Source organism: Netta rufina (genome assembly GCF_964035555.1).
Source record: "Netta rufina genome assembly, chromosome: 3".
In the NCBI taxonomy this organism is placed as follows: domain Eukaryota; kingdom Metazoa; phylum Chordata; class Aves; order Anseriformes; family Anatidae; genus Netta; species Netta rufina.
In genome coordinates, this window is record NC_140125.1 from 78,999,524 (window position 1) to 79,121,419 (window position 121,896).

A 121,896-nucleotide genomic window follows, 5' to 3' on the forward strand; every position below is an offset into this window, starting at 1 on the left:
ACGCTGAGCATAACCCTATAAACTAGTGGGAATCAAAGGTACTCAGTACCTGAGCAAACAAAGAGAAACTGCTCAGTGTTTTGAAGATTATCATCTTCTAAATAAGTTATTTCTCTTTCCAGTTCAGTCTTGGCCTGTTGACATAAAAGGCAATGTTTTCACTGATGTCAGCAACATAGGAACAGGACAAGTTTTTAGAAGAACTATGTACCTAATGAATCAAGAGGTTTGTTCCTATCATTCATTATGATTTTAAGCCACATGCAATGTTTCTTTAAAAAAAAAATTCTTCTGTGATAAATGTCTACTTTTAAACACTGAAATTTCATGAAAAGCTTTGGAGTTTTGTTTTTAATCTTCTTTGATCTTATTTCTTTAATCTTTCACTGAGAACAAAAGATCTGAATTCTTGTTTTGACTTTTTTTGTCACTGAACATACTCAGATTAATAATCTTCAGGAACATTCCACACTATAATAAAATGTGTCCCGTGTGTCCTACTCCCCCCTTGCTTTTCCACCTTTACAAGGGGAAAAAACATATTTTATTATGTTATTTTTTGTAAATTGAGTGCTTTTCATAGAAAGGCAATTTTATTGCCATTCAGTCTGGATTACAGACAAACCTTGAGCATGTGCGTAGTTGCTCCAGGCTGCACAAATACCTGTTTTTCCTCAGAAGACCCCAGCGTATCTAGAAAGTCCTACTGCAAATAACATTTTTTGAGATTTAAGACCTCAGAAAATATTTTGGTTGTGCTAGACACACCTATACACATAATTTCCTTCTCTTCCATTTGGACATGCTCAGTATGAATGGTGAAATGATGAAGGGCAGCCTCTCACGTTCTCAATCACTTAAATATTCATCACCCCAAGGAAAAGCCTACCAATTATTAATGAATTGGAAAGACAGACAATCATTAAGGTAGCCATACAAACATTTAGTTATTTGCTAAATTACTCTTAATTAATTCAGTTACTCCTACCTTGAGTATTGCATGCTGCTAATAAAGAAATGTAACCAGTATCCAAAGGCCTGAACTTCAAGAGCCTGGTACAGTAAAGCATCCTTAAAATTGAGATCCTTTGTGTTGAGAATTTTGGTTCAAGTTCCTCTCTGCTCGTCAGGCTCATTACTGTAATCAGAATGAAGGCTCCTGAGGACTGAAATCAGGCAAGAATAGGCTTAGCGGAAACAGGAGAAGTGCTGCACTGGTATCAGTCTGAAATGGATTTCCTTTTCATCCCAAGAGGAAAAAAAAATACCAAAATAGTGCAGGCTGGGGGTATTGGAAGTTACTAAGAATTACAGAGAATATTTCTGGCTTGCTTGCCTCAAGCTAGTTAGATATTCTAATAGGAGCTTATGCTGTTTCAAGCAACACCAATATTTTAATAAGACCTTTTACACATTTAATGATTAATAAGGTTATATTAAACACCCTGGAGGCAGAGTTTTCTTTTTGAAAAATGATAAACCATTTCGCGAACAATATCTGTAAAATACTAAAGACTGTGAGTAGAACAAAGTTCTATACATTCATTCAAAGGAATAAAGATTGTGTTCATACGACAATGGTAATTTATAACATGGGCCAAAGGGGAAGGAATATCTGAAAGCCATAGGAAATTTATTTTTAAAACCTATTAATCATTTTAATTGTTTCTAAATGTTTTAAAAGGAAAACAATGTTTTCCAAACTGATGTTTTCAGCAGTTTCTGCTCATTCTGGAATGATCTGTATTTTATCCTTGGAAATTCCACAAGACTCAAGTATTTTCTATATGAACGGATAGAAGGACAGAAAACTCTTTTTGTGATAATAAAGGTAAATACACAAGTTTGTCTCACCTGAGAGTCTTATTGATTTAATTCTCAAAAATACAATCTTAGAATATTGAACCTACATGTCACAGAAACTATGATATTTTATAAGGCAATATGTTCCTGGCACAGTCTGATTAAGACACACAGAATGTATGAGACTCTGCACTTGAGACATCAAGATTTGTTCCAGTGTGTTGCTTTGGCATCTTTAACCTTCTTCCTTCCTGCAGCAGGAAGGCTCTCTTCTCCTCCCCTCTCCTCTCCTGGGTTGGTGTACTTTAAGAAGTATCCTAGTCCTCCTCCTCTTGCAGAATGAGACCTCCTTTAAAAGTAGTTAGATAGTCAAACACATTCTCCCATATCTGTCTTACCTCTGAAATATGTTGCAGCCTAAACAGCATCATACATCCCCATCTTTCCTAGGGTTTCCTCAACCTTCTTGTAATACCCCTCAACACCTCTATCTTCATATTTCCAGCTGTCCAGGTTTTAACATCTCTCCCAAGATGTTAACACATTTGTAGTCTCTTTCCTCTAGTCTCTTTATAGCTGCACCTACTTTAAAAACTTACAGCATTTCTCAGTCATGTGCTCTATTTGGATATTACAACACCCATAGAAAATTAGCTTCAGTTATAACCTCCATAAAAAGCAAAAGAACAGAAAGAAATATGGGTTACAAGCCCAGAAGTCATCATTATATCACCTGCATAACCCACACCTTACCAGCCTCACTCAGTAACTCATGAAATTACCTACTAATTACTAGTTTAGCAAGAGTGCAACTTCTAGAAGGCTTGGGGCTGCCTTTCAGAACTGCAGTTTCCCTCTCCCACAGAGTCTTTCCTTATAATCAGTATAGAGTCATGAATAAAATTGGTTCATTTCAAATATATATAGACACATTGGTCCCATAAAGGATAGCACATCAAAATGTTTTTTAACAAATATAATAGCACAATTGCATTTCTAAGAGGAAAAAAAAAAAAAAAAAAAAAAAAGGAAAGAAAGAAAAGCCACATTCTTTTCTTGTCTATAATAATTCTGAACTTTGACTTCTGTTAGACTTACCTCCTGATTTATTGGGAAAAGAATTCATTCCAGTAATGAATTGAAGTATTCATAAGTGCACTGGGATCCTTCAGGCTGAAAGACATTTCCATAAATATAATACATACGATCCTAACAAGACAAGCTTCTTGGATATATCCAACTATGAGCAGATAGATTTAGATGCAAAACAAAATCTATTATATAAACTATTTAGTAAGCTCCTGTAAGTTAAAAAACAGTCCTTGTCTTCTAAACAGAGTTTATATTGGCATTTTTTCAGTAAAAGGAAAATTACCTTCTGAATTTGTCAAGAACAAGAACAGCATTTTTCCAAGGAAGTGGTCATCCTGACTGACTCATTCATCTGAGTAAACTGCTCTGTTCTAAATATTCTTTTTTCTCCTTTTCCAGCAAGGCTAGGAATCAGCTTTAGGTTGATAGGCTCTTAAGCTATTGACAGTACATACGTAAGCAATTTGACTATGCTAAGGGTTACCCAGCTCAATAGACACGAGCACAATGTTGGAGACAGCACTGGAAAAGTCACTGAGTGTAAGTAGCCTCTAGAAAGTAGTTTACAAATCATAGAATGGCTTGGTTTGGAAAGGACCTTAAAGATCATCTAACTCCAACCCATGCCATAGGCAGGGATGCCACCCACTAGATCATGTTGGCCAAGACCCCATCCAGCCTGGCCTTGAACACCTCCATGAATGGGGCATCCAAAATTTCTCTTGACAACCTGTTCCAGTGCCTCACTACCCTTACAGTGAAGAATTTCCTTTTAATGTCTCATCTAAATCTATCCTTTTTTTTTTAGTTTAAAACCATTCCCCCTTGCCCTATCATTACTTACCTGAGTAAAGAGTCCTCTTCCATCCTTTTTATAAGAACCCTATAGGTATTGAAATTATCCTTTCTAATAGCATAGCAGTTTATAACATTGAGTATTGGGGTACTAATTGTGTTCCTGTTAAAAAATAAAAATAAAAAAATAGCATGAATGAAAATCACATTATGGGAAAACTAGAAAATCATATTATCATTAATTTTAACAAAAAAAAAAAAAAAAAAAAAAAAAAAACTTTTGTGGCTGCCACAACCTGTGACTGCATTAGACAAAATCTTGTCCCTCCATGAAGTTGTTTGTTGAATCACAGCTTAATAGCCGCACAATAAAGACTAAAATTAAGATTTAACTTATAAAGTAAACTATTTATAAAGTATGTGTCTACAAAGAATAGTTCAGAAACTGAATAAGCAATCAGAAACATAAAGCTCATGTAAGACCCATAAGAAATACTCCCCCACTTTAAGGAACACAACTTGATGAGGTACAGAACTGTTTTCCACTGCATAAATAAAATAATGCAATTAGAGTTAAAGATGTGAACTGATTGTGAGTAATAGCTTTACTACAAGTCCAAGTATAAGCAAGGCAAAGAAGTGGTAGCATTGGAAAGAAAAAAAAAAAAAAAAAAGAAAGAAAGAAAAAAAAAAAAGAAACCCCTCTTAAAATGCTATTAAGAAGAGATAAGGAGAAAACTTTAAACTAGTACCTCTCTGTATTTTTCCCATTCATCATATGGGCCAGGCAGGAAAACTCCACTGACAACATTATCCAGAACCGTCACAATGTTTGCAAAGACAAGTTACATACAGGAAAACATGCTTACGTTAATGTGTTTTAACAAAGCATTGGAATTATAAATTAGTTCCTTGAAGTAGTCTATTTATTCCTATTCCTGTGTTCTCTACAGTAGCTGGTCAAATAAGGTTCTTCTCCTGATTAAGCTTGTGTGATATATACCTATTTACTAAATATACCTATTTGCAAGGTGTTTATTTGTTTGTTTTTTGTTGTGTTTTTTTTTGTTTGTTTGTTTGTTTTTAAAAGATACTAATGATGAAAACTAGAGTAGAGAATGAATTTTGCTATTTCAGGCTCAGCTCAGCCCCCAAAAACTCACCACAGGAACTTTGCTTTTCTGTTTCTTACAAGCCTTGCATGGGACCAATTAGCTTAAAGCACGTTACCCTGCACAACACAATTCAAATAGTACAAAATATTGAAGCTGAAAGTTAACTTGCCTTTCAAAAGACATATGCCAAAACCTCATGGTTAAATTCCCATCATTTTTTTCCCTGTGTGAGAAGGTGTGCTGCATGAAGTTGTGTTCAGAAAGAGCATTTTTAATAAAGTTTATAGAACCATACAGAATAGAAGTAGCAAAGAATACACTTTCAGTAATAAACCAGACACGTTCAGGGCACACAGTTAATATAAGAGACAAAATATAAATGAAATTGTATTCACATAATTCAGACAGAGATAATACAGGACTGTGCTCTTCCAAAGGAAAAAATTAGAAATCTCACGTAGAGAAATATTCTTCAAATTCTACATTGTACATTGTTAGGACATCTGGAGATTCTTTGTTCTTTGCAATTCCCACTTCTCCTAAACATCATTATTAAAGTGTCTAATAAAAACTGCTGGCAAGCCCTAAGTATTTCATAACAGATTTGGCTATCTTATAAGATAATAACTTGTTAGGGTGTGAGGCAACAAGAAAACAATACGTGAAAAAACTTTCAAGTCAGAGGAGTCAATACAAAGCAGAATAATAATAGGAAAGTACTCTCTTTACTCAGTTGTAGCATCTAGACAAGTTCACATCACCCAAAGGAAATGGCAGGAGCCTCCTTGTGCTAAACAAAGCAGCAAAGAATACACTGAGAAAAGAACAATCATGAACTGAAGGCAAGATAAACAGACACTAAAGGAAAGGGAAAAAAAAAAAAAAAAAAAAGTCCAGACCTTAGTTTCTGTCTCTTAGGCCAACTCCTGAAATATGAGCACCCATGCCTTGAGGAAGGGACGGATAAAGGGGAGGCTGCCAATCAATTTTCCAGATTTGTTAATTTTTTTTAAATGGTCTATGGATTTCAGCTGCTATATCTCATTTGCTGGGCCTTTAAATCATTTTGACACCAGCATGACTCTGTTAAAACCAACAGGGTTACGTCATAACAGAGTGGAGAGTTAGGCCCGCTAGTGTGATCGTTGGTTGCTAGACTGAAGGAAAAAAAAAAAAAAAAGAAAAAAAAAAACTTTGTTTGCACTTCACATAAGATCTTTTAACCACTACATGGGCTAAACTAATCCAAGAGACATCAGGCAATTCCTGTGTTTGGAGGACATCAAGGAAGCTCCATTTCTGGTTTCCTAATCTGGGACATTACTGAACAAATAGTCTGGACATCATAGCTCTCAGAAGACACTTCTAATCCCACAGATGTGATCAGCAAACTAATAGAATGTGAAGCCAGAAAGAGCCATCAGGTCATCTAGTCTGCCCTTTCATCCTGGGCCAAAAAATTTCATCCATGTCATCCCAGAATTAAGTAGTTTGCTACAGCTGCCGGCAATCATTTGCAGGAACAGCCAGGCCTGAGAGATAATTAAGTCTGCAGAAATACCAGTCTAGGACCCTTCTTCAACATTAAAATCCGGTGTAGAGGTCACATCATTACATTGTTTGAGTCAACTGCTTTTTTAAAATTAGCATTTACTGTGCTGTTAAACCTATTATTTCTCCCTATGTATCTAAAGACAGTAGGTTGTTCCCATTTACACAGTGACAACGGATTTTTGTACTTCTTGCTTTTTCCAGGCACTCTGACTTGAGATGGCGGAAAGTGCAGCTAAAGACAGTAAGATTATTTAATTGCTGATATACTTCCAATGCCCTGCAGGTTATGTGAAGGATTTTTGTTTCAATTTTTTTATCTTTTTTTTTTTTCCTTTAGGCTAGAAACTGAAAAAAGCGTTTATCTGCTTGACAGAACCGTTTTCATTTCATAAACTCAGATATAGAGAAACTGTATTGCTAACAAGGAATATATGATAGAACAACAGGAAATCATCACCCTTTCCACTTGATCTGAACACTATTACTGAATACAGGCAGACCTCTCTTCTTTAGCTTCCTTTTAGTTATTGTGTAAAATATCGTGGGAATGGTGACAAGTGGCTTAATGGGACTCATATCATTCAACTGCTTTAGCAAATCCCACTTCTCAAATCTATACAAAAGTCAGGTTAAGGTTTTGCCAGGCTTAAAGAAAAAAAAAATAAATTCGACAAAGACCTAAGTAACCAACGTGTACAGCACTTTGTAGGGACTGTGCAACACATTAACTTAAAATGCCTTTTTTAAAAAAAAAAAACTTTAAATTTGCCACATTTACCTTCTATAAATAGAGTGGGTTTAGGAAGGTCCTGAGAAAAAAGGCCACAAAAAAAAAGCAGCTCAGATTATATTTGTATTTCACAAACCATTTTAGTGGTGGTGTGTGTACTTAGTTTTGATGCCTCCAGTGGGGTGATGGGAGCAGACACAGATCTCCTACAACATCAGGCTTAAAAGATGAGCCCTAGCTTGTTAACACTGGAGACAAATCTGACCTGTATGGCCACTGTCAGGTTTTCCCATAAGACAAGGAAGGAGTCAGAAGTGGCTGCCACTATAGGGTCCAGACCTTTATATTTAGCAGATCTGGGAATGGAGAAGGCCTTCATGATCTTTTCCTGCTCTCCCCTGGTGGCTCAGATGTGGAAACAGCTATAGCTGAAAAAGTAAGGCTATAACCCTGGGAGATGGTTAATCTCAGTGTCTTTTGGAAACCAATTATGAAGGAATTGATGACATTTTTAAACACCTCCCATATTACAATTTGTGTCCATTCCCCCTTGTCCTGACATTGGGCACCTCTGAAAAGAGCCTGGCTCTGTCCTCTTTGCACCCTCCCTTCAGATATTTATACACAATGATGAGCCTACACATTGATTAGATCCCCCCTCAGCCTTCTTTTCTCCAGTCTGAACAGTCCCAGCTCTCAGAGCCTCTCCTCCTCACAGAGGAGAGGTGCTCCACTCCCTTCATCATCTTGGTGTCCCGTCTTTGGATTCATTCACCAGTATGCCCATGTCTCTCTTTCACCGGGGAACCCAGAACTGGACACAGCACTTCAGTTGTGGTGTCACCAACACTGAGTAGAGGGGAAGGATTCCTTGACCTGTTGGCAACTCTCTTTCTAATGCAGGATGAGGAAGGAAATGCCAAGGGGCCTTATCTTCACATGCACAGAAACACATATGGATGAGCACAATGTTGTTCAACAATCTTCTAGATTCTTCCTGTGCATTTCAGCACCTATTTTGGCAAAATATCTTGCAAAAGACCATAGTCAAGGGCCTAAACTTCACAAAGCCAAGGCACCTTTTATGTTCAAAAGACAACTCACTCCTCAATATTAGCAACATGAGTTTACTTTACTGATAGTTTACTGGCTCACATGGCTGATAGTATCATCTTTCCCTGGTTATGCCACCGTACAATACAGTTGGATTTTTTAATTATTATTATTTTTAACAACTATGAAAAAAGTCCTCCTCCCATAAGTCTTGGAGAACCTCTGTTCTGTTTTTGGACAGTGAGCCAGTTTATAATTTTGAAATATAACACAATTTTTCTGTTTATCAAGACTTCTAGAGAAGAAGTGACATTTAAGCACCTTTCTAAAACTATATAGCTATATAACAAAATTTTAGCTGTTGATATCATTATACTGTCACCTGATGATAACCAGACATATTTTACTAAAGTTTCTTGATAAAATCATCATCATAATAATTGTAATCCACGTTATTCTCTAAAGGATGTTTTTATCTTTGCCCACTGATTAACAGTAGGAGATTAGTGACTAATCATATTCAAAATGAAATCAATATTCCTCAGTTTACAAAACAGACTCTGAAAGTTTTGTGGGGTTTCAATTAATAAATGTTTTGTAAAGGAAAAGTAAGACCATCTGATAAAGAGAGGGACCTGAGGCCCTTCTCACTGGCATGATAACTTAAAAAAAAGTATCATTATCAGATCAGATTTCTTGAGATCATCCCAGTATACTGATTTTCTAAGTTAAAATAAGCTCAGATTGGAATCTCAAAAATAAACAAATTTGTAGAAGGCTAGGTGAATATGTTTGCACTGTTTCCTGTAATATATGTTACATTTTATACCAAAGATTAGAAAGAAACCACAGACAGCTCTTCAGATCGTGTCATGTGTAGTATCAGTTCACAGCAGGAACTTAAGATGAAAATCTCTAGAGTCAAAGTTCATAAGGAGCTCTAAGAACCCTTCCAGGTGTTTTCAAGGAAATTGATGCAATAGAGCATAGAGATGAAAGAGCAAATATATATTATTTTAAATCATAGCTTCAGGGTTTAAAGCTAAGCTCAGCAGGTACTAGGAGACCCAGCATGGATTTCAAAGCAAATGTACATCTAAAGAAAGCAATTTTTCATTACAGTCATATTTGACATTGTATTAACTTTTTTCTTTTCTTTTTTTTTTTTTTTTTTCTCACAGTTTTCTCTTCCTACACTATCACAATCTTTTGTTCCAATACTTCATTAAAAAAAAAAAAAAAAAAAAAAAAACTCAGAAAATCATTTCTGTTTGTCTTTGTGAACTCTTCATTAATTGTTTCCTGACCATGTGCAGAGTTCAGATATAATTAAGTTTAGAACTGGGTATGCCAACAGGTCATGCTCTCCATTTAAAAAATAATAATAATAATAGTGCTATAACAATAACAACTAATGTAAAATTTCCTATGTCAGATGTGTGTTTTGAAAAAGAAAATGAAGAGACAAGTACCATTTATACTTCAGACCTGCCATGACATTCTAGAGCAAATAGGATTCTGAAAGCACCAGTTCTATGGTGATATGAATGCAAGACTGTCATGATATTCTGATAGGCACATATGCAAAACTAATACATTCATCTGGATTTTTGAAAGGAAAACATTTCATCTTTTATACACAGTCTTGCTCCTTACTGTCTACAAAAAAAAAGGCAGCAGAATATGAGAGCTGCTTGCACCATTTCTCATACCTCTAGACAGACGAACAAATTTATTATACATGCAAAACTCTTCAAATGCACAATATGCACTTTACATGGCTAGAGAGATAACTCTCACATTTGGGTTGGTAAACTCTTGTTTGTGTGTGCAGATGAGGATTTTATAGACAAATATCTGGAAAAATGGTGGTAATTACGGTTCAATTTGATTTCAGAGAGCACTTTATTGATACTTTTGGATAACCCACTGATATCTTAGATCATTATGAAGACTTCCAAGATGCTTGATGGTTTTCATATGGATGGATAGTATGTGTATATAGTTATGGACCTTTGTATTACATAGAAGAGACATACAGCCTCTAATATCATTTACAAATAAAAAATAAGTGTGTAAAGTGGGTTGTTTGTTTTTTTGTTGTTGCTTTTCCCCTAATATTAGCTCTTTCTTTTTCTGTTATCAAAAATGAAACAAATAACAGTCATTTCACATGAATAGCTTAACACAATCCAGTCCTTTGTTCAGTTACCAGCAAAACCACTTTACAACAGCTCCTTGGAATTTATAGATTTTTCCATTCGCAAATAAACTTTTTAAAAGTTGTAAAAAAAAAAAAAAAAAAAACCTTTGAATAATTAGGAATTGAATGCCTAAGAGAAAAAGTTCTTTGAAAACACACTGAAGACAGAAACTATGATTTTATCACACTTTCCCCTGGGTTTCTGCTACCCTGGATGCCAGAACTACAGCCACAGAAACACTAATATCAGGAAACATCAACTTTGCAACAGGGAACATAGAGCAGTTCTTTTGAATTCCTCTTTTATATGAGTTGAGCACCAATATGGGGAATTCACCCATAGGACACAACACAGAAATAACTTTTTGTGCTCTAGTTGAATGCCAAGTGTACTTCCACTACCATATTCTGCTTCAAATAATTGCAAAGCCATGATGTACATAAAAGATTATTTGGACATAAGCAAAGAAGTATACAGAAACACATTGATTGCTCCCAGATGGATGCATACTGTGTTGTGGCAGACCATAATACTGCAGAGTGTTTAGCAAATGTATCTATCTGCCCAGTAAATTCCATACAGGACTATATGAGATATTGTAGATTAAAAGTAGAATGCATTCTTTACTTCTAAGAGCAATAGAGCTAGTGACATTTTGGATGATGGGGAGCTAAACAGATATTGAGAAGAAGGGAAATTGGAAGAGAGGAAAATATGAAAATGATTTTGTTTAGGCTGAGAAAGCAAGAAATCAGAAACATATACAAGCATGAACTAGATATTTATCATCATTATTACTGCACAGTATAATGCTTCAAATTTCTTAAAACCTTTCAACCAAAGACTCTGAAGCATTAGCAGCCTTTTAGGAATTAATGAAGGTGAAAGACAAGGCCACTGGAAGGAAAATTGAGTTGTACAACAGCTATGGGATTTATCAAAGGTCAGACATTGAATTGGTGACATGAGGAAATAAAAGCATGAAATTTCCATTCCAGCACCCTCATCTCACAGCTATACTTCATATAAAAGTTTTGCTACTTCTCACGGACATTCTGGCAGAAGCTGAAGGACTTAATAGCCAAAGCAGTACAACTTTCTAGGTTTTCTGAAAACTTATTTGCCTGCCTCAACATGTCCATTTTTTTAGGAAACAAGATTGAGTAAAACTCCCTGTAAAGATCTTCTTGCTTCAGTGCCAGCTGGACAACTATTTACTGTGGATTCTTTAGCCATGCTATCAGTATGACCAAGTAAAATAGAATCTACCCAAAATAAGAGGTATACAAAACCACCTTTTTTTTTTCCTCCATGAAATTAACTTCACAATACGTATCTGTAAACTTAGGAACAGATGCACGTAGACATAGATGTGTTTTTAATTTCAATATTAGTTAAATTATCTTCTGTCTCCCTCTCACTATGTCTCACTCTCCCATTAATGATCCTCTTTATTGTTCTGATGTGAATTTAAAAGAGGAACAAGTCTAAGTCACACAAACTGAGGCTACTAGTGATGCCAAGTAACATGAGCACTGTTGCAGCCACGTTTAACACAACAAATAAGGTTTGTTCAGATGTAGTGCTGAGCAATCCAACCACATTAGCCATTTCTGCTGACTGCTGCTGACAGGGAGCATTGGACCACAGAGTTACCCCATGAATCTCTCTATGAGCAAGAGAAGTTGCATTCAGAATAGTGAATTGCTGCAGCTGACAGGACAAGGATCAGTGTCAAGGGTTGGGAATAGGAACCTCAAAATGCACCACATATCTTGAAGGTTTACAGAATCATCATAACTTTTTCATGATTAAGTGAGCCAGATCAATTCCTTAACTGTCTGTGGTTTGTCTGTCATCATTTTCACATGTGCCATGATTACTCTGTAAAAAGCTACTCATTTGAAAAGCTAACCCCTCTATTAGGGGGCAAGCCTGCACCACATATTATAAAAGCACATGGAACAAACAGAATCAATTTTCAGCTTTTAAATGAAGTCTAAATGGCCTTCCCCTTTCAAACTGTTCATGTTAAACAACAAGCACAAGGGACTGATATTTTCTCTTTGTATGCTGCCAGGGCAATCTCCAGAAATTTTCTGCAGTATATCAAAGACCTATGTTGCATGTACTAAAGTGTATCTGTTCAAAAAAGGAAGGAAGGAAGGAAGGAAGGAAGGAAGGAAGGAAGGAAGGAAGGAAGGAAGGAAGGAAGGAAGGAAGGAAGGAAGGAAGGAAGGAAGGAAGGAAGGAAGGAAGGAAGGAAGGAAGGAAGGAAGGAAGGAAGGAAGGAAGGAAGGAAGGAAGGAGGGAAGGAAGGAAGGAAGGAAGGTTGGTTTGTTGGTTAACTATCTTCAAGACTAATGTATGGTGGGTCTCCATCACAAGGTATCCCACAAGCATGAAAGATAATATTGATTGCATTTGCCACACCTAGGACTCTGGATGAATCTAATTTGTTGTGTTCTCCTAAAACATTAAACTGCCAAACTATTGTGAGAGACTAACTGGCATACGTATTAGGTGTATCATGAGCAGTCTTGCTTTCAGCCACTGGTAATGTGCATCAGCAGACTACATATACTCAGCCTAGTGTGGCTTATTGCTATTTAAATTGGTCTCATATGTGTAGTTATAATGCTTAACTGCCTTCATAAAGTGTTTGGAGATCTACAGGAGGAAAGGCCGTGCAACTTCAGGACTGCTTTCCACAAACAAAAGACCCATTTCATGGCCACCCATGACTGCAGGGTCTGGGTTCTGTGACCCAAAGGATTGCTGGGACTTCTACAAACTTCTGATAAAACATAATCTCTGCTCAGCTTCTCCAGGGAATCTGGGGATCCTGTTACTAAAAGGTAATGTAAAGCAGTGGTGGGTGGTTTAGACACAGTCCTAGATTTTTAGAATATGTAGTTAATGCTTTAAAATTATGTTTCAGAAATCAACAATGATTAGGCAGCCAAACTCTGATCTCACTGATAATCCAAGTAACTTCAGTGAAGTAATGAATTTACACTTGTCCCAGCAAATGAGATCAGCGTTGGCCCATTTAACAGAGCAGAACCCCACCCAGTGTTATTGTCTTAGCTCTGTAATTATCATCATTGGTTGCTGTTCTGACTGCCTGTAGCTTTAGTCATAAGTCTAAGGTGTTGACAACTCTTTACTGTCCAAATAATTTAGCTGATCAAGACAAACTATCAATCCACTCGTACTCTTCTTTACTACTTCTTAGGAAGCTGTGTTTATTTAGACTGGTGAGTGTAAATCAGTGACATATCCCTATCTGTGACATCACTGCTGATGTCACTATTTACACCAGCGAGGGATGTGTGTGGTGTGCACACAGCAGCAAAAACCAGCTTCTTACAAAAGCACATCTTTACCTCATCCCTTTTCTCACTAGGATTTTCAAGTCAAAATGATAGAACTTCACACAATTGGGAATATTTACTGTGGTTTGTCATCCCTGCAAGCTTACAGACAAGGTGTTCTGCTTCAAAAAAATATTTATTTTGGTTACTTGGATTACTGCCTGGACAGGAAACAATGAAACAGATGTCAGGGAGCTGGATGAGTAATAGAATAATTTTGAAGAGTGATTTGAGCTGCTAAGAAGATGACACTTAAGAGGTCAGAAGCACAAAACATTTTCCACTTTCTTTCCTTCTGAACTCAAAGCTTGAAGGATAGGCTGTGTGTAATTCAGCCTTGTCAAGCTGGTGTGGTCCATGCAGCTATTGTTTAGATCTGTTTAGCCATTGTGAAGGTCTTCAACAGTGCCATTTCAGAAAATAAAATTTAAGGAAAAAAAAAGAAAAAAAAAAGCAGAGAGATGTGTTACAGATAACACAACAGTGCATGGAATATTTTCTCTATTACAGACAAATTTACCAGAGAGGCTGGAAAACTCTCGGCTACCCAGCGTGTCCCCAGCAGCACAGCTTTCACTAGCACAGCTGTGCAAGCTCTCCCCTCCCTCCCATTTGGAGAGAAGCCGCAGTTGGGGCTGTCCTAGTGCTAAGTGGATGATGAATCATTATTTATTTTACAGTGATAATGATAAGCTTTCTCTGTCTGGATGAGGAACTTTCCCTCTTGGTGCTATTACCTGGCCCAATGACAGAGACTTACTTCCTGGCCTCAGTCTACAGCCTAGACTGGCAGGACAGAAGAAAGGTGTGTGGCAGACAGTGCTGTTCTCTCTCCTCCTGAACTGGGGAAGTGGGACACCCAGAGGTGAAGGAAGTGGCCTGAATAACCAAGGGAAGGTCATGACAGGATGGGGAGCCACTGAAGTCCCAATCCTCAGGCACTTTGATCACAGAACCATCTTGGAGCAGAAGTTTGTGAAACTGACAGCTCTTTACCCTTGTGTAATAGGTCTAGGTAATAACTCTACCCAGGTTAAACTTGCTTTTCTGATGTTCACACATCATGCATGATGACTCTGCAGGAACAGCTACATGTGCCTCTATTTCAGAGTGTTGGGGCCCCATCCAGATCTTTCCACTTCCAACATGCTGAGCAGCCAAAACTCAAGGGGCACTGAAGGGGACAGCACAGCAAGAAGAGCACCTCAAATTTTTGTAGGGCCATCGCAGCAGGCATCTTATAACAGAGTACCAGGGAAACTGGTAGCTGCAGTCAAGGGACTTCTGTGACAGTATTACCATGCAAAATGTAAATAGCATATTAGTGTCTCTACTTTTATCACTGTACGTTGCAAGTTATCTTCAGACAACTATTAACAAACTTTTAGGGATGTTGTATCTCACAGTGAAACCTCGTTGCTCCAGAAAGTAAACACAGAAGTACATCTCTTTGCGTAGCTAAAAGTTTCTAATGTAGAGAACCTAGAAAATATAGTGATCAGTCTACAACATAACCGAAGACTGAAACTTTCTATTGAAGAAAGTTGCTGCCACCTTCAGACGAAACTGAGGATTAGCAGAACACCCATGGAGTTAAAATACATGTATATTCTGAAAAACTGGAAGTCCAGGGAAAAGACAAGTAGCAATAAATCTCTCAATGCTGTGTCATTAATAGTTACAGGTTTCTATGATAAAACATTTATCCTTGTACTGTAAGAGGTCGGAATAAGTGATGACCATGCCTCCTTTAGCTCTTAACACCTATTAGGTTTGGGTGTTTTTTTCTGTTCTGTACAATGCTTTTTTATTTTAATTTTTTTTCCTTATAAATAAAGGGTTATAAGATGCTTTAAGATACATACATGTAGTTTCTGTGTATTGCTGCTCACCATTGAGAAGAAAGACACTTGTAATGAGATAAGGAATTGTAGATAACTATTTGTTCAGATCAGATTTGGGCTAAAACATGGAGCTCAGAATGTTTTCTTGACCATTACAAAGACAGGATGGATTTCTTAATAGCTATAACTTGAATGAGCAAGATCAAGGAGGAGAAAAACATATTTTTTTCCAAACGATGGGACATTCAGAATAAATGAAGGGAAAAAAGGCAGCCTGATGATTTTTTTCTTTTCATCCTTACTTCAGAGAAACTCCAAGGATTCCTCTAGTATTTGTAGACATTTTAGAGATCTGGTGGACACTCAAAACTATCAAAGTTCAAAAAGGAAAATGCTGGGTGCTGCTCAGCTTTGAGGCTACAGTGTCCCTTAATGACAGCTTCTTGACAGTGTGACTCCACTGGAGTCAGAATCTCAGCATCTCACTAGCCAAAATCTTACAGAGCCATCTGTAAGATGAGCTTCTAAAAAGTGGAGAAGGCAAGCAGCAAACTTAATGAAGTCTCAGGCTATATTTACTTTGTCAAGTATTTGTGCAGAGCTGTATCTATACACTCTTTAAAGGATAGCCCAGAGAATTTTGACTTTCTGTCCGGGACAACAGGAGACTGGTCATATCATAGCTAAGGCTGTCACCCAGTGAAAATCACTCAAAAAAAAAAAAAAAGGGGGGGCAATAAAAATTGTTTTGGTGGTGTAGATCAACAGAACCCAGCTGAAAGCCACAGGTGATCAGCACCTCAGAGTCCACAAGATGGTACTCACAGCACTGTCCAGAAAGGACCTGCCGCAAAAATCCCAAACACTGCTCTCAACAAACTTCAGGTATTTACTTAGTTTTAAGATCAAAGCAGACAGTTCTGTGGCAACAGTGCAGGGAGCAATCTTCCCAAGAAATATAGCCAAGCACCAATACTGGATTTGTTTCTGAAAATCAGAAATATATCTGCAGCCTCACATGCAAGGCTTTGCAAAAATACTTTTTATGCAGACATAAATACTTTTAAGAAATAGAAAAAAATCTTGTTATCAGGATTTTTAATGATGATTTTAACTTGTTCTCTGACTTCAGTTATGCTGAAAAAAAAGTTAACATAGCAAAGATCAGGCTGCATGAAAAGTCTCCGCCAGTCTTTTTATGTACAGGAATACATCAAAGGGCTTCAAGGGGTTTAGTAATGGAACTATGACAGCCCAAAGAATAAACAGAATTTGAGTGGACAGTTGCACAGGACTTAGAGCTTAATCTAGGGAGTCTGCAACTTGCTGAAAGGAGCCAATATTAAAGTAATTATGCATTTAAAACAATTACTATTTATTCTTCAAAAAGTCATACTCAAAAGAAGTAACCCATTTTAAATTATTTCTGGTAATTGCATTGCATCCCCAGATTATATGTCTACATTCTCTTTGAACTAGACTTAAAAAAAAAAAAAAAAAAAAAAAAGTATTTTTGTTTAAAAACTACCCCCCTCTTGAATACTTCTGCTCTAACTTATCATTTCCTACGACTGTAATACAGGGTGTTAAGCCTGAGTAAATACCACTAATTTTAGTTTCTATAACTAGAACAGAAACCAGTTTAATAACGAACAACTGCAAATACCCTGATTGCTCACTTACCATTGACTTTTGATAACCTGGGAGATTCTATAAATGTGTCAGCACATTACTATTAAAATTGTGGTAGTTCACCAGCACTTAGTAAAACGACTGAACACAAACTTAGGAGGAAACATTGTTTTGCTTCAGATAGCATAAAATAGCTTTCCATTTACAAAATTTTCTACATACAAAATCTGATTTAAAGTAATTTCCAATGTCTGCCAGCTCTCCTGAGACATGATCACGTTATGCTTGTGTAGAAGAACCCAAAGAGCATACTCTGTATCTTCTTACTAGCTAGGATGGTAGGGTAATTTTTACTTCAAAGTCTATTTAACAAAGTTAATGATCAGTTTGTGGGGAGATTTCCAGGGCTACATTTAAGAATATATCTTGCTCAGATACACATGCAGAGGTTAATTTTAAACTAGCTGGCTGTTATGTTGCTGGGAGCATAGCAGCCGCAGAACAGGCTCTGTACAGACTCCCCTCCATGGAACTGGGTCATTTGAGGCAGTTGATCTATGCCCACATCCAGCTCACAGCTACCTGCAGTGTGAGCAGTACCCACCCATAGCCAGTTTACAGTTGGTTTATGAGAGTCTAACTGAGCTGCAGTCCCACTCAGAGTTTCATATTTGCAGTGAATGCAGAGCTGATTCAAAATGAAATGATTTGGCTTTCTCTAGATATGACACTCTTTCCAGTCTGCCTTGAGTCCACCAGCTCTTCTCATTCTATACGAAGAATAATTCCTCTCCATCTTCATGCCTTGTTAAACTTTCCATCCTCTTTTGTTCCATTGTACTAAGGCTAGGTTTATCTCACACAGCTATATGCAAGCTAAGCTAGTTGTCTGTTCTAGCTCTATCTTCTACCATATCAAAAAAGAAAGACCAGCATCTTTCTGAAGGGAGTGTTACCTCTACCTCAGACCCTGTCTAAGGGGAAGGAGCATTGAAGAGTAGCTTCCACAACACAGAAAGTCTTTGAAGCAAGATTAAAGAGACTTGTTTTTGTATCATTTTCATTATTGTTTTCTAAAGCAGAGACAGAATTCCCCTGCCTATAGACAAGCCACAGATGAGCTGCTTAGACTAGTTCTCTGAAGCTGAATTCAGTTGCCTAAACATTGGCATCTAGTGAGATATGAGTTGCCGCAAGGTGTTTAGTGTATGCTATGGCTTTGGCAGATATGATAGAGGATGTATAAGAAGCCCACTCCTTTCTAGTGTGGCAGCCAGCAGCCACAGTGGATACCCTATAGCATGTAAACCAGACAGATGCTTGCATTTAAGCAACTGAATTGAATCCCTGATGCTTAAGCGTTTAGAGTTCTTTATGACTATTCCTATGCTTATTTTCTAAGAGCAGATATTCACTATTGGAAGAGTGTGCGATTTCCATTTTCAGGGTAAGTAAAACCTGTGAACTATCCTACACAGTAAAAGCACAGTGAGAAGTGAGCACTTCCATTTTACTATGGGTAAGCCTCCTGATGACAGTTGGAGGACCTAAGGATAACACTAGAGTTACTGGCTCTTGCTCGTTGTAATCTATTGTTGGGTAACACATTGTATTTACACTAGGTAAAATCCTGGAAGTGAGATAAGGCTATCTATTGGACAACTTACAAGATTTTTATATGTTAGTTCTTGATCTATTACAGAATCTCACTGACATGGGCATAAAATATAAATATCTGAAGCCCTGATAAAATGTAGACTTCTTTGGGAGCTATCATGCTCTCATTTGAATTCATTTCTGTAAGTAATTTCCTATTTTAAAATACTTCTAGATCACCCCAGTTCCTTAAAATTTCCTTCAAAAATGTTCTGGGTGCTGTCTCAATTTATCTATTTATTTATTTATTTTTAAGTAAAGCAGGTTTAAGCAATCTGTTACTGCATTCCATAGTACTTTTAGCAATGTGATATCTAGAAGTCTTTTCTACAAATAAGGAAATAAGATATTTCTACATTTCTCAACAGTCTCCTACTCTGGTTCACTCTTCCTCTTGAAAGTATTTGGTGTCACCACTGCCTTTATCCTGAGGTAAAAATATTTGATTCATGCTGCCTGAGGAGTTATGCATGGGGCAGATGGCTCTGTAAAGCAGGCTCCTTCTCTTGGTCACCAGGTTTTCTCTCCAGAAGCAGTCTCCCACCTTCCACATCTTTTCTGGGTCAAAAAGCTTGACCTGTCCAATTGCTGGCTGCTCCTGCAGGCACTCCAAGGGTGGGTGGTCACCAGCACCCCCTCCAGGACCCAGGGAACTCCTGAGCATCCTGGTGGCCTCTTCCAGCTCCAGGCATCCAGGGAGATCAGTGGATCGTGCTGGCAGACATGTCTTCCTGCCTGAGGTCACCGCTGATCCTAGAACATCTCTACTCTTCCAGCACTTCAGGCTAGCTGGCTGTGTCTCTGCAGTTCTTTATAATACAAATTCCTCTCTCTCAACAACTCCTTGAGCTGATCTTTCCTGTGCTGTTTATAATTCTTTTTTTTTTTTTTCCACTCTGCCTTCTGGAAGAAGACGCAAGAAAACAAACATTTCTCACTTGTTTTTTCTTTCAACAATACTGTTTTTTATTAGCAACATTTTTTTTTCCATTAGTCAGACAGTACCCGTTAAAAAAAACAACTCTACTTTCATTTCACAGTGAGAAGAGTTTCATGTGGAGTTCAGAGCTAACCTCCCCTGTGAAAAAGGTGTGAAGCATTTTTTGGGGCCCTGAAAGCACCTAGGTCTTCCCCAGGAGCCCATTTCAGCACAAAGCAGTGCTGATCTCCAGCCATGTGCCCACCAGCAGGCCAGGCCACACCACCCTTCTTTTGGGGGATGAAGGTGAGATGTGAGTGTCTTGGAGGAGTGGGTGGGCACAGGTGAGGGCATCAGTAAATGACTTCCAGACAAGCAGTGTAAGCAAGTCTGCTGCTTCTCCCTTCATACCATGTTGCTTTGCATTTTGTCCATACTTTCCAGCTTTTGGCTGACTGAATAAGAAATAAGACAACTTTCCCTTACTTAACTTCTATCATTAACATGCTCTGGGCAATCAGAGCCCATCACATAGGCTGTTATTTAAGGAGACATTTGAGATGTGCACAGTCAGCTGTATCTCAAACAAACGTGACACTATTGGTCTACCTAGACAAAGGCCAATGTAGTTCAGTGTCCCACCTCTAACTGATCAGTGATGATATCTAGGAAAACAGTACAAGGACGAAGGTAAGTATACAGAGGTAATTAAACTTTCAGCTTGCAGAAACATGTATTTTAAGACATCATAAGCCAGATATCATAAGCCAGATGAGTATCTTCATCTTTGTATTTATTAGATCTAGGTGAATTTTCCTTCATGAATTGATACAGCGGTTTTCTGAACCCATTTCCGAACCATTCTGCTGCATTCCCAGATAAAGCTGTATGTTGCAAGTATTGTCTTCTGCTTTTAAACTTCTGTCTAGTGGTTCTCTGTAGTCCTCAGAATTCACAGAAAGGTAGTAGTTATTTAACAGTACAGGTGGGAAGTCATAGCTGGATGCAAACTGCCTCTGGCTTGGTCTACATCAAGGAGAGAGGCCATTTCTGCTGTGTTTGTGAGACTCAGCAGCTAACACAACACATTTCAGAGGAACTCTTTTCTTTCTAAAGCAAGAAATACTGAATTTCTTTTGATTAAGCACTCTTTGGGTTCATTTACATAATTGTCTAACAAGACCTCTGTGTGGGTATCAATACCACATCAAGTAAAAAGACTAAAAGTCACAGAATCACAGATTTGTCTAGGTTGAAAGAGACCTCAAGATCATCGAGTCCAACCTCTGACCTAACACTAACCAGTCCTCCACTAAACCATAGCATTAAGTTCAACATCTAAACATCTTTTAAATATCTCCAGGGATGGTGACTCCACCACTACCCTGGGCAGCCCATTCCAATGCCTAACAACCCTCTCAGTAAAGAATTTCTTCCTAATATCCAACCTAAAACACCCCTGGTGCAACTTTAGCCCGTTCCCCCTCGTCCTGTCACCAGGCACGTGGGAGAATAGTCCAACCCCCACCTCACTACAGCCTCCTTTAATGTACTTATGAAGAGCGATAAGGTGGCCCCTGAGCCTCCTTTTCTCCAGGCTGAACAAACCCAGCTCCCTCAGCCTCTCCTCGTAGGACTTGTTCTCCAGACCCCTCACCAGCTTCGTCGCCCTTCTCTGGACTCTTTCGAGCACCTCGATGTCCTTCTTGTAGTGAGGGGCCCAAAACTGAACACAGTACTCGAGGTGCAGCCTCACCAGAGCCGAGTACAGGGGGACAATCATTTCCCTAGCCCTGCTGGCCACACTGTTTCTTATGCAAGCCAGGATGCCGTTGGCCTTCTTGGCCACCTGAGCACACTGCTGGCTCATATTCAGCTGACTATCCACCAATACTCCCAGGTCCTTCTCTGCCTGGCAGCTTTCCAACCACTCATCTCCCAGGCCGTAGCTCTGCTTGGGGTTGTTGCGCCCCAGGTGCAGGACCTGGCACTTGGCCTTGTTGAACTTCATACAGTTGACCTCAGCCCATCGGTCCAGCCTATGCAGATCCTCCTGCAGAGCCTTCCTACCCTCAAGCAGATCGACACACGCACCTAACTTGGTGTCATCTGCGAACTTACTGAGGCTGCACTCAGTCATTGCAGAACATATCAACACTTTACAGACAACCAGGAAACCTATATCGTACTGTCAGCTGAACTGAATAACATGTTTTTTGCAGACTTCTCTCCCTGCCCACAGAAAAACAAAGTCAAAACTGAATTTATGAGTGCTGAGTTGCACAGTTCAGCATTTCTGCTAATATCGAGCTGTCTCAACAAGAAGTTTGCAAAAGGGTTCAGCCAAGCTTATTTCCTATGTAAAGTGAGGTTCAGAACAATCCATGGCCAAAAAGCTTTGCTCTAAGGTCAGTAAGCAATGTAGTTCACTTGCCATCAGTGGATCAAAAGCCTTTTAAATAAAGCCGAGTAATATTCCTACTCTGTGAATCTCGTAACAAAATCTTCATTTGTCTGAGAGCCACAAGACATATACCACATCTTTTGAAGTGGTGAGAAGGGCGGGGGGGGGAACTCTCAGAATAGCTTGTAATTGGGACAGAGTAATAGTTCTTCTTGGTACCTCCTTCCCTACTAAGATTAGGTTGGGAGGCTGGAAGTGCCCACATAATGTTTGTTGAATAGCATTTGATGACTCATTTCCTCCTTCAGTAAAAACAGAGATGCCCTGGAGAAGCACCTGAAGTATGTGTGAAACGTGCTTGTGCTCAAAAAAATGCAAAGTGAAAACTCCTATTTTAAAGTAAGGGAAAGATTGGATTTTCAAGTCAGCTTTTTCAATGCTTAGGAAATTCTTTTAAAAGTTTAGCTATAAGCAACTTGGAACACAGAGATTCCTCCTTCAAATAATTTTTAAAATCTTAACAGTCTCAATTTGCATTTAATAAGGTTATTTTTTCTGAAAAGTTCTTCTTAAAACCATATTTTAATGGATATATATTTAAGGGACAAAAAATGCGCATTCTAGTCAATTTATAGTCAGCTTTCAGAAAAGGTAATTTTCATGTCTTTATAAGCACAGACTTTTTGAAACTAATAAGGTATGATGAGATTATGAGTGAAATATGGTTATATCAGTTGCACAAAGTGTCTTTTGAAAGGTGCTTTCACCAGAAGGCTCCTGTTCACCACAGTGAGTGATCTTCCTTTGCCTGAATTTATAAGGCAGATGAATGAGAACAATCTATGAAGTTTGCCTAGCCTTGCCTTGCCTTGCCTTGCCTTGCCTTGCCTTGCCTTGCCTTGCCTTCCCTTCCCTTCCCTTCCCTTCCCTTCCCTTCCCTTCCCCTCTGTGTTGGGTCTGTCTGATCAACAAAATAACAGTTATGTCTCCACAAACCATCAAAAAAGAAACACAAGCTTTCCTAGGCCTTGTGGGATTTTGGAGAATGCACGTGCCAGGCTATAGTCAGTTTGTGAGTCCTCTATATCACGTGACTTGAAAGAGGAACTCTTTTGAGTGGGGCCCCAAGCAACAACAGGCCTTTGAAAAACTCAAACAAGAAATAGCTCATGCAGTAGTCCTTGGGCCTGTCCGTACCGGACCAGCTGTGCAAAACATACTTTATACTGCAGCTGGGGAGCATGGGCTCACGTGGAGCCTCTGGCAGAAGACCCCAGGAGAAACTCAAGGCTGACCTCTGGGGTTCTGGAGCCAGGGCTATTGAAGATCAGAAGCCAATTACACCCCAACTGAAAAGGGGATATGAGAGGATTTGAGCCACTTCAGAAGTTGTTGGTACAGAGGCACAACTCCTCTTGGCCCCACGGCTACCTGTGTTACATTGGATGTTCAAAGGGAAAATCCCCACTACACACCATGCAACCAATGCTACGTGGAGTAAGTGGGTAGCGTTAATTACACAGCGGGCTCGAATGGGGAAACCCAACCGCCCGGGAATCCTGGAAGAGATTAAGGACTGGCCGGAGCGCAGGGATTTCGGAGTGCTGACAGAAGATGTAACCCGTGCTGAAGAGGCACCACCATACAATGAGTTGCCGGAAGACAGAAAGCAGTATGTGTTTTTCACTGACGGATCCTGCCGTGCGGTAGGGAGCCATCGGAAGTGGAAAGCTGCTGTGTGGAGTCCCACACGACAAGTTGTAGAGGCCATGTAAGGGAAAGTTGAGTCGAGTCAGTATGCAGAAGTGAAAGCTATACAACTGGCCCTAGAAATGGCTGAAAGAGAAAAATGGCCAGTACTCTATCTCTACACTGACTCATGGATGGTGGCAAATGCTCTGTGGGGGTGGCTGCGACAATGGAAACAGAACAACTGGCAGCACAGAGGTAAACCTATCTGGGCTGCTACCCTGTGGTGAGATATTACTGCACGGGTAGAAGACCTGGCTGTAAAGGTACGTCATGTAGATGCCCACATGCCTAAGAATCGTGCCACTGAAGAACATCAGAACAACAAAGAAGAAGATTGAGCTTCGAAAATTGAAGTAGTTCAGGTGGACCTGGACTGGGGACGCAAGGGTGAGCTGTTTGTAGCTCGATGGGCCCATGAAACATCAGGACATCTAGGGAGGGATGCCACATACAGATGGGCTCGTGATTGAGGGGTGGACCTGACCATTGAGGCCATCACACAGGTTACCCACCAGTGTGAGACCTGTGCTGCAATCAAACGAGCCATGAGGGTAAAGTCTCCCTGGAATAGGGGGAGATGGCTTGGATTTCGATATGGTGAGGCCTGGCAGATTGACTACATTGGACCACTCCCACAAACCCACCAAGGTAAATGTTACATACGTACCATGGTAGAAGCAACTACTGGGTGGCTGGAAACATATCCAGTAAACCAGAGGCCACTTGGAAGTTAACAGGGGGTCTGACAGCCGTCCTGGTCCTGCTGAAACAAAACCCCTACACACTGTGGGAGAAGCTAAAGTCCCTGTAGTGCATGTGGGAAAGTGGATGGGGAGGGCAGTGTGGGTTGCCCCTGCCATGAGAAAAGGCAAACCCACTCATGGGATTGTCTTCACCCAAGGACCAGGGTATACCTGGTGGGTAATGCAGAAAGGTTGGGATATCAAGTGTGTGCCTCAAGGAGATTTAACACTGGGAGAAAATTAATCTGTAATCCAAGTTATGTGTTGTAGGAGGACACTGCGGAACCAATGACAGGTCAATTTTGCAAGGAACCGGGCAAGTGCAACAGTGATGTGAGCTAAGCTGATACTGGTGTCAAGAAAACCAACTTTGCCTGCCCTGAGTGACCACTTTGACATATGAAGCTGAAACCATCAACAGTTTTTATGAACATTTTGGGAAAAGACCTATGGAATGAAAGACTTACACAATACTTCAGACATATAAATACAGACATATAAATACTTCAATAGAAAGAGAACAATGGTGATGAGAGCATCTATATACTAAACTGTGTGGTACGTGATTGTGACATAAGTGTTATGGAATAAGGGGTGCAGGTTGTGTTGGGTCTGTCTAGGAGAGAGTCACCTTTTCCCTGCAGCAGCCCACACAGTGCTGTGCTCTGCACTCGTAGCTGGAACAGCAGTGATATCACTCAAGTGTTCTGTCTATTGCTGCATAGTGCTGGCCCAGCATCAGGACTCCTTCCAAGGCCCCAAGAGCCAGCAGGCTAGGGGTGGGCAAGTGATGTGGAGGGGACATTGCCAGGGCAGCTGACCTAAACCAACCAAAGGGATATTCCATAACACCTGATGTCACACTCAGCAATAAAAAGGAGGGCTCTCGTGGGGGAGGGGGATGTTCCTCCTGAACAACCACTACACGTTTTGAGGCCCTGCTTCCCAGGACGTGGCCGAACATCAATCGTTGATGGGAAGTAGAGAATATTTTTTTCCCTTCTCTCTGTGCTTCCACGCGGACTTACTGTTTCTGTGGTTTCTTTTTCTCTCCATTCCCTTTCCCTTTAATTAAACCTTTCTCATCTCAAACCTCGAGTTCTCTGTGTTGTATTTTCTCACCCTTCCTCTTTGAGGAGAGGGGGAGTGAGAGAGTGTTTGTGGTGGAGCTCAGCTGCCCACCTAAGTAAAACCACCACACCCTTCCTTCCCTTTCCCTTTCCCTTCCCCTTCCCCTTCCCCTTTCTCTTTCCCTTTCCCTTTCCCTTCCCCTTCCCCTTTCCCTTCCCCTTTCCCTTCCCCTTACCCTTACTCTTCCCCTTCCCCTTCCCCTTCCCCTTCCCCTTCCCCTTCCCCTTCCCCTTCCCCTTCCCCTTCCCCTTCCCCTTCCCCTTCCCCTTCCCCTTCCCCTTCCCCTTCCCCTTCCCCTTCCCCTTCCCCTTCCCCTTCCCCTTCCCCTTCCCCTTCCCCTTTCCTCTTTCCTTTGTGTCACATCCAGCTTGACAAACAAAATATCATCTAGGGCCAGAGTTAGCTTCTCCACGTTTCTTAGCAAAAATTGAATCCCATCATCTAAAACTGATTTTCTTGCAACAGTATCTCCTGCTTTGGGAGGTAAAAAGTGAGACAAGTTTATCAGGCAACTCTAGGAATCTGGACTTGTGATTCTGCTCTTCCTGGCTGGGGAATACCATATGTTTCCCCAAGCAACTGCCTTCTCACACATTCTGATGCCACTGTTTGCAGCTGTTGCACAACTGAATTAGATTTTCCCAGACAGAGACAAGCTAATTTATGTATCCAGGTCTTTGTTGCAGAGTCTGCTATCATAGGTGACTGGATATGTCCTCGCTTCTTGTTCACACATAAGGTAACCAAAGAGCTACCACTCACTGAATATTAAGCTGTGTTTTCTGTCCCGTACCCATCTTTTCCTTGGAGGGATAGAAGAAGAAGAATCCATCCACCTGTGCTACTTAGGATTCCTTGTACTTTTATTTTTTAAGAAGCACAGTCAAATAGTATTAGTGGAGTTCTGAATAGAGTAACTATATTGCCTTCTAGAATTCAATTAGTAGCAACTCAGGTGCTTTGGATATAGACAAAATAGTATGAAAAGTAAATATACCTACATGCAAGCTTCCAACCAGGACATACACTTACTAGCACATATAAGGCAGCAGAAAGAATGAATGAGAATATAAAATATTGCTTTTCCTGTTCACTGAGTAATCAAAAAGAGTAAACAAAGAGAAAATGAAACATTTCCTCTTTCCCATAAAACTATAGAGGAAAGGAGCAGAAAGGGAAATATTTATCTGTCAAAAAACAGGGAGTGGAGGAGGAACCCAGGAAGAGCTATAGATGTCATATCATAATGTCTACATGCAAGATGTTAGAGAGTTCATGAAAGAATATGTCAACATTAATTATCCTCTCTGAAGCAGAACTGTATTTTGGGGAATAGGTCCAACTGCACAATGTGTCAACTTAAAGAAATCCATTCTTTTAATCACAAATGTAATTGAAAAATGGGGGCTTAGGGTTTCCCAGGTACTGTAAAGTAGACTGCAAACATAAGACAATGCTATTAATTTCATACCTTCTTTTACAAAAGATAAGTAATTTTGCAATTCTTATAGTAAAAGCAAAATTAAATACAAACATTTCCTGTTTCTTTACAAGAAGTTTTCTGGTAGAAAATAATAATTTAAATAAAATAATATTTAAAAAAAATCAGTTTGTAGATACTATGTTGGCATATCCTGTGCCGTACTTTAATGCCATATTATACTCTGGAGCTATAAAACAAACTTATTTACTGGCTGCTCTGTTTCTTGGGATATAAGCAGCTTCAGAGAAAGAAAAAAGCTCCAGACCATTAATTTGAACATGTGAACACTTATTTATTCTTAAACATGTTTCCAAACCACTCAGTCCAAGCTGACTGTTCTGTCACAACACAGATATTAGAAATAGCGTATATATATCAGATATGGCAGAATTATCTGTACACAATTTATGGGAGAGAGGGAAATCAACAGCCCTGATGGTTTAAATCCCAGCAGAAGGAAGATATACACCTTAGAGATTTGGAAAGAGGTGACTCTCACTGTGATTTCAGTTTGAGTAAGTTGGGACAAAGTGCATCGGATCTGCCTGGGTGCCCTTGAATGAAATATTTGGATAAACTGCTAAAACCTTGGAGGCACCATTTAGTACTTTGCCTGTAAAAACACTCCACATGCTGAAGGAGAAGTAGTCAGTGATGCCACATTTCTCTGGGCCTCTGCTTAAGAAGTTCTTTTCAGTGAAAAACACAAGGTTGTTTTTATGCACAGTAGCTACACTGCAAGCATGTTCCAATCTCCTGTCAGTGACACTGCCTTCACAGCCGCTATGAACAGCAGTAATGTTGAGAATTTGAGTTGGTTATGGTTGTGAAATTAAACTAAATATGAATAAAACAGTCCTTCAGCCATGTGGCCAGTTGTTACACATATGTAACAACTTACACATATGTAAGAATACTGAAATCACAACTACTAGGAGTTTGGCAAAATCCCCCCCCCCAAAAAAAAAAAAAAAAAAAAAAAAAAAAAAAAGACAAGTAAAAAATCAACTAGTTAAAGGTCTTCTAAACTATCCAATCATTCCATAAAACTTTTTAATTGTATTTTGAACTATAGAACAAAATTTAGGAAACATCTTAATTTTTTCCTTGCAGTTTGCTTTCTGAGAACATATTGTAGCACATACGCTTTACAAAATTACTCAAGCAATTTCAGAATAAGAATGAATATTAACACTGCCAGGACCAGTATTTATTTTTTGTCTGTAGTCACATAGTGAGCATATTAATTATAGGCTGTTATTATGTTCTTATCTCAGCTGAACAGATCGGAGTTCAGCCCATGAGTATATATCTACTACCCAGATAGATAAACAGAGCTACTGAAAGCACATTCTATATCAATGACTTTGATCAATGATCCAAAAACTGAGTAATTAAATCATTTAACTACCTGAAGCTGCAGTCATACAGCAGTCTGAGAGAGCAATCTCATCACTGTAAGAGTCATCAGCAAGGAAACAGCTACAGATGGTAACTCTGGATCCCTTTCAACACCTGGATCAAAACATTCCACTCAGAGGCACTGGTTTCACTTAAATTTATCTCACACACTCAGAATTTAAGTAATACACACAGCAATTAGAATTAGAGTCCTTGCAAGTTATATGCGTTTCATGATTGCTCTAACAGTTATTCCTTTTTTTTCTGACAAACAACTGACTTTCCAAGTGGATTCTCAGTTTTTCCTCCATTTCTTAAAACAAATTAATAAAATCACTTACAAGTTAACATATATCCATATTGTCCTTTGTTTAACTTGCTGTATTTTAATTGCTCCAAGCAAAAGGATATTTTGATTTTTTTTCAACCCAACCCAGCAAAATTCAATATTAACCTCCACTGGTTTCTTTTGCTTTCACCAACTTTAACCCTGTAGACAATACGTACTTTAAAAAGTTAAATAGGTGGGACAGATGCCTTCTTCCAAACACTTTTTAAGAGCTCTACACACTAAAGTTATAGGACTTCAGACGAATGTTCTTTTAAAGCTTTTGTTCTGAATCTGTAACACTGCACAGCAATGGCTCATTTCCAGCAACTATCATATTCCATTCTGACAGTCATTTTCCAGCTATATCTACAGCTAGGATCTATGACTTGAACAAGAGGGAAGGAAAAAAAAGATGCTAGAAGATTAATGATCTTTGGAACTATATCACCACAATCCCAGCTTCAGTCACCATAAACAGAAACACATGAACAAAATCAATATATCATGTTGTCCCAGTCACTGAATATGCTTCCTATAAACTTCAGAAGAATAGCATTAGGCTAACATGGGCCTCTAAGCACTACCCTGAAAATCAAGTACAGAATACCCAAGAATCTTCTCAGAAATGCCCCCTTATGATGCAGAACTTCCTCTCCAGATATTTTTTCCCACAAAGAGTAAATGTTCTTCACTTGAACAAAGAATCATTGCAAACTTGGTTTTACTAGTGTGACATCAAAAGATGCACATTTGCCCCATTTTCCATACATCCTGGCCTCACAGAGAAGCTGTAGGTGTGCAGTATCTGATAATACTGGATATCTGGACCACCTCTAATAAGTCCAAGAACTATCCAGATCTCTACATTGACCTCAACCCCTGTGCTTTAAGATGTCTAATAAGTACTCAAGTTACAGCACAATGTGGACCAATAAATACATGAACCAAAGCTTCTCTTTATTGTAAAGTGAGATTTTAATCTGCTGCATTCTTGGCAGTTCATGCTGTAGGTGAAAATTTTGTCCCACCTGGTGCTTCATCTGTTCCCTCTTCTTGAAACAGGGAGCCCAGCATGAAGGATTCAGTGAGTGGTGCCAAAATTTTTGCTCTGTCCAGACCCAAGTATGTGAGGAGCATGTATCAGCCTGGGCTTGAGGATTTGAGAAGGACCTCAACTTTCATCCAGAGTAGTCTGAAGAGAACATGGTCCTTACATACGACAGCTTCGTAGGTAGCAATGCACCCATCTAAGGAGTCTGAAGCCTTTTTCCTTTTCTGATCTGTTTTCCTCTTCCCTTCCTCTGCTCCTAGTCATAAAGACCCAGTGTCTCCTACCCACACTGTGGCATCCACTGGACCGCTTCCATGATTTGATTTAAATCATTAAGACAGATGGACATTTTTATCTGCCACGTTAATGAGGTAAGCTGTCTCATATAGAGCTACATATGTCTCATATAGAGCTACAGGCTGGGAGATGAGTGGTTTGAGAGCTGCCAGGCAGAGAAGGACCTGGGAGTGATGGTGGATAGTCGGCTGAATATGAGCCAGCAGTGTGCTCAGGTGGCCAAGAAGGCCAACGGCATCCTGGCTTGTATCAGAAACAGTGTGACCAGCAGGGCTAGGGAGGTGATCGTCCCCCTGTACGCAGCTCTGGTGAGGCCGCACCTCGAGTACTGTGTTCAGTTTCGGGCCCCTCGCTACAAGAAGGACATCGAGGTGCTCGAAAGAGTCCAGAGAAGGGCGACGAAGCTGGTGAGGGGTCTGGAGAACAAGTCCTACAAGGAGCGGCTGAGGGAGCTGGGCTTGTTCAGGCTGGAGAAGAGGAGGCTCAGGGGCGACCTTATTGATCTTTACAGATACCTTAAAGGAGGCTGTAGTGAGGTGGGGGTTGGCTTGTTCTCCCACTTGCCTGGTGACAGGACAAGGGGGAATGGGCTAAAGTTGCGCCAGGGGAGTTTTAGGTTAGATGTTAGGAAGAACTTCTTCACTGAAAGGGTTGTGAGGCACTGGAACAGGCTGCCCAGGGAAGTGGTGGAGTCACCATCCCTGGAAGTCTTTAAAAGATGTTTAGATGTAGAGCTTAGGGATATGGTTTAGTGGGGACTGTTAGTGTTAGGTCAGAGGTTGGACTCAATGATCTTGAGGTCTCTTCCAACCTAGAAATTCTGTGATTCTGTGATATGAGTCCCAGAGCTGGAACAAAATAAGCAATCAGAGCCTAAAACAGAAAGCTAAAAAGAAGTGCATTAGGAGGAGAAGCAGAGCTTTCCTATTTCAGTGGCACTGAGCTGGCAAATGGGTATACCCCATAGAGATGTAGCCACTAAGTCCAAGACTGGGGGCACAAAGGGTGAGTCCGAACTTGCAGCTAAAATACAATTTTTTCTCCAAATTTCTGGTCTCTTGGGCTAAGAGGTATGAATAGTAATGGAAACCCATTTATTAACATCTAACACTAAAAGACTACCCTGGTAAGCCATTTCTGTGCTTGATAACTAGCCATGTGAGTACACCAGGAATAAAGCAGGTCTCATCCTGTAACTCCAGGAAACAAGCCAGTGGGGATTATAGCATTTCTATTTCTGAGGCAGTTTAAATACAAAACCATACATATTATGAAATACCCAAACTTCACCCTCATCTTGGGGAAAAAAACGTGAGAAATTAAGACTTAGTAAGCGTGTTCAACAACCTAAATCAGTCAAACCTGCACCACAAATTCATAGGCATCAGAGCTCATATTTAAAATTCGAACTATACAAGTTGAAAGGAAGCTTTATGCTCCTCACTGGTATGTAATACCTTTGAAAATAGTAATGTTACATGGTAAATACTGTGCCGTGTAGCTGCTCAAATCCAAGCTAAAGACTGTTTCTTAGTAAAAGTGATAAAATTGCATTGCTGGCATGAGCATAATACAAAATCCTGAAGTATGTTTTAACAATCAGAGTTCTTTTTGGTTTTGGTTTTGTTTTTTTTCATATCAAAAATCTCAGACCATAAAAGTATTTTGACATACAAGAGAAATAAATAAATAAATAAATAAATAAATAAATTCTATGGGAAATCAGAATGATAGGTTACCTAATTATTCCCAATTAACTCCTTCCCAGGAACTCACACAAAAAGATGAACATATGTACACAAACTTGTTTTGTGGATAACTTCTTCTGCTCAAGACGGGGCAAATAACACAAAAGAAGCAGGTGGCATTCTCATTTTGCTATGAACAAAAAATACATATGCTGGATATCCTCCAAACTCCCTCCTTCCTGTGATCCACACTTAACGTTAACTTAAATACTGAAAGCTAAACTTTCTCCCAAAGCTTGGTGGTCCTTATAACTGTCCCATTAACACTTTCTCCAGCACTGTGCTATGTCCTCTTTGCCCTTCCACCCCTTTTAGCTCTAAACTGGAGTTACACAAACACAGCAGTCAGTCTGACTTGATTTAGACAAGCACAATTATGGGGCTTTTATGTCAGCACATTCTGGGCAGCTGTAACCTTATCAGATGTTAAGTTGGCATTGTTCAAGATGAAACAAATTGCAAAGTCTTTTTAAATAAAGTTCCTAAGGAGATATTTCAGTCAAGATAAGAAAAATCAATAAGGCCTCACATTTAGCCTTGTAACAGGTCAACTTCTGACCTACCTCCTCCATTTCCACATCTCACTGAAAATGGACTAGTATACAGCAGGGACTGGAAGCTGTATTAGCTGGTGTTCTTCACTGCTTAGTCAGAAGGTCCTTATCTTCCAATCCTGGGAATCAGGCATTACTACCAAGTAAAGATCAGGATAACAGAGAATAAAATCCTCCTAAATGTATATTGATATCGTACTTTATACTTCTCCCCCAAATTTTGTAAGTTCTACTTGTTACGCCACCTGAATATTCAACAAGACTTAACAACCTAAAAGACTTAACAACCTAAAACCAAGACTTAACAACCTAAATGGGTGTTTTCTCATGATGCAGGAAAGCTTACCTCATTTCTGCCTGCTACTGCTATTAGTGCAGAAAGAACAAAAGTGGTTTGTGCACACAGTTAACTTATTTTAGTTTCACATGGGGAAGACTAAACAAAATGGAATTAAACTAGAGGAAATTTCCATAGGCAAGTCTCTATCCTTGCAAGTGCTATCACTGAGAATACCTGACTGGTATTCAGCTAGACACTGCAGCTAAAATTAGAGTCACGGAGTCATTTCTCAAAATAAATAAATGAATAAATAAATAAATAAATCTAATTACCAAGAACTATAAAAATATTCCTAGAGTTGCTATTAGTCATGTTGCATTTACTTCCAATAACATCCAATGGCTCACAATACCAATATAGTAGGCAGACCACATAAAAGAAACAGTATTCAATTTTCTTTGTAGTTGGATTTAATGCTAAAATATTTTAGTAGTCACTGTGGTTGATCTGAAGTTTAAATATTCTCAGCAATGATAACTTTTATTGTATTCAATTTAGAGGCATATGCAGGTTTTATTGACTGCCCTGCTTCAGGAACGATAGGAGAGATTCATATACTGTTTTTTGGCTTAGTTGCCTGATATGTTGCGTATGTTCTTCTTACCCCAGTGCATCCTGAATCATTGCCTGCTGAGGACATTGTCTGAATCATGCTGTGGGAGACATCACTGGAGAGGATCTGCTGCAAGGAAGTTTTTCACTCTTGTTTATTGACTGGAAAATGAAGAGGGAGACCAGCGATCTAACATCTTCAAGAGACCACTTGCCTTCATTCTACTTTAAAAGAAAATTAGTGTAGTCTGTAATTGACACATACACACAAAACCACAACAGTTTACAATAGAGTTACTGCAGTGATTTTTTACCATTACTGTTAGTTTTCAATATCACTGTAGTGATTTTTAATAAAAGCAAGATCCTTGGGTAAGACTCAAATTACCTCAAATTACATGCAATGGCTTTGGCTTGCCCTTCTCTAGAGACTAGTGAATTTCCTCAAAGCAAAGGAAGGGAAATATTTGGGCAATATGGTAAAAAAAAAAAAAAAAAAAAAAAAAAAAAAAGTTAGTGAACGAACTTTAAAAATAAATAATCCTGGCAGCATTACCTGTGTTAAGACTTAAGGAAAAACCACTAATACATACTGTTTGTAGGAACTGTATAGTGCTGTTTTCCTGGGATATAATTATTGTAGGTTTTGTCACTGTTATTGTTTTAAATGATGAAGTATGATGACTATATTTTTTCTGTATATGAAAGGGTCATGGCTTAAAATCTATTAGCTTTTTCCTTTGTAGGCATAGCTTACCCCACTTGTAAAGAAACATTCCTGGATTTCTTGCATGTGGACCAAGAAGTTTTCTTATATCATATTTCAAAGCTGCCACATTTCCAGATATTAATGAATTATTCTGAGTTATATAAAAGGAAGGAGAAGGAGGGTATATTTTTCCCTTCAAACTTTTATATTTCGAGTCACACTAACAAAGACTTTGGTGAAATAAACTGAAACAGCATCTTACAAAAAGTTTACAAACCATTTCAAACATCCCAGCAATTGTGTTCTGGTATCTGTGTGGCATATACAGAGAAAAGGATTTGGGGCAGAATTTATAGGGATTTTTTTAGGCTACCTGCTCTAACTCAAATATACATTATTTATTTCTGAGTAAGATTATACTACATCACAGTGACTAGTACAATCAAAGGTGTACTAAACAGGTACATTGGCTTGGGCTTTTCAGCCTGAAAAAGAGGTGAGAGCGACACAGATATGATAAACATCTGAATTGTCCTGAAGCATGGCAAGAATATAGTGAACATAGAACAATTTTTCAGTATGACTAATATGAGAAGTACTAGTGAACATCAAGCAGCAGGTACAAACAAGTAAAGGAAGATCCTTTCTCTGACAATATATAAAACTGTGAACTTCATTGTCGCAAGATATGGTGGTTGGGAAGAAAATCCATCAAGGCCTATTAAACACTAAACCAGAAATCTCCAAGCCAGAGATCAGTAGAACCTGAAAACTGGAAAGGAGGGAGCCTGCATGATATGACTGTGTACTTCGTTATTCTTCCATAGGTGTCTGCTACAGCCATTGTCAAAGGGTAGATGCTGTTTGTCAGGATAGACCAGCCCTCAATCTAAACAAATGCAAACTCCATTATATCATATATGATGTAGGTGAAAAAAAATTATATATCCTGTATCATGATATACTTCTCCTTTCTGTACATATATATATGTGCGTGTGTATATGTATGAATATATGTATACACATTTATGCAAAAGTGATAACCAAGATTTTATTTGGTTCCAGGTACCCTTTTGAAGCAAGTGATAATAGAAATTGCTGTCCTGGGAAAGCTTTACCAACTTACTTGTATGAGGACACTGTAATTTCATATGTATGGTGCCATTGAGCCTCATGTTACAGAGATTCATGTTACACAGACTCCTGAGCTAGTGGAAACTGCAACTTTAATAATGTTTTTTGACAGTTTATTTTTGTGTAATGCCCTAGATTAAAAGAAAAGAAAAACAACACACCACAAACAAAAGCCGAAAAGAAACCAGCCAGAATTCCAGCATGCAGCTCCATAATCAGAGCCACATGTGCGTCCTGAAGGACTGGAACCTTTCTCTTTTCCCCACAGACATCCACCACTAACCAGCTCTTTGAGGCACAATCTGAAGCATCTGTGAAGTTTCTGCTTCAGCTTCCTCAGGTTTCCCAGTTCCTGTCACTTTGCCTTGCTAGTCACAGCCTCTCTGGCTCTAAGACTTGCTTGGTCACCTTGTTCCAAAAAATTTGCCTTCTGGCCTGAAGGTCATCTTTCAGATTTCAGGCTTCCATTTACAGACACCTCTCCCCAGACTCTCAAATCCAGCATCTTCACAAAAATATGCCTCATCTGCTATCTTACTTGCCCTTTTTTCTCTGGCTCCCAGCCAGTCTGAGGCAGTTTTGTTCCTCTCTTCTCGTTAATCAGGCTTTTGTCTAGTTCAATCAGTTTTATCTCTTCTCTCTCTCTCCCCTACATAACATTTTTTCCCCTTTTGCATTTAAATCAGGTAATGTCCTTCTGCAGATTTCCCAAGTGTGTCTGCACAGCCACAGTTTCCATCTCCTTGATGTATGAACCAGCTGGGGGAATCCTTTTCTGTCCCAAAGCAAACTTTCGTTTAATGAAGAAATATTTATACAATATAATTAAGAACATTAGTACATAGTGTTTTTATGCCCTAACAGTGAACCTCTTGGTAGGGTATAGGTTTTTGTTCCTTTTCTCTCTGTTTTTTTGTCTCAGACTGTTTTTGTGCTTGTTTTGTTTGTGTCACCAAACATGTGTCTTCTTGGGACACTACTCAAGAGACTTGAGCTTTCTGCCTTGTAAAATTTCGTGCTGTTGCAGGAGGAGATAACAGCCAAGGCTACAGCAATGGATTTGGAGACTACATGTACCTTGGAAAGTTTGAAATTATTTCTCCCAAGACCTTCACCATGTGAAGTTGAACCTATTCCAGCCTCTGCTCATCCAGACACATCAACAACTCCTATTCATCCTTCCTGTGCAGACAACAGGCCTTGATCTTTGCCATAGTGGTAGAAGGAGCAAGGCTCCAAGCATAAGAGCAGAAACCATGTGAGAGCAGGATCCCTTGTAAGGCTGGGTTCACTTTCTCAAGCCCAGGCTGTCAGACTTTGAGACATACTCAAAGCACCATACTCTTTGCCCCAACAAGCAAAGAGATGCAGTCAGTGACTACATAAACTTAGAGATTTTGGAGTGCTGCATATCTGAACAGAGGGTAAGCAGAGACTTTTTTCACTTCATTAAATGTCTTTTCCCCAACCATATTCTCAATAGTAGTAAAATATTTTGATGGCATTTTCTACACATGCATACACATCTTCAGACTGACATGTAGTCTAAGAAAATTTTCCAAGTGCCAGAGTCTTATCTGATGGGCAGTTGATGACTTTAGCAGTTGCATCTGTAGCAAAAATTATCTGCCAAATATTTTTTTCCTTTTTTTTTTTTTTTTCAGAAGGTGTGCAATCTGTCATCTATCAGTCCTGCACATCTAATTAGCCATTGAGAAATCATCACCTTAGACAAAAGCAAAGTGGACCTTCATAAGATAGCAAAGGTGAAGGCTTCCTGCATTGTCCTGCAGGTCATACATGCATTAAACCTTCCTATCATGAGATATTTAGGGTTAATATCTATACTTTCTCTGCCAGCTGCACACCTAAAAGAGGCCATGCTTCCATACTTTATCTGCAGGTCTTCCCCATATAGGGAAAGGACGGGAGAGGCCAAGAGGAGGAGGTAGTGATATACAAGTAGGTCTAGGAATACAGCTGGGACTGGGAGAATGCACGTTATTCCTTTTCCTGTTCTGGGAGCTTCCCAGAATAGAAAGATGCTCTATGACTCCAGAACGGACTTTTCAGCTAAATGAGCATCTAAAGTTGGCTCGGCTGAGAGGACTGACACATACCACAGGCTGCCAAAACTCCCACAGAGGACTCTCCACTGTAGGGACAGCAATTCACTATCCAAATATATTTCAGAAAAAAAAAAAAAAAAGAAAAAAAAAAAGATATATTTTTTTTGGGGGGGGTGGGAGTGGGGAAGGAGAAGGTTGTTATGAATACTGAATGAATATTCTTAGTGACCAAATTTCACCACTGGTCTCCATCACCGTGGTTTTAATCTAATGAAAAGTAAATCAAGGGTTAATCTTCACATTACTTTATAGTTCAGATTTGCTAAAGGTCATGAACTATGCACAGCTAAAACACTTCACTGCAACAGAAAACATCATCACAGATATTTCACAATAAATTGGTGGATTTTTCTTGTTCTTTAACTTATTTTTTTTCCTGTTACTCCAGGTATTAGAAAATAGGAAGCTGTTAAGAGGAATGTAGTAACAGCAGCCATGACATTCTGTTCACTCAGTCTTTGATCTTTCTCCTGTAATGCGACTGTGATAACTGATATCAACTATTTTCAAAATTCTGCTTGCAATTCTGTATGTATTGATCAGATAGATCTAGTCTGCAGGAATATCAAATAACACTGTCTTTGATAAACTCCAAGGTAGAAATTCTTCTTTATCATCTTCTTAAGCATTTATGTTCTTGGGTAATAGGCAATTTAAAAGCACAGTGAAAAAAAGTAAAGTCCAATCCAGAGAACCAGAATGACACATAATAAAATGAACAAGTAAAATGTATTAATTGAAACAATCAGAGAAACATTGAATTATCACTTCCAGAATGGAATTATGGAGTTCCTGAGTGGCTTGCAGGTATATAATTGCAACACCTGCAAAAATGTTCTCAGATTGTGTCCCATATCACTGCTGCTAAGCTTTTACTTACATAGAAGACCAGTAAAAATTGTTTCCATAATTTTCTATAAGATTAACAACTTGCCTAAGTGAATTGTCTTTGAAATATTTAACAGACTCCAACAATTAGAAAACATTAAGAGGACACAACAAAGAACACAAAAGATGTAAAATCAAAGTTAATGTTGAACATGTCCTTAATCATGTTACTTATGCATTGTGTTCATATTTTTAATTACAAGAGCACACAGTGATATATATGTGTCGCACTCTCTTGCAATTAGCCACACATGGATAATCTATTTCAGTATGCATATTGCTTTGTATATGCCATGCTAGACCACAAAAGCTATTTATATGAAATATAAGTATAAATTGAATTTACACAATATGCAACAAATTACGGATAACAATAAGAAAAAGTAGTAAATATCTGCTAGCATATTTGGCCAACAGAATAGTCAGCCAAGAGTTGTCTACATGGAAAGTTTTATGCTTTTATTTAAGTTTTGCATTTAATTTAGTTAAACTGATACAAAAGGCAATGCAAACACTCATTTCAGTTTACATAAGGCTTGCCTCTTTTTGACTTCTATCATTTAGGAATGAGCTTAAGCCTAAAGAATTTGAGCTTAAGTGAGAGTTTAGCCCTTACCTTGTTCACTCCCTTATTTCAGAAAGTAAGCTCTGTGTAATGAGCTTTATAGCCAACCTCCTCATTCTACAAATAACATTGAAAAGCTTTTGCTACACAGTGTGTTATATACTTGAAAGAAGACCAGAAAAAAAAAAAAAAAAAAAAGCACGTTATAATTACTGTCCAGTTAATACAGAGTGAGGAATGCAAAAAAAAAAAAGAGACACAAGAGGCACAGATCCTAAAGAATTCATCAGATTTTAAAACTGCAGCAAAGTTCACAATCCAAATTATTCTTTGTAACGTGGGTACAAGTTAAAAAAAAATTCTTCATTTTTTTTCTTCTAAAAAATGTAGATCACCAGATGACTGCAAAGTACTCTCTGTAATTCACTGTCATTTTCAACTACCTCAGATTTTAAAGTGGTGTATTGAAACAATACATTTTAAAATATAATATTTTGAAATATACTAAACTACTGAGAAAATAAGTGAAAGAGCTTAAACTTGTCTAAAATATGAACAGATCATGACAGATTCTTACATTCATAGCTATTTACATTTCAAAATGGTTATCGTTATTAATATAGATAAATATACACTATACACACATATAGCATGACAGAAGAATTCAAAAGGATGCTGTACAAATTTCCATCTACATACAAAAAGGGGGAGAATTGTGCAAAGTTAAAACCTCCTTAAGTAGCTAGCATATTTTAAATGAAGGGTTAAGCACAGTTAATCCTTATCCATAAAATTTCTTTTGCCTGTTAAACAAATTACTGACATCATATAATTTTATTTGCTATCCTTTTGAAAACCCCAGCTTCCAGTTGAGATTTCCAGAGAGAAAGTAGAAAGGGTATAATAGAATGGGGCTGATTTAGAAACTCTTGCAAATATTCTGATTTATTGCTCTGTTAAGCATGCAAATACACTGCCTAAAGCCTTCCCCTTCCAGTCCTGGCCCTCCTAGGAAAACATGTAGAGTCAAATATGTGCAGGCTAGCACAATCTGAAGATATATTTCCTAAGGGCCTTTCCCACCTGCCAAGTACTGCATAGCATTTTCTTAGGAAGAAACTTGTCGCCTTGTCTGGAGAAAATTAAAAAAAAAAAATGGGGGGGAGGGAAATGACACTATATATTTCCAAAGCAAATATATTTGCCTCTTATGAACGCAAGATATTCCTTCACATACTTGCACACCAAGCCTACCCAGTCAGAGAGCTTTACAACCCTTGCTTTGTGGCATTCTTGGTAAGATTCAAAGCAAATCTTATGTCACACAGCTGAAAATCAAAACTTTACTCAAGATCTACCATAAAAAGTCCACTGCTGGAGAGCCTTCAGTCTCATCTCATTCAGTGCACCCTCAGAGGGTGCACTGCTATGATAATGATGGGAATGGTTTGATATTTAACAGGTCTTTCCAGCCTCACAGCTATGCTATAAGACTTGGCCTCCGTCACTGAGCTCTCATTCAGATTCAGGTCTGAATCCAGAAAACCCACAGGTTCAGCATTAATAGTACTGAATGCTCAAGTTTTCCCACTGCTTAGTTCTGAGATACAAAGTGGATATCTAAATAAGGATCTCGGCAGAAATCTCAGTCTGTAGCTACAAAACAGTCGAATAAAGGTGTAATTGCAACGCAGGTGCAATGAGCTCACCTTTTAAACATGAGAAAATTAAATGGGAAAAAAAAAAAAAGTAGTTATAAAAAACAGTGGCCATATTAGCTCGGATATTTTTCTTATCAGATCTCAGAACTGAAATGGGACAGTCAAAGGAAACATTGGTGAAATCATTGCATTCTTTTCTTACATTCTAGAGAAACTAAGAATGTGCTTTTCAAGCAAAGGGCTGCCTAGAGGATGAGGCACAGAACTGAAACGATTTTTGATAGTGCCCTTAAAAATGTCTCACTACATAGACATCAAACCTAGTACCCTGGCAAAATTCAAATTTGGATGACTGATATTATGTATTCCTAAATTTTGTTTCCTTCACAATAGTATTGTGGAATAGCTATCCTAAAATGCTGCACAGTGTTGTTCTAGGTCCTTAAACATTTCTTTGGTAGTACCTTCACTTTAATGATGTATAGACTACACCCAAAAATGTTAATACTTCTGTTAATATTATGCAAGCATTTTCTTATAAACTGCATCATTCAGTCACCTCCCCACAACACCAAAATGATAAAAATTCCTTCAAGCCCTGGGAAATCTGTTCATGAAAATACAACACAAGGTTGGCACTGGAATTCTCCAAGTATCTTGTGATATCATATAATCCTCCTAGATGATAGGCACTATATACAGCATAATTTGCTCTGTGGGACTTGGATTTCATTATATGCCACAAACTATAGGCTCCATTTCCTTTATTTTTACCTTTGATAGTAGTGGCAGGAGTGCAGACGTTTTCTGTCGCAGAAAGAATAAACTTTTACTGATGCTGTTTTAGAGGAGAGGGTCTTAAAAATATCCATGGCATGGGCAGTCAGCCTGTGCTGCTGATTTCATTCTCACTGCCACCCACAGAGCTGCTCAGGCTGTTGCATTACTAGGAGAGCAGGAATAACTGAGAAGGTTGCACAGGCAAACGTCTGCCAGATCCAAAACCAACCACAAACTGTGATAAGCATTCAGTCAGGATTTTAGTGTTTGCATTGTATTTTCCTTCTACTACACTGTTGAGGGATAATTGTGTTTGTATTTGTCCTAATTATGTGATTATGGGTTGCATGTGCCCTTTTCATGCGATATGGAAGGAGCTAATGGCATCCCCTTAGGATTAAACAAAACAGTGAGCAAATCTCAAACCAACGTGGCTACTTCTCTGGGAATAAATGTATCCAAAAGAGATGGGTAAATGCAAAAAGCCAGGCTTCCTATTACCACTATAAGAAATAGCTGGATTTTACGCATGTAAGGTGGACTTTTGACACTGGAGATGTTAAAATTTTATCTACATATTAAAAAAAAAAAAACTATTTTATATATTTATTTGGATAAATTAGATAAATTAATAAATAAAAAAATAATAATAAAATAGTAATGTTTTGAAAAATCGTCAATTTTTAATTTCAATAACTGTAATGGCAAATCCTTAAAAGTTTATTATGTATTTTCATTGGAGAAAGCACTATATAAAAAACAAAAATCTTCCTTAGCTTGGGAGTCTTAAAATCAAATCAAACTCTGCACAGAGCTAATAAAATTGACTTGATTCTCTAATTTCTTTCCCAGATCAAGTGAATTGGACTCTATATTTTTATAATAAAGGATAATAGGAGAGCCAATTAAGAGGATTTTCATTGGCTTGCCTTCACATCAAGGAAATACTGCATAACTGAAAGGATTCACGATTGAAGGTTCGGGGTTTTTTTTAATTAATGGCTATTCTTTTTTTTTTATTATTTTTTCAAGTGAACGGAAATTGACCTTCATTGTCTCTTTAGTCAATCCAGCTCAAAATCAAAGAGCAAGTTAATTATAACCATTTAAAACTTAACAGTTGAAGCCTTTTGATGTAATATCACATTCATTTCTAATTAACTGTACATATGTCTTGCTGATTTATCCAATAACTCTTGAGATCTGTCAGCATAAAACTTTAATAAAAGCACGAACACTTCAGGATGAAGATTAGACAATCCTTATATAAGAAGGAACAGAAGGTGACAGGGAACAAGACTGAGTATAGGAAGAAATCCCTGTCTAACTGCTTTCCCTAATGTTCTTTAATACACAGCTGCTGCTGTTGCTGCTGCATAGTTGTTCAGTGTCCTGAGAGTCTGGACTGGCATTTTTAGTTTTATGAGTAAGAACAGAATACAAGTAGCTTTATATTTCAGCCTTTTCAATGACCCATTGTGTAAAGTTTTAATTCGGTCAAGCATAAACATTTTCTTTCTGTGGCTATTTACATCTCCTGACATAGAACCTGGTCACAGAAATCAGTGAAAGTTTCCCCAGTAGCCTAATAGAATAAGCTGAATAAACTAGAAAAAGTCAAGTACACCCTGACACCACACACAGTGATTGCATGGACAACCCTCTCCCCATGAAACTGTTCTCTCCAGTGACCAGATTGACCAGGTGTAGAGTTTGAGTTGTGTTGTGGGGTTTGCAATAAAGGACCCAGCAATGCACTAGGAGGGTATAGGATCTTATTTTTATTTCTCTAATAATGACGCTTCACTGTTTCTTAGTTCACCACATTTATCATCATCACCATTGTTCTTACTTAACACCCTTACTCCTGAAAGTAATGCATCTTGCAAAAAGACTTCAGAAAAATGGTCCTAAATGTGATTTTCATCCCACATAGCTCTTAAAATGGCAGTGATCTAAATAGCAGAGCTCAGAAAAAGAATACAAGTCACAGTGTGCCTGCTTTTTCAGAGCTGCTTCTATAACCCAGGTGATAGACTTGTTGGTTTGTTGGTGGTTGTTTTTGTTGTTGGTAGGTTTTGTTGTTGTTGTTACTGCTTCTTCAGTTTTGAACCTTGTACTGGATCAGGTGAGCCAGAATGAAACCAAACCGAGCACTGTCCTCAGAGCTCTGTTAACCCCACCATGCACAACTGTCCATGGCTGAGAAATATCAGACAAAGTGCAATTTCTCTGTTCACAGTAGGGACAATCCACAAATAAAGGTCATCTTTGCCAACAGTGGCAACCATGAATCAGGTTAAGAGTGATCTTCATGTGGGGGAGTATAGAAACCAGAACCAAATGGCTGGAAACCCTTTTAGAAGGATGCTTGAAAGACCAAACTATGGAGATCCAGGGGCAAAGAAACTGTGGATTTTTGTTGTTGTTAATTACAATTTAAATGCTGTTTGGAGATTACTGTGAGAGAAAAGTTTACTACAAATAGCCCTGACAAAGGTCCAGAAAAACTGAAAGAAGCTGTCAATCTTATTTTGAGGGATATAATTTATTATGGGTTATTGTTACCTTGGGAAGGAGGAAAATGAGTTACTTACTGGATAATTAGTGGAGTCAGGAAAAGAAGCAAGACTGGGAAGACAGTAGGTACTGTTGGAAGAAATCTGTATATTACAACTTTTTCTTGTACGAAAGTGTGACACACCATGAGTCACACTATTGCACACTGATCTGCTAAACTCAATTGAAGTCAGTGAAGAGACAGGAGCAAAGAAATATGAATCACACACAAAGCATGCTTTTCCATATTTTGCCCCAAGAAGGAGGGTTTCTTTATTTTATTTATTGATAATCCACTGTACTCAGTATATAAGTACAGCATTTTGTTTTCACTTCACTAGATTTTTTTGCCCCTCTGAAAATTTGTAACCAGTAAGCTTGTTCTTGCCAAGGTCTGGGAAGAATCAGACAGAATGACTTCTGTATCCAGTTAGACTTAAAATAAAAGCATATAATTGACCGCAAAAATTAGTTTTGTCCTCATAAAATCTTTCCAAAAAATACTGAAAGGAAATTATGTCACTGAGAGTACTTTGTATTCAAATGTTTTTGTTTAGCTTCTCATCACAGCCAACTAGCTGTCATGAAAGTACTTTTATATTTACAATGTTCCTCAGCGTGAATGATCCCTTTTTTTTATTATTTTTTTTTCAAATGGGAAAATATTCAGCAATGAAATGCAGCCCTTTTGGCTTGGAAGGAGGCAGACAGCTAAACAAATGGGATTTGAAAAGGCCATGTACCTCTAAAATGAAGTAAATTATGGCCAGTGCTTACAAAGTAAAGCTATGCACCATAAAAGAGTGACCAGAACGATTTTAACATCAATACACTGTTTCTATGTTGAGGGTTTCCTTTGAGTGAGGTCTGCACTCCGAAACAAAACTCAGTAGGTATTCACCTGAGAAATTATAATTTGTTGGTCTAGGGTTCTGGGATATATGAAACCTAATTTATCAACCATTAAGTTCTTCCTGTTATTGACCTAAACAAATGCAAGTCAAACTTGGGATAAATTGAAATATAATTCTGCATCTTCTACTACTCATAGTGCAAGAAATTAGTATAATTTAGCAGAATATTGGCCATTTCCTCTGTGTAGCTATACTAAGGATCTGGCAAATGGATGAAATAATTTAGCTTTCCTGGATCTAAGTGAGTATACTAATGCCTCAGTCTTCAGGACTTTTAGGTTGTTTCCACTCTTTCAGCTCTGACAACAGCAGCCAAAATACTAACTCTTCACATATGACTTTCAAAGACATAACTAGGTTTACTTTGTTCTTGCTTTTGACACATTTAAGTTGCCACTGGAAGCAGTCTTCTCAATATGAGTAGGAAAGCAGTTTCTATGGTTTATAACAGCCAGGTTTAGCCCAGTCTACCTCAGAGGATTGGCTAGAGGCACACCAATATGCAGTGAAATGTGATGGTCAGTTTACTGAGCAACCAAAAGCTGCATCTTGTAAACACTACATGAAATCCCATTCAGGGCTTCACAGCCCAAACCAAGCAAAGGTCATCAGCTTGCATGATCAGGAACTTTCTGCACAAAAACAAGTTCTACACAGAAATTCCACAACTACTCATTAAGAAAACCTAAAAGAGCATGATGACAGAACTGAAAATTCAAAACAAAATAAACTTGTATTGGAAAGGAGTTATCCAGACAGTCTTTATATTAATTGAATGTGAAAACTTCAGTTTATGCAAAAAGAGATTTGGGATGCTCTTTTAACTCCTAGTCTTTTTAAGACAGTAAAAGACAAAGCTGGGAAAGGAACCCCTAGGGTCCAAACATCTGCTATTGCACTCTGCGATATTTTTCTTTTCAGAAATGCAATCTGAAGCAGTGTGGCTTTTTGTCTGCATTACTTGTACTACCAGGTTATTGCAGAGCATCAGGCTCTGACGGTTGAAGGCCTCCTTCTCAATTCCTCACTGAGTGTATTTGTGGCTGATTAACACTTACATGCTTCACCACAAACTTTAACACTTATCTTACACATTTCTTCCCCCCTTCTTAATATTTACTGCCCTGGTGCCTTTACGGCCAACACAAGCATCCTCTCTCACCCTTTCTCCTCCTGAGCAAAGTGATCCTAACTTATTGCATATGGACAGAGCTAAACCAATGAAGGTCACAATGCCCTCCATGAAGACAACAAAACCACAATACTTCAAAACTGAGTGGAAAACCAAGTCTCTCTAAAAACTCTGTGTAGTAGGATTTTTCAGAACAATGCAGTGAACTCAACCCAAAGAGGTACAATTGCCTGAAATGGGTGTTGCTGAAAGCAGAAAAGAGCTTCTGTGAAAAGACACTTCACTATGTGGGACAGTGTTGAACTCACTGAGCTGTATACAGTTGCATTGTCAGATGGGTTCATCAGGGTATAATTTACCATATTGGGTGTAGGTGTTAAGGTTCAGATAGTGGGGTGGCCACAGCACTAGTCTCTGTGAGAAAAGTCCAGAGGCTGCCTGTGCTGGACTCAGCCAGTTTCAGGTGGTTCCAATGGATCTACCACAGGACACAGCTGAACCCATCAGCCAAGCTGGTGGCACCTCTAGGAAAACAGTATTTTGAAAAGAGCAGAAAATACTGGAGAAGAATGAGGGAACACAGTGAGAATGGGGGAACCAAAAGATGTGGAAGGGAGTGGGGGAACCAGCACATGGAGCAGGTCAGGAGGGGAGAAGGAAAAAGACAAGGTGCTCCATGGCAGAGCAGATACTACTGAAGCAACTGCAGCCCATAGGAGACCCATGTCTGAGTGTAGGAAAAGTATAAGAAGGAAGGAGCAGAAGAGAGAAACCACTATGTCCTGACATCAGATGCCTCCTGCACTTCCTATTGCCTCACTGAAGCAGTAACAGAGGGGAGGAGAGCAGTGACTGAAGGAGAAACTGAGAATGGGGCAGGATGGGTATTTTAAGTGTCTTTCTTTTCTGTGTGTGTTTCTCAATACCCAAATAAATACTCAAAATATATATTTTAACTGGTAAATGATTTTCCTGCCTTTATATCTCATTCTCTCATTATTGCTATTTGCTCCCTGCTGTCCTGCTGCCAGCACAGTGAATGACTAAAGCCACCATATATAATCAAGATGCTCTCATGAAGTAAAATAAATTTCTCCAATCCTCTCTCAGAAGACAGCTGAAAATCTAAACATTTCTTCTTCAGATTCTCATTTGCATGTGCATGTAAACAGCCTGGAAGAGATGAGTTTCTGCTTTCTACAAAAGTAAATGTGGAGGACCCCCAGCAACAAGGACTCATTAAAGTCTCTGTTATGGGCACTGAACAGTAAACCTCTAGCAAGACAGACTCTTAACTCAGAAGCTTATAAATAGGCAGTAGAAACAAAGGAAATGTCAGAAAACTGAAGAATGTAAAGGTAATATTTCTCATTTGAAATTGTAAGCAGAAAATGTCAAGGTTAGCAATACCGCTTGAGAATGCCTCCTGATGAAGTCTGTATCAGATCAAAGACATCACAGATCAAAAAGATCTGATAGATAAGGCAAGAAAAGGCAAAGCTTACAATCCCCAGAATAAGAAATAGGAAGAAAAAAAAAAAAAAAAAAAAGGAGGGAGGGGAAGGGGTGGAGGATAGCTTCAAAATAATGTTAATGTAAGTTAGATGTTTTCAGATCTGCTTGGCCTTAACAGAGTTTATTCTAAAATGCCAGCAGAGGAGACTGTTGCAGTATGATATTAGATATGCCCAAGAACTTCTGGAGGCATGGGGAGGCATCAGAAGCTTAGAAAATAAAAAATAGTGCCTAAAGTGTGAAGCTAACTTAACTTCAGTTCTGTTTCATGAACAAAAAATATTATTAATAATAATATAAAAATAAATAAATAAAAGATCATTTATAATTCAAAACCTAGAAAAAAAGGAGAGCAGGAGTTTGTTAAGAACATGTTGTTTCAACCCATTCTAATTTCCTTTTAGGGTGTTGTGGTTTAACCCAGCAGGCAGACAAAACCAGGACACAGGGAAATGTAATAACTGACTTCAGCAAAGGCTCTGTTTCATACTTGTTCTTACCAAACATAATCTAGATGAAATGTCTATAGAATGGAAAAGCATCAGCAGATAACCATTCATATATATTTTCTAGTGGGACACTATGAAACTAGAAAGATGTAATGGCTGAAGTTCTACAAGGGTCTTCCAGGGATGCAGTAGGTCCAGCTTTTAAATTAACCATCTGAATGACGGAATATATAGTATAGCTACTGCAAATACCAACAACACAAAGCTGGAAGGGATTGCAGTCATATTAGATGACAAAAAGCAATTAAAATGATCAAACAGCAAAAATAATATTTTTGTGAAAAAGAAAATAGTAGGTCAGTGGCTAAGTAGAAGTCCTGCTGAAACTGGCTATAAGGTTTTAAAGAATTGCAAGCTAAACACGAATTAACAACATCGTGCTTTTGCAGAAAGAAAGAAAGAAAGAAAGAAAGAAAGAAAGAAAGAAAGAAAGAAAGAAAGAAAGAAAGAAAGAAAGAAAGAAAGAAAGAAAGAAAGAAAGAAAGAAAGAAAGAAAGGAAGGAAGGAAGGAAGGAAGGAAGGAAGGAAGGAAGGAAGGAAGGAAGGAAGGAAGGAAGGAAGGAAGGAAGGAAGGAAGGAAGGAAGGAAGGAAGGAAGGAAGGAAGGAAAGGAGGGAGGGAGAAAGAGAAAGAAAGAGGAAAACAGCACACTAGACTTCTAAGGTGGATTTCAGATTGTAAAATTTATAAAGGCATCCTTCTGTTCTGTCCAACATCAGTAAGAGCTCTGGTATAAAGTATATCTCTCAGCCATAATTCAGGGAAGATGCAGAACCAGGCAAGTGTAAAGCAGAACAAAAACAATGAGAGGAAGAGAAAACACCCTTGGCTAGGGAAGATGAACAAAATTAGAAGAGAAACTGATGGTAGACATATTAAATCTTTCAAAAGCAGAATAAACTGAAATAAAAAGGAAAGGATTATTTTATTTTCTAGAGTCATTTTAGATGCCTTAATGGATCCCACTTGGCCTCAGCTGTCTTTCCAGAATAGCATCCTGTAGGACTCGATCCATACCTGCCATGCCTCCAGAGATGGCATAGGGCATCTAAAATGTTACTAGGCACCTTTGACAACAATCTCTCCTATGTGAGAGAAGATGGCAGGCATATTAGATTATGCCATGGGCAGTAGACCTCAAGGCTAAGTTAGTACTGGGCAGTGTGCTAACTCCACTCACTTTTCAGAATGACTCCTTTCATCCAGAAGTCTTATGCCTGAAATAAATTAGATGACTTGAACTTTAGAAGTGTTTATTTCCTTCCATTTTCCACAAGGGGAGAGTGACTAAGGCAGGTGTAGCTGTGTGTATTGTATATATATAAAATTATATGCAATGAATTTCACCCCATTGTACAAATATTAACTCCCAGGTCATCCAATAGTTTCACTCCATCACAAATAATGGTGTTGATGTAGGAAATACAGATTGAAGTTCTATGACCTATGCTAAAAAGAAGGTCAGACCATAAATCCCATTTATTCTTATAGCCTACTCTGTATGAGCAACCCCTATCCCCCTGTACAGTGTTCCACAAAACTTCCTGAACCCTGCTAAGAATCACCATTACACACTACATAGGTCATAAATCATGAAAATAGCATGCCTGCTGTGAAAGTAATATAATTTCTCAAAAACAAAGAAAGGGAAATTTTAGCTGGTTATTCATTCAACACAGAAGTCAACAACTGCACTGTAATATGGTTATGCTTGGTATTTTATCTCTATATTGTGTTTTAAGGCTCATTGTGAAAAGCATTCAAGAAGGTCAAATGAAGACCATATTTCAGTAAAAGGCAAAAATGTTTTCCATTTCTGAAAATGGACAAATTCATCCACAGTAATTGGCCATCCACCTAGCAAGAAACAATCCAAACTATTCCCAATTGGTAACTTTCACCTTTGTCTTTGATTTGATGGAGGGAGGAGAATATAGAAAAGAAAGCAAACCATTGTTTCTCTGCAGAAATTTGTTTTCAGCTTTCCCATCTCTCCTGTTTGCTTTGTGTTTGCTTTGTGTCAGACAGTGTGCAAAGGAAAGAATGGTGAGACCCTTGCTCTGACTTTTTTATCATTTTCTGGTAATTCAAGAAAATAACTAGTTTACCCTGTGAATGCAAGCTGCTACAAGCAACAACTTCTTCAAAGTTCTCAAAGTAGTCTATATAAAAATCTAATAATCTGTAACCCTGACTTGTGTAAGCAGGTCTCTGGTGGTAAAATAATCACCTTTATTTTCAGGAAGCTTTTACTGTCATTTAGCAGCACAATGCAAAGCATCTCTAGAACTGCCTGCACTACAGACTTGCCCTAGGTGAAGAAGCTGTATACATCTGGAAACTATCAAATGGCTTCATTCCCTACCCTTTGATTCCTTGAGTCTTCAGTAGGCTTACTTACGAAAGAAATAAATTGCTGCTTAAGTTTCTGCTGCTTCCATTTCTGACATGTTAAATGGTGAAGTTTACAATATTTTTGGACAATCCTTGCAGCATAAATAGGATAAAAAGGATACAAGCAAAGAAGTTCAGTGAAACTGAAAGGATTATGCGTGCAATCCCCTACCAAGTGTGTAGTAAAAAGATTTAGGATTCTCTAGGTCTTCAGAACGTAACTTGTATTTTGTACTTCTACTCTCTACCTGAGCTGCTTCAGCACCATCCTTTATGCAATGTGGGATTCAAAGATAACTGTGTCTAAACCAGAGAATAGCTGAAATATTCACACTATTGTTTACAAAACTTGTGTCATATGATGGAAAAATTCACACACGAATAACTGTGCATACTAGTTTCTGCCCTTTATTTATATCTCTTGGCTACCTATGGATCTGAGCACAGCTTTGAACTAGGTACTTTTTGCGATATTCAGGCTGCACATAACTCAGTGTGAAACTACAATACAAAATGGTGATTTAAACTGAGCTGATTTCACTCACATGGATTCTTACACTCACACGTTCATGTCTCCAAGTAGTCTGGCCTAGGTCACTTCAGTGGCAAGGAGGACAAGGGGCACTGCCTACTGAGTATTCGTCACATCACTTTTCTTAGATTGCCAACCATGTGCTGTTTTTTTGCTGTGTCTTTTGTACCTTTTAGGACTTGACAAGAATGGTGGTACTTTGTTTTTCCCACCCTTAACACCTCTGTAAGTTGTCAGGTAACACAGCTGATTTCCTCACTGTTCTCTTGACTCCCTTTCTGCATGTAGGCTGTCCTTTATTTTAGTTTGTTCTTAGCCTGTCTTACAACTGGCGAAGTGGATTATATGAATTTCCCTACTCCTACACATCAGATCAATAGCCATTTTCAAAGACAGCAAACCAACAATGAACAAATGGTCTACTATAAACTAATAAATCTTATGAGGCTTTGAGGCTTTGCCCTTTAGTCCATTTACCCTTTCTGAAATGAGCATTTGTGTTATTAGTTATTAGTTACAGTACATGTATCATTCCAGAGTCTAAAAATCTTTACAGTCTGTGATTTAAGGGAAATAATGTTTGATGGTTTGTTTTTGTTTTTGTTTTTTGTTGTTGTTTTTTTTTTTTTCAAAAAACAACTATTTTTCAAGCAGTGACATGTCTGAGATAATTATGCCACCTATTTCATAAGCCCGAAAGTGGAGGGTTCAAACCAACTCTTACTGAATTTCAGTGGGCTGAAATGAAGAGAGGAGAGGAGAGGAGAGGAGAGGAGAGGAGAGGAGAGGAGAGGAGAGGAGAGGAGAGGAGAGGAGAGGAGAGGAGAGGAGAGGAGAGGAGAGGAGAGGAGAGGAGAGGAGAGGAGAGGAGAGGAGAGGAGAGGAGAGGAGAGGAGAGGAGAGGAGAGGAGAGGAGAGGAGAGGAGAGGAGAGGAGAGGAGAGGAGAGGAGAGGAGAGACCATACTCAACTGTAGCAGTCAACTACAGAAAATGAGTTTATGAACAGGCTTATAGACATAAGCTTATGGATGTTCTCAGTGTTTATAGCAAGTAGGAAAGTGTTTACATAACATAGAAGATTCATGTTAGACATTAAGGAGAAATAAAAAAGTCACAACACAGTGAAACACTGAAATATTTTGCCAGGGGAGCCAATACATTTCCATCATTCAAAGCCCATCAGGTATGACACAGATGTATGACACACATCTTGAGGAAGAATGGTCTTGATGATTGGAGGTGGTCTGAATCCCCTCATGCCTTTTGCTGGCTCCTCCTTCTTTCTATTAAAATGCTAGAAAACTGGACTAGAGAGTGTTTTGTATAGGATCAGTCAAGGAGAAAAGGTGGCAATTCTCAGAAAGTAAGGGAAAAGGTCTGCTGAGTTATGGCATCCTTCATCATAAAAATCTATCGGGAGGCTCGTTGCAGCTGTGTATATCCCAGCAGAAACAAGAAAGATTGTTACAATGCAGAGAAACCTACCTTCACTCAGGGTAAGGGAGAAAAAGTCCAAGAAAGCCCAGAACCACTGTAAGCTGCTGTCTCCACTGTAATGTGAAGTCCTAAGAAAACAGGACCCAACTGCCCAAACAGCCTCCAGGATACTAGCACCCAGGGACATGGTGTAGCTCTTGGTATAGCTATACAGCTTTCTTGATCATTCAGAAGATTAAAATCATAGTGGCCATTGTTTGGTTTTTTTGCTTCCATTATGTACCAAGAGCATGCCAACACATTCCCATGTGGGAGGTTACCCTTTGTAGAATACTAAGACCAAAATAGGGAATCTAAAACTTGAATCAGGAACAGGTACCAGACACAATCTCTTTGCAGTCTTTATTCCTTGTATAGGTGGGTATCTCTGGTTACGTGAAATGACAGCTGGCATTCATGTGGAAGGAAGGAGTTTCATTTTTCACTATTACCTCATGGTACACACAAAAACGTTGTTCTGGGATATGATGTGACTTGACATAAAGTGAGGCAACAGTAAAAAGAATTTTTAAAGGTTTCTTTCAGCTTGGGTGATTCTTGTCAATTTATGAAACCACCACAGAGCAAAATGTTTTATGAATAATTAGCAGGTTAATTACCCATAAGCAGTAAGTAATTTGTATTACCTATGTGGTTAGTTTGCCACATTGAAACCCATGCTGATTGCACGTCTGTGTTGCCTTACAAATTAAACAATTGGCTCTGCAAGGCACTGTCTGTTCTCAAATCCTACTGTTGCTCCAACAGTGCACAACATCTAATCCAAAAGATATTTCTAAGGGATGACAAATGTTTGATGGATAAATTAGGACAATGTACTTTAGAAAATAATTAAAAAAAAAAAAAAAAAAAAAAAGCAAAGAAAGAGAAAAACAAACAAACAAACAAACAAAAAGCAATTGAGCCCCACCAGAGCAAAATTAATATCTGTTGTTATGCATGCCTGGAAGGGAATGGGTGCTCAGCCTTGTCCCTGCTGCCCTTGACCAGGCAGAGTACAGAGGACAAAGTGCCTCCTGGGATGCTAGATGTGGTAAGCTCAAGGCCCATTCTTATCATTCAGCTGCCTCCTATCTCAGCAGGCTATGCAGCCCACTCATGCCATACATGAGCCACTGCTATGTATATATTTCCTTCTAATTTAATAAAGCACTGAGGTGAGCTACAGGACAACCTATCTCTGGGCTTTGTCTCAACTGGAAATTAAAATGTGAAAAAGAAAGGCACTAACAATGACTCAGAAGTGTTTTCCATTTTTTATATCCAAAACCTATTAGTGAGTATCAGAATGCTGAGCAACCTAGGCTGCCAAGTCAGTCTGTACAAATGAGGCAGGAGGAAGGAAAAGTATCTTGAACTACAGTTCAAAGGAAAAATGGCTGGATGAACCTTTTATTATGAAGGAATGTATATTGTTTTAAAATAAGCATCAAATAATGTCAGTTCCTAATCTCTGCAAACTGTGCACACATCTCTATTAGTAGAAAGCTTTGGTTGGTTTTCTTTCTCATATTTATATATATCAGTTAAAGGCTCGAAAGTGCTTGCTTTCACAAAGGCCCAGAGAACTGTTGGCAGGCAGAGCTATGACTCCAGTGCTATGGAGCCTACATGAAAATTACTATATGCTAGACACATGTAAAATAAAACTTGCAAGCCATAGTATCTTTTGAAAATAAACTCAGTCATTAGATTAGTGGTTGTGTAAGACAGTTCTCCAAACAGTGAGCAAACTAATATCCAACATGCCACAATTCTTTGATTCAGCATTTACTTAAAGATGTTTTGTCAAGCCCATTTCTGAAATGATTAGCTTCTGCAGGTGCAAACAAGACCTTTAAATGTTATTTGAACATAGATTTATGGGTGATTCATTTACCAGAAATTGTGTGATTTTTTTCTAAGTTGCAAATTATCAATATGTTGAATAAATATGACTCCCTCTACTTAAAAGCTGTGCACAAAATGTTTTCGCTGCTATCTGAAGCGTTTCTAAAAACTGCGATTTCGAACACCGGAATAACATTAGCACCACCTAGAGGCATACATTAAAACGACGCTTATCCAGAATGAAATTGAAAATGCCTGGTTTATACCTCTTTAGTTTCAGAAAGTTCCCTTTAGCCTATGGTTTTGAGGTTTATTTCGAATAGAAAGTTGCACTCCAATGTCTTCATTCAACATGAGATTTTTAATGCAAAATAAAAATGTTGTATTTGCTTATAAGCAGCCTCAAACAAAACCTAAGAAGAAAAAAACAGTGATGGGGGGGGGGGGGGGGGGGGGGGGGCAGTGTCGAAAAAAAATTGTCCAAATTTTTGTTCAATTAAAATGGACAAAATTTCCTCTTCAGTGAAACAACAGACCAACAGCACCATTTGCTGCTGCTTTACTATTTAAAAAGAATTAATGAATTCCTATTAAAACTGTTATCTTAGTATTCCTCAGTTGGAACACAGATAAGCAGATCTCTCCGTGAAGTGAACTCTTTCTCTTGAGGACATTCCCACAAATAACCAGTATCAGGATCTCTTTGAGGCTTAGAAATACTTAGCCTGATTGTCTCTGCCTTTTTTTTGCCCTAAATCATGCCAGTGACTCCCAGTCATCCTGTGTTTGTCTAGTATATTTAGGTCCTTTATTTCCTACAAATGACTTTCAATTTTTCAAAAATGTTTTGCAGTTGATGCGCAATACATAACCTTCTGTTTCATGCTATTGTATTTTTCCTCATTTCTTTTCTCCATTGTCAAGCCTATCTAATCTTTCTAGCACAGTACTTCAACTCTTCACCCTCTTTAAAAAGTTTTGAAACTTATTTTGTCAAAAATGTCACTAACAGATGACTAACAGGTTTACATTTTCCTCTCCAAACAGTTTGCTACCTTTCTCAAAATGTACCCATTTGAAGATAAGACCTTAAATACTTGGCAGTTTCTAATTATACTTTATGCTAGCCAACTAAATTCTTAGTTACTATACATGTATTCGGCTTTTCTATAGTGTTGTAACTGTTTATTAAAAACTTTTTCACAAAATATATTATTCTTCTCAGCTCAGAGACTATTTCATGAAAAAAAAAAATGTTAAATTTCATACTTCAGCTTTCACTAGGAACACTGTCTCACCACTACCAGTATAATTTGCTCTTCAGCCCATACTGGGAAATTAAATCCAGTCATCATGACAAACCACTTCACAGAATTTATCTTTCTAATATTAGGTAGTCAGATCACCCCTAACCAAACAAAATGAGACTCAAAGCCTTCCATAGGTACCTACCATGATATAATAAACCTTTGAGATTTTTCTACAAAGACAAATCGAACCTACTCAGTTCTTTTAAGGTTTGTATCTTACTGCAATTATTTCTAGTCACAGAATCACAGAATATCCCAAGTTGTAAGGGATCCACAAGGATCATCGAGTCCAACCGCTGGCTCCATGCAGGTCTACCCAAAACTTCATACCATAGGACTAAGAGCACAATCCAAACACTTCTTAAACTCTGACAGGTTTGGTGCCATGACTACTGGTGCCATGACTGGAGAGCCTGTTCCAGTGCACAACCAACCTCTTGGTAAAGAACCTCTTCCTGATATCCAGCCTGAACCTCCCCTGTCGCAGCTTGACACCATTCCCTTGGGTCCTATCACTGATCACTAAAGAGAATAGGTCAGTGCCTGCCCCTCCACTCCACCTCGTGAGGAACATGAAGACCGCAATGACTGTGATTCAGCCTCCTCTTCTCCAGGCTGCACAGATCAAGTGACCTCAGCTACTCTTCATACATCTTCCCCTCTAGGCTCTTCACCATCTTCGTCGCCCCACTCTCGACACTCTCCAACAGTTTCACGTCCTTTTTGTACTGTGGTGCCCAGAACTGCACACAGTACTTGAGGTGAGGCTGCACCAGTGGAGCGGGACAATCGCTTCCCTTGACTGACTAGCAATGCCATCCTTTGCATTAGGATCAAAACCCTTTTGGTATTTTTTTCTAATCTCATCCAACATCCTCATATTAGATTAGGTATAAATTCCTTTTCTACACATACTCCAACAGCTATCAGTGTTGTTTTCTTTTTCCATGTTACCTTGCTCTTTCTAATAGATACTTACAAGCATATAGATAACTAGTGATAGGACTAGAGGGAATGGACTCAAGTTGTGCCAGGGGAGGTTTAGGTTAGAAATTAGGAGACATTTCTTCTCAGAAATAGTAGTCAGGCAATGGAACGGATTGCCCAGGGAAGTGGTGGCATCACTGTCCCTGGGGTTGTTCAAGGAAAGGTTGGACTTGATGCTTAGGGACATGGTCTAGTGGATGATAGTAGTAGTAGGGTGATAGCTGAACCAGATGATCTTAAGGGCTCTTCCATCCTTAATGATTCTATGATTCTATGTAGCTTAAGTCTACCATGTATCTTTTTTGACACATGAATGCCTCACATAGTCACATAAGACAGGTATTACTCAAACCCCTCTGTTTCTGCCTACATGCATTAGTGTTTTTCTGAACTGGCTGAGGCAGGTAAACACACATTTGATAGCTAAGTATTTGTTGCAGGATCCTGGAAATACATATATATATATTACTTAAATAAATATGGGAATGTGATAGCTGAGTTCCTGATCCTGAGAAAACTAATTCATAGCAGAATGGAGGTCATCCAGTCGCACCTCTAACCTCTCCTTCACCATCACCATCATCACCACCACATCTGCTGGCTCAGCTCTGTATAAAGACAACGGGGTGCATCCCTATTTCTAGATAAAGCTTAAGGATTTTAAGTCCTGATTGCTACATGCAGGTGACTTATTCTGCAATCTAGAAATGTTTAAATTTATGAAAATGGTGTCATTCAGGATATACAGTTTTCTCACTGGCTCGATTGGGTAGTCCTTTTCTTAGCACAGAAGTTATGACACCATCACTCACCACGTTTAATTCTAAACACAGCCTCAACAGGTGACTATTAGTGTCACCACATGGCAGGCTGCGGAAAGGTGACAGCACCAAGACCATTTGTCCACTGCTGGGCGCAGCACAAGATGAAGAAAAGTCAATGCACCTCCCCACACCTCTCCTAGCATACACAGTGTCCTGAGCACTGGAGGCTGAGGCTCATCAGAAGCCTCACTGGCCCCATCAGCAATGTGTGTCCCGGTGGGTGAGCAGTGGAGACCTTCTCCCAGTGTGCCCGGCTGGCTGAGGACTCCCTCAACATGTTCACATGCCTCAGGTCACCCCATGTTCATGTGTCCCTTCATCAGTCAAGGCTGGGGCGCAGCCTCCAGCTGAAAATGCATGGGGAAGCACTGTCTATGTCCTGCAGTGGGTTTCCCTGTGTTAGTCAGAAAGTGACCAGTGATAGGACCCACAGGAATGGTGTCAAGCTGCGGCAGGAGGGGTTCAGGCTAGACATCAGGAAGAGGTTCTTCACTGAGAGGGATGTTGCACACTGGAACAATCTCCCCAGGGAAGTAGTCACTACACCAAGCCTGTTAGAGTTTAAGAAGCATCTGGACTGTGCACTTAGTCACATGGTCTGAATTTTTCGGTTGACCTGTGTGGTGCCAGGAGTTGGACTCGATGAACCCTGTGGGTCCCTCCCAGCTTGGGATATTCTATGATTCTATGATTTGCCAGAGCAAATGCAGGGATGTTTATACTCTCTGAGATGCTGGGGTGGCATGAGCCACGCAGGTTGTGTGTACAGACAGGCAGAAAGCAGAGCATATGCTAAGAGGATAGTAAGGTGGTGAGGCCATGATCACAAGAGACACATAGGAAGAGCACGGTATCAATTTAAAATAAAGGAGCAAAACACTAAGGACTTCTTTAAAGAAATGGGATGCTGAGGATATTTGAGCAATTGCACTCAGCTGGGGGCACGCAGCGAAAGCCTAATAACCACCCATGGACGCTACAGCATTCCCCCTCTTCCCCCTCCCCCCGCCCCGCCATCTTGGTTAAGGGCAAAACCTTCGCTCGAGCATGCGGGAGGAGGCCGGTGACGGGCATTTCCGCCCCAGCCCAAGATGTCTGCCACGCCCCCCCCATTCCACCTCCCTCCACGAGTGCGGGGCGGGGATGGCGGCGCCCTGCCCTTGGTGGGTCCCCGGTGAGGGTCGTGCAGGCGGCCGGGCTTCGGGGACGGGTGCGTGTGCCCCCGAGGGGCCGGAGCCGGAGCGTGTGTTTCCAAGCCAAGGAGGAGTCGGTTTGGGAGAAGGCTGCGCGAGGGTACCGCGGTGCGGTGCGGGTAACGGCTGCCTTCAGGTAACGGCGCACCCGCTGGGGCCCCGTGTGCCTGGCACAGCCTCACAGAACCCCCCTGAGGCAGGGCGTGTGCTGCCAGCTCTCCGTGAGCTTACTCTGCTCTTAAAACAGTATTAAAGGAAAGAAATGACTACTGTTCTTCTGTATATCGCTGTATAAATCTGATACAGAAACAAGTCTTCTGTCAGCCTCTGTAGAGAGGTGGAGCAGCTGCTCAGCTTTGGGTGAGATGCCAGTTTAGCTACGAATGCCCCGTTTGACCAGCAATATGGACAGCTGTTATGGCTTGTCAGTTTTGCTGGTATTCATGGATCACAGCTGATGTGTAATGGTCCTCTGCCTTCATGAAGTCTTCTTAACGCATGTTTTCACTCCAAGGTCACCTGGAAAGGGATGAGATCCTTCAAATCTTATAAAACAGGGGGTCCTGGTGGAGGAGAGTGGCACAGATTACTTGTAGCACCCCAGGAAAGAATTCAGCTTCTTAGGCATTGCTGCAGGCAGTACTCAGTTGGGTGGTCATGGCAAGCCCCCTGGCCGGGTCTCCAGCATCAGAGCACCTTTGAGTCAGGAGCAACACACCTTGACTGTAGCCCAGGTGAGTAGGTAAGAGGAACAGGAGATTGGGGGAGGAATTTTGGCAAAGGAAAGGGGATGGAGGAAGAGTAGAAACTGGCAGAGAAGTTCCTTGTAAGAATCCTTGCCAAGAAAAATGGGTTCTGTTCGATCCGTTAAGCGTGTGGTTTAGGTCACTTGAGAGACAAAGTGGCGTTGTATGCTTGTCAGGCACAGTTCTTGCAGCTCATGGGACTTGAGCAGAGTGATAGAATAGGGAGCCTTGGCCAAGGGTCCATTTGGGAATGCAGGACTCATGCAGGAGTCTTATTTACTTGAAGCCTGTGACTTACAGCCTTATGGTCAGGCTGTTAAGTGATCAGCTGACAGCTGTGGCCGAGAGCAGTTTATTAATCCATGCATGGTGGGATTGTGACAAATATATCAATAAATAGATATCATGGTGATTTATCATTTTTTTGTTAATGCATTACATTGGGTGTATGCATTATTATTTCAGGATAATGTTGAATTTAGGACTTACTGAGCAAGACTTCACACAGAGGACTCGCTTGTACTCTAAGGAGCTTGCTGGCTGCTCATGAGGCTTTTTTTTCATGTTTTAGACATTGTGGTTTGAGACTTTTTTCTTCTACTTAGGGAAAAAAAGAATCATACTGACAGGTGTTATTTGGATGTCTCAGAGACAGAGTGAGGAGAGGATCTTGATTTATACAGTTTGACTGTGTGGCTTTTATTTTATTTGGTAATTTTCAGGATTTCCAATGAACTAGCAAGTCAGGCTGGCTAACTTTAGCCCTTGTTCTTTAATTATTGACTTCCTTTCTTATTTTTGTTTATAGGATTATGTATGCTAGTTGGGGGAAAGGAGTTAAATCCTTCCCTGTTTCTTCTTTTCCCGTGATGGAGTCTTTTCTGACCAAAGAACACTTCACTGAATGCTTCTGTAGAGTTAGTCAGATTCCAGAAACCACAGCACTGATGGCAAAAATATTGTGTAGGTTTGAATAATATCAAATGTTCAATTAAATCAAGTGAAACCAGACATTTCAATTCCAAAAAAGTTGTGAAAAACAATTTGTCATTCATTACTAAAATGCTAGGGTTGTGAAATCCTGAAAGTCATTAAAAGATTTTAAGCTTCTAAAATGTTATTTTTGTGGCTTATTCTATAACTGAAATGTATTTGTGTTCCTCAATGTGTCTTTTAAATAAGATGTCTGTTACGAATTAGTGGTGTTTACAGGGTCTTGTCTGATGTGGTGGTGTGGTAGTCTCAGTGCAACATGTAAATATGCAGCTAATATGACAAGTATTGAACATTATGATCCATAACAGATACACTGGATAAATGTGAATCTTCTCTTTAAAGAGAACATGGTGAACTTGCCTACAATGTCCTTGTTGTATTGACATCTATCGGAATCTTTTTTTCCTTCGCTCCCTCTTTCTCTTTCGTGTGTGAATTGTTTTGTTTTTTGTTTTTTGTTTTTTTTTTTTTTGTTATGGTTTTCCTTTATTTATTTTTCTTTTTTTGAATAACAGTGTCTCCCCTAAATTACCATCAGGGACCAGAGTTAACTTTCCTCTTACGTTTGTGATGAAGATCAGTTTAAGCTTTGTCTCTTAACCTGCTGCTAAAGCCTTGTCTCCTAACCTAACCTGCTTGGCTCCTCCTAGTGGCGGTACGAGTGCCTGAGAGCACACTGACCTGCAGCAGTTGCTGTTAATGAGAAGCAGGCAGGTGAGCTGAATTGATGTCTATTTTCCTGCCCCTGCACTGCCTCCCAGGGTGTCCCAGCTGTGCAGGGAAGAGATCTGGGTTGACACTCACTCTTTGGTTGAGTTATCTTTCTTGAAATAATTATTCTGCTGTAAGAATGCACTTAAACGCATAACGTTTGTTTGTTTGTTTGTTTTTTAATACCCATTGCAGTAAATGTATCTGTGAAGGTTTGTAACTGAATTAAAGTCAAGATTTTTTGTACTGAAGTTCATACAGAAGCCTTGACTGGTAGGTTTTACTGACATGATTTGCTCTTAAAGTACATTCATCATGACTCCTGGTTTCATTAGTGATTAAGTTTAAAAGATAAATCTTCCATTTCTTAAGCTGCCTACACTCTTTGTATAAGTTCATAGAACAGACTAAGACTGACAGCATCTATTAGTATTTATTGATTGAGAGCACCATTTAGTACTGTTACTGTTAAGTTATTCTGGTTGCAAACATTGTCTCGCGGCTTTTGTGTTCCTAAGTATTTGCAATGTAGTACAAGAACAGCTTAATACACTATCATAAGTCTTTTGACATTTTTAACTAAAAAAGCACACGTTGTACTGCCTCAAAAGACACAGTTGCACGTGATCCTGAAATACTGACAATTCTTGCAAATATAGCATCTGTGTCTAAAGCGTTGTATAAACAACATTCTCATTTTGGAATTTAGGACGTGTCCCTATTAATGTTTTAGAAGTGTGTGGGATTGTTCTGGTTGTTCAACCTCATTTTCTTTTTCCTACATATGCTTCCCTCCTTTTCATGAACCTTTTGAGAATGTGAGGAGGATGCTAAGTGAAAGGACTTAAGCAGACGTTTTTTCTTTCTAATTCTCACTACTTTTATTCAGTATTCTGTTTTGTTTGTTTTAGGTGCCTTTACCTTGTATAGGAAATGTAACCTTGATCCATAGAAGATTGACAAGGTGTTAGCAGTTCTTCATCCAGTGCAAGGAAGATGGGATGTAATGGGCTCTGCACTTGAATCGTTAAATAGGTGTGCTGAATCCTTCTAAAGCTGGTATTTATCAAGACACTGTCTTTTTTTCCTCTCAGTTTGTGGTAGGAGGTTTCTTGTTTTGTTTCCTGTACCACCGTCTCTAGCAGTCAATATCTTTGCTTGTTTAGGTACAGTTGGTAAATTCCAGTTTTTCTTTTGATTATGAAAAATTGTTCTGTAATTAAACCTTACATCTGTCCATTGCTTCAGGGTCCTGTTCCAAGGGGTTGGATTTATCTGATAATAAAATGTGGTAGGAACTGCCTACATATTGCATCTCCTATGTTGTTCCACTGCATCCATGTTACATAAAGCATTGTCACTTTTTAAAGTGTTGAACTTTAAAGTGTTGACATTCCCAAACGATGTCTTTGGGATCCCAGTACTCACTGAATTAGTAATAATTGCCTCTGTGTTCACAGAATCACAAATTGGGTTGGAAGGGACCTCTGAAGATCATGTAATCCACACCCCCATACTGAGCAGGGTCACCTAAAGCACATTGCACAGGATGGCATCCAGGTGGGTTTTGAATATCTCCAGAGAAGGAGACTCCACAGCCTCTCTGGGCAACCTGTGCCAGTCTCTCTCATGGTAAAGTGTTCTTTGTATATTACTTATGGTCATGTATCTGCTATACTAGTGTCCAGCTGGGAGAGTTTTGTAGTTTGCCATGCTCTTCTATTTCCTGGAAACATTGCTCTGGCAGGGTAGACAATTGAAGAAATAATCTATCTGCTAAGCTGAGGAATGCTACTCTGAAAGTTGGATTTATTAAATCTAGTCACTTTTTTCTAGGACAGGATAAATTTCCCGTTTAGATATGCTTTGCATTCCGAATCTGGAGCAAGTATCTTAGACTTTGTGTTTTTAGATGGCTGCAATGTAGCATGCCCGGAGTGTCTAATGCTTGTTGGAAAACTGTCTGATGTGCACTTGTATTATAAGAATGTGACCTAAGCAGAGGTTTAAACCCTTTAATGTAAAAGAAATCTGGGAAACTTAAAATGCCTAACATGTTCTAGTATGACTTGAGGCTTTTCTGAGAGAGGTCTTGGTAGTGACAGCCAAGGAAACAATGTTTTGGGTTGTTTTTTTTTTTTGGTTTTTTTTTTTGTTTGTTTTTTGGTTTTTTTTGGTACCTCACAGATGTTCAGGGCATTTGAGTAATTCCTCAAAGAGATGACCTTTAAAGCTAAGTTAACTCAGGGTGCTGACAAGATGACTACCCTGAACTTGTGTAATCTGTTTCTCCAAGTGAAGTATCATCTCTTTCCATCTTCTCAGAATGGACTGCTAATTCATTTACGTTGGCTCTTTGTCTCTAAGCAAAACACAGCTCTTGTAATACAGGAACCTCTTTTGATGAATACTACTGTGATAATTTTAGTTTGTTTTGTTTTCCCTGTTCTCATGGATTGAATTTCTTCCTGCCACCCTTTTCCTTAGCATTGCATTGCAGACTTTAAACAAGCAGGTAGTATGCTGTTTCTTAGATCTAGGTAACTCCCTGAAAGTATTCTTGCACTATATGAGAGGACTTCTTGTTTGTTTGGCATGGCTTTGCTGCTGCTTGTAATATTTTGAGGGAGCACTGCAACTGTTTTGAGAGATTGGATATTATGATGAAAAGTGTTCACTGTACGTGATTTACTAAACCAGCACCCTGATCTTCACTATCATCTCTTTCCAGAGACTGCACGTGGTATAATATGTATTAGACAAGGTCTGTGAAGGGAGGTAATCTTCTTTTATTAGACTATCTTATAATGGGATAAGGTGCCAGGCAAGCTATAGGTCACACAGTGACCTCAAGAGCTTATGTGCCTAGATGCACATCATGTCTTTTTTCCAGCTCTATCAGTTAGTCTAATAAAAGGTATTACATCTCTATAGGAACACTGCCAGACTCGCAGTCATTGTGGTATAAGGCTGCAACAACGTGGCAACTGTCATCAAAGCTGACCAACGTGTTATTCTGTGTACTGTTTGCAGTTCCTTTCCTCTTGCTTGTCATTTGCACTTTTTTCAGTTCTAGGGTTTTTTTATATTCAAGATGTGATGAAGTCTGCTTTAATCAATGTGATCTTTTCATTAAGTAAATTTGGAAACCAAATTTAATTTGACTGCATTGAAATGGGGACTCTCACTTTGGAATACCTCTGCTATGTTTCATCATCGCTTTGGTGGATGTTTTAATAAATGAGACCCAGATTAATAACTCCGGGAGCCTAAAGGTCACTCATGCTTTATGTATAAGCATGTATAATTTATCAGTATACTTGTCACACTTGTTTTGCTTTGCTTTAACTTACTGGTGTTCACAAGCAGCAGAATGCTTCATGGGATCACCTTTATTGTTGCCCTTCATTTACTAAGTGAGGGATACTAGAAACTTGTTCATGATGGCTATTTTATGCAGGATGTATTTCCTGCTTGAGATGTGTAACTAAGAGCAGCTTAACTGGTACAGTGTTAGGATGTGTCAAAATAATTATCCCTTAGCTTTCAGTGTTCTCTCTAGATCTTTTCTGTTTTGAGGAAAATATATTTTTCTTCATGGAAGTGAAGTTTTAAATTATTTTGAGGACCTCGGTATTTACAAAACACTTTCTTTTTCTGTCAATGTTAGGCTGTTGTAAGAGCTACTGAAATATTTCCTTTAAGCTGTCAGGGGAAAAAAAAAAGCTTTGGAAGGAAGTTCTTGATACTGAACAGAAACAAATGAGGCATGGCATCAACAGGTCTGAGGCAGTGACTAGCTGGAGCTGCTGAGCAATGCTAAAGGAAAACTAATTTAAAATGGGTGTGATTATGTCCAACTTCTTTGACGTTGAAGACGTGTGATTATGTCCAGCTTCTTTGACATTGGTATCAGCTTGCAGTTGCGTACTGTATGTTTTTATAAGAAATATTCTGTTTTAAATGAATAAGAACATCAATTCTTATATGTATTCCTTGCTTATACCCTTAATGTCCTTCCTCTTCTCATAAATGAGTGTGTGCATCTTGTATCAGTATGACATCTGTCTAGGCAGCTAAAATGATCAAGTTGAAGCCAGCAGGACTTGTTTGCCATGATGGTTTTTATACTGCTATTCCCTACAGTACATCTGTTCCATTAGCAATAGAAAGTTTTGTGCTGGCAATGTAATGGCTAATGGCTTTCTAGTACATAACTTGATTTTTATATTGACTGTGATCTAATTAGTGAGAAATGACTGAGAAAAATGCTGTTTATTTTAAGAACGGAAAATATAGCCATAGTGTCCCAAAATGTTTAAATTCTCCCAAGCTTTGTGTTCTTACTGTTTTCTAATAAAAGACACGAGCATTACCTAAGTCTTCTAATGATTTGTCTGAAGAAATAGTCAAATTTTTGTATGCTTTCAACATTACTGAAGTTACTAATGTGACTAATAGAAGATTGGGGAAAGTATTTCAAATTCCTTTAGCTGTGGCCTTCAAATTGTTTTTCTGTATTACTTATGTATCACTTCTTATGGCACATCAAAAATAGATTTTGGTCAGACTTGGTAGATTATTCTTACCTTCACTGGACATCAGTACTAATACTCTTCTTCTTCATAACATTTTCAAGTTAATTTTTGTTTTTGAAAGCTAGAACATCTTTAATCTTATGAAAGAAGAATTTAACACAGTTGGTGCCACATCATGGTTCTGAGATTTTGTTCTATAATTTGTGAGATTTTTGTTCTATAATTACTGACAATAACTCTAGCATGTTACTGGTCTTGATTGTGAAAGGAGATGTAGGAAGGATCATAGAATCACAGAATGGTTTGGGTTGGAAGGGACCTTAAAGACCATCCAGTTCCAGACCCCCTGCCACCAGACCAGGTTACCCAAAGCCCTATCCAGCCTGGGCTTGAATGCTTCCAGGGATGGGGCATCCACAGTTTCTCTGGGAAACCTGTGCCCGTGCCTCACTATTTCTTCCTAATATCTAATCTAATCTCCCCTCTTTTAGTTTAAAGCCATTCCCCCTTGTCCTATCACTACACCCCACTGACAGAGTCCCTCCCCTGCTTTCCTGTAGGCCTCCTTTAGGCACTGAAAGGCTGCTATAAGGTCTCTGTGGGAGCGAAAAACTATTGCTACTCCTGTTTTCACTTCTAATAAAGAGGATGTTGTTCACCAGTACCGGAATATGCTTTTTTTTTAAAAAAAAAAAAAATCTTTAAACATCTGATGTTTTATTTTTAGTTTGGACCTGAACTAACTGTTTGGGTTTGGGCAAAATGGGTATCAAAGAGGAAAAATAAAGAAAATGAAATGGGTATGATAGCTATAAACTTTAAATTATACCAGTGCAAGCAAATAACATATCCTCTCTAATGAAGTCTAGGTATGTGTACCAAGAAAGGGAAGAAGATAACAAAATTAGGAGTTCTGCTGTGAAAATCCTTGCACTCAAAGGAAAGGGAGGTTGCTATTATTCTTTGTTATAATACATAGCTTTGGGTAGGTGCTGATCTCTTCTTGTGTGCATGGGCTGTAGTTCAATGGTGTTGTGTTTTTTTTACCATCAGAAAGTAAAGGCAGATCTTGGTAAGCTAAAATACCAATTTTAGTAGAAAATTGATCAGTAGAAAAATAAAGCTGCTACAAGTAGCTGTGGTTCTTCTAAACCTGACATTTATTGCGTTTTTGAATATTAATATTTATGTCACTCCTTGTAATGCTTTGTTGCCTGACTTGTGAGAAAAGCTGGCATTGTAGATGCTTTCAGTGATCTATTCTGGCTTCCAGATAGCCTAGGAGAGGTTGCAGTCAGCAGTATGCTCAAGAGCTACTTGCAGTGAGCCAGGGTAAACCATTAACTTTTACTCATAGTTCTTCTCTAGAGCAACTGGTATAGTTCAGCGCATACTGTTTTGGCTGGAGCTGCAATCAGTGTACACTTGAAATCATAGCTTAGGTAAGATGTTATGTAGCATGATAATGAGCACAGTAGTTAATTAGTCAGTACTGCTCAGCACTTCCCAAGGGAACTCTCTCGATGCGCTTAGACTTTTCATTTTCCCTTGAGCTCTCATTCTCACTAGTTTTTACCTTGGTAATCATCACCACTTGTCATAGTCTTAAAACAATACTGCTGTAGATAATGAAACTCCTAGTGTGTTTGTTTTTCGTATTACCAATGTGAGATATCAATCTTACATGCAAACAGCAAGGAATGTATGCAGCTGACAAGTCTGTAATAACTTCTGGGACTTCACCGTAAGAGTGCTCTTGTCCTGTTGTGCATAGTACGGCGTTGCAGTTTTGAGGTATTCTTAACATTTAAAAATAATAATAATAATTGATTACATGGATTGTATTTGTCATGTTCTGTTGTATTTTTTTGGATCAAATAAACTGAAAAAAATGTTTTTCATGGCATTCTCAAATTGTCTTGTTTGACAGTAACTGTTACTACCTACATAGTCACTTTAAATTGATGGTCCTAAGAAGTCTGTTTATTTTTAAGCATTCAAGTTAATATCTCAAGAAACAATTTTTATTTCTATTTTTTACAGTGAGAGCAATTAATCAGAGGAGTGACTTCCCCAGGGATGTGATAGGATCCCTATCACCAGAGGCTTTCAAGACAGGACTGGACAGGGTTCTGGATAATACCATCTAAGTTCCTGTTTAGCCTGAAAAGTTGGTCTAAATGATTATTCAAGGTCCATTCTGACCTGGGCTATTTTATGACTCATTTAGCATTTAGCATTGAAATGGCATTTCTCAAGACAAAACTTCTAAGTATTAGAAAAATAGTAGTCACACTACACTATTAGCACAGTAATGTTAACACGCAGAGATGGTGCAGTTGGTTTTTTTTTTTTTTTTAGAGTTCTTTGGAGAATATTCACTTCCTGAAATACGGAGTTACATTAAGTATTTAATGCTACTATTTAATGCTTTACCTGACATGCTGAGGAAGAATGCTGCATAAATTGGGTTTAATCTTTTATGTAATAGGTGCATGGGGCAATAATTTAGCAATCAAGGATAGAATGTACTTAAAAGGTAACTTGATTTTGATATTCTTGGGATTTCTACCTGGAATCATTCTGTTGTTTACTGAATTTTAAAGTGTTAGATCTGTTTTCTGGATTAATTTGTATAGTTTTACTTATTGAAAACTCATAGCACAATTAAAATGTATTGATGAAAATGAGGTTTGGAGCTTTCAGTGAAAGGCTGATGAAAGGAGTTTCTGAGGGGCTGTAGGAAAATAGTGTCTTGATATAAGAGTAGAAAAATACCTTGGTGGCCTCGTAGCTCTAGTCATCAGAGGACCACATTCTTTTCAGTGACAGAATTTAAGCTATTGTCTTGTGCTCAAGCTATTGATAGTTCGCATGCAAATATTCCCAAACAATTGCTAAACAGCTCAGGACAAAAATTGATTTAATTGTAGGGATTATGATCAAAAGTCAAAAAAAAATATTTTCTTTTGAATTGGAATTCTCATAAATCACATGTATTGAATTTCTGAATCTGAAAATACAGTATTTGAAGGCCTATTCTTAGTCCTTATTAATGCTAATCATTTTTGATGTTGACCAACAAGTTTTTATCAATGACTGAAGTACAAAATCCTCATGTACTGTGTAATATTTACAATGAGAGCAAGCAAACTACAGATCCATCCATTATGCTGTCATGTTAGCAATATAGAGGCAAGGGCATGTTAGAGCTTATTATTTATTGCCATTACGTATCCTCATTTCCCTGATTGTGCCTGTAGCAGTCTCTTCCTCACATTATTTGAATAACCGAAAATAACTTGGATATTTCTTGTGTAATAAATCAAATAATGTTGAACAAGTTGCGGAGTTGCTTCATGTTATGTTTTTTTTCCAGGCTTTGGAATAATCACTGTGATGGGACAGGAAGCAGAAACAAACGTGAAGCTGGAGGCAGGGACCTTGAAGGAGATCATTGAAGACTTTGAGCAGACACGTTTCAGACATGGGAGAGGATGGCTGAAGAGTAAGAACAGTGGGCCCAACTTTATGGGGAGAACAGTACCAAAACTCTTAGACCTGTCTTAAGCAAGGAAAACTTATCTGTGGGAGTTGAGTATTGTTGGTGTCTGTCACAAGACACCTTTGAGGCAAGCAAATCAAACTAATATCCTTCACTTTTACCTGTTTGCTTTTTCTTGTGACTGAAGTTGTTCTGGTTCATGGCAGTTGGCTCAGCATGTTCTATCTCATGGTCATAACTAGTTTGCAGTAGCTGTTTTTGAACTAAAAAACGTGGGTAGGAGTATGTGTTGGGAAGGGTTAGCATGTTTGAATGTGGTAAAACAGGGATATGAAGTCTTGAAAAAGCATACATGCCCTTCCTTGTGTGGCCTACTCTGCTCTTGAAATAAGATAAGTAGAGCTTCTAGGAAAAAGGGATACATGAGAGGGCTGGGAAACAGTGCCCCTTTTTGAGGGGAATAAAGATGAGAAAAGGAATCCCTTTTCTTTCTATGGAGACTTCTTCCTTATGGACCTGATGCTTCTCAGGGTGTTCTTTTCGCTTGGCAAGTTAGGAGTTGAGAAGTGAGGTGGTAGGTGGCTCAGCACCATTAGTGACTGTAACTTCCCTCCTCAGAAAGAAGGGGTAAGAAATTTTTTTTTTGGGGGAGGAGAAGAAAGCTCAAAGGTTGAGATAAGGACAGGGAGGTCACTCACCAATTACTGTAATAGGCTAAACAAAACCAATGTAAGGGAGATGAATATAATTTATTGTCTATCGCTAGCAGACTAGAGCACTGATATTTAAAGCTAACTAAAAATGCATTTGCCCTACCATCCACCCTGAAGCTGGCTCTGATCATCAGGTGGAGCTGGCTCTGATCTGACATAGGGCAGCTGTTGGGTTCTGCTCACAGAGGCCACCCCTGCAGCCTCCACCCTGCTACCAAAACATTGCAACATAAACCCAGTACAAACACAGAGACACACATTCAACTGTTTGCTGTTGAATGTAAGTGGAGTTCTGCCATGTGTAAAAGGAGTAATAGCTTGGGTTCAGTGTTGGTCTGAGGTGGAAATGTTCTTTCTATTTCAGCACCTTTTCTGGCTAGAGGGAAAATGCTTATTCTTAGTGCAGCTCCTCTGTTGCGTTAGGAACAAGTGTTTCATGGCTAGTTATGCTTTTAAAATGGAATTTAAATAGTACATAGCACATGGGTGTACCAGAATGAACATACTCTGTGGACTCTGAAACTTCCATTTGAGATGCTCATGGAATTTATCTTCTGGAACAAAGGCAGACACTCAGTCGTCATTTGCTGCTTTGAATCAATGTCCAAATAGTCCATTAGAATTTGAGACCTGTCAGGTAAAATTTAAGCAACCTAAACCACAGGCCTTTCTGTTTTAAGCTTACCTTTCCATAATATAAGTCACAAATGAAGACACTCTTAAGAATGTTTTTGCTGATGTCAGGTCACCTCACAGGCTAAGCTGCAGAATGGTGATTTACTGAAGCTTTTTAATATGGGTTAAATCCATTGCATTGCCTTCACTGTTTTCTGTTGGGCTAGAGGGAGAGCTGTTGAGCAAATGTGTCCTGTTTTTATTCCGTGCTTCAGCTACTTTGCTACAAAGGAGAAGTCTAAACTCTTTGTTTTGACACCAAGAAAACAGAAGGAAAAGCTTTGGAAAACATAGTTCTTACCTTCACGTATGTACTTCTGTAATTGGAGTTGGTTACCCTAATAATATGAGTGAGCACTTCAGCAAGGCTGAGACTGAGAAGTCTGCTGTTAGTCCTGAAAATTTCAGACTGTGAGCAATTACATGATTTTACATCTCTGCTGCAGGTATGAGAAGCTACAACCATTTTGTAAACTGGAAGTGAAAATTAGAACAGGTTAAGATTTGCCCAAGGGTGTGGTGTCATTAGATGATGAGTCCTTCACCCAGTGCTATGTTACTGTCCATTCTGTGGCAGTTCGAAGTGTTTTCTTTTGCCAGAAAGATTTACTTCCTCTAAGTCACTTTAGCCTTCTTGCTGGTCAAATTATTAACTGACACATTCTAAGAAATAATCCCGTTGTGATTGCTATCTTCAGTTTGAAAGCATGAAAAAAAGATTTTGTTGAATATTTACTGTGTGCACACTATTCTCTTACACGAGTGGCATTTGTAGTTTCCAAAATGTCAAAGTTACTTGAGCATTTCCTGAGTTGAAATTACTTTTTGTGATAGGATTTCACTTATAAGAAGATACTTCATGGAAGAGCTCCCTTTTGTTTGCTGCTTTTCTCACACCACTTGAAAGAGAACATATTAACACTACTATGCAGATGCACAGAGGCTAAAACAGAACTCACTGCATAGGAAGATACTAAGATTGTGGTGCAAGACAAGTCAGTCTTTTAAGTCATGGTCTGTGTACAAGCCAAAGTTTGTTTTACCAGTGGTATTACAACTGTTTTCTGGCATGGCTAGTAACTTTGGTCACAAGGAAAACTCGTTAGCTAGATATGTTATCCTAAGGTTTGTGTAAAATGAAAACTAAAAGTCCCCTTTTTTTAGTAGATCTGAACTTTTGCCATCTTTAGCTTTGTTTTATTGGAACATTTCTAAATAATACCATTAGCTGTTGTACAGTATATGGTGTGTTAATGCTTTCTTTTTATTTTTAGTTTGCCAGAACTACACGTTCCTCCTTACAACATCAGCTGGCTTTCCTTGTTCACATTCCTTGCAGTCCATCTGCCTATAAATGTTTTCAGGAGTACGTAGAATGATGATGTTATGATACTGATGTGTTAAGTCATTAACAATAAAAAACAAACATTTTGTGATGTTTTTAGCCCAAGTGCATTCCACCACTGTGTCCAAAATAAGTAACTTTCAATTTTTAGCTAAAATCTTAATGGAAGCTTTTAATGTAAAGTGAGCATTTGTCGTATACATTGAAAGCATTTCTAAGAGCAAATCTGAAATTTTCTCCTGTGGAATGCCTACTGTTTTGTGGAGAGAAAATACCAAAAGATTTTTTGAGATTAGGGCAGGAAGTGCAGAAGTCCTCTCCAATTTAGGGAGAATCTGAGTTTGTGTTCTGTTTTGTTTTTACAAGTCACCGTGAAATGACAGAGCCTAGAAAATGATGTATGCCTGTTTTAACTTATTAGCTGAATTATGTCTATATTTTGAGAGGTCGGTGGCTTTGTGTATAATCCTGGACCAAAATGAAGCTATTATTGTGGGAGGTCGTGGAATAAAGCAGTTCATGTTCAGGAAGCAGCGGAGGCTTTTCTTGCTTTACCTCGGTGGTTACTGATCTAAAAATATTAACAAATGTAGAGGTATCTGTAGTTCTGTCTATATCCATCATTGGTGAGGCCACACCTGGAAGACTCTGTCCAGATCTGGGCCCCCCAGTCCTTGAGAGATGTGGACATACTGGAGAGAGTCTAGTGTAGGGCCACCAAGATAATGAAGGGCCTGGAGCACCTCTCCTGTGAGAAGAGGCTGTGAAAGCTGGGACTGTTCAGCCTGGACAAGGCTGATACTAATGTCTATAAATACCTCAAGGGAGGGTGCAAAGAGGACAGAGCCATGCTATTTTCAGCGGTGCCCAGTGCCAGGACAAGAAGCAACAGGCACAAACTGGAACACACGAGGTTCCAGCTGAACATCAGGAAGCACTTCTTTGCTGTGCAAGTGACACAGCACTGGCACAGGCTGTCCAGAGAGGTTGTGGAGCCTCCATCCTTTGGAGGTCTTCAGAAGTTGGCAGGACATGATCCTGGGCAACCTGCTCAACCTTGCTTGAGGAAAGCTGGGGAGGGGGTGCAGAACAGATGACCTCTGGAGCTTGTAGTGTAGATCCTTGTGCCTAACTGATCCTTCATTCATGTATGCAGCAACAATTTATTTCTTAAAAAAAGAGCTTTTCTGTTGTCAGTATGTAGCATGCTTCGTTTAATAATACTGTTGTTAACTTGGCAGACAACACTTACTTATACATATAATTTAAAAAAAAAAAAAATCTTGTGTAAACAATTGACTCATAGTGATATCTCTGTAGTCTTTACCAGTTCCAGATTACTATCTAAATAGTAGACCAGCATACACCCATAATCTTCTATGTGGCAATACTTCTGCAGTTAATCTGTGTTTTCTAAGTCAGTATTCTTCTCAGGGTAGAAAAGTTTTTGAGGTTAGAATTCTGTGCTGCATTTGTCAGTATTGACAGCATTAAACTTGTAAATGGGTATTTTGTTCTCATCAACACCTGCTGAAGGATGAGCAGAAACTACCTTATCACTAGCACAAACTTAGATGCCATCAAGAAAGAAGAAATAGGCAGTACCAACGCTGCTTCTAAATGGATCTGGATCACCACAGTAGGCGTTAGTCAGAACCCTTCCATGCTCAAATGAGTACTGTATATGGGTTTAGATCTTCTTTGGTAGAATGCTCAGGAAAGTAAGTCTTAAATATCTGTGAATAACATGTCATTCTGGCATATCCATATTGAAGATTGGTTAATCCACTAATTTTTTTTTTTTTTTGTAAAAGCATGTGTGTCTTACTCCCTTTTATACACCTTTCCTCTGTAATGCAGCCTCTTCTTCAAACCTTCATGGTAGTCAATAAACACAGCACTGCCAAGCTTATGTGAGTTATCTCAAATAGCCATTTAAAAGATTAGGGTCTAATTAAAATCCCACCAGTTCTATGCTATAGGGAGCAGGGTGACTCAAAATGCCTGTGTCATATGTCTTTAACCTCTCCAGCTGTCCTGTTAGTGACCATGAGTCACAAGCTGGAGTTCTACCACTATCAGTCACTAAATCTGGAAGGTTAAACTGGTAGGGTAACTGATTTAGCAACTTAGGGGTAGGATGTGGACTAGTGCATTACTGAGGTGACAGCAGCCTTTCTGCAATACTGCCTCATTTCTCAGAGAAGGGGGAGTCTCGTTGTCCTTTGTTTTTTCTCTACACAGACTGTGAAAGCAATATTTTCTCGGAGAACTGAGCTGACTGTTGGCTGATAGCATTTTAAAAAAAGTTCATGGGAATTTCTCAGGCTGGTTCTTTGTGTGAGCATTTTGTACGCTTCCTATGCAAAAACAATAAATGAGCACCTTCCCCTAAATGCCAGAGCTTATAGCACCTGACACAGGAGGAGGGTAATTAGTCTACAGTCCCCCTGAGTCTGGAAGAAGGTTGGTGGCTGATCCAGTCAGGAAGGTCAGATGTATAATAAGTGAAATTGTTCCACTTCTGTGAAGGGGTAGTGTTTATTTGGTAGATGATCGTGGTGCCCACCTACAGAACATTTTAGCAGACTGTGCCAAATCTGCTGTAAAAGCTCTTGAGAACTCTTGCCTTGAAGGAGCTGATGGGACAGGCCCCCTTTCTGCCAGCTTCGCTTCCAAAACCAAACTACTATGGGATTGCAGCCATTTGACCAGCTCTCTCTCTGGTTCAGGGCTGTTCTGTAGTGTTTCATATTGGATTTTTTTTTTTTTTAATGTAACAGAACATGTCTTTACCAGGGACCTCATATTTGTCCTTGGATTTATTTGTTGTTTTTTTTTTTTTCCCATTGAACCTATGGTCAGCTTCTTGTTTCATCCCTTGTCAACTTTTCTAAGTTTTACTTGGACTTTTCTGTTTAAGACAGTTCCTGATCTTTGCTATAACTGATCTAGGTATTTCCAGATGTGTCACAATGAAACAGATCTTTCCCTGAGGGAGGTAGAGATTATCCTTTTGATTTAAAAAAATCTCCTTATGCTCTTCAATGCTTTCACAGAATGTTTAGAGTGGAGCACAACTCCACCCATAGATTATTAAAATGGGTTTCACAATATGGAACAGGGGTGGGGAGGATCTTCTGGGTCATGTTTGACCTGCTCCATTGAGGCCTGGGGATCCTTACAGTTCAGCGAAGATGTATACAGCATATACATAAACTGCATTCATGTGTTCAATCCTGATGTTTCTACACGAGATGCTGGTTTTGCTACTGCTGTCCAGTAGATAAGTAGAACACCTCTTGTCACAATGAGGTTAAAAAAGACTTTGCAGAACTAGTCCTTCTGTACAAACTGCAGTTAGAGCCTGTATGTCTGATTTTTATTTTTTGTGGCCTTTCTTGCCTTTGAATGTTTGAAAGGAGAGCTCTGCACTTAGTGGTCACCTAGAGACAGCGTACACAATACAAAGGAGTGATTTTTCTCTTGAATTTCAAGCTATGACAACTTGGTTTAGTTATAGTTATAAACAGCTATTAAGTGTCAGGTTAGATTAACTTTTTCCTTTTCCTGGAGAAAATCCACAGATCTAACAGCAAGCTTTGATAAATTTAAAACAAAATATCAATAGACTTGACCTCTTGCAATTTTACATCTGTAGGCACAGGGGAAAAAAAAAAAAAAGCATTTCTCTATTTCATTGCTGGTTACCTTGGCTGCATTTGAGAGCATTTGTGTTTTGGTTTGGTTTTAAGCGTTGCGTAGTGTTAAAACTATTACACAAACAATGTTTTCATTTTACTTCCACGCTAACTCCTACAGGCTTCAATAGAAATGCATACAAGAAGCAGGATTTAGTCCTAGCTTTACAACATTCTTATTGTCCTTTTAAACCTACAGCTTTTACAACAGTAGCCAGGAGGTTTTCAATTGTTTCAGAAGATTTCTGAAGCTAGCAGGATTTGGAGTACTGCACTGAATAGTTGTAAAAAGAAATTGGTCTGTATAATCAAGTTATGAGGTCAGGGTGAGAATAAAACAAACTGCAATAAAAATGTACAGGCTCATTAACTAAGAAAGTGTATCTTGACAAACCAAGCTTTTGGAGAGTTAAGGGAAGTTAGCAAGCTAAAAGAATAGAAAATCTTGGAGGGTAAATGCTCTCTGAAGAGTTGATTTATGGAACTGGGTGAATCTCTTAAACTAATCTCCTTTTCTGGCCTCAAAACAGATTCAACTTCACTGGAAATGCTCAGAGGAGAGGTATGCCTCTCTTCACCAGATAGGCATGTAAGACATTGAGTAAGGCAGCACACCAGTGGCATTTTAAGATTGGGCAAAGGTGTATGCTATAGAAAGTAGTCTTAATGTTTTCTGCAACTTAAGGTGTTTTCTAACACTAGTGTGGCAGAGTTGCTGTGTGTTTTATTGTTATTTTATTAATTATTGTTTGGTTTTTAATGTTGGAAAAAATCTGTCTAAAATGGTCAAAGTGTTTTCTCCATGCCTGAACCTATGCATTGTGTTATCGCGCATAAACCTGTGTTATCAGGTTTACATTCTTTTTCTAGAATATATACATCCAATATAGAGTGTGTCATCAGACATAATAGAGAACATCTAGTAAGAAACTGAACTTCTGCCTGTTACTTATTCACATTAAGAGATTTCTTCTAACCTAAGCCTATGTTGTTTCTAACACCTCCTGTCTCTTGTTGACACACAGTGTTTTCATGCTTATCTTCATTGATCAGAAAAATATTAAGCACCTGGAAAATCACTTAACCTAGCCTTCATATTATGACTTAAAGCATAAACTAAGAGGGGGGAAAAATAAGTCTAGCTTTTTTTTGTAGTCTGACAAAGTATAATTTGCCTTACCTCATGCTTCCTTAGCTGCTCACTTTCACTCCTGGACCTTTCTCTTGGTTGGGATAATGAAACTGCTTTTGCATCTGAATTATCTGAACTGTTACAGAACTGATACAGGTTAAAAATTTATTCCCTTCCCCAAGGTGTTTAAGGAATTTAAGGAATTGATCGTTTATATTTTGTATTCCAGTTTGTCTTGATCTAGTAGTTATCACAGCATACTGTAGGAGATGGTACACTGGAGATGGTGGAAGGGATTGAATACCATGGCACTGTTGAAGGGATAGAGAGGACAAAATGCCTATCAGACCTAATCTGACCTACAGTCTTCTGTGTCCTGAGGTGGTTCAGTGTAATCTTCATATATTTTTGAAGGAGCAGCACCTAGCTCAAGAGAACTAGAAAACAGCTGTTTCTGAAGAGGAACATGGAGAAATGTTTGTGTTTTGTTTTGTTTCCCTAGAGGTATGGGGGAAGATGGCTATGTTTATGGGCCTCTTTAGTAATATAACTAGTAAACTTGCAAGTGGAATGCCCTTGTCATCTGTGTGTATGTGACTGGCTTGTTTGTTTTCTTATTTTATGAATGAAAAATCTGTACTTTAAAAAAAAATTGTCACAAATACAGAGCACTACATCCTGAGATTTGTTCCTCAGCAATGAGTGGAGAACCTTAATAATCAACAGGGAAATTAATGAAATCTCAATCTGTTTCTAAAGTCCCTAAAGAAGGTAGGTGACTGAGACCTGATTGCATCTCCTATCTAGAGGCAGGGATAGGAGGAAGTGATGTGTTGCTGAGACTCCATTAAAGTTTCAGGATAAGGCACCAAATGTGCAAACCACAGACAGCATCTGCCAAAACTGTGAAGTCAAGATTCTGTGTGTATTTAGTTCTTACATCTGCAAGATATAGAAAACTAATGGTTGCTGCCTTGTCCTGTTTTTTAACATATAATCTCAACATGATAGCCAATTTGGGAGCAAGAAGAATATACGGCCTAGCAAGAAAACACGTTGATAGCAAATCCAAAATAACTTGATTATATTTTACTAACTAAACAAAGATGATTACAGCTGCAGTTGCAGCATAGCTGGCGTTTCAGTTTGATTTGAACAGTTGCTTAAGCTGTAGTTTTAACCAAACTGGAAAGGACATAGTAAAATCCTGTGGAAACTGCAGCAAGTCATTACTTTCTCTAGTGTCTCTTACAATACTAGTATTTGGGTCATGTTCTTGGACATCAAGTAATTTTTTTCCCTTAAAATTACAGGAACTTGAACAATGAAAAACAGTGGATTAGACATAGATGCAGAAGATTACTGTTCTACTTGTTCAGATTCAGATAAATCAGACTGAGATTAACCAGTTTGGTTTGTTATATTTTCAGTCTGGGGGGGGGTTCTCAGTTTAAACAGGCTGAAGAGGGTTGTTTGATAGACATCAGCAGGGTGAAGTGGGAATGATAAACAACAGACTCCACAATCACAGAACAGGTGGGTGTTGTGCGTTCAGATCATCTCTGAATGACCTTTAAGAGGTGGACTAATTTAATATCACTTATTCCTGAGAATAAATTTAATTTTAGAACTTAATTAGAACACATATTTTTACATGCCAAATATGTGGTTAAAATTGCTTGTTGATACTTCGTGAAGAGTTTCTATTCGCTTTGTGCTTTTGGTAAGAGGAAAAACCAAATGGAAGGGATGTTCTTTGAAAGCTTCCAAAAGCTTCAATAAAGATGAATTTTGCAGAAAGCCCTGAAGATCTGATAATCTGGCCTGATATTGGAACTTGTTCTTACAATGGCTTAAGAACTGGCTTTAGGTTCATATTTTTGGTCTCATTTTCAAACTTTCTTTAATGGCTTCAAGCATTTTAAGACTGGATGTTGTTTTTTAAAGAAACTGATTGCATTTAATTGGTTGCTGTCTTAGCTTGTTTAAAACATCTTTTCCCAGTGTGCAACATTTCCTTGTAATAAAATCAAAATAGTCTTTTAAGGTGCATTGAACATTATCATAGAGTTTAGAAGTTCGTGTCTAATTGGGAAAGGCCTGAAACAAGTATTCCTTATACCTAAGCAAATAAAAACGACATAATTCCTGTGCCAAGCAAATAAAAAAAAAAGATATTCCTGTGCCATTTTCATAGCAAGATATCTTGAAGGGTTAGTAATAAATATGAATGGGAGTATGAAATTTCCTTTTTTTAAAAAAAAGCCATCAATTGTGAATGGAAATAGATTTCATACTTAGGTATCATAATTTTAAAACTTACTACCATTCTTTATTTTGTCATTGACCACAAGGTACCCTGTGTGCTGACAGTGCCATCTGCTTTTCTTGCAGATTTTGTGGAGAAGAGAAGGAAAATGAATTGGTTAGTTATTCAAAAAAAAAAAAAATAAACACTACTTGAATCAGATGGACAGCATGAAACAGAGGATATTCATTTTAGAAGAATAACTGCTTCAGAAGCTCTCTGAAATTTTGTCTACCTTGTCTACTCTAATCAGTTGCATTATGAAGACAAATTTCAAAGGCTGCCCCAAGTTCAAGGAGGATTAACTCAAAGCTAGGCCTTTTGGGGACACTTTTAAGGAGATGCTAATATGTGCAGTGTTTGGACTCCCAGGAGAACACTCTTTAGTTAATTAAATGGCATAATATACTTTTTTTTTTTTTAAGGGGGAAGGCTTGGATCAAATTTGGCTGTGAAGTGCTACGCGCAGCATTTGATACTATGGGCATTCCAGGACAGTTAACTTGTGCCCTTACGTATTTGTTCCAGGGGCAACACATGTGCAAGCTCAGTGACTGCTTTGTCTTTTGCCTTCACAGTGATCAATATAGGCAAATCAATAAAGATAAGTGGATCTGAAACATGTGGCATAGTATGCCTGAGAGTTACAGGACCACTGCGTCTGTCTCTATTACCTTATCATAGCAACAACCTTCAAATGCTTTGTACTGCAGTCAGGATAAATAATGGTCACAAAAACAAGAGAGCACTACCTTGAAATCTGTCACCTTACCTTTGACTCCCTTGTCATTTTCAGTTGCTTGTTTTGCATCATGCTGTTTGTCTTAAGGAAAATCCGTAGGCTGGTATCCCTTGGGGAGTTGACTTAGGCTTTACTTGGAGTCTGACATAACAGGAATTTATAAAGACTGCACTTTAGACTCAAAAGAGCCATAGCAACAGCCTGTGAGAAAAGCTTGGCTGTTGACCCTTGCTGTGTATTCCACTGCGGTGAAAGAACAGAATTAAGAGAAGATAGATGAAGTTCATAATAGAAAAGCATTGTTACATGAGGGCTGTTCCTTGTGACCTCTCTTTGTAAGAATATCTGTAAGTAAGCTATAGCACAGAGTCCATTTCAAATAACTTACCTTAAACCACATCAAAACAGGGCTGTCTGTGGCCTAAGCTCATATAAGGGAGAATGAGACTGCTATGTGGCTAGTGTGCTGCTCTGCCACAAGTGGGAGAGATCAGTGGTGGTGTGATTCTAAGCATATGTGATGTCAAAGTAAATAGGTAATGATATGAATAGATGCCTAGCTTTGTTCTGTTGGCTTCCTGCCCAGATTTGCAATGCTGCTACTTACATAGCTTCTGTGAAAGATGTAAGAGAGGTGTCTGTGCAACTGTCCCTGTTGGCAGTGCACTCTCAGTCCCCAAAGCACAAGGTCTTAGGAACATGGAAGTTCTAAGTCCTCCATAGGACTTTGGGCCCTAGGGAGGGGACATGAGGCTGGGAAGGAATAGCAAAATATCCTGTCTGCTGATACCTGAGGGATATGGGAAGAATTAAAGGAAAATGGGAGGAATTTTTTTTCAGAACTCCCAAATTTTCACAATACCTGTAGAGTTTTTGAAGTGTTCAAATGTTTTTTCTGGTGAAGCGAAGGTGGGAATAGTATTGTGGAAGATCTAATTAGCTTGAGCTGTCTCAGAATGGATAATTACCGTATTTCTGCAAGATGAATGGAGGAAAATTTTACTTCAAGGTGGAAAAAGGAGATTGATAGCACTGCTTATGAAGATACTGGGAAGTAAAATAGCTATGGGTAAAGCTGGAGAGATCTACAGTCACTGACTCATAAGGTAACAGGAAGTTTCATGAACATAGGTAAGAAATTACCTTGTTCAGACCTTCTAAGACAATAAACTAATTGAAGGGTTACTTGAGCAGTATGTTAAGTATTAAATTAATAACTTTGAGTTCTTATGCCTTAAGGCCTCAGAAGAAAATTCCTCTTTATTTTTTTCCCCTAAACTGAGGTCCAACAGGAAAAGTTTGACTTCCCTCAACCATGAGAGGTTAGGAACCAAATTATATAAAAGTCTTTGTCACCAAGATGATGATGTAAACAGAAAACATAAGATGGAGAACAAAACTGTGTCCAGATTAAATCATAATTATATTTGCTCTGCTTATCTGGCATTTCTAGCTACATAAATGGAAACTAGTAGGAATTTGCATACATGTTAGGATGAAAAAAATGCTCTGACAATTATTATAAATGTTTTAATAGGTTTTAAGGCATTTATTTTTAGTTTCTCAGGATTGGTATTTGGAATAAACTCAGTAGTTCTGATTTCTTTCAGTCATGACATAGTGAACATGAGTGAATTAGCTTGTTAAAGGTTATTGTAACCAGCTAATGCTATGAGAAAGAAGTTAGTTGATATGTAGCTTGAATACAAAATACTTAAATTCATCTTCCTGTGAACTATTAAGCTAAAAGTTCTTAAGGTGTTTTTCTTTTCTATTACATTGTGCTGTTCCCACTACAGATTGAAGCAGATCAGGTTGACCTTGTTTTGTTGTGTTTTTTTTTTTTTTTTGAGACTTTTCAGATTTGATTTGCTGTTTTATGATGGTACTTAACAAACTGAAACATCAATAACACGGTCAGTGACTGACAATTTGTTATAAAGATAGTCGCTTTAGTGCTGTAGAGGAGCTGCTTAATCAGACTTCACTGCAAATATTTTTTATCAAAATGGTTGGAGTTTGGAAGGAAATGAATTTTACTGCATTTTTGCTATTCACTAGGCTATTTTCCTTCAACTATGTTTTTGATTTAAATCAATCTCTTTTCAGAGGCTATGTAGTCAGTACATCGGAAGTTTAAATACTTGGAAGGAGGTATCCTTAAGGAATGATAGACATCTTCGCTAGAGAGTTAGCTTGGGTGTGTTGTGCATATGCTTATTACGTGTTTTCTCAGATCATCTATATAATAAATTAGCATGCTCTGTAAACTCATGTTTCCACCTGAGTAGCTACTTCCTGACCATTCTACTAGACTACAGAGCCTTCTGAAGACTAAGGATTGGGTAAGAAGGGCATGTTCTCAGCACCTGTGCCAGCCAGGTGACACCAGAAGTGACTGCTTCAGCTGGCTTTGGAGAGGAGGACAGTTTTGTGAGTTATTGTAACTGGAAACTCTGAAAAATCAGCATTTTTATTTATTTATCCTTGCAAGCAGTAAGTAGAGCAAGCACCAACGGCCGTGGCCATCTTGAGGAGGTTCATAGCAGGGCCTGGCGGCAGTTGCCCACCACACACCGAGCCCCGCCCCCTCAGCGCACCTGGTCCCGCCCCCTGCGAGCAGGCGCGCCCCCCATTGGCTCTCGCCGCCTGCCACTTGCACGCGCGGGCGGAGCTGTTGTGGCACGTGAGGGCGGCGCACGTGGGCCCGTTACATAAAAGCGGCGCGCAGGCGCGCGCATGCGCGGGCGGAGGCCGGGAGGGGCGGGGCCGGCAGTGGGGCTGCACCGCGCCGCTTCTTCTCCTCCTCCTCCAGCTGCCCCTCCCCCGGCCGCACCGCGCCGCGCCGCAGCGCCGCGGCTCCCGAGCACGATGAAGCAGCAGCACCCGCAGCAGCCCGCCCAGCAGCAGCAGCAACCGCCGTCGGCCGGCGCGGGCGTGCCGGCCTTCCTCAGCAAGCTGTGGGCGCTGGTGGGCGAGGCGCCCAGCAACCAGCTCATCACCTGGAGCCAGGTGCGGCGCCGACCGTTGGGCCCGCCTCGGGGAGGGGGGGGTACCCGCGCTGAGGGGGGGGGGGGGGGCTCGCAGCCGTTTAACGGCTGGAAGGGAAGGCGGGGAGGGGGGGCGAGGCCGGGCCGCAGGCGGCGGCCACGTGGGGATGGCGGTGCGGGAGCCCCCCCACAACGCCGCCACCCCTTTGTTCGCGGCTGGCCCCGGGGGGCACCGCGGTGGGTGCGGAGGGGCCCCCCTGGGGATATGGGGGGGGGGGGGGGGGGAAAGGTGCGCCGTGAGCCCATCGGGCGTGTCTGGCTGGGCTTGGTCGTCCCTCAGAAATAAATGTGTAAAAAATAAATAAATAAATAAATAAATAAATAAATAAAAAGGGAAACGGGCCCCGGGTGGCCTTCCTCTCGGATCCTTTGTGGGCAAGTGCCAGGCTGCGAAATCCGCGGGTGCCTGAAAATACCGTAAAGCAGGACGCGCCCGCCTCCTTGCAGCCCGGCGGGGCGGTGCGGGAGGCGCGGGGCTGGGCGGCGGGGGCTCTCCCGCAGCGCCGCGCGGATTGTTGCACCATAACGTCATGCCTCTCTCTATCTGAAACGGTGTCCCGGCGGCGTGTGTAAAAGGGCCTGTTCTCAAACCGCCTTGGCATCTTCGGGTGGTGCTGAGATGGCTGCTCTCAGCTCGGTTTATTTTAAATATTCAGGCAACCATCAAGGGTTGCCTGCGCTTGCCATCGCTGCGCTGATACCAGGTTACCGGTAACTTCAACCTGAACGTTTTGGAGAGGGAAACTCGTGGATTCTGCCTGGACCACAGCAGCTTTCCATCTGCTTGTTTCCTTTGGAAGAGAGATGCTGAGGGCTGCTTACCTTACCTGCCATTTTTGCCACCTTATGGACATTTCCCAAATGTATTTATGTATTTATCTTAAGTAAATGTACCAAGGCTGTTACTAGATATCTTTGTATTATTTTCTTAATTAAAAATCAAGGCCAAATTGTTAGAGATTCTGCAAGGCAATTTGTGGAAGGAAGATCTACTGATCGTGGTTCGTGTTAGCAGCATTTAGTAGTTCTTGGGTGGAAGAGGATATTGGCAGCCCTTGGTATGCAAGTGTTTGCCTGTTTTAAAAATACACTATGTCAGGTGTAATAGTGGAGAAAAAGTGCTATAACTCTAACATTTCACTTTTCTCTGTACAAGTCGATGTCTCTACACTGGGAGGATAGACACTGAAGAACAACCATGTTGTCTCTCCATATACCTATCTCAGTGGAGGCTGGGGTGACATTGAAACACATACAGGGAATAACAGATTAAATACTTGGACGATTGTTGTATGCTGCTGTTAGTAAGAATAAGACTTGAAAACTGTATTCAGCTATGTAGTAAGGCTTCGCTGAGTTAAAGTCAGGCCTTAACCTAACGTCTGTTTACATCAGTGTAGATGATTGTCAAGGCAACAAGGACTAGTAGAACTATCTCCCAAATTGTTCTGCTGTAGGTCTGAAAATTCTCAAAGTACCAGTGAAGTCAGGTGCTGTGTGAAAGCTGTCTTTTGGTGTTACAGGTCACTAGCACCAGTTGAATACCTTCAGCTGGTGAGTTACATTAATGCATTAGCTAAAGTCATCTGTTCGTGCTGTTTTGCTTCCCATTTTCTTTATGCTGGCTGATTCTCAGCAGGAGATAGGTATACATTACTGGGAAGTTGGGAACCTTTCATCTTCCTACTGTTCTCAGATTTGTGCTTGTAACACATCTAATGGCATTCCATTTATAAATCGTGCTTCTGGTGATCCTTGCTTGCTTGTCAGAAACAAGCTCTTAGGCAAAGGTCTTCACATGGTCTCATGGCTGGTTTTTCAAGCTGGTTGGGGAATGTACAGCTGCTGGCATTGCGAGGGGGGGGAGGGTAAGAAACAAGTGGGGAGCCCTGTGAACTAAAGGGCTTCTGAGCAGATGGAGTATCAGTGATGGCATTTGTCAAAGATGGTAGGCTTCTCCGTAGGTGCAAAGTGAGAGTACTGTGGGTAGACCACAGAGAAACCTGTACCATTTTGAAGCAGCTGATTTGCATCCTGCCAATTACTTGTCCTTTAGTTAATGGAGCAATATCATTGAAGAACAAAGAGCAGAGCCTTCTTTCTATTTTAATCTCAGCCCGTGGATGACATTTGAGGACCAGTTCAGTGGGGAAAAGATCAGTCCTCCCTCACAGTTGGCATCACAGGGAGAGAGGTATTGTCTTGAGTGCTGTTTGGTAACTGAAATCCAGTGGACACCCTCAGCTTTTCACAGTTTCACCTTCTCTACAGGTCTTACCAAACTAGCCATGCTTTTATGATGAGAAGCGGAAGGGACTTAAGCTGTGTTTTGTTGTGTTGCGGTGGCTTTTTTGTTTTTTACCTTGCACAATCTCTTTGCTTTGTTCCTTCCCAAGACTGTGAAGCTACATACAACATCGATAGTATTCTGCTGTAGTGGCACTGATGCTTGTTGGTAAACTGGTCGTTAATTCATTTCTCTTGAGGAAGTGAAGAGTAACAATAGAAATGTTTCCCTTTAGATATGGATAGCAATGTAAATTAGGAATTCTCTGTTGCTTTGCAGCTGCAGGGTTTGTACACTTTTGTTGTGGAAAACTGTAGGCAAGCAGATCAGTTTTGTGCTGCATGCACAAAGGAAGCATTCCTATGCGGTGATTAATTCTAAAAGCCCAGAGTGTTTTCTACAATAGTCTTTAAGAAGCTTAATGTCTCTCTCGTTTTAGAATGGCCAGAGTTTCTTGGTGTTGGATGAACAGAGATTCGCAAAAGAGATTCTTCCCAAATACTTCAAGCACAACAACATGGCAAGCTTTGTCAGACAGTTAAACATGTGTAAGTTCTTGGGTTTTTTTTGGTTTCTGGCATAGTTCACGATCCTGCATGTGTTTAGTTATAGAGTATTTCCTTTGAGCATTTCTGCTGCGTTCTCTGCTACTAGGTTGCTGTCGCATTCTTAAAACTGATAAAAGGACAGTCGGAGCAATATAGTTTGTTTTCCTTAACGTGGGCTTTGAGAGATTTTTTTTTTCTTTTTTTTTTATTAAAGATGGTTTCCGTAAAGTTGTCCATGTTGATTCGGGGATTGTCAAACTGGAGCGAGATGGTCCAGTAGAGTTTCAGCACCCGTATTTTAAGCAGGGTCGGGAGGACTTGTTGGAACACATTAAAAGGAAGGTTAGTGAAAACTCGATATGTAAAAAAGCTATACCAGTAAGTATAAATGAATAGCAAATTATATGTTATGTTTAATTGCAAGATTGTGAGTACAAATGAGCGTGGTGGAGTCTGGAGAAGTAAATAAACTGTGCTGCTCTCATTCATATACATAAGATCTATTTAAAGCTATTTGGGGGTTTTGACTATTTGACGAGGCTCCTCTAAGTATTTCCCTGTCATAGTTTGACAGGCAGCAAAAATTAGGTGTGTAAATAGAACATTTAGCAAACATCTACTAGGAGTGCAGCACGTGCTTAGACTGTACCGTCACTAAACAGTCTGTTTATGTAGCTTGTTTCAGAGCGCAGCTACCGCAAGTAGTAAAGTTTCCACCAAGGAGGAGGAAAAACATAAAAACGCACATATTTCTGAAATGTGCTCTGTTGTTATTCTAAATAGAGTGAATAAGAACATTGTTATGAAACAAATACACGTTAAGCTGTGGTGGGAGACACTTTTTAGCGTGGGTTAGTTTGAAGCAGTTATGATACAGAGCACTGGGTACAATGCCTGGAAAATCTGAATGAATACAAATGTGATAACTAAAACTAATGTGGTGTCTGTTGTAAGGAGTTTCTGTATTATAGTATTTGATGTTTGTTTTATTACTAACTCATAGTATCAACACTAGACAAAATATACTTGATCTACAAAATAAAATAATAAAAATAAGTAAAGGAAAGTGTTGCTTCTGGATTCTCATCTTTTAAAGGTTTCTTCTTCAAGACCTGAAGAAAACAAGATACGCCAGGAGGATCTCTCCAAAATAATAAGTAGTGCTCAAAAGGTGCAAATTAAACAAGAGACTATTGAATCTCGATTGTCTGCTCTGAAAAGGTAAATGTCCCATCAGCAACTCAGCTCTGAAATTGAGTAATTCTGACAATAGATATTGGAGAACAAATCTGACTTAAGTGTGAGACACAGTTTTAAGGATTTCTGAGTGTCCAACTGTAACTATTGCTTTGGGAAGAGAAATTTCAGTAAAAGAATTGCATTTAAAATGGAATGTTTTGATATGACTTAAAGTAATAAGCAAAGTTGTTGCTTGAAGAACTGTCTAGTAGTAGGCAATTAAACACTATGTTTAATTTTAGTTCCATAATGGTGCCAAGGCTGAATATTAAGTAAGTTCTTAGAGTAGAGTATGCTGAGAATGAGTGACTTCAAGTATGAAATAGTTACTGTGTTTAGTCTGAGGCAGAGTTTGGTTTGTGCAAATTGCTTGTGATACCTTCATACTATAATTAATGTTTTTGCTCATTACTTTTTTATTTTCCTTGTATTGTCTTTATTCCCTCACTGCTGAAATTGCAGAACAATTAATACTTATAAAAATCTGGTTAGAAATCTAATTTGGAAATTCATTAGTTACCTCAGCCACAAAGATATAGAATCTAAAATCCAAATATAAATATTTTTAGAATAGTATATCTTGTGTAGTTATTATTCTCAACAATATGAGAGATGTGTGTCACAAATGTATGAGTGTGTAGATGCAGACAGGATAATACAGGGATAAGCTCTTGCACTGTAAGTCAGAGCACCTCCATGGTAACTCTTCCTCAGGACTCTGGGTTAACAAAATAAATGACTGCTCATCTCTGCAGCAGAGGTGAGCAGTATGTTCAAGTTTTGAGAATGACATAGTGTCATTCAGTTGGTGTTTTCAGTTCTAATTACTTGTGTGATAGAGTATTCAAGTGCGAACATTTTGGCCAGGAAGGGTCTTTATTAGAAACTGGTCAGTCTAAATTAAAATGCTCACATTCATCCTTTTGAATCATAGATGAATTCAGGTTGGAAGGCAGCTCAGGAGGCCATAAGGTTCAAAGCCCTGCTCAGAGCAGGGCTGACTGGTTAAAATGACATTTGGTTGCTAACAACCTGACAGTTTGTAGAGATAAGAAGATAGAGGGGTCGGTGTTTGATACCCATCTTGTTCCACGAGTTTAAAATGATTTAAGTAGAAACAAGCTAAATCAGAAGACCTGGTCCTACAAAAACATGTTCATAAAGCTGGTGGAAAGGTTGAGAAAGTTCAGAATCCCTGACTGCAGTTACTAAATTTGTGATGAAACTGTGCCTTTAAATTGTGTATTAGACATTAATCCTCAGACTGCTGCTAATCTTCATCATACTGCCTATCAGCAGCTGTTTGTGAAAAATAAGCTTAAGGTTTCCTAAAAACATGAAACACCAATGGAGAGATTTTCTTCCCATTTTGGCATTCATCTGTGTTGAAAACTAAACAACGAAACAGAGGAGGGTGGTATGTTGTCTTATCCACTGAAGCTTTTGGTGTTCTTTATCTACTGATTAATATGCTTTATGCTGTTGGAAACAATAAGGTTCATGGATACGATGGCAAGGGTCACTTTACAGCACTTTTTATAGTATCTCTGTTCTGGACTCTTGTGAGAACTGGAACAATCAAGGTTTGTGAAATGGCAGTGTTCCCTGAAAGCTGCCAGCTCTGCTGTGCTCCTATTTTTCAGCACCTAATATGTGCCCCTTTACTGAAGCTAATAAAGGCAACTGTTATAACCTACAGCTGCTTGTAAGGCTTGTTCTACAAAGGTGCTTTCAAGGTGGATGTAGTTTCTGATAGATGTCTTGCATCTAGCAAGAGGTCTGTGAGGAGGGGCATGCAGGCTTGATGAGAAAACGCAGTATTTACTGGTGAAAGGGCTGTTCCCAAGGGGTATTACTTGGCTGTTTAGTCCTTTGCTGCTGCCAGAAACTAGTGGTATGTTTGTTTAATTTTTATTTATTTATTTATTTATGAAAGTGAAGAGAAAATAAACAAAGGAAACAAAATAGTAAGTTTTGAAATGCTGAATGTGTGTGTAATAAGTATTTCTCTGGGAAGAAATATGTTTTAAGGAGGCTGGAAGTTCTCTTCAAGCTATTCGTTGTGTTTGGTTCTCCATTTTGTAGTTAGTTATTTGTGAAGTTTGTTGACTTTGTGATTTTTTTTCACTGAAACCTAAAAACACATTTCAAAGAGGCTTAATGAAACTAACTAATCTTTAACAAAAAATATTCCTGTGAATATTTCAAACATTTGATTTTTTAAATTTTGGTTTTTAAATTATCCTTTTCAAACAGAGAGAATGAATCTCTTTGGAGAGAAGTTGCGGAACTGAGAGCAAAACACTTGCAACAACAGCAAGTTATTAGGAAGGTAAGACTTTGTTCAAACATCAGTATGAGTGCTACTAAGCTAGGATACCCTGTCATGTTACCTTTCTTTGCCGTCACTCTTTTATCATAGCATGGGAAATAACTTCTTAATAAAAGAGCAACTGGGTGGTGCATGGTGAGCAAACCTTTGTGAAACAAACATTCAGTATATTTCACCCCAAAAGCAAAAGTTAAGGCCAAAACTCTTGTAAACATTTTCAAAGAAAGAATTCCAGTAACATCGTAAATCATTCATTAAGATGCCCTTAAAATGGTCCATTGGTTTTTGATTTCTTCAGGAATCAGATGACTAATAGACTGTACTGACAGATCTCTGGAAAAATTGTATCTTATGACAAGAATTATGAAGTTCAGTATTGGAGATTAATTCCACTTAATACTAACTGTGTATTTCTAATGTTATCGGAAAAATAGGTTATTGAATGCAACGCACTGCTAATATGTTAGCTTAGCTTAGCAGTTTTTTAGATTTATTGTCTGCCAAAACCAATGTAAATGCAAAGACTTTACAGATTCTTATTTTGTTTATGTATCAGAAATAGTAATACTATAAGCAGCCTTATAGCAGAGACTTTTGCTGATCTTTTTTTCAGTTTGTTCAAGCCAGAGACTTTCATTTAGTCCTTAAATTTAAAACATATGTGAAAATAGGCTGAGATTTCAAAGGGAAAAGCAGCTGATGAATACTGTCAACTGTATGTGTCTTTTTTTTTTTTAAATCTGTCAAAAAAGCCTTTCATCAGGCCCAGTATTTATAGATACAGGTTATATATATAGTCAACACCCTTACGTGCCTTCTGTCATTAGAATTAGAATTCTTCTGATAGTCTGAGTTACTGGATTTCTTAATATATACTGAGTGATGTGTAAAAAATGATTATTTGATATGTGGAAAAAAAGCCTTTCTCAAACAAGTGATTAACTCTCTTTTTAGATATTACCAGCCATGTTTTCTGATCTACCTTGATTTATAATTCTTTTGAACAGTTCTGTATAGAAAACACTACACACAAAATAAGTGATGTGCTATTTTGGTATAGATTTGATTAACAAAGTCTTATGCTATGAGGTATGTTGGTGGTCAGAGAAAAGCAATTACAGGGTAGATTGACTAATGATAGTATTATTTTCCTCATAGATTGTGCAATTTATTGTTACCTTGGTGCAGAATAACCAACTAGTGAGCCTAAAGCGCAAGAGGTAAATATGGCCTTGAAAACTTGCTATCCAGTAAGTATACTGACATGTTTTGTTGAATAAAATGGAAGAATTAGTTCTGAGATGGCTTTCTTCCTTTACTGTGATTTAGGCCTCTTCTTCTGAACACTAACGGACCTACAAAGTCAAATGTATGTCAGCAAATTGTGAAAGAGCCAGCTGACAGTAACCATCATGTAAGTTCTTTTTGTTTGTTTTTTTTTATGCGTGCAATTTGTTCTGGTGAAGGAAGGAGAGCAGGAGGAGCAGACAGATCAAGTAACATGTCATATTGGGGGTAGAAACATAACTGTACTGAGAGCTTTCAGCTTCTGGAAGCAGTATACCATGTGTATCCTTCAGAAGCCAAGTGAGTTTATAACTACCATTCATTTTTCAGTATGAACATATGTAAACCACTTACCTGTGTATTAAATACGGCTACATGTGATACTACTGAAAGCAGTGTGCTTTTTACAATAGTGTCTTTAAGCATGTGTATGTTCTGCTGTTGTCTCCTGGAGCTGAGGGCCCCATGCAGGGACAAGAATCCACCTTGTGCTGCTTGAATGTGTCACAGCTCTGAAAGTTACTTTCTCCTGCACAAATAATTGTGGATGGAGAAATCATCAGAATGAGTGCTCTAGCAAGTACTACTTAAATGGCAGGTCAAGGCTAGTAGTCACTTTTTTTAGTGTTTGTACTTCTCATGTAGTCCTGTCTTTGTATCTTTTTTGTTGCTTTTGCTAATATATTTTTATTTCTATGCCTGTATTACTTGCCAAGCACTTGTTTGCTGTAGCAGCTCTTCTCCAGTTTGTTCATTTATTTATTCATGTCTTTTTTCTGTTAAACTTGGATCCATACAAACCCCTTGTAATCTCCAATGTGTTGGGAAATTCTTCTACTGTTTTAAATTGCAACATTGTAAGATGCAGTGATAACTGAACAGAATGCTGAAGCTAATTGTCCTTTTGTCCCCTGACTCTTTTTAAAATAATTCTCAGGTACCTCTCAACAGAACTGAAGGGTTAAAACAAAGGGACCAAATTTCAGATGACATCATTATTTATGATGTTACTGAGGATGTGGCGGATGAGGACAATACCATGGTTGATGAAAATCCTCCTGTTACACCAGAAGCAAATGAAGACAGCACTTCAGATTCTTCCAAGTAAGAGGTCTCTAGAATTCTGTATAGGTATTTGGCTGTCAATGCTGTATATTATGAAATAATTCAGATGTTTTAGATACTGTTTAAAGCGGTAAGAAAACTCCATGTATAGGAGCGTCATCTGTGAATTCGCGCTAGGTTTCCTCTGAATTCCAACCAGTTAACTGGCTGTCAGAGTTTTAATATATTGAAGATAGAAACTAGTGAGAAGTAATCTGTATTATTGTGCTTTGTTAAGTGTGCTACTTGTCGAAAGACAGAATAATTGATATCTTCTTACTTCTGGTTGTGAATACAGACAGGAATGGCATCCCTTCTTTTTAAATTTATTTTTTTTGTGGAGATTAACTTGCATGTGCTGTTTATCAAGTGTTGATGTGGTCTTTGAACATTACTATGCTGGGGAATTTTGGTGTTTTTTTTGTTGTTGTTGTTTTTTTTTTTTTTTGCAGTCCAAAGTGGTTTGAGACTACATTTCTTCTTTCTGTACTTAGCATTATAGAAGTAGTTCCTCATTTGCATGGTATTGATAGGACCTGTATTATGAATGCAATTTAGAGATTCATAGTTTATGCTTGAACTATGTAGTTTATGCTAGTACTGTTATGTTTGTTGAACTGATGTCTGGAAATGCATTCTCTCATAGAAAAGTTTAATGAAGGTAAGACAGTACAACTACTTAAGGGTTAAGAAAACCACCAGCATACAGAGGAAAGCCAGTTATTTAAGACTTTTTTTCCTGGTTGTTTTGGTTGCCTTTCTGGTGTACAAAGCAAGCTTAATTAACTGTAACACAGTTGACTGAGATCCTTCATGTTACGACTAATCCAGAGTTGAATTTTGTCCCACCAGAAAGATGGAAAGTACACATAGTCTGTCTTGTTTGGCAGCCTCATATGCTTTGGCCTACTTCATAGCTACTTCACATTTATATGAAAGCTTTTCTTGTTATAATGCAAAAACACCACTGTTTTTCTATGTTTGTAATAGTTGCTAATGTGGTCTAGCAGAACAGTGTCTACTAGCTGAACTTCATTAAAAAAGTAACTAGGTGTATGGAATAGTGTACCAATTTGTGTATGGAATACCTTAATTCATTTGCCTTGTTTTACAGCTGCAGTCATTCTCCTGATATAGTAATTGTGGAAGATGATAATGAGGAAGAATACGCTCCTGTAATTCAAGGGGATAAAAGCACAGAATCAGTTGCTGTCCCAGCTAATGATCCCCTCAGCCCTGTCAGTGACAGTACAAGTCCGCTCATGTCAAGTGCTGTACAGCTGAACAGCCAGTCAACTTTAACTGCAGAAGATCCAGTCTCAATGATGGATTCCATACTCAATGAGAGTGGAGTAATTTCACAGAATATAAATCTTCTTGGAAAGTGAGTAGCCTGATGTTTTTACATATTAGAACTGATTGAAATTCAAAGGACTGAACTGGTAATGTTGTATTAAGGCATATATATTATGCTGGTAATGTTCTAGTCTGTAAAGATCCTTCCATTTTAGGTATTTTACCATGGGACCCCCTCTGATTTTCATCATGAAGGGAGTGAATTGGAGTACGTAATCTGACAGTGTGATGTTGTAAATAACGCTGTTTAAACTGATGATGCTGTCAAGATCTATATGCAGGATTCTTGCAGGCAGATTGGACTTCATTAGGACTAGTAAGAGGCAGGAGTTCTGTCTCTGCTGATGATAATCATAGTCAAGAGATGTGATTTCTCTTTTGGAGCACCTGTCTGCTTTACTTGGCTTCTTCTCTAAAAAGTAGGATTGAAAGTTGTCAGTCTTTTCGAGAAGTTAAGTTAATGAAAAAGTCAAAATAGTGCTGGTAAAGATTTTTAGATGACGTAGTACATCTGTATAAAACTTATGTTTTTTTTTTTCTTTCTTCTGTTAGTGGATACAGTAATACAATACTGGTTTTTTCTTCTAGAGTTGAACTTCTGGATTATCTTGACAGTATTGACTGCAGTTTAGAGGACTTCCAGGCCATGTTATCAGGACGACAGTTCAGCATAGATCCAGATCTACTGGTTGATGTAATTTTCTCTGTTTATTTCAATATTTCTAGCATTTTGGTAATACACTCAAGAAAATATTTGTGTGGACTGTTACTGTTTAAAATGCTCAAGATTGTATTTTGCTCTTCCTTTCAAAAAGGACAGTTATAAATATTTGTGAATATGTGTTTCTGGGGCACTGGTATAACTGTACTACACCACTGCCCAAGTGCATGCTGTGGTGATGACAGTGATGTAAATTTTTGATCAAAGAATGGCTTTTAGTGAAATAACGTTTTTATTTGTTGCTACATGAACTCAGACACCAACTAGATTAATACTTTTGCTTTGAAATGGCCTAGCACGGAATCTGTTGTCATCTCAATGAACTTGGGTTAAAAAGGCTCTTGGCATTTATTTTAGGTTTTCTGATGTTTCAAGTTATTTCTTGGGAGTTATGTGTATGTTCTCAATTTCTCTTCAGGTTCACATCTATCAGAATGATCTAGGTTGGAAGGGGTCTATGCAGGCCATCTAGTCCAACCTCCTCACTCAAGGGCCAACTTGAAAGTTAGATCATGTTGCTTGGGCCTTGTCCACTCAAATTCTGCAGTCTCCAAAGGGAGTTTCCATGGCCTCCCTGAGTGCCTGCTTCAGTGCTTTGCTCTCTGTGAAGAACTTCCTTCTGTCAGTCCAAATTCTCCCTACTACAGCATGTCATTCTTACATCTTGTCCTCTATCCACCTCTGTGGAGTTTGTCTTCCCTGCATCACCTCTTTACCAGTAGCGGAAGGGTGCAGTTAGTGCCCTTGTCTGCCCTCTACAGACAAGATAAGCCATGTTTTCTCAGCCCATTTTATGTCTCATGCCCCCTAACCATCTGTGGCCCTTTGGACTCTGTGTAGTTTGAGAATTCTCACACTGGGAAGCTTAAAACCAATCACTCCCTGCAGCACAATCATACTGCTGATTTACATGGGGTGTTGTCTCCCAGGTCCGTTTCCAAGGAGCTGTTCCCTGTCCGTTCGGTCACTAACCTAGGCTGGTGCATGAAGTGGTTGTGTCCTAGATACGTTTGTTTGTTGAACTCAATGGAGTACTTTTTGGGCCTCTTCCCCAGCTTGCTAAGATCCCTCTTAACAGCTCTGCTCCCTCTATATTGTTGACTCCTTCCAGTTCAGTGTCACTTGAAAACTTCTTCAGGGTATGTTCCTCCTTATTGTACACACAATTCTCCATGGAGCAAAGTAATAATGAATTGGTGATTCTCAGACTGCAGTGAACCATGTTACTCTGAGTTAGACATGCTTACAGTTGTTTCCTTTGTGAGTGAAGTTCATGCGATTCCAAAATAAGCTCCGAAAATTTTCTTTGCAGAAGTGGTAACTATCTGTAAATAAACTCTAATCCTAACTGAGGGCAAAAACACTGCAGGGATTACTGAGGGCAAAAACACTGCAGGGATTATTCTCACACATGCAGATGTGACGTTCTTGTATTCTTAATAGGAACATCGAGATACTTAAAGCTTGATGTGTTTTGTCTTATTCAGCTTTTTACAAGCTCCGTGCAGATGAATCCCACAGATCATATCACTAATGCCAAAGTAAGTTTCAAACCCATCATTGCTCAATGTACACACAGTAGTGAGAGATTCAAACTTTTTTCATCCTGTCCTGTTTTCTTTACTGGTATAATAGCACTTTTTTCATGCTCTTGCTTTCAAGTCTTCCATGAGTATAGGAAGGCTGCAGTTGAATTCATCCTGTTAGGCTTTAAATAGGAAGGGGGAAAACACTCTAATTAGCAACATATAATGTCATTTGAAACTGTGAAACCAGAACTTTTGTTACCAGCCTCTTTTGTAAAGATTTTTGTATCTTGTGTCCCACGTTTTAGTACTTACAAACATACTTTGTCAAAATGTTTCCGTCTGTGCTGTCTGGTGGGCAAGGAAACATTAGAATAAGCAGTAGAGCAACATACTAGCTCTTTGAGTTTGTCCTGTTTATAAGCATTAGTTTTTGGTTTTGCTTGAATAAATCCGTGTTTCCATTTCACATTTTCTCAGCCATGATCCGTTAGCGTGAGTAACTAATACCAGTGCATCCCTTCACAAATATTTTTTTAAATGGTTGGTCAGCTAAGTTCTAGTATCATTGCCGTTGCATTGAAAGAAGCTTTGAGGAGTGTATATTTTAGATTTTATTTTGTTTTCCAGATGGAGACAAAGGGAATAGAAACTACTAAGAATAATGCTGGTCCAGCTGCTTCACAGGAAACACAAGTTTTTAAGCCCAAATCAGGTTAGTTGTAATAAGTGTTTTGTTGAAATGTTTTAAGAGTTGAGCAAGTATTGTTCTAAAAACTCTCTCAATTATTTGCTTGTCTAGGTTTGTATGATGCTGATAAGCAAATAACCAAAACAAAATATTTATTATATTTGCTTTTTAGGTTTTTGGCACTGTACCAGCCATAGAGAATCTGATGTTCTGCAGGAGAATCTGGATAAATAACTTTATGTAGGGATGTAATGAATGTAGTAACTCTTTAATAATTCAAAACAAGCACATAGAACTTTTCATTATGAATCATTTTTAAAATAAGTTACATGGGGTGTTGGTTTTTTTGTTGCTTTTTCTCTTTGTCTTTCTACGTGTAGGATGGCATGTGAACTGATAATGTTTTGGGAATTTTTTCCTTTAGATAAGCAACTCATACAGTATACTGCATTTCCACTGCTTGCATTCCTTGATGGGAACCCAGGTTCCAATGTTGAGAGTGGGAGCTCCACCACCGAAACTCCTTCCTCTGTGGACAAACCGCTGGAAGTGGACGAGTTCCTGGAGAGCAGCCTGGATCCCGAACCAACTCAGAGCAAGCTGGTGCGGCTGGAGCCGCTGACAGAGGCAGAAGCAAGTGAAGCCACACTGTTCTATTTATGTGAACTTGCCCCAGCACCCATGGACACAGACATGCCGTTCTTGGATAACTAATGCAGTGGGGACTCTGTATATAGTCATGAAGATGAACTATTTATTTAGAATATTGTTTGGTATATGAGTTTTTTGTAAATCACTGTTTTATGTAACCAGATAATGTGGAATTCAAAATATCTTTCCTATCTTCCTTCAAGCAATTGTTTAACTACGCTGTGTAGTACTGTGTACACAGCGTACTATTAGGCACCATTGGCAATACCAAGTCAGACTGTTACTATACTGCTGTCAAACACTTGGTATACTACACATATCTCTAAATATCCAAGGTAACTGAACACTTGTTAAGAATAAGCTTTGATTTATGGTTTCTTCCACTTCTGGTCTTACATATGATAACGTAAAATAGTAGTGTATGGTTAGGGAGCACTGACTTTCTGTATCTTGTTTTTTTTTTCTATTTTTTACAACATTTTGTTTAATAAACATGAAGCTTTTTTGGGGTGGGGGGGAACCAGGACCTGATGTAGGCTTTTTTTTTTCCCTGCTTGAACTGGGAACAAAGTGCCTGTACCTTGCTAAATCTTGGTTCTGCCTTACTTTCACTTCAGTGGAAGTGCTTATACATAGCACAAACTGGGGAAAAGTTCTTTACCGCCACCAGGCCCCTTGACTGCATGAGTACTTTTAACTTGGACCATCTACTCTGACAAAATAAATGTTACTTAAGTGTGATACTTGGGAAGAGTTGGTCTCTTATTCCATGTGCCAAATGAATATTAATTCAACAGACTTGGTATTTAATGCCTTATTCAAAATTTGTCTTCCTATGCATATTTTTTGGAAAGTAATTTCATTCGCAAGTTTTGAGGTTTATATATAAAACCCCAACAGTAGTAAAAAAAAAAAAAAAAAGTGGCTAATACAGCAAATTAATTTCTTTCAGCAGTACACAAAATAATTTTACTTTTTCTTTCTGATAGCTGCTGCAGAGTCCACTACTTCCTTTTAGTGGAAAAGTTCTATCCTTACTCCAAAGGTGTGTGTGTTTACTGTCAGTCAGGCTTCTGTGCTCATTCAAGTGAAGTTCTTACATTTGCATTGTAACAGCTGAATAGCAGAGGAGTTAGATGGCTGTGGTAGGTGACAAGCAACAGATCTGTGACTTAGCGTATGCTAAATCCATAAACATAGGGCTTTGTCCTCAAAGCTGTAGCTACAGTGCTTTGTAAGAAACTTCAGGGTAGGATGGCCCTGTAGGTAGAGAAACTGGAATTTAGTACTAATTTCTCAGACATGTAAGAGGAAAATATCTTCTACAATAGTGTAAGCGTATTACAAGTGACTGTTGACAGTGGGGTTTTTGTTTGATTTTAAAGGTATTGTCTAGCCACTTGCACAAATAGCAGACTATGCACCTTCCTCTTTCAGGGAAGGACCAGTTACTTGTTATAGGACTCAAGAACTACGCTATTAAGATAGGTGAAACACCTGAATGTGATTGCTAAAGCTTAAAAAAAAAGTATATAAACAAAAAATATGAAGCAGCTCAAATTATGTTTCATTCCCTACTTCATGATGAAGTAGGACATGCAGCTAAAACACTAACAAGATTTACACATGTGAAAGATGACTACAAGGGGCAGAGAGAACTGGGAAAAGTTCACACAGACCGATACATGATTTAAAGGGCCAGGAACTGTCAGAGGTGTACTCTTGTCAGAGAAGTAAATATTTTAAAGTGTGCACAGAACATAAGATTAGAATATAATGCAAAACCGTATACCATCCACATGTTCAGCAATGAGACATGAGAAGTCATTACACAGTTTCATCCAAATTTATTTATTAATAAGGTAACCACATATTCCAAATTACTACAAGCCTTACTAATCCTTTCATTACCATCTCAAACTTGACTGACATGTCATTTCTGCAATAAGTGTCAGTGTCTGGGAGTAAATTTAAAATAAAAGCTTAGAGAAGAATTAGCAACAGGAAGTAACTGTATGAACACCACAGTAACAGGTAATTGTGACATCTGCTAAAGGCTTTAGGGTAACCCCCAATCAGACTGCTCAAATCTCAGCTTGTAGCAAGTAACAGAAATATATAAATAATGCAGCTTACGTACTTCAATTACAAAGCAGCAAGCACAAAAGCATTTAAGATTTCATAACTGCACAATAGTAGTATTTTAATCAAACATCTAATGTTTTACCTTTTGTCTAGAACTACTTTGTAGGCTCAAGTCCATCTCCAGCAATGGACAGCAAAACAAAAAAAAAACAATACATTAGAAGAGATCAAAATTTAGAGCCCCAAACATATTAAGAAACACTTCTGTCGAAGTCTCATTTAATGCAAGCCTCCGCTAGTTACTGCCATTGCAGTGCTCCTTTTCCTCTGCTTCTATTTTAATCACTATACCACAGAAATTCCTCTGAAGGGCCTACAGTTTTCATCGTTCGACTCCCTGCAAACCCTCTGATTGTAACTTAGCCAAGAAAGAAGATGGCACACACAACAGCAATAAGTTACAGCACAGCTATCCAGTTTAAACTACTTTTTAAAAATGTGTAGATGCGTATTGTAAACAGGTGCCTTAAAAACATGCATCTGAGCATCTGCTACCAGGATGTTTCCTTCCCCCAGTCTGTCCATCCTTATGTCTGCAATGGATCCAATCATTCCCAGGAAGATATTAGCCTCTCCACAACCTTCAGGTGCAAGTTTCCCCAATTAATATTTGTGCTAAAGGTACTGCTGCCTTTACAAGAAAAGGTCAGGCTTTTATTGCCAACATGATGCAACGTCTCCCATAAGCTCTAACCTGCAATTTTAAGTCTAACAATTCTTACTCAAGACTTACTTTGGATTCAAGGCAACGCGGATTATCAAAGGCAGCCCCCCCCCTTTTCTTGTAAAGCCTGATCTAATAGTTTTGTTTATCTAATTAACACTTGCACATTTTTTCTCTAAAACTATTTAACGCAATTGAGGAGTGGGGAAAAAGACCTACTTCCCCAAGGCTTTGATCTATCTAATGCTTCCAACACACTAGAACTAGGGCAATCCTAAGAAAACCATCATCGTAGCAATTGTCACTAAGCTCAGTTAGAAAAAGTCATTTGGTGAAATGACGAAAATACACGATTCGAAGTGATCATGCAGAATAAAGCGGGATATACTACATGGATAGTACGTGTGCACACATATTTACAGCTACACTATAACCTGGAATACTGTTTGTTTCGAAGACACGATGAAGCTAATGCAATGCTTGCTTAGTCAAAGTCACGATTTGTGAGAACCAGCGGAGCAACCAGAGTCCACACGTACAACACGATGCCGATCCAGCTGGAAGATATCTTCACCCAGACAGATGGCCATTTGCTGGTCATTGTCTCATAAGAAGAATCCGGACTGTGAAAGAAAGAAAATAGAAGTTTGCTTTTCTGTTTTAATATGACACAGTAGTATAGTAAGCTACTCTTCAACATTTTCAAAGAACACCTCTTCTACCCTTCTTCCAGTCAGTTCACACCAATCTGTATGAAAATGCCATTTGTAAGTTGATGTCATAGGAGATTGGAAAGCAACAGATGCTCAGAATGTACTTAATAAGAGAATCTGGCAAGAAGCAGAAATAATTATTATGCAAATCTGTGGCAAGAGGAATTGGACAGTATTTACATATACTAGTAATGCAATTTACCTTGTGCAAAGACAACCCCTGAGACTTAATAATATTCTTATAATATTGGCCCAAGAAGGGCCACAAATCAAATCCAGAACATAACTATATGAAGTTACTCTAAAAGAAAACCTTTATAGTTCTGTTACTTTGGTACAAAGAGTTCATTAACAAATTATTAGAGACCTTTAATTTTTGTTTTGAATTCTGAGTAACATCTGCTCAAGCTGTTACACATCTGTTTGTGTATTAGCAAGTGTACATAGCGCAAAGACTACCCAAATAACTCACTGAATTCACATCTAGGAGTACTTTTATTGGGTGTATGTTTCAGCAAGCAGGCAACTTAGTTTGCTTCCACTACAGATCCCACCTTAGAACAGATGATGTTAGAAAGGACCTCTGGAGGTCATATGCTCCAACCTCCCTCCTCAAGCAGAGACATCTAGAGCAGGTTGCTCAGTACCATATCAAGGTGGCTTTTGTATATCACCAAGGAGGGACACTTCACAACCTTTCTTGGGCAATCTGTGCTAGTGTCCCTGGTAACCCTCACAGCGAAAAAAGCATTTACTGATGTTCAGACAGGCTCTTGTGTTCCAGTTTGTGTCCATTGCCTTTTGTCCTGTCACCAGACACCAGTGGAAGAGTCTGACTGTCCTCTTTGCACCCTCCCTTGCGGTATTTATACACATAGATGAAGTTCCACCTGAGTCTGTTCTCCAAGATGAACAGTCCCAACTCTCTCAGCCTCTCCTCACAGGAGATGCTCCAGTACCTTCATCATCTTTGTAGGACTCTATCCGTTACATCCAGGTCTCTCTTGTACTGGGGAGACCAGAGATGGACCCAACATTCCAAGCATGGTTTCACCAGTGCTGACTAGGTGGGAAGGAACACCTCCCTCAACCTGCTGGCAATTACCATGTCCTTCCTCTTTTTTCTATCTCTGTCAGTAAACACCTGGTCTGTCCTTGTTATTTTTAGCTGTTATAAAACTTAATCCTGTTCACTTCAACAGGACATATTTTAGCAGTCCAGTGAATCATGAGAATTACTTTAGAAAAGACAATTGGTGCTTGTGAGAGAGGTTGACTACTGCAATTTTTAAATACAATTAATTTAATATGGATCAAACAGCAAACTTCCCTCAAGAAGTCCCAGTCAGAGCCCACATTCCTCACAGCACACCAGTTGTGAGCCATTGATCAGCTAAATGTAGCTTCTTGTATGCAGAGTATTAGCATACTGTATTATCAAGTGTAGATACCTGTACCAGTTGGTAAGTGTCATCATGATATACAGTGAAGCGAGGAAAAGCATGAAATGAAAGAAGGAGTAACTGTAAGTAACTCCATCCCTTTCATTATCTATGGCTCGGTGCACATCCTCTCCATCATCAAGGGAGCCATCATTCCTGGGCATTCCATCCTCAATCAGAGTTGATTCATCGCTGGTCAGCATCAGCTTGTTAACTTGGCTGTTATTGGATGTTCGGATGCTGTATTTGACAGGAAAGGATGCAATACTGTTACCCAAGTGAATACAATTTAGTATCTAACAAACAGAAATTATACAAGCTAAAGTAGTAATACAAGCTAATAGGATTTTTTTTTTAAAGCAAACTTACCTTGAATAGAGGACACACAGCAAAAACAAAATCAGTCCTACAATTCCTTGTGCATCCCACCACTGCACTACTTGACCTTGGGTTGGAATGGTGGTGGTATTGTAACCAATGATGCTCAGCAAACTTGGGTTACAGCGCCTATCTGTGAAGGAAATTACTTCAGAACTTACATACACGTTTAAATATTTGTTCTGTTCTTGTTTTATTTCTACAGTGAATGCGGAGTAATACAAAGAAACTTTGTGACCAAAGTCCTGGATGATAAAAGCTCCACATGTAATTGTAGCCTATAGAATCTCTAAAGCAGGCAAATGACAGTATGTTACATAAAACTCTTGTACAAGTTTTAAATCTTTTATCTGCTCTATGTATCAAGTGCTTTACTGTTTCATCTCATAATTAGATTCAACAAAGTAAAGGTGCTCTGCATATTAAATGTAAGAAATTCCACTGCTAGAAACCAAGTTTGACAACTACATAGTCTATAGATTGGGTATCAGAATCATCTCAAAGAGTTAGAAGAGAATGCTACAGCTCTCAGCATCCACAGATAATATGGAACAAACAGCAGAAAGTATCAGATGATCTTATTTCCCCGTAATACTTCAGTAGTTACACTGACTCAGGCCAACGTTGTTACACAGAAGCATAAGATATTGTCCGCAATTAAGATTAAAGGGCCATTTCAATGCCAGAGGCAATTAAAAGCCCCAAAATCAGTATTTTATATTCATCAATAGAATTACTGATTTATTTATTTTTACAGAGATGTTTAGTTGTTTTCAGACAAGATAAGAAATCTTCCATTAGGAAAAAATACAATCAGTAGCATCTCAGTCACCAGGCAAGAAGTTTCAAACTTAGTACTGAGATGAGCCTTGTACCCAATTTAGCCTACTGCAACCTTGCCAACAGCATGCTGAAATTCTTCTATACAATAAACATAAGAGCAAGTGAAAAACGTGATCTTTGGAAGAACTGTTTTTTCAGTTTTATTACAGAAAGTTGGGGCTGTGGGAGAAACCACAAACTATGCCTGCCTCTAACTTGCATACATTATAACACCTCATTCCAATACTGCTTCGCAAATAGGTGAAAATACAGTTTACTGCTAACCTGGCACCCGAAAAGCCATGTACTGCTGCTACACTTACCTGGTTCATTGGTCATGGCTGACCAAGTCAAATACATGGTATAAATTGTGATCACAGAAGACTGCAGCAAACCAGACCTTGGCTGAGATTCCTGTATGAAGTAGTCACGAAACAGCAAAGTTAAGCAATTAAAAGGTCTCACACATGATTGCATAATAGGTTTCTAATACTGAAAAAATAATACAGAAAAATAACAGAGAACAGAATTAAAGCCATACCTGAATCTTTGGCAGAATTGACATTACAGAAGCACCGATACACAGCAACATATTAACACTGATGAATGTCTTGTTTTCAGAACAGCCTTCTGGATGAGTGTAATAAACATAAAACAAGACAATAGCTACTAGTGACAGCAGATAATTGACAGCCGTAGCTGACAGCAGAGCTGTGAAGAGAAACAAAAAGAGTTAAAATGATTAATAATAAACTAGTAAAACTGAAATAATATTGAATGATGATCATGCTTTGGGTATTTTATACAAAGACAGAATTGGAGAGCAGCTCTGGGCTCTGAAATGTAAATGATATAAGATTCCTGAAATGAAATAGATGTTAAAAAAAAAAAAAAAAAAGTGAGGCCCAAAGCCGTATTTCATTTCCCAGTGCTCTAAGAGCAAACAAGACCACAAAGAATAAAGGAATATAGTTCTACTACATATACTTTGGATAAAGGCTTTAAAAAAAAATTAAAAAAAAATGAAGAACTACTACTCAAATAGAAAGAAATACAAAACCTATTTCCAAATTCCATCTTATTAAGAATAAGAAAGAATAAACCAAAGCAGCCACTGCACAAGGACAGGTTGAGCTTTCTTTGGAAAGGACTAAATCATCACACCTGAAACTGCTTTATTAAAAATTAACATACTTCTCCAGTAAAATGACTTGTACTTTCCTTCACTATCTCAATTGTTCACTCAGTGTATGCCCACACTGGGTTTACATAGTAAGATTTTGGTATTGGGGGGGCTGCAGGGGTGGCCTCTGTGCGCAGAGTCCAGAAATTGCCCCATGTCAGAGCAGAGACAGCTTCAAAAGAGACCTGCTGCTGGCCACAGCTGAGCCATGGAGCAACACTGGGTGGGCCTCTGGGAGAGGAGATTGAAGAAAAGGGGGAAAAAAAAAAACTGCTGCACAACTGCAGGAGAGGCCCCTGGTGGAGTAGGCTGTCCCCCTGCAGCCCACGAAGGAGCCCACGTGGAGCAGGTGGATGTGGCCTGGAGGAGGCTGCAGCCCATAGAGAGCCCCCACAGGAGCAGGCCCCAGGCCAGAGCTGCAGCCCATGGAGAGGAGCCCACGCAGGAGCAGGGCATCTGGGGGGAGCTGCCACCCACCCGTGGGGGACCCATGCTGGAGCAGTTTGCTCGTGGGAGATGGACCCCATGGTACAGAGCAGTGTTGGAGCAGTTCTCGAAGAGCTGCTGCCTGTGGAAAGCTCCAGCCGGCGCACGTGGGGAAGGACAGCATCCTGTTGGAGGGACCCCATGGGCAGCAGGGGCAGAGAGTGACCATGAAGGAGCGGCAGAGACAAAGTGTTAGGGACTGACTGCAGCCCTCATTCTCCTGCACTGCTTGGGAGGAGGACACAGAAGAGGCAAAGGTGCTTTTAGTTCTCACTGCTCTTGTCTGTGATAGGCAGTGATAGGCAAGAAATTCTATTCATTTCCCCAAGCTGAGTCTGTTTTGTCCATGACAGTAATTGGCAAATGATCTCCCCGTTCCTTTGAGGAAATTGAATGAAAAAGTGGTTGTGGTGGAGTTTAGCTGGCCATCAAGTTGAAACCACCACAGTATCTTAGAGGAATGACAGACAAACATACTGAACTTACGCCTAATATGAACAGCAGTAGACTAGTTTATTTTTAATTGGTGCTAAGGGGTAACAAAGCCTATGACTGGGTGGAAGAAACACACACACAGCAATAGCCACTTCTCTGCTATCATAAATTGATGCCACGTGTCTAGAGATTAGATCTTATTAGTCAGCCATAGATGCTCTTCTCCCACTCCCTACCCTCCACCCTCTCTCTCCATTTTTAACTTGGTACCAAAAGGACAGCTTGACAACTGAGCTGAACTATACCTTCTGAAAAAATGGTATTTATGCTCAAAGTAGACCTTCTACACTCTTGTAAAATACACTATTGTGGTGAATGATGTATTCAACATAGTTTACAGTGAAATTAATTTATTTTTCAGTTGTAATACAATACCTGCATACCAGCATCTTGAGTTTCCTTCCTCCATTTTTTCAACCCAAGATTCATTCCAGGAGTGGGCAAAGTCAATAAGCAATACCAGCTGAATAAGAATAAAGCAGAATGCTCCAGCCATACCTACATAAAACCACACTATAAAGAGAAATAAAACCAGTTTAGAGCCATTTATAATTTCCTGCCCTGTCTCAAACACAGAAAAGGTCTATAGTTATGCAGCTACTAGAAAAAAAAGCTATCAACACACACTTAATTTACTTTTAAAACCAGCACGATCCACCGTGATCCAGTAGAAGGCAATATTCTCTTACCAGTAGTAAAAGGTCCCTCTGGGATGAAGAAGGCTCCAACACTAATTGCAAGTGCTGTTGCGAACTTAAAGAACCAGAATCTAAAAGGAAAAAAAAAGGAAGTCAGGCAACTATTGAAATATGATTTGCTTCACAAAGACTCAGACAACACAAAATGTATTCATAGCAGGCTTGGTTTTTTAATTCATTCCTTAACTCAGATATTTCAAGAAAAAAATCTTTTTCCCCCCTCCAGAAAACAATCCTTAAACCATGCTAGACTCACAGTGTTCAATACTTATTTCCCATAAATATCTTCCTGATGTACAAAGCCAGGATGGTACATAGTTGTGAGCTTTTTTTTTTTTTATCCCCAGAGTTTTTTAGCTAGAGTAATGAGGTTATTGAACTCCATGTATACCTAAGTCATGGGCACAAAAGAAAAAAATAGAAAAGCCTTTACTTGTTCTTAATATTAAAACTAAAAAGGGAGATGGATTTGGTTGGTGCCTACAATGAGAAAAAGCTTATGCTCGAATTCCCTATCAGTCTCAAATCGATTCTTACACAGATGTATAAAAACCTTGATTCTTCCCATATAACTTTAGACTTTAGGCTGACACCTGATAAGGATTTATCACAGCAACAAAAACAAAGGATTTATCCTTGACAGAAAGCAAACAAGTAAATTGAAAGCCCTTGTTCAAAACCAGCAGCATTGCACTTTTTCCAATAAAACACATGTGCTCCTGGATAAACAGTTCAGTTGTCTCTTTCATATGAGACAGGGAAGTCTTTTAGTATTTTCCAATGATTCGCCATACACATACCAAATGAAGACTGTTCAAATACCCTGCATAGGGAACTTCAAATTGAAAAATTACCCCCAACATAACTGTAAGATGGTAAAGACTTCCTGATCAGAATGACACAGCTCCTAATATGGGCACAATACCAACTACATGTACTTCAAAACTCAATATAGCACAAAGACATGTACCACACCCTCACAATGTCAAACAGCTGCATGGTCTTCAAGTTTGCTAACCCTTCCCATCTTGTTCCGTACTTCAGTCACCACCCCCTGATCAGAACAGCCCAAAGATGAGATTAGACATCTTCAGATAAGATCTCTTGAGAGAATTTCAATTGAGTGGAAAAGAACTATGTAAGATGAAAGAAGTACAGAATATGGGAAAAATGAATTCACTGTGATATAAAGTGATCAAACCCAATATTAAAGTTGAATTAACATTGGAAAAATATTGTATAATACATTTAAAAAATTACCCCCAAAACCCACCAAAAAAACACCACCAAAACCCTAACCCCAAACCACTACCCGCAAAAACTAGTTATTGAAACCACATGTGGTTTTTTAAGCAAATGTCATTATCAGGTATAGAAATAAGAACGGTTTCAATTTTGTGTAATTATTCTCTAATTCCAGATCTTTTAAAAGGATTTTAATGCTTTATCCACATACAGCTTGCATGACAGCTGAAAAGACAACTTCTCTGAAATAACACCTACAGCTGCCATGTATTCTGTACAAGTTAGCAATAATCCTCTGAATACATTATAACTATTTTAACTGTTTTTTTCCCCCTATTATTTTTGCTACCCTGAGATAAGAAGCCTGCTGTTACAAATACAAAGGAAGTGAACACTGACACTGGATCAAATCAACCGCGTTTGACTTACAAGTGTGAAGAAGTATGTAATGCATGGGAAACCTTAATATTCTGAATATTTCAAATGACTGACACAAAGATTACGTTACAAACTATTACCGAAGATACGTACGATTTCAAAATCAAAACCCACTGTTTCATAAGGCTACCTGTAAAGCATATTATTGAAGCAACTACCTGTTACAGAGGTATTAGAAGTTAACATCATTAAATATTTTACTGGTAACTGTCAAAGAGTATCATTTTTCCTTTTATCCTACTCTTGACACTAAGAGTAAATTGCTGTAGGTTGTATACCAAGTACTGAAATTTGCACTGAAGCTCCAGGTAAGTGTTACAAGAAGATCCCAAACACTTGAGAAGTGGTCTTTGGTAAGAAGATTTCATACCATGTAAAATGTTTTTATTGTTAAAAAATACCTCACACACTCAACACCTTAAAGTGTTTATAACAGAACATACTTGATTCATTTCCTTTTTGTTTTTAACAAGTACGTTTTCAGACAGTTACCTATGGTAGTACTGGAAATATTTAGAGGATACTCTCATGAACAAAGTAAGCGGAGAAAAAAAGAAGCTGAACTGAGTCCCTATTGCTAATGCATATTAACAATACCATATCCAGATTTTTTTCTTCAGATCTAAACAAAGAAAAGAACTAAAGCAATATTATGTTCAGTCCTAATTATTTTCTTTCCCTCTACAGATTTAAGAAGTTACACTACAGTAGTTGACCTTGGAAAAAGAGTATCACTTGAGTCAACCTGCAAGCTGAAATTCCACTATTATCTTCATACGAGATGTTACATATCTACATATATCGAGAAGCTCAATAAACATCAAAGTTCGACAGAATGCAACTCCTAGAGGACAAATGAGGATTTTTAAACTTACTACTTAAGGAAAAAAAAAATACTCAGTAGAATGAAACCTGTTGCCATTTTTCATTTTTAAATTTTGTTTTCTTTGACAAAAGAAAAGCAGAAACTAATTTTGGGAAACATCTGGACAGATTACCACCCGTCATAGTTAGTTTTCAGAGCCTCAACACCATGTATATCATTTTCTTTTACAAAAATTAACCTGTTCTAAGAACTCTAACTTTGATTGCCCTCTACTGCAACAATACTCCTCTCACTTTCCAGAATTCTTTGTTTGTGGAACAGCATGCTTTACTGCAGGCTTAGTTTTCACAGTAGCTGCATCACACACACAACCACCCACCTCACTTCTCATTTCTGTATCTTACCCATTGTGCACAGCTGCTCTTGGGTCATTGCTGCTCTTCACTTTGATCATCAGTAAGGAGAAGAGAAGAAAGAACATGGCCATACCAAAGCACACACGGTACACTGCTTTGTAACCAACTAACACATCGCAATTCACATGGCCGTGCACACCAGGAATGGCTGTTCCAACTCCTCCATCACAAAATCCAGGAATCTGTGATAAACACAAGATACACCAGTGATCTGTGAAAGGTATCCTGTGAGTAAATATATATTATCATTTTGTTAATATGCATTTCATTAATATTGTAACTTTACACAACTACAAACTTTGCAGAAAGTGATATTGCAGGGTTGTATAGTTAAAGTCTAAAACAGAATATTAAATGCACTGAATTAAGAACTAAAAGGAAGAACAAAAGCTTGCCTAACAGAAGTTGCTATCTATCAAAAGTAGATATAACTTTGTATAACTAAAACTGTAAAAATCGTCTAAGCACTTCCAACTTCCCTGTGTGAAAAATATCCTACTGTCCTTAGTGAAAAATATATTTGCTACACATTTGCAGACTTAAAATTTTTACTATTACAGCACAATGAAAACTAGAAGACAATGTTAGTCTGTGTTTCTTTTACTCTTTTATACTCTTATTAACATCAAAGAAAATCAATTAAGTGCCAAAAACACAAGCATCTCAATAATAAACAATTTAAACCTCTACAAATATTAATTACAATTTCCTGTTTGAGGAAAGACTTTTCTTTCTTATTCAAGTTATTAAATAAAAGATACAATTTTATTTCTAAATAGTGCTTTTCATCTATGCAGTGATGCTCCCAAGAGTTCATCATTTACTTGATCTATAATCAAAGTAATAATGATTGTGAAGCACAGGTGGCAGCAAAATGTTGCATTCCCAAATTAAACCCATGCTTTCAGGATATCATTTACAATTATCTGTGACATTTGTTCTACCAAACACATTAGCAAAGAAGTAACCCGACCTTTTTCAGCTGCTCTTCCATTCCTGGTATTAACATCACGCAGGCAACGCTCACGCCGATGAGTAAGAAGAACGCATAAATCAGCCTTGTGATGGTGGAGTTGTTTCCACTGGGGCAGCATCGGCACAGCAGACACGGGGCACTTCCACACAAACATGGTATCTGACAGGGACACAGAAGGTAAAAACATGGTGTTTTTTTTTTTTTGTTTGTTTTTTTTTTTTTTTTTTTTTTTTTTTTTTTTAAGAAAACTTTGCATTCCTTGGTCACAGTCAGGCTGTGTGGATCCCCAGAAGTTAGATGGAAAATGACTCATGCTATGCATCTCATCTCCAGCGTAGACTGAGTGGCTGCAACACGTTACAGAGCCTCCTAACAGCCTTGGCAGTGGTTCCTAATGTACCACTGCACACTACAGTTACTGCCTCATCAAAAGTAATCACTTATCCATTCGAAGGAATGGAAGACTTGTTTCTGGCTTGTTTGTTCTGGTTTTTTATATTTTATTTCATCTAATTAAGATTCAAGGATTACTTTTTTTTTTTTTTATCAACTACATCCTCCCATCCACAGCTGCAGAGATGAAACATATCCCACAGAAAAAAGAGTCTGAGTGCAAGACTAGGTGTGCCTTCAGCACCTACTGGAGCTGGGCTGCAGTCCCTGCTGGGGCAGAGTCATGCATCACAGACAGCAGGTAAAACAGCCTAAAGCCAAGGCTGTAATTTATTGTGTTTTTAACAGCCACTCACACTTAGGTATCATGTAAATCTCTGTTAGCTGGCAACCGTACAGTTACAAAGAGCACAAATAAAGCAAAGCATGCATTATCAGCTCAACCAATTATCAACAGCAAGATTTGGATAGGAATGTTCTACAGTTGTAGGTGCTAGGAGGGTCAACTGAGGACAAAAGTAACTTGCATTCAGTGAAATCTTTTCTTTATCAGAAAGCTGTGGGAAGAAGGGAGCAGATTCACTGAAAGCACCTGTACCTCACCCCTTCCCAATTCTCTGTCACTTGCTGCATGACAACTGAGGGAGCAAAAGAAATGCAAGTGCCCACAACTACACATAAGCCAGAAAAGGGAAGATTCAATCAAAATGCATTTTTTTCTTGTTTACAAATAAATTTTAGGAAAAAAAAAATGTGAAATTCCACTGACTGGTTAATAGCTAAGGTTTTGGAGACCACGTATTATCCAGTTTCAGTAAAATCTACCAATGTGAGAATCAAATGCATCCCCTGCTACAATTGCCACCAGGTCTATTAAGGGACTGCTGCTCCATATGAATGAACTACAAGCGAACCTGCAACCCACACAGCCCCCACACTGCTGCAAACCTCGCTGCTCTCCCAGCACAAGCTCAGGTACACCTCTGTCTGGCAATAAAAGCCACCCAAACACGGGAGAACAGGAATAGCAACAGGGCCTCATGACCAGTGCGAGTCAACCATCCAGGGTGCAGGCATGTGCCAGAGAGTTCCTGCAAGTTGAGTCACTCGGCAAACAGGACACCGGCAGCCTGGCACCACCAGCAAGGCCCTGGGGCCAGCAGGAAGGCTGTCAGGATGCTGCCGGCAGGCTCCTGAGAGGCCCTGGGGAAAAGGGACCCATCTTCTCTTCTGACAGGTTCAACCAGACCCGCATGCTGCACCCACAGCCCGGGGCTTTTAAATGATGGCCTTATATTCCTCCCCGTGCTCTTTCTTAAGGACACAAGAGCCAGGAATTTTCACTCCACTATGGTACACAATCATTTTTAAATTAACAAACATCATAATTAAAATCACTTTGCTAAAAAAATAAGTGAATTTAAGTAGATTTTCAGTGTAACTATTCCAGTGCACTCTTTTTGACCTCCTCCTCCTCCTCTATTCAATAACATTGCAACACAAAGTGTAGGAAGATGCTGATTACCAGCAGCTACATTAGGGGTGTCTGTGCTTAGTAAGCAGGAAATGTGTGGCAAATATGACCCAGTCCTGCATCAGGACTTTTTAGAGTGCTAATGTATTTATGGTATTTCCTTCTTCTGAATAAATAACCTCTCTACTGAAGGATATTCCTATTTTCTGCTCAAAACATTAATTTATAGAACTAATTCTGTTGGTATTCATATTTTTAAAGATATTGCTGAAAAAAGGTTGAATTCAGCAGAGCAGGATACAAGCCTAGGTTCAGAGCCTAGGTTCATCTGCTGCGGAGAAGTTGGAGCAAGGACTCTTGGGCATAAAAATAACTCCTCTGGGTTATCCCAGTGTTTAATTGCTTGTTAAGTGCCCAGGTAATCGAGGCAGCTTCCTTCCGAGTGTATCAAAAGGAACACAGATGATTGCACCTAACCTGGATGTTTCTAGAGGGTCACAGGAGCTGAAAGAAAGATCACTGCGTGATCTTTGGGAAACACGTGCCCTAACTGAAGCAACGTGCCTCGCTTGATTTTACAAGTCTGAGCAACATCAGCTCTTAAAACACGTGGCCCCAGACAGCTCATTCTTACAGGCTGTGACCATGCACATCTCTGAGCAAGAGATACCTACTGATACTATTCATACAAGCTGGCTCCTATGGGAAGCCACATTACAGTCCCTTTCTTCCAGCAAGATAAATATACACCACTCCTATAAAACAATATTATACTATCAAATAATATTATTATACTATCATCAAAACCACTGCTAATGAGTAGTAGCCTTCAAATAGAAGGGAGAACAAAAAGGAACCTGCCCATGGAATGCAGTTCATAGGAGATAAGGACAGTCTCCGTCAATTTCTTTCCTCCCAAAATCAGAGCTCTGGTCCTACAGAAAACTCCACAGCACAAACAGCAAGCTACTATTACACACATCAAAGCTTAAAATCAACTCCTCAGGTGAAATTCAGCTTAGTCACAGATACAGACAAAGAGCTACTCTGCAATTAGCTTTTAGCTCATTTTCATAAGGAAGCTAGGGCAACAATAACAAAAATCCATTGCCATCCAGCAACTCTTGAACCTACTGACCAACATATGTTCCTGCACATTTTTTAGAAAAGAAGCAGTTCAGTGGTGTTCACGGATGTACAATAAGAACACACCTATTCCAGGAGCAGCCAGACAGACAGACAAGCTAATTCATGCTTGCCAAACTCGTCACTTCCTTTTCTAGGAAATTACAGGAGGATCACACAAGATAATGTTGCAGGACACAGGAGAAAGAAAACCCCATAAGTCTACTGAAAGTCAATCGTTACTACTACTGATGTGCACCAAATAAGCTTTTGATATCAAATGTAATCTTCTTACTGGGATAAAGTCTAAATGATTATGCACTGCATTCAATGTCTGCACAAACACTAAGCCCCTACTGGGCCTAGTTAGGTCTTAGCTACATCATCCCTACCCATATGCTTAAAGCAACCAATTCAATCAAGATGTTTGTTTTGACAGAGAGTATTAAAGCACTAGAAGCAGCAGACAAGCTGTTTCAGAGAGCACTGCAATACAAGCAAGCCCCAGTAAAACCATCAGGACTGACTGATTGATCCAGGCCACTGGAATCAGAAACCTTTCGGAGAGATGACAATGCTCTTTAAGGCTTCTCCCCACCCCCTGTCTCTCACAGGCTCTTCTTTGCTCTTAAAGACTGCCAGATCAGCACAGTCCTGCAGAGTGCAGTCATAACCAGAAGTACCACCACACACAAAAAAAAAAAAAAAAAAAAAAAAAAATCGAGAAGAAATAAAGGCACGAGGTTGGATGCCGAGGTTACTCAGCACAGCTCTGTGTGACACAAAGCACAGCCCCACAAAGCAATGCCAGCAGCACCACCTTCCTAGAGAGACGAGGAGCAGTGATCCCGGCCATGGCACAGCCTGCCCCAGCACAAACCCCACATCTGGCTCCCCCACACACTCCCCCCTCACAGCTGGTTCCTCTTTCAGAGCCATGAGTTATTTACACAGACACATCCTTAGGGACCACATCCACTTTCGACTCCTATGCTGCATAGGCTCTAAGTGCTGATTAGCTGTGGTTTTAACTGTGGAATGAAAGTCAACACTTCAAAGCCATCAGAAAAAAAAATGTTTTGCCTAGACACTTTAAAGGAAGCGATGGGAGTTACCCACAGAAAATCAGATTTAGCCGAGATTACATGACTACAGAAGTCATTTTACTTAAAAGACCATTAGCAGCACTTGAAAGCAGTTAGTTGTCTCTAGAGAAAACAACACTCAAAAGCAGAAGCAAGTACACAGGGATTCATCATGCGCTGCAAACACCAGTCAGTCACCAGAAAGGCTGTTTATGCACCTGAAAATGCAGCATGCATTAACTTGAGTATTTTCATTACAACTAGCTATACTGTCACCCAGTATTTGACAACAATTAAAGATGTTAAGGTATCTATATTCAGCTAGCAATTAAACCCTAAGTAGCTTAATCCATTAAGTGGTGTTTAAAACGTTGATTAAAGCAAAACGAACACTGACAGTATCTCTTTAGCAGGATATCATCAGCACTCTGGTAGCTTATTTACACGCCTATCAGCCTGGAAGCTTACTTCATACTCAGTAGTTTACCGTCTCTATGGTCCTTCTATTAATTTTGCACAGCAGATTGAGGAGTTATGTTATCATCACCCTCAATAATATTATTCTACTAGGAAAAAATGAAGTTTTATCTATTGGTGTATTATACTGTTGAGATAGGAGCTTGAATCTAGCTTTAGTAGACTATAAATGCCTACTAAAAGGCTATACAGCCTTATAAAAGGCTGTATGAGCTCCTGTTTAAATGGATATAACTTCATTTTATCTAAGCACGACGAATGCGATATTTTCGGCATGGAAATGCAGGTTTCCACAGTCCCGCTGACATTTTCATCCCAAATATCTGAGGATTCACCACCCGCGTGACTGTGAGTTATTCACACAGGGCCTAGCTTTAGAAAGACACCGGCAAGACAAAGCTGCCACAGAGGGCGGAGCTGCCCGGACAAAGCCGCAAGGCAGGAGCAGCCCTGAACCGGCAGCGGGGCGCCGCGGCCGCGCTGCTCCCCCGAGCCCAGCACCGACCCGACCCGCGCAGACAGCCGGTACGGCCGTTAGGGACCGGGGGAGGGGGGGCTGGACGCCTCCCACCCGCTAACGCAGCCTCGGAGGCGCCCGGCGGTGGCGACGCTCTGCGAGGGGAGGGGAGGGGAGGGAGCGCCCGGGGGCCGCCTTACCCAGCTGGCGACGGAGCAGAGCCCCAGCACGCTGCCCATGGCCGCGCCGCGCCGCGCCGCGCCGGGAGGGGCTGCACAAGATGGACGCGGCGCCGCCGCGCGATCCGGCGGGGGCTGTTTACGGCTCGCCCGAAGCTTCCGGCTCCTGGGATGGCGGCGGCGCCGTCACGTCCGGGGGCGGGGCGGGGCGGGGCCGGCGGTGGTGGCGTCTTCGCCGCCCGCTGCTGGTGCAGTCCCAAAACCAAAAGTGGTTTCGTACAATAATGCTTCACAGCCCCAAAACAAAAGCGGTTTTCTACAATAATGCTTCACAGCCCCAAAACAGAAGCGGTTTATACAGTAATGGGATGATCAAGGAATAGAAAATGCACGCTTCAATAATTAGGCAACATGAAAGATATGTTTTAGCCTGCAAAAAAAAAAAAAAAAAAAAAACAAAACATGACCACCTCCTTTGTAACATGTGTTTTAATATTGAAAAGCTGTTATTTAATAAGTAACAAAAATAAATAATTAATTTTAAAATTAATCAGTATGGCAGTTCATCTCATACTATGCCAGTAGACAACACATGGCTTCATCTTACAGATTAAGAAAAAGGATTTATGAGGAATGTTTTCATGCTGCTCACACGTTTACCTTCAAGGCAGGTGCTTCATGCTGAGCTACTGCTCAGCCTGGTCTTTCATGCTGAGCCTGTTGTTATCTATGAATCTTGCTGAATCTATCATCTATAATCGATTTTAAAGGTAGCTGTATTTTCAAAATAAAACATGAAAAGAAAAAGCTGCGAAGGAACTTTTGTGATCTGATGGTTTAAGACTGTGATTGTTGTCTAGCAATAAAAAAACTGAATGGGAATAATTAACCTAGTGGTTATACCTATTAATTTGAAAGGTAAGCACATAGAGTTAGTGGACACTGAATGCTGAACTGAAATAAAATCCAACCTTCCTGTCCTAAGCAATCAGTTAAAAGAGGTTTTGAAATTTATCTAGAGTAAAATTTTGCTAAATTGAGACGCTCGATGGTGGGGGACAGAATGGACTGTTAGCTAGGATACATCTGCTCCTTCACTGAAGACTACTTGCCAGTGGCCACCAGGCTCTCTTTAGCCTATTACAATTAAATATCTCTTAGTCCTGCACAAACACAAGAATTTGGGTGCAGATAACCTCCGATGTGTATGTGAGGCCTGAACCATCTTCCCTACAATCTTTCTAGATGGGATGATATATTGTTATATAATTGATATATTGTTATATAATGGGACCTTTATCTGAATTAAGTAGCGTAATGGAAGTGAAATTGTAGTGTGCAACAAGGAAGAGAAAAGATATGGGGGGACAAAGGCAGCAAGCACTGCTTTTTCTCGTACTAGAGCCCAAGCCTGGGGCCTATAGGTGAGGTAGGTGCTATACCCTCCGTACATCTGCTCCCAGGGGGGCAGCGGAAGGGTAGGGATGGGGAATAAAAATAAAGCCTGTTCAGCTAGGCCTGTAAAGCCACAACAGTAATCCTTAATGATCACTTTTGTTTGTGTGCAATTTTGAGCCAGTAAAGTGTGCTTTGTTCATCTTCTACATAGTACTACCGCAGTAGACAGAAGATCCTGCAGGCCCAACATCACCTTACAGACAACACTGTGGCTAGCTTCATCTAATGAATTGAGTTCCTTTTTAACCTCTCAGAATGGTAGTACTTTCCTCCCTTTCCTTCAGGAAGGTTTAATTTTTTTTTTTCTGGAGTCTCCAAATGTGTGTCTATAATGGTTTCACAACAATGGGCAGCTCAGCTCCGCAATTGCTCGTTTACTTTCTTTCCTTAACAGAACAGGGGGAGAAAATACAATGAAAAAAGGCTCAAGGGTTGAGATAAGGACAGGGAGATCACTCATCAGTTACTGTCATGAACCAGTCTCAGCAAAGGGAGATGAATATAATTTATTGCCTATCACTAGCAGACTAGAGCAGTGAGAAACTAAAAGCAAGCTAAAATCAACCTCCTGCCATCCACCCTCTTCTATATCCTCCCTCATGGGCTGCAGTCGGACAGCCTGCTCCACCTGGGGCCTCTCCACAGGCCGCAGGGGAACTTCTGCTCTGGTACCTGGAGCACCTCCTGCTGCACTGACCTTGGGGTCTGCAGGGCTGGTTCTCACTCCTCACTCCCACCTGCTGTTGCGCAGCAGTTGTTTATTTTTTTTCCCCCCCTTTCTTAAATCTGCTTTCACAGTGGGACAAATAACATCACTTATTGGCTCAGCTCTGGCCAGCAGCAGGTCCCTTTGGAGACGGCTGTGATCTGATATGGGGCAGCTTCTGGACTCTGTTCATAGAGGCCACCCCTGCAGAACCTCTGCTACCAACTCCTTGCCATGTAAGCCTAACACAGAATCAATAATTAATGTGTTTTATTTACTGCTTCAGTATTCTTGTGATCTTCATAGTCTACTCTTTCTCATTACAAAAACCTCTGATAGCCAAGACAGACTGTTTCTGCCCAGAGCAACCTGATCTCTTTTATTTCAACACATTAAATCACATCATTGTTCTCTGATTAGGTAATAATTTCTGCTGTCTTATTTGTAGTATCTGCTGTGGAAAGATACTGAAGCATTATGTACACTTTGCTGAACCAAGTCCTCCTCCTCCATCACATATTTTCCAAGAAATTACGTGAGAGAAGATCTGCTACAGGAATTTATCTGCTGAAATTTTATTTCACTTTCAAGTGAAATACAGCTTGCCTGCCATCTATTAATTATACTCTGAGATGTTGGTTGTGTCGATACAGTTTCTCAAAATAATTCTTCAGGAATTTGAAGTTCCGCTTTGGCTGTTCATATTCTGCTATGGAAATACTTAGGACTTTGTTTACCTTCAGCAATGGTGGTAAATGCTTTCCTTTGTACTGGAGTTTCTTTTAACTAGTTGTTGTCAGTCCACCTGCCACTAGAAAAGCCTCTTGTAGCTTTGCTAGATTTGAGCCACTTTATTGAGTTACTTTATAAAACTCATTGCAGTGCTTGAGTTTTATTCAGTTTGAAGAGGGATAGAACCCCTTAACACACAGAAATCTGCCTCAGATTGCTTTCCAAAAGTGATCTGCTGTTTCCCTGTGAACTTCTTGAGCTTGTATACATATGAGAACCATAGATGTCCATTATTTGAGTAGTTGTCTGAAAATGTTTAGAAAATAACAGGACCAAGGTAGCTTTTCACTTTTTTTCTCTTTTCTCATTTCTGTTAGGGAGCTTATTGCTAGAAACTGTGTTTCTGTCAGATGCATATTGGAAAATGAGTTTGTCTTTTCCAAACTAGAGACCACCAATCTATCCCATGGTCTGGATAAGTAACTTCCATCTACCCTTTCAGTGAGCACCAGCTATGTAAAGGGTTCAGAGCTTCCTTATGGAGGGGATCACAACCATGACCACACACACTTTAACCTGTGGAGGAAAGTGTTGGTTACCATTTTGTCTGCTTAGTTCTTGTCCTCAGACTGCTGACAGGAAGGGCAAGCTATACAGAAGATACACTAAAGAGGCGTATTTTAGGCAACACTTTCCCAAATACATAATTTTATGTTAAAGGCGCTGGAGATCTAGGGACCCCAGGTGCATAATAGCGCAAGTGTAATCTAGGACAGGTCAGACAGAAGCTTTGTGATGCTGAACGTGGTGAGTGCATCCAGCATCCAGACAGCATCTGCCCCTCTGCTCCCCTGTTCTTTGCCAAGGGAGTATAGAGAACAAGACCTCCAGAAGGAAAAAAAAAAAAAAAAAGCCTTCTGACCAGAACTGAAGGAGGAAAACGGGGCAGCCCTTTGTTCTACGGCACGGCAACACCCGTGCGGCGAGCATCCCCTAGAGGGCAGCGTAACACAAGAGTGGAAACGGCTCACGGCTGTGCACGGCAATCGGCAATGGAAGGGTGGGGGGTGTTTTTGTCTCAACAGTTAACAGAAAAATAGTCTACAGGCATCTATTCCTACAATAAATCTGTGTACACCGCTACGTGCCATTCTTTTTAAGCTATATTTAAGTGAAATCTATAAAAATCCTTTTTTTTTTTTCTTCCCTCAATCCTTTAAATCAAATTTAATATCACAATAATTTCTGTGATAACAGATTATGATATAAAGGCTTATATCTCTGTTGTCAGAGACACTTCGAGCACAAAAGAATTTACATAATCCAAAAACATAAAACTCTTGTTTCTGGTGGACTGTACAGAGACTGATATGAAAGAGATCTGAAGTGAAATGGAGTTCAGAGGCCATGATTTTTAAGGATTTGAATAGATGTAAATCTAATTCTAATTCCAAGAAACAGCTAGGACTACAAAATAAATATTTCTCTTGGTTTCCTTCTTATGACTTTTGTTGTTGTTGTTCTAACAAGCCCCTTTTATTTTGGTAAAATTAAATGATGTAGTGGATTCAAATGGTGGAGCATTACTATATATACTATATATTTTTATAAAATTACATTGTCATCTTCAAAAATATAGTGCTGAGCAGATAAGCAACATAATTTTTAAATAAATATGTATTGATTTAATCAATCTTTAGAAAACATTGAATAATTTGAAATGTTTTTTACAGTACTGTAAAAAATAAAAATAAAAAAATATATTAAAAAAAAGACTTTTTTTAACTGCCATGAAGCAAAGAACAGAGCAAAAAATCATCAGATTGTGACAACTGCTGTCAGTCCATTCTTGGCAACAGAAGGTAAAATGAAGGTTGGGTCAGGGCTGTTATTAACATTCCTGCTAAGCCTCATCACAGGCATTGTAAGTGAGGGAGTAAAGCTAATTTCTACCTCTGTCACTGCTATTGTCTGCTTGGAAAAAAATATCTCCAAAAGTAAAATAACAAGACAGTTCCACATCTCGACATAATGCTTTATCTTCTTAACAGGAAAAGACAGAAACATTTGTAATAAAACACCTTCAATTTATACGATCCAATGTTTTTAAATAATGGGCATCTTGTACACTGCTGCTAGCATTGTGCCTTTCATCAGTGTGTGACGACAACAATTTCCTTAAAACCCAATAGTGACAACTTAGTCTATTCCCATCTTTCTTGGTGGTCCAAAGGTGGGAAGCTTTGTGTTTGTATTATTCATCTCGGGGAAAATTTTAAAGAAATCTGTGGAATTCATCAATGATTTTTTTCCCATTATTTTTTTGTCAGTCAGTGAGATTTTAGAAGACCAGGATCCATTTGTGTTGTCCAAAATCACCCTATCATGTCTACTAGAGAACTCCAACAACTATCTGAGAGGATGTAAGGACACATAAGGGGCATCACACTTGGCTGGCCCTGCTCTCAAGCCTCTGTGACTGGAGACATGGTCTCACTGAATCCACTGGAGGCAGCTTGCAGCACAAAGTGGATCTAGGCTTGCCTGAATCCACGCTGGCAGGCTGCAGTTTCTCTGGTACCCTGCTCCCTGCCTATGAACAAACACTAATCAACATCATAACAGGAACAGAGAGAGCAAATGCTCTGAAAGCTCCCACACACATCTTTCATGTATCACAAGAGATGCTGTTTTTGGCAAATAGATGCCGTCAGCAGGAAGTTTTATTTGAAATATATCTCACAGAGTAGCAACAATGGCTTCTCCTTTGGTGGAGCATCAGACTGTTCTGCCCCCATCAAATCCCCAGCATCAGGTTGTATCTGCCCCATAATGCTGTCCACTCTCCCTGCTGGGAAGTGCTCAGCCAGTGAGTGGTACTCTGCCCAAGTCCTCCTCCTTCCCCTACGCTCAGAAAAGTAAATATGACCTTTCAGTTAGGAACCAAACCAGCTCCTCCATGCTCCATAACACCGAGTGTCTATGATTTTTAGTGAAAGTGAGCAACCACCAGCTGTAGTGACAGTGCTGAGTAACTGGTACATCCTCTGTTGTGCAGCTGTGTGTGAAGTTCCAGAATTGATGGTTCTCTTCAAACACCTTACAGCCGACTGGGAGAACAGTAGATGTCTCCAGGATCCTTGAGTAACTGGGGAGTAACTTGGGAGTGGATGGTAACATGTTTCTCTTCACTGAGATTTCACTGAGAAACTTTTTTTTTTTTTCTTTAGAAGGTTTCCTCAGCTTTTACTCTGAGCAGATTTAATAAAAATATCTTAGCAAAGATCCTAAAGCTGTGCTGTCACCACCTATGTGTGTGTGTATAAATTATCCTAATAGGTGTGGATACATGCAGTTTTTGTTGTTTTTCATTTTCCATGTAGATGTGCATATATATATGTATGTGTTCATTTACATATCTGCGTGTTGCACATTGATGTACATATACACATACACAAATACACGTACACATATGTACCTTTTTGCATTAAGATATTACTTGAAATGATCTGCCATACCAGCACTTCAGATGAATTTCTTGGCACCTCACTTTTTATTTCCACATTATATGCACACATCCATTTGGTTTTTACTTATTTCTGTTAGTAATGGCTAATTTGGAGGCAAATTCTTTTCCTTTTTTTTTTTTATAAATACCTCTCAAATTGTGAGTGAAATCTACATCTGGACCAAAACCTTAACTGGCACAGGGTCACCTGTCTTCATTGAATTTAATGGAGATATGTGTCCCAATCTTAATTAAAAAGGTGATTATTTTTCTATATATAGTAAGCAGCACATATAATTATTCAAGCAGTAACATTTGTTAATTGCATCTCTTTTGAAAAATACAAGTAACTACTGTCTCATCTAAAAATAAGTCGAGAAATTTGGATATTTTTAGCTCAGGATTAATAGGCAAGACTTAAATGAGACAATTTAATTCTAAATGGCCTCAGACTTTTATACCTCATAGTTAAGGCCTCGGCTAGAGGAGGATAGTGGTCTAGGCAACATCTGCTTAATCTTTTCTGGACAGCAGTATCTGGAGCAGTCGATTATTTCAGTTTTTTTCAGTAACCCATAAAATACATACTTAAATATAAAAAGCCAAACTGTTACAGAAAGCTGAAACTTTTTCAGATATTATTATTATTATTATTATTATTATTATTATTATTATTATTATTATTATTATGGGAATAAAAATGTTGTTTTTGCAGAGTTACATTGTTTAAAGGTAAGGAATGTGGTATTGAGATATGCTTGAAGTGATAAGAAAACTTAGCAGGAGACCTTGTAAAATGCAGACAACCAAACTCCTTAGAACAATCAGGTGAAAACCATGGTGTCAAG

General features: G+C 39.2%; 2 protein-coding genes and 1 long non-coding RNA gene across 4 annotated transcripts; 2 read left to right on the forward strand and 1 right to left on the reverse strand.

Annotated features, from left to right (window-relative positions):
- The first annotated feature begins 62,004 nt into the window (after positions 1 to 62,004).
- Positions 62,005 to 70,517, forward strand: LOC311208236. Its single transcript, XR_014618315.1, has 3 exons — positions 62,005 to 62,111; positions 62,537 to 62,636; positions 68,994 to 70,517. It is a non-coding gene; the product is annotated as an uncharacterized lncRNA (long non-coding RNA).
- An 11,977-nt stretch (positions 70,518 to 82,494) lies between these two features.
- On the forward strand, positions 82,495 to 97,268 carry HSF2 (heat shock transcription factor 2). 2 transcript variants are annotated; one of them, XM_084284594.1, is made up of 13 exons: positions 82,495 to 82,747; positions 85,512 to 85,620; positions 85,835 to 85,962; positions 86,717 to 86,841; positions 89,116 to 89,191; positions 90,350 to 90,411; positions 90,521 to 90,605; positions 91,416 to 91,582; positions 92,697 to 92,966; positions 93,527 to 93,632; positions 95,147 to 95,200; positions 95,816 to 95,900; positions 96,301 to 97,268. In XM_084284594.1, exons 1-13 carry the CDS (start codon positions 82,607 to 82,609, stop codon positions 96,588 to 96,590), a joined length of 1,698 nt encoding a protein of 565 aa, XP_084140720.1. In that variant the 5' UTR covers positions 82,495 to 82,606; the 3' UTR covers positions 96,591 to 97,268. The 2 variants fall into 2 exon arrangements, with proteins under 2 accessions (XP_084140720.1, XP_084140721.1); XM_084284595.1 differs by lacking the exon at positions 95,147 to 95,200.
- A 1,086-nt stretch (positions 97,269 to 98,354) lies between these two features.
- SERINC1 (serine incorporator 1) lies at positions 98,355 to 114,823 on the reverse strand. Its single transcript, XM_084284825.1, has 10 exons — positions 114,666 to 114,823; positions 109,452 to 109,613; positions 108,467 to 108,660; positions 105,545 to 105,624; positions 105,231 to 105,368; positions 103,233 to 103,402; positions 103,015 to 103,105; positions 101,861 to 102,002; positions 101,501 to 101,731; positions 98,355 to 99,959 (listed from the first exon to the last, which is right to left on the reverse strand). The coding sequence occupies exons 1-10, from the start codon at positions 114,702 to 114,704 to the stop codon at positions 99,821 to 99,823; spliced, it is 1,386 nt and encodes a 461-aa protein (XP_084140951.1). The 5' UTR covers positions 114,705 to 114,823; the 3' UTR covers positions 98,355 to 99,820.
- Between the last annotated feature and the right edge of the window lie 7,073 nt (positions 114,824 to 121,896).

Coding starts and splice junctions, on each gene's coding strand:
- SERINC1 (XM_084284825.1), bottom strand. CDS start 114,704: ATGGGCAGCGTGCTGGGGCTCTGCTCCGTCGCCAGCTGG. Junction 105,625..108,466: donor AGAGCAGCTGTGCACAATGG/GTAAGATACAGA, acceptor TTTTCCTTTTAG/ATTCTGGTTCTTTAAGTTCG. Junction 101,732..101,860: donor CTGTGTGTCCTCTATTCAAG/GTAAGTTTGCTT, acceptor TGTCAAATACAG/CATCCGAACATCCAATAACA.
- HSF2 (XM_084284594.1), top strand. CDS start 82,607: ATGAAGCAGCAGCACCCGCAGCAGCCCGCCCAGCAGCAGCAGCAACCG. Junction 90,606..91,415: donor CAGCTGACAGTAACCATCAT/GTAAGTTCTTTT, acceptor AATAATTCTCAG/GTACCTCTCAACAGAACTGA. Junction 95,201..95,815: donor ATCATATCACTAATGCCAAA/GTAAGTTTCAAA, acceptor TTTGTTTTCCAG/ATGGAGACAAAGGGAATAGA.